This window comes from Corythoichthys intestinalis, chromosome 8, assembly GCF_030265065.1.
Source record: "Corythoichthys intestinalis isolate RoL2023-P3 chromosome 8, ASM3026506v1, whole genome shotgun sequence".
Taxonomy (NCBI): domain Eukaryota; kingdom Metazoa; phylum Chordata; class Actinopteri; order Syngnathiformes; family Syngnathidae; genus Corythoichthys; species Corythoichthys intestinalis.
Window position 1 is genome coordinate 39,654,189 of NC_080402.1, and position 109,543 is coordinate 39,763,731.

The 109,543-nt window shown below is 39.6% G+C and overlaps 3 protein-coding genes across 4 annotated transcripts; 1 reads left to right on the forward strand and 2 right to left on the reverse strand.

The window, feature by feature from the left end:
- Positions 1–753: 753 nt before the first annotated feature.
- Positions 754–2,836, forward strand: npb (neuropeptide B). Its single transcript, XM_057843160.1, has 2 exons — positions 754–1,324; positions 2,459–2,836. Exons 1-2 carry the CDS (start codon positions 1,061–1,063, stop codon positions 2,585–2,587), a joined length of 393 nt encoding a protein of 130 aa, XP_057699143.1. The 5' UTR covers positions 754–1,060; the 3' UTR covers positions 2,588–2,836.
- A 63-nt stretch (positions 2,837–2,899) lies between these two features.
- Positions 2,900–88,531, reverse strand: gnav1 (guanine nucleotide binding protein (G protein) alpha v1). 2 transcript variants are annotated; one of them, XM_057843158.1, is made up of 10 exons: positions 88,321–88,531; positions 88,052–88,237; positions 82,877–82,968; positions 61,125–61,217; positions 60,587–60,747; positions 47,228–47,356; positions 19,357–19,486; positions 19,165–19,236; positions 4,021–4,108; positions 2,900–3,704 (listed from the first exon to the last, which is right to left on the reverse strand). In XM_057843158.1, the coding sequence occupies exons 2-10, from the start codon at positions 88,179–88,181 to the stop codon at positions 3,514–3,516; spliced, it is 1,086 nt and encodes a 361-aa protein (XP_057699141.1). In that variant the 5' UTR covers positions 88,182–88,237; positions 88,321–88,531; the 3' UTR covers positions 2,900–3,513. The 2 variants fall into 2 exon arrangements, with proteins under 2 accessions (XP_057699141.1, XP_057699142.1); XM_057843159.1 differs by having other exon boundaries at positions 88,468–88,525.
- A 3,410-nt stretch (positions 88,532–91,941) lies between these two features.
- pcyt2 (phosphate cytidylyltransferase 2, ethanolamine) lies at positions 91,942–105,795 on the reverse strand. Its single transcript, XM_057843156.1, has 12 exons — positions 105,536–105,795; positions 101,498–101,586; positions 99,601–99,762; positions 99,382–99,533; positions 97,971–98,012; positions 97,734–97,872; positions 97,144–97,226; positions 96,954–97,031; positions 96,640–96,705; positions 96,345–96,410; positions 93,554–93,642; positions 91,942–92,935 (listed from the first exon to the last, which is right to left on the reverse strand). The coding sequence occupies exons 1-12, from the start codon at positions 105,661–105,663 to the stop codon at positions 92,836–92,838; spliced, it is 1,194 nt and encodes a 397-aa protein (XP_057699139.1). The 5' UTR covers positions 105,664–105,795; the 3' UTR covers positions 91,942–92,835.
- Positions 105,796–109,543: the final 3,748 nt, after the last annotated feature.

Below are 109,543 nucleotides of genomic sequence, written 5' to 3' on the forward strand. Positions count from 1 at the left end.
CTCGCTCTCCTCTCCGGGTCTCTCGGAATACGGTAGAACTTCAAGTCTCTCCGTGTATCTTCTCTGTTACTGCAACCAACCGCCACACACGCCTTCACCATTTTGATTATTAATGTTAACGAGCAGAAAAACACGCCATAATAGGAGGAATTTACGTAGCGGTAATGCGTAAACACGACGAGTTGACGGACAATATGGCGCGGAGGCATGGTTGTGACGTCATGTGAGTGGGGTCTATTGTGATAAAACAACAAAATTGCAATAACTGCATTAACCATCAACTGAAGTCTAACTGTAAGTGTAGTCTTGAACCAAATCTGAATAAGGAAAAACATTGCAATAAAATAATGCAAACTGGTTAAACTTGAGAGTAGCTGAGATCTGTCATGACAGGACATCGCTTCAATGATGTCTGGCGCCATCTAGCGTCGTGAATATGTCTAGACCGCCAATAGAAGACGACCACTACTTTTTCAGTCTTATTTCAATGCAAAAAACACCGTTTTATAATCAGGCCAATATGGGTAATATTATTTTAGAAGTAACGCTGCTCATACTTGTGTAAAATTTTTGGCTACTCTACCCACCTTTGCCTTTTTTTTTTTTTAATCACAAAAAATACTCTGGTCACTTGCGAATAACAAGTGTTAATATTTAAGATTATTAGTTTGGGGACTTGTCCTTGTCATTCTGTAACCGCATGGGAACAAGAGTAACTGCCGAGTTCTGTGAGTTGGCCCAATTACGTCACTGTCTTGGTGTAAACCCCACAAGCGTCACGCATTTGACGTTTCCCTCTCTCTCTCTCAAGCCATCAGAAAAAGATCAATTGGAAACGCCCACCTCCAACCCCATCCTTTTGTCACGCATCAAGACGGATCATCTGCCCTCCTCCAATTTGATTTGACGAACGTCCTGAGTCGCGATACGTCTTGCAACCCGCTTATAAAAGCAGCAGGAAATTCGTCCAAGAGTCATCCAAACCTGTGGCAGAAATCCCCACCCCACCCCAAGAAAAAAGAAAAAAAACTTCGCATAACTTTGCATTTGCTCTACAGAGATGGGGAGTTACATTAGGTTGGCTTTGGTGTGCGTCGCAGTATCCCTGCTCATCTCTTGTCACTCCGTCCAAGCCTGGTACAAGCAGTCCACCGGTCCCACTTATTACTCGGTGGGTCGCGCCTCCGGGCTGCTCTCCGGGATCAGAAGGTCCCCATATGTGCGCAGGTCCGAGTCCCAAGAAACGGTGATGGAGAGCGGGGAGACGACCGGTGCGAATGATGTTCTGGAGGGGGGCAAGCAGGTCTCCTTGCTCAAAAGTATGGTGAGTATCATTTAAAAGCTCATTATTTGGTTGTTTTTCGTTTTTTATTTATTTATTTATTTTAACGTATTTTGCGATCTCTGGATCGCTTGTCTAATGAAACTGCAACAAATGTATCAAAACATCCGATGGGCTTTATTCCCGTGCGTAAAAACGCATGCGTAAAAATGCGCTTTAACGCTGAGTAAAGTAAGTGACGGTTTTGGTAATTAAAAAAAAAAAAAAAAATTATAATTGTCTTTTTTGCGTTAATCTGCTTTGTGCTTTCTCATCATGTTTATATATAGATAACTATATTTGTAAATTAAGAAAATTTGATAAAAAAAAAAATAAGATAAAATGAAATACACTCTAATAATGTCCCCTATTAACACGAGTTGATTTTTTTTTCTTGTCGATGTCATTCGACAATGGACAATTCATTCAAACTGGGAGGATTGGATGTGAATGTTCATGCTTTAGTGGCATTGACAGTGCTAGATGTTCAATTCAGTCCAAATGGATTGGATTTTAGCGCTGTCAATGGAAGCCAATGGGTTAAATGAGTGTTCTATACAGAGTTAAGCATAAGGTTTATATAAGTATATTACACTCCAAGGCATGTGTGAAAAAGTTCCTTGAATTGCTTTTACATCCGAGCAAGCATATGAAACCTGATTTGGGTTTTTGAAGACTGTTTCCGTGGCATGTGCAGTCAAAATCCTTTCATGCAGGAATTACAGTATGATTTTTTTTTTTTTTTTTTTTAAAGCATTGTAAATGAGTTACAGGGCAGTCATTGGCTGCATTTGACATCCAATGCATTTTGACATTTGCCTTATTCATAATACATACATATACCTAGTACAGAATAATATACAAAAAAATACAATAATGATTAATTTTTAAAATGATCAATGTAAATACTAATATTTAAATTGACTAAAAACAGTCACTCGCTCTGTAAAAGGTTAAAAGTGTCAAATTTGGAATAGCTAACCAATGTCCCAAAAGACACTCATTGACTGCAATTGGCGATAAGACGTCCAATTGCCAGCATCTCCCAGTTGAAATGGGTTGGACGTTTATCACTGTAGATGTTAAAGTAAATTGAGCTTCCTCCTCTCATCACCTTCTTATATATTTGAACTATAGGCTATTTGCGTGAAGGACATCTCCCCAAACCTGAAGAGCTGCGAGTTGCTGCGGGATGGAACTGGCACCTTTCAGTGCAAGGCGGACGTCTTCCTCACCCTCGACTCGCTGGACTGCCTGTCCGCATGAATCCACAACTGCACCCGTTACAGACTCTTGAATGTTTTTGTTTTTTTTTTAAATGTTAAAAGCTGATGTTTTATTTTATTTATTTGTGTTGTTAAGTAAAGACGCAAATCTTCAATTAGAATAAATGCATTGTAAAGGCTGTTTGGTAGAAATCATTTCCATTATTTCACATGACGTGCACCTGCAATGCTGTGAGAAAGTTGGTTTCTGTAAATTGTTATTTTATCTATTAAAAATCTGTACATGGAACCCATTGTGTGGTCTATAGGTCCCTAAATATTTCATAGCAAGCATAAGTAGTAATAATGCAAGTCCAGCCACACATTTTTATTTTGTATCGCAGTTAGACGTTGAACATTTTAAACCCAATGGCATGACGACCAAAAATACAGTGAGAATGTGTACTTACATTTTTATAGTCTTAAGAACATTAAGAAAAAGTGTAAACTGACAACATAAGGCATCAAAATCACATTTAAAAGACACCATGAACCCATTCACTGCCATTGATGGCAATAATGTCAAATACATTTTTAACTTGGAAAACTGGTAGTGAGCGGCCTTGTAGTGTTAGAGACAGCTAATTAGACCATTACTGATTACTAAAATACATATTTTAAAAATGTCAATATCTTATGTTGGAAAACAATGAAGAATGACAACAAAATGAGTGTTTTGATCAAGCATTTGCAAGGCAGCTTTATAGTGATAGGTTGTTGTGATGTCATGATGATAAAGAAGTCGGAAAATATAACCCTTCACAGCCTATTTCATAGACAAACTGTATATTCTCAGTCTGTTGGTGGCACCTGGCAAAGGATAATCAAAGCGGTCCTTCAGGTTATTTTTTTTCTTTATATATTTTACAAACCATCTTAAAATCTCAAATAAGCCTCAATTTGTCAGGATTCTTGACTTTCAGGCAGCTACAGAAGAGACACAGCTTCTAGGTTCTCATTTATAATGGTGTCCATAACCACCTCAAAGACCACCTGGATGTTGGAGGTGTCGGTGGCTGTGGTGAAGTGGTGATAGATGAGCTTACTGGCAGCTGAGTCAAGCGAGACGAAGCTGGCGGTGATGAAGCGGGCGGCCGAATCCACGTCGCAGTCAGCTCCTGGGAGAACAAAAAGTGAAGTTCCAAATATTATGAGTCCAGATGTCAATCGCAACCTGGCAGGGATGACAGTCACCATCAAATGTTCAGCCAATCAGTTAAAACTACAGGTAAAATACAATTTTAAAGTAACATTTGAAATCTTTCAATCATATTACAAACAGAGGTTAATTATCAGTAATAAGAATAGCAGCCTGAGACAATTACTCAATTCCAGAAAAGAATTTGAAGATTTTTACGTAATGGTAAGTAATTTTTCTGTTGATTGATCAGCAATTCTTATTTTGATACTTGATGCAAGAAATCTTGGACAAACCTTTAAACTGAGGGAGGTAATGACGTAGGTGTCGCCCCGAGTGCAGAATCTTGTCTTGGAAAAGGTCAATTTTGTTCATGAATAAAATCTGCAACAAAGAGAACATACAGATACAAAAAAAAAAAAAAATCAAAATTTCCATCATGAGTCAGAGGTTTTCTCTCAAGTGGGTGAGAAAAATCCATTCGAAAGATCATCAAACATTAACCAGGTACCGATTACTTATTCCCACTTGTAGGACTGCAATAACGAAGCAAGCTATGAAACCATTAAATCAAGTTCCAAAAATATGGGTGTCATCTTATACTCTCGATAGGTACAGATTGTTCCAAAAGTTGCAACACAAAACCTTTTTTTATTTTTCTTTAGCTATCATTCAGACAGATGTAAGGTCATCAGCATTTGTCAACTATAGCTTTGCAGTTTTTGTCTATCTTTATTCAACAGATTTTTTATGGGCTTTCAAACACTGCTCGATGGTCACCTCAGTCACTGCCATCGACAGCAAGAGGATTGGATGAGTGGTATTGAATTATCATCTTTCAGTGGGTTCATTAATTATATCAAATTAATTCACATGATTCTGTCTGTTTGGTTGGCTGGCTTTATTCGGACATTGACTCGCACGGTCATCAAACTTGGTGGAAGCGTGAGTGCTGATAAAAATACAGTGCTATGAAAAAGTATCAAAACTTTTTGGAATTTCTCGCATTTCTGCATAAAATCACAATGTGTAAATGTGATCTAATCTTTGTCAAACTCACACAGATGAAAAACTGTCTGCTTGAACTAAAACCACACAAACATTTATAGGTTTTCATATTTTAATGAGCATTGTATGCAAACAATGACAGAAGGGGAAAAACCATCAAATTTTAATATTTTGTGGCTCCCCCGTTGGCAGCAATAACTTCAACTAGACGGTTCCTGTAGCTGCAGATCATTCTGGCACATCGATCAGGATTAATCTTGGTCCATTCTTCTCTACAACACTGCTGTACTTCAGTCAGATTCCTGGGATGTCTGGCATGAATCATTGTCTTTAGGTCATGCCACAACATCTCAATGGGTTTCAAGTCTGGAATTTGACTTGACCACACCAGAATGTGTATTATGTTCTTCTGAAACCATTCTGAAGTTGATTTACTTCTGTGTTTTAGATCATTGTCTTGTGCAGCATACATCCTCTTTTTAGCTTCAACTGTCTGACAGACGGCCTCAGGTTTTCCTGCAAAATATCCTGATCAACTTTTGAATTCATTCTTCCATTAATGATTGCAAGTTGTCCAGACCCTGAGGTAGCAAAACAGCCCCAAATCATGATGCTCCCTCCACCATGCATTACGGTGGGGATGAGGTGTTGAGGTGACTTTGTGTGTTACTCCCAAACAATTCAACTTTGGTTTCATCAGTCCACAAAATATTTTGCCAAAACGTCTGTGGAGTGTCGAAGTGCCTTTTTTGCGAACATGTTTTTTTTAGTCCTCCCATGAACACCATTTTTGGCCATAGTTTTACATACTGTATAGTTGATGTGTGCACAGACATTGGACTGTGCCAGTGATTTCTGTAAGTCTTTAGCACACACTAGTGTTCTTTTTTTTTTTTTTTTACCTCTCTGAGTATTCTGCGCTTTATTCTTGGCGTCATCTTTGGTGAACAGTGCCAAACACTCTCCGTTTGTAGACAACTTCTCTGACTGTCGATTGATGAACATCCAGACTACTGGTGCACGATAATTATTGGTCCGATAATTATCGGTCCAATAATAGGAATTATGACGTCATCCCAATAAATCCAATAACATTATTAATAGGACCGATAATATGTACTGTGCTGGCTGGCTGGGAAATCAGTTGACTATTTGCGGGGCATTGCTACCACCTGCCGGTCAGAATAATTCACTGCATCTATAATTTGGCCCACAAACTCATTCACTTTACACAGTGCTGTGTCTAGCGGTAGCATTGACAATCGTGACTGCTTTCTGTTACTTACATATATTTCCGAGGCGGAAACGCAAGTACAGTGGTACCTCTACATACGAATTTAATTCGTTCCAGGACCTTGTTTGTAAGTCGAAATGGTCGTATGTCGAGCAGGATTTTCCCATAGGAATACATTATAATTCCATTAATTCGTTCCAAAGCCTAAAAACATACACTAAATTCTTAATAAATACTGCTGGCACTGTTACAAATGGCAATTAAACATAGAAAAACAAATAAGTTATAAATAAATAATTCAGAATAATATAAGAAGAAGAAGAAGAATTAATAATTATTCCTGAAAATAATGTAACGAATCGGATTCTAATATGGCGGACACTTTTTACTGTCCCTGAACGCACCGCGAAGGTGACGTCTCCAGTGAGATAGGTCGGTGCGGTAGAGATAATACTTTCGTTTTCCTGAGAGCAGTCAACTGCTTAAGACAATGAGCGTTTTGTGTTGGATAAGTTCTTAAATAAATGATAAAAACGTGACAAAGCTGGCGATTTCCTTGGCAATGTTACCACAATAATAATTGTCACTTTAACTTATAAATAGTGGCGAACGGTGGTCATAAGAGGACCATGGAGCTGTATTGTTGAGCCAGTTCAGGGACGCGCACCCCAAGCTCATATTTTTCTATAACTTGCATCTTCATTTCAAAGGTAAGCATCACTTTTTTCCTTGTTTCTCCAACTGTATCAACTTTTTTTGAAAACTGTGTTGATTTCTCACATAAGAAAATCCACCGTGGGTTCGTTTGCAGTGCTGTCATGTCGTCGTATTTCGAGCAACTCGTCGGATGTAGAAACAAATGGCGGCTCAAATTTTACGTCGGATGTCGAAAAGATCGTGTGTCGAAGTGATCGTATGTAGAGGTACCACTGTATTTATGTTTACTATAACATATGGATGTGCAATATATGTTTACTTCGGTGGTGAAGGGTCATATGTACAGAACTTCATAAGTTGCTGTGTTATAGAAGCCAGCCAATGCTTATGGCTAGTAGCTCAAGCTGGTGTGCTATGCTATACATACATATAAGAGTTGTCCTGTCAGCATGCTTGGTAGGATTTTATACTATGCAGAGAAGAAACCTCATACTTTATTGAATATGGTTGCACTCACTGCCGTTTATATTGATTATTATAAGGCAAGCCATTAATCCTTTTTGTTGTACCATTTTTTTGTTATGAGAAATGAGTGCTAAACCTTACTATATAATGTTTGCATTTTACAGTGTTAGTAATAAGTTAGTAAGTTATTGAGAGGCCTTTTGGTTATTGATAGGCTTGCTGTCCTAACCTGTCTCCCAGGTTAAGAAAGTTGTTTCATGGACCAAGAACACGACAGTCTCCTGTAGCACCAAATATTTTTATCTGATGACAAAGTACAATACCTGTTAGGTTTATGTTTTAGTTCAGTGCTCATTGTTCAGGAAACACATCTTCAATTATTTTGACCAATTGATTGTGATTGGCTCAAATTATATTTATTTGAAAAAATAAATATTAGCACTTTATTTGAAGTCAAGACTGTTCTTGTCTTTGTTTTGTTCATTATAATAATGTTCATGTAGTTATGAAAATTCTGGTGAGGTCAAAGGCAAATCTATGTTGAATCCGCCATTATTATTTTTTTAAACCTCCAGGCGTTCAAAAACTCGTGTGAATATACATTTTTTAAAATTATATATTTATTATCGGTTATCGATATCGGCTTTGAGGAGCAGGAAGTTATCGATATCGGTTTTAAAAAATGGATATCGGTCACCCCTAATCCAGACTTTTAGAGATGGTTTTGTATCCTTTCCCAGTTTTATACAAATCAACAATCCTTGATTGCAGGTCTTCAGACAGCTCGTTTTTTCCCAGCCATGATGCACATTAGACAATGCTTCTTATCAAGACAATTCTTACAAGGTGTGTGTTTTATAGTGGGCAGGGAGGCTTTAAACTACTCATCAGTGATTGGGAACACACCTGACTTAAATTGTTTGGAGGAAATTGGTTTCAATTGCTCTTTAAGTCTCCTTAGGCCAGTACTTCTCAAATAGTGGGGCGCGCCCCCCCAGGGGGGCGCAGAGCGATGCCAGGGGTGGCGCATGTGACCTCGGGGAACATGCTTTTTTTTTTTTTTCTTTTTTTGCCATACTAGAATGAAGTGCACTTACGCATCCACTCAGTGGGTGGCAGTGGCGCTCTCATTTTTAAAGTGCGCGCAGTATTTTTGAAGTAAGCAAGAGCACACAGACGAGAGATATGAAGAGCTTTGCGCCATTTTCAAAAGCTGTTTTCCGGCCGGACTCACGCTGCACTCACTGTCTTCTCCGGTTCTCACGTGTCCGCCCGAGACGTGCCATTTTCGGTTTGGGATCGTCACGACGACCGCCGTCACCCACGGTTCTCCCTCGGCCACCGAGAATGCGCTTTTTTCGGGCCGTTTGCCTTTTGGCTTTGACATTTAATACAGTGGTAGGTGAGGAAAGACCACTGTTTACTGTGTCTGAAAATGATTATAGCGGACAGCCGGAAGCCAAATCAATTAAGACGCCACTTAAAGACATTAGACCCCAATCTCATTGATACGCCGCTTGGTTGTTTTTCAGCGAAAACATGCCGAATATTGCCAATAATCGTCCCGCTTTGTCAGTGTTATATAAGTATACCAGTGAGCACTGTTAGCATGCTCAGTGGAAAATAACCTCACGCTATTGCAAACTGGAGGTGATACTGTGAGCGGCGAGCAGCGAAAATAAAAACTGTCTTTTTGTCCGAAGACACTCTTTTTCCCTTCTATTCGGTTTTGTTTTTTCGGTCAAATTTTTTGGCATATTGTCCTCATGAGTTAATGTTTCGAATCAATTTGAATTTGTTATTATTTACTTATTTTATTTTTCAATATCAAATGTTAAAAATGTACCTTGAGTATTTTTACAGTTTGGATGTGACTTTTTTTTTTTTTTTAAATTCAGGCAAATTGATGTGCGTTAAGTCTTTTCTTTTACAAACAAAAACAATGTTGATAAAGTTATACTTTATAAGTTGATCTGTTATTTTCTGTAATAGAAAAAAATGACAATGTGAGGCAGAGGCGTACTTATAATAGTAATATTATAGACAAATGATACTATTTACAGTGGCGGTAGAGTTTGGGGGGGCGCGAAACATTTAAGTCTTCCTTGGGGGGGCGTAACAGAAAATAATTGAGAAGCACTGCCTTAGGCAAAGGTTTCACTCACTTTATTTTCTCCCTTCTGTCATTGTTTGCATATGATCCTCATTAAAATATGAAAACCTACAAATGTTTGGGTGGTTTTAGTTAAAGCAGACAGTTTTTACATCTGTGTGATTTTGACAAAGATCAGATCACATTTGATGGTGATTTTCTGCAGAAATGTGAGAAATTCCAAAAGGTTCAGATACTTTTTCATACCACTGTACAACATTAAGATGAGAATTCAAAGGATTCAGAATCAGTAAAAAGGATACAATGTATTTAAAAGGTTTGTATTGTCACTACGCAAGGCAAAATGACAATGTTCTCCAGCTAAGTGGATACTGCTGACTTGTTTGTTTTTTAAAAAAATATTTGCAAGCATCGTTATCTCACACTTACACTCACACACTCACACCACCCAAAGAATAAGCGTACTTGCTCAGTGCTCGTGCTTTGTTGGTTCGTTTTGCGTGCTTCTCAAACACCAGTTGGCTTTCCATGTGCAAAGGATCCAAATTTGGGTCACGTCATGCATCACCAGAACACGTCAGTACATCAATACATTAACCATGCCGGCGTCGTTGAGTCCGCCTGAAATGCAACGAAGAAGGAAGCCCCGAAAAACGATGGAGAAGCTCGTCGCGTGTGTCCAGCTGATTAGCCAGTGTTTATATTTTTACATCAAAATGAATAAATTTACGCATTTTTACCTGCACAATAACCCCGTCTCATGCCCCTTCGCCGTCGATGAACCTGCACCCAGCCCCCTTGTCGTAGTTAGCCCTTTGCTGGCTCTTGTCTGGCCTAGCAATGAGTTGGTGCCTGCTGAGCACCCGTTTTCAGGGGATAGTGCTCGTGTGATCGAAACAGAAAGAACCGGTGATCACCAGCGTTGTTTTCGACAACAATGACGATAACGAAAATATTTCATCAACACTTTTTCATGACGATGACCAGACGATAACGAGCTAAAAAACGTGTTTCAGGAGAGACTACATTACAAGCCTAATGTCAGTTTTTGTCTAACGAGAAGAGAACAAAACGAAAATACGCAATAGTTTCTGTCACATGTTCACAATATGTGACATTTTATGTGTAGTTAGCCTGCATCTTAGCAGTGACTGGTTGTGTCACTCATGTGACGTGCTGCCCCCCCCCCCCCCCACACACACACACACACACTCAGTAGTGCAGTGTCCTCTCCACTCTCAAGGCTTGCACACATGCCACATGGTAAGATTTGTTTTCTTATCTTGGCCAGAGAGAATATGCAATGTTGCTTTACCGTTTAAAGAAAGGTCTATGCTGAGTGATCTGAGTGTTCATCACATCTTAAATGTAACTCATAGCGTTAGCAAAGCATTTGCGTTAGCATTAGGTAATCTTAACGGCGAGCCTTTAAAGGTCTGTGCTGAGTGATCATCACACCTTAAAGGTGTGAACTCATAGCGTTAGCATCGCATTTGCGCTAGCATTAGGCTACTGCTAACGGTGAGCGTCCTCTTAAACTCTCGGACAACTTATTTTACATACAGTTCGTGGGATCCAGCTGGGTATAATTAATTGAAAATAATGTACTGTTATCCTGTTGAGTGTGTATTATCACCAAGTTGGCGTTGTACTTGTAGACGCTACATTTTGTGCTTGTCTGTTATTTTGTTATTCATTCATTCATTCATTCATTTTCCATGCCGCTTTTCCTCACGAGGGTCGCGGAGGTGCTGGAGCCTATCCCAGCTAAGTCGAGGCAGTAGGCAGGGGACACCCTGAACTGGTTGCCAGCCAATTGCAGGGCACAAGGAGACATACAACCATTCACGCGCACACTCATACCTACGGACAATTTAGAGTGTTCAATCAGCCTACCATGCATGTTTTTGGGATGTGGGAGGAAACCGGAGTTCCCGGAGGAAACCCACGCAGGCACGGGGAGAACATGCAAACTCCACACAGGAAGGCCGAAGCCCGGGATTGAACCCTTGATCTTAGAACTGTGAGGCAGACGTGCTAACCACTCAGCCACCGTGCCGTCTATTTTGTGATTTTTGGAGTCAATTTTTTGAATTTTACAGACGAAATCCTTTTTAGTAAACGTTAGCTAAAACAGGACGAAATTAGTCGTATGGTTTCGACAACAAAAACTAGACAAAGACAAGCACATTTTGAGATGACTAAACTATACAGTGGGGCAAATTAGTATTTAGTCAACCACCAATTGTTCTCCTACTTGATAAGATGAGAGAGGCCTATAATTGTCAACATGGGTAAACCTCAACCATGAGAGACAGAATGTGAAAAAAAAAAACAGAAAATCACATTGTTTGATTTTTAAAGAATTTATTTCCAAATTACAGTGGAAAATAAGTATTTGGTCACCTACAAACAAGCAAGATTTCTGGCTGTCAAAAAGGTCGAACTTCTTCTAACGAGGTCTAATGAGGCTCCACTCGTTACCTGTATTAATGGCACTTGTTTTAACTCATTATCAGTATAAAAGACACCTGTCCACAACCTCAGTTAGTCACAGTCCAAACTCCACTATGGCCAAGACCAAAGAGCTGTCGAAGGACACCAGAGACAAAATTGTAGACCTGCACCAGGCTGGGAAGACTGAATCTGCAATAGGTAAAACGCTTGGTGTAAAGAAATAAACTGTGGGAGCAATAATTAGAAAACGGAAGACATACAAGACCACTGATAATCTCCCTCAATCTGGGGCTCCATGCAAGATCTCACCCCGTGGCGTCAAAATAATAAGAACGGTCAGCAAAAATCCCAGAACCACACGGGGGGACTTAGTGAATGACCTACAGAGAGCTGGGACCACAGTAACAAAGGCTACTATCAGTAACACAATGCGCCGCCAGGGACTCAAATCCTGCACTGCCAGACGTGTCCCCCTGCTGAAGAAAGTACACGTACAGATTTGGATGATCCAGAAGAGGACTGGGAGAATGTGTAATGGTCAGATGAAACCAAAATAGAACTTTTTAGTAGAAACACAGGTTCTTGTGTTTTGAGGGGAGAGAATACTGAATCACATCCGAAGGACACCATACCCACTGTGAAGCATGGGGGTGGAAACAAAATGTTTTGGGCTGTTTTTCTGCAAAGGGACCAGGACGACTGATCTGTGTAAAGGAAAGAATGAATGGGGCCATGTATCGAGAGATTTTGAGTGAAAATCTCCTTCCATCAGCAAGGGCATTGAAGATGAGACGTGGCTGGGTCTTTCAGCATGACAATGATCCCAAACACACAGCCAGGGCAACAAAGGAGTGGCTTTGTAAGAAGCATTTCAAGGTCCTGGAGTGGCCTAGCCAGTCTCCAGATCTCAACCCCATAGAAAATCTGTGGAGGAAGTCAAAGGTCCGTGTTGCCCAACGACAGCCCCAAGACATCACTGCTCTAGAGGAGATCTGCATGGAGGAATGGGCCAAAATACCAGCAACAGTGTGTGAATAGCACAACAAAGTATTGAGATGAACTTTTGTATTTGACCAAATACTTATTTTCCACCATGATTTGCAAAAAAATTCTTTAAAAATCAAACAATGTGATTTTCTGTTTTTTTCCCCCCACATTCTGTCTCTCATGGTTGAGGTTTATCCATGTTGACAATTACAGGCCTATCTAATCTTTTCAAGTGGGAGAACTACCACAATTAGTGGTTGACTAAATACTTATTTGCCCCACTGTATCTAAAAGTATTATCATTCAAAAGACTAAAGGCCCAAGTACACCGCATGCGTGATCGTTGCGTTTGCGTTCCGGTTCAGTGTTGCCTGCGTGCCACGCAGTCCGTCAAAAACAGGCAAATCATACCGGCTGCTGCACGGCTGCGGTCCGCCAACCTCGTCCCCCCCCTCCCCCGTGAGCTCTCGCGTGATCGCGCGCGATAGTGTGCCATTTAAAACAACGAAAAACACACGGAGTCTATATTCATCAGAGAAGCAGAGAGAGAGCACATATTTTCTTTGCATTATATTTTAGTTAATCTGGAATTAAGAGACAGACATGACTGCATCATGATGAGATCGGGACAGAAAAACACACATAATAGGACACCTTGCAGCTTCCTTTTTTATATTGTCCTTATAGAAAGGATCTGCTGCATCATAAATTATTTTGTGGGTTTCCACCTCCATGATGAAGCGCTCATCATCCATCTTCGCTCGTGTTTAAACCGTGATTAGGCACCTGGGTTGTTACGTCCAGGCCCAGCTCCGCCCATTTTGCCGGATGCGTGTCCGGCAAAAATAGAAAATAGCCTATACCATCCGGCGGGCATGCGGCACGCCGGAGGTGGTACGCAGTCAAGCCGGAGCACTGACGCGGCCGGTATACGTTGAACAATAGGATATAATGGGAACGGATTGGCTCCGGCGCTATTTTTTGCCGGAGTCGGAACGCAAACGCAACGATCACGCATGCGGTGTACTTGGGCCTTAAGACTACAGACCCAACAATACCAAAGCACTTTCTGCATCTTGCTAGATCAATGTGGCTTCATATTGAAAGAGTTCGGGTACTAGACTAGCCTGCCCAGAGTCGAGACTTGTCTCCCATTGAAAATTTGTGGAGCATTATTAAATGTAAAATACGACAACGGAGACCGCTATCGCAGCCTGTTGAACAGCTGAAGCTGTATATTAGTGCAAGAATGGTCAAGCTTCAACAATTAGTCCTCAGTTCCAAAACGTTTTTGAATGTTGTTAAAAGAAAATGGGATGTAACACAGTGGTAGAAATGACCATGTCACATTTTTTTTTGGATCATGTGGCAACCATAAAATTCTAAGTTAATAATTATTTTCTGGGAAAAAAAAACTTAAGTTTAAAGTTTGAACATTTAATATCATGTCTTGGTAGTGTATTCAATTAAATATAGGTTGAACATGGTTTGCAAATCATTTTACTCAGTTTTCATTTATGTTTAACACAACGTCGGGTTGTAAACTGTGTGTTTTAGTATGGGTGGGACGTTAAACGTCCTGTAACTGCAAAGACGGATAATCACATTTTCTAGTAATAACAAGGCAGTTACAAAAGTAGGAAGGTTATTGATCTGTTTTCTGAGTCTTCCTTACGGCAAAACACTACCGTTTTTGTCCACCGGCATCGCTAAAATCGACCAAAACTGAAAAGTTACATAGCGTTGCTTTAAGTGGTTATATGCCAAAGTTACTGTGTGGTCAAGTAAAAACAGATCGTTTTTAGAGCAGATCTGGTTTGGCTATCACTGTCAATGGCTGCCAATAAGTTGATTTGCGAGCCAAGGAATTGCAGTACATGCCTATCAAAACTGCAAAGTCTAAGGCAACAATGTTCTTACATCTGTCTAAATGACAACTAGAACTAAATGGAAAGGGGGAGGGGTCTAACGATTCATATTGACTTTTTGGACATCTTCTATATAGCATACAACACAAAACATAAAAATCAATTACTCGGAGGTGGTGATTGTGGATCAATTAACATGCCCCAATCAGTGCAATCAATTGCGTACGCACACAATCACGTGTTACTGTTTCTCTAATCAACTCTCACTTTTAACGGTAGGTCTCACAGGTATACAGTATCGACTTTGTAGTTGACCAATTATAATTGTCTGCCACCAAAACCTCAAACAAAAGGCCCGGAAGAATACAAGGTGCTGCAGCGTCTAATTTCAACCGACAAGGCCCTAAGGAAGCCATAATTGAAATGACACATTTTTCTCCCACAACTGAAAAATATTTTGAAACGCTAATAGCGGTAAGGAGCAGGTCAGGCTCGTTAACATGCAGGCCTACGCAGAATGTCAGCACATTAAGTTCTCATTGTTCACTTAGTTGTCACAACACACGCATAAACAGTCTTTTTCAGGAAAGTATTCATTCAGGGAACATGAATCAAGCGCAGTTTAAAGCTGTTGTCACTTGACAAATGTACAGTATACAGGGTTCATACACCTTTTGACTTCTACCATGGCCAAACTCAAGCACATTTTGATGACTTTCAAAACCAATTTTCCAATTTTTACAGTATCTTTTAAATGTTATCCCATTTTTTGGTTTGTTTTTTGACGATGAGGCAGAAATAAAATATGATGCTGTCTCACAAGTACGCAAAGGTCCTCCAAAATGTTCTATGACCCCAGAGGCTCGTGAAGTCCCCCCCTCCCCACAATATTTCTATTGATTTTCAAACTAACAATTTACACCATCACCACACCAAGAACACACACACACACACAACAACAAAAAAAAAAGAAAAAAATAGTTGTTCCTCTACCATTATTAAGCTCCAGCTTCGTATCCAACCAACGTGTCCCCCTGCTGAAGCCAGTGCACGTCCAGGCTCGTCTGTGGTTCGCTAGAGATCATTTGGATGATCCAGAAGAGGACTGGGAGAATATGTTATGGTCAGATGAAACCAAAATAGAACTTTTTGGTAGAAACAAAGGTTCTCGTGTTTGGAGGAGAAAGAATACTGAATTGCATCCGAAGAACACCACATCCACTGTGAAGCATGGGGGTGGAAACATCATGCTTTGGGGCTGTTTTTCTGCAAAGGGACCAGGACGACTGATTTGTGTAAAGGAAAGAATGAATGGGGGCCATGTACCGAGAGATTTTGAGTGAAAATCTCCTTCCATCAGCAAGGGCATTGAAGATGAGACGTGGCTGGGTCTTTAGCATGACAATGATCCCAAACACGCAGCCAGGGCAACACAGTAGTGGCTTCGTAAGAAGCATTTCAAGGTCCTGGAGTGGCCTAGCCAGTCTCCAGATCTCAACCCCATTGAAAATCTGTGGAGGGAGTTGAAAGTCCGTGTTTCCCGACGACAGCAGCAAAACATCACCGCTCTAGAAGAGATCTGCATGGAGGAATGGACCAAAATACCAGCAACAGTGTGTGAAAATCTTGTGAAGAGTTACAGAAAACGTTTGGCCTCCGTTAACAAAGTACTGAGATGAACTTTTGGTACTGACCAAATACTTATTTTCCACCATGATTTGCAAATAAATTCTTTAAAAATCAAACTGATTTTCTTTTTTTTTTTCCCTTCCACATTCTGTTTCTCATGGTTGAGGTTTACCCATGTTGACAATTACAGGCCTCTCTAATATTTTAAAGTGGGAGAACTTTATCGATTCTCTTATCGATTCTAATTTGGGGAAAAAGAATAACAAACGTTTTGATTGGCATCGAGTTTGTTTAATCAGAAGTCACAACCTTACAAACTCACAACGAGGTCAAAAGAGGCCCAAGGTCTCAATGTTAACTGTGGAAATAAGTGGCAAATACACAAAAATGTGTAACATTTTACTGAAACATTTTTCTAATAGAAATTTAAAAAATGGTATATATTGGCTTATAGGTCGTTGTTCTGCATTTGGCAATATGTGTTAAAGTGTATTATTTACCATTATATTGAAATGGATGCCCTTTAGTTTTTAGTATGTTTTCACGCTCAAGTGGGGGCGCTCTTGCGCTTCCTCACGCGAAGACGAACGCGCTCACGTGAAGAAGAGCGCTTACACGCGAAGAAGAAGTGCAGCTACAAAGCATCCAAGCGAGCGAGCGAGTTAGTGAGAGAGGGAAACACTGCAACGAGCTTACGTTCTTTGTTAATGTTTGTAAAATATCTACAGAGGAAACGCCTGTATGTATCATCTTTTGTGTTATTGTTGTGTGTTTCCACTCGCGATCGGACACTTAAATCCAGTTGTGTAGTTGTTTAAACGATGTGCTAATGCTAGCGAACGCACGCTAACCATTTGTGTTATTACTGTATTAGCAGCTAATCATCGCTGATTTATGTTGATGCGAACCTGTTTGTTATTGCAATGACTGCAAGTCGCTTTGTTGTAATTTTTCCTCGTGAAGTGAAAACACACTTTCAAGCGTTTGAACCTACTGTGTTGTCCTTGTTATGTTTACGGCTGCAATGCTTGTGCTAATAAAGTATTGTAGCCTTTCATTTTTACCCTCTTTCCTGGTGAAGTGTAGCCAAACTTTGGAGCGAGTGGTTCTTGGCGCAATGCTAGTTTCATGTGTCTGGACAACAAGACACGTCATGTCACGTGATGACGCAATACGAGTCTCTAGGAATCGTTAAAGGGATCGTTAAGGCTTTTTCATTGTGATGTCGAGGCCTCGATACACTAGGCACCGGTTCAGAATTGGAATCGGATTTCGATTCCCATCCCTAGTGGTTACTACATTTGCCTCAGAGTTCTGAACTCAAAGGTTGGATTCTGGGCTCCAGCCTTGCTGTATAAAGTTTGCATGTTCTAGTGTGCCTATGTGGGTCTTCTCTGGCTACATCAGTCTCCTCCCACATCTCAAAAACATGCATGGTAGACTGATTGGAAACTCCCAATCACACAGGTGAGTGTGAAAAGTTGTCTGTATGTGCCCAGCTGCGATTGGCTGGCAACCAGTTCAAGGTGTAGCCTGCCTCCTGCCCATATTTAGCTGGGATAAGCTCCAGCACCTCTGTGACTAAGACTGCAACAACTAATCGATTAAATTGATTAATAAATTAGTTGCCAAGGAGTTTGATAATCAATTTTTGCCTGCAGCCATGAGTAGTACCGTTTGGCTCCTTGTTTGTGTGTAATGTGAGGCTGCGCACGAGCGCCAGTGATTACAGCAAGAGCGAGAGAGCGTTCACTGCTACACTCATGTTGGGCTGCTGAATCAATAATATTATGAAATGTTGAGAGTTAGATTTTTTTTGTGTTGTTAGATCCAGTGTGCCTCTGTCAGAGGTGAGTAAATGAAGCCAATTGTATTGTTTGTATTCTTTGTTGATGAGACGTTACTACTTAGCATAGAGCGCTAAGCTAGTAGGCGATTATGCTAATCAGTGTCTTAGGTGTCCGTTTGTATTGTTTGGGGAAGCATATTAGCACTTAAGTCATATCTAGATAGTAAGTGCCTCATTTAAAAAAAAAATTTTTTTCTTAAAGAAACCACACACATACACCCAATCATATCGCAGCTTAGTCTCCTTTCAAAACAAACTCCCATTCAAACTGTAAATTGCCATACAAGAGAGTGTGCCCTGAATTGGATTTGGATTGTATTCGACCAACTGTTTGATAAAAAATACTGATTCATTACACTCTACCTCCTCCTTATCCGATTTTGTTTAAAGAATATAAATAAGGCATAGACAATTTATATCAGTGGTTTGCAACTTCAGATTAAACTGTGAAGGTAATTGAAAAAAATGCGATTTATCCAATTAATTGATTAATCGTGTAAATAATCGTCCCATTATTCGATTATAAATAAAATAATAGTTAGTTGCAGCCCTACCTGATACCCACGGAAGGATAAGTGAAATGAAAAATGAATTAACCAATGAATGAATGAAATGTCAATTTTACTGAAATCATTCCAAGTACACGTCTATAAACATTTTTTCCAAAGAGGTAAATGTTTTCCAAATATAAAAACACTATTCTCCAAAGGGATTGTGTTCGACCCCACGTGTTCAGTTATATATCTAGCAGACATAAACAATGCATCAAGTCATTTAACGATTCTCAGTACTGTTGATATATCCAGTGTCTACAAGCGAAGTCTACAAGCATTGTATATCCTCAAAATGTTCAGGATCCTGTTCCATGTCAGTTCTCGTTTGCCTGGCTGATTGTTGCTAGGCAGCATTTGTAGGTTTCAATCACACTTGCCCCTAAGGCCAATGAAACATCGGGCATAATATGTCAACAGCGCCCACCAGGCTGTTTAAATAACTTAAAGGCTTATGAAAACACATTAATTTGCAATTAACATTGCTCTGTATTATTATTATTATTTTTTTAATCAAGTCTACACTTCTCAAAATCCTGCTGAAATAACATGACGTGGAACTGACATCCATGGGTACGGCATAAAATGATTCTCAATGTAATGTGAGAGAGGTCTTTCTCACCATGGATGTACTGCGGAAGAAGACATTGTTGCAAATGGAGGAGAAGAGGTTCATGCTCTCCTGCAGACGATTCTACACAGAAGAAAAATACTTTTATCAGACAGCTGCAGAGGTGCAAAGAACATTCATTCTTAAAGACATTCATCACAACCTCATGGAGAGTAGGGAATGAATCCAACAAGAAAGTGTTACCGTGGAGGGGTCTTCCACCAAGGTCATGTCATAACCGCTTAGCGATACTACAAAGAGCACTGCCCGGACGTCTTCAAAGCAGCTGATCCACTTCCTCCGCTCCGTTCGCTGACCTCCGACATCGTACATCCTATACACATATGGTAAAATTTAAACAGAGACACGGGGAAAAATAAACAAACAAACAAACAAACAAAACATTTGCAGGCCCCATTTGTGTTAAAATGATATACTTTCGGGCAAGTGAACCAAGCCAGGCAAAAAATTCCAATAGTCACACAGCTTTGAGCTCAAATCCTACCCTATACCAGCTTTTTAAATGCATAATCCATCAGTGCATGCTTGTTTTTCATTTTCTCATTGTGTAGGCGTAAGAACAGAACAGATGGACCTTTGAAGACATGTATTCAATTGTCTCGAAGCAATTCGGTGTTGAGTGTTGGGCCCAGGTGCCTGTGATTTAGCAAGCTGACTCTTCAATGAGCCTCCCCCACAAGGAGAAACTTCAAAAATTTACCATCCAAGACAATTTTTTTTTTTTTTTTGCTTTTGTGTTTTACCAGTTACCTTAGAGCAACTGGGCAGCAAATTATACATGCTTTCAGGAAGCATATTGCTTAGATTAGTGCTGCAACGATAAACCGATTAACTCGAGTAATTCGATTAGAAAAAAAGATTCGATTTGAATTTTGCTGCTTCGAGTATTCGTTTAGGGGCAGTTTACATGGCAACTCTGCGACACAAAGACGCAATGACTGAGTTTGCGGACTTGCCTCGCGTGCATATGGTGCCGGCGAAGACGAAAAATTCTGAATCCTGCCTCCAAAGTGAAAGAATCCGATTGTGGGGGGTTGAAGGGGGCTTCCTTGGCATGCATATCAAAGGCTCCTGCCGCGCGAGACCGCGCTGTTAACGTCAGCACTCGTACACATCACATTGGGCGTGCGCAGCGCTACTACTAAACATGAAAAACAGCAAATATGGTGGAATGTCAGCTTTAATTTACTGTTTTAATAATATTTTTAAATATGTTGAATGTTTCAATTTTTGTGCCTTTTTGAACAAAAGAAAAATGACATCGCTTCGAATGGGCGGGCTTTTTCCGGGCTGAGGGAGCTTGGTGGGGTCAAAGTGCATCATTCTCTGTCGCCCAGTAAATCTGCACTGCCCCCTAGGGCTTGGCATGAATACTACATCGTTTTCATGTGGAATTGCGACATTGTTCAAATGGAGATGCAAATGCAAATGCAAATTTGAAATTGTTCGTGTTCTCAGAGAGTCACCATGTAAACGGCCCTTAAATTCAAGTGGCGTTGTTTTGAAAAGTGTTTGCATTTAGTTTTATTGATTTGGGTGGATACAATGCCCTCTAGTGGCAACAGTGAATATGACATAATTCATTTCACATGGCTGAATCCAGCTGCTCCCTCTTAAACCAACATAATCTCATAAATCATAAATTTCCATAATCAGAAGTTTTTGTTTGAGCTAATGTTTTTTTTTAACTGCAGTCATAATTTAGTTTATAGGCATATTTAGCCATTTTGTGGGAATATGTGCTTGAACCATTTGTTAAGAGCATTGTTAAAAAAAAAAAAAAAAAAAAAAAAAAAAAAAAAAAGCATTTTATAGCATTTAAGCGAGCGGACTTTTGCTATGTAAGTTAGCCAAATGTTTTTTTGTTGTACTTAGATCCTCATTTATTTATTTTCTTATACCAGTCGAGGCTCAGCTAAGGCAGTTTAATTTTTTTTTATGTTCCTTATCTGAGTACTCGATTATTCAAACTAATTAGTTCATCGATTAATCGACTGCTAAAATAATCGATTGCTCCAGCCCTAATTTAGTCATTCTTTTAAGTACAGTAAGACTGCCATTAGTGTTACGTGGTCTATGCAAAGGAATGAGTGCCCAAGTACAGCACAGTTGTATTTAACTTTTTGTACCATGTATTTGCATTTTTTTACTAGAATAATTTTATTTGAATGTTTTATAAATTTCAATTGAATCCTTATTTATTTATTACCCCCCCAAATTCCTAAGTTAAACTCAGTTACTGTCAAAGACAAAACAGAGAAAGTCCATAATTTTTACCCCATAAAATCTTTACTTTTTCTCCGTTCAAACTTGGGTTGCTAGTTGTATGTACATTTTTACACATACAGATAAAAGTTGGGATATCAAATTTATTGTATGACAGTTGCTGTGTTTTTTCTTGAAATGCTAAACATTTAGTAATGTCACAATCAAAGTTTCTGTGTGTGGGGGGTTTACTTGGTGTAAAAAGTTGGACAATCAATGGTTTAGAACGACTTTCTGCCACCAATTTGTTCTACCACTTTGGATATTTTTGAGGAAACATCCACAATAAAGTGCCAAATTCCCAAACAGCTAAAGCAGTGCTTCTTAATTATTTTCTGTAACGCCCACCCACAACCAAAGCGATTTTTGTTGGCAATATTCGGCACGTTCGCTGAAAAATAAAAATCAAGCAGCTTATCAATGTGATTTTTAATGTCTTTAAGTGACGTCTTAATTGATTTGGCTTCCTGTTGTCCTTTGCAAACATTTTAGACACAGTAAACAGGCTGGTCTTTCCTGGTCTCCCACTGTATTAAAAGTCAAAGCCAAACGCTACACACGCTTAGTCATAGTTCCTCATCTTAGCTCTTCATATCACCAGTGCTCTTTGCTGTGTGCTCTTGTTTGGTTAAAAAATACTGCGCACGCTCTGAAAATGCGAGCGCCACTGCTACCCAATGCAATCACACTTTATTATAGTACACCAAAAAAGTATGACGTTTGGCGCCCATACTGGAACAAAGATGCTGAGGTAAATCCCGTTAAAACAACAGGAAAATGGTACTCAAACTATAACCTGAAAATGATCTAAGATTAATGATAGCAGCAGCTGGAGGCTGGTAAAAAAAATTAATATACAGTACTCTCATCACGAAAAAAATATTCTGAATTACTGTACTACACAAGGAATTGGAATTGACCATGAGCATAAGTGTGCCTAACACGTCAACAAGGTTCCAGAACCAAGAGTACTTCCACAACAGAGGAGAACAGTTAAATTATATTTGGTCAATGCAAAAAAACTGACTGACACCCCAATGTTCAGCAGTATATTTCAAATTACCCAAAAAACACAGCAGCAGCTAGAACTCTATCTGATCCAATAGCAGAAAAATACAAAAATAACAAGAAAGGCAGAGAAGAACATATTTGGTCACCAATTGGTCAGGTGCACATCTTTCATTGGAGCACCCTTTGAGCAGATAGAGCAATTTATCCAGAGGGAAAAGGAACAAAAACAAAACGTTGGGTGTCATGCCACCCCCCCCCCCCCCCCCCCCCCCACACACACACACACAAATCTTTGGTGGAAATGTTCCATGGATACTTATTTAATCAGGGAAGTTGATAATGAGTGCTCACACAAATGTAGTTACTAGCACATAAACACATTTACAACACACACTAACCATCGTTTTCATTCTTCCTGTTACTCAACACGAAAACACAGTTGACGCTCATCTGCTTAGATAATGAACCGAGAATTTATGTTAGAAGATGTAGGAAAATATATATATATGTATATGGCGGAAAACACAGACAAGGCTGAAAAAGCAGTTTCTGCTCTTTCACCCCTCTTTAAAATAAACTGCTGTATTTTAAGCCAAAAGATGTAGTTTGATAGAATATGTCTATATGCTGCCATAGCAGATTCATGGTGCATTAAGGCCCCAAAGTATTTTTAATTTGTCCGTTTTACCCTGAAAACCCCCGTTTATAGACGTCGCACAACCGCTTTTGTTTCAACCTAGCCATAAAAAGTAACTGTATTTATTATTCAAAATGTCTGTCATTTTTAGCTTAGAATCATTAATTGATGTCTAATATTCAATTTAAAAAAAAAATTGACTTAAAAAAATTATTCACTCGCATATTTTAAAATTTGAAACAAATTACGTCACAATGAAAAAATGGTGTCTGTAAATAAGTCATGGATATGTACCTCATAACTATCGCTTAATTGGACTTTTTTTTGTCACGGTCGCATTTTCCCCAATATTTTAGATTATAAATAATCGATCCGAACAAAGAAAAATTGGGGGGGGGGGGGGGGAAACGTTTAAAAGGGTAAATATCTGAGAAAGAAAAGTTCGATCACTTTGATGTCTGCGATTGCTGCATGCGACCCTTCTTATATTACCGTGTTTCACCCATAAAATCCCCCCAAAATCCGTCTGTGGCCATTCACAGCTGTGTCTTGACACTCTGTGATACATGCTACATAGATTTTTTGGATCGAAAAGAGGTAAGAACGCGATAAAATCTCGTTAAAATCAAGGCGTCTTTAATTATGCTCTCACCTCTAGTTAGGGTTTTGCTGTTTGAATTTTTTTTAAATGCCCTCCTGTTCAAAATTTCTTCCCCCACAAAATTGAGATTTTAGGGTTTCCAATGATGTATCACACATGCATATAGGACAATTTTGAAATTTGGCCAAATTGGGGGTCTCAGAGCGGAACTTCAAGTCACCTTGAGTGTTTTCACCATAAATAAAAATGATAAATCTCTATTAATTTTTATTTAAATCTAACCCTAATCCTAAACCCTAACGCCATATAAATTGAAGGAATATTACAAGGGATATCCCCGATCCGATCACGTGATCGGAAATCGGACCGATAAGGCCACTTTTTCAGAGGATCGGAATATGGTTTCAAATGGTTTTTTTCTTTCTAAGGACTATAAAGTAACAAAATAATCCACAAATACAATGGCATTGCCAAAAGAAATAAACTCGTTACATATGCCACAACACTCCCGGAAAAAGCGGAAGTACTGTAAGCAGTACAGTACTTTAACATGTTTGGAATGTTTCTTCAAATTAAAAAAAAAAAAAAAAAAAAAACACTTTTTTTTTTCTTCTTTAGTATTGGATCGGGACTCAGTACAGTATTGGCATATTCTCAAAATCATGTAACTCTGACCGCGGTGCAAAAATACACGCTTGAGACATCCCTATATATTATTATTGTTTAAATATATTCATCCACTACTATAGAACAGAAACACAGGAATAACACCAAAAGCTTTTTATTTGTCTTATATGTGGTGTAATTCAATCGATCCATTTCATGGGTCATTGGTGACCTGGACCTGAAGCCTCTACCAGCTGACATTGGATTGGATGCGGGAATATTCTGTCTCGACTTGGTTGGCAGTAAAATACAAAAAACAACATTTTGTTTTAAACTACAGCATATAGAACAGTACGCTACTGTTGCATGTGGTCTAGCTGGACCAAACTTAATAAAGGGAATGTTAACATTAAAAATTAAAATATATGGCTCGTTATGATTTTTATTGGAGTAACCCATTAAAAGAGTATGCCTGAAAATAATGTCACAAACTAAAAATCATATAAACCTATAAGGAAGCAGAGTTTCATGAAAAAACATGATCTGTTCAGTATTTTCTTTTAATTACTACAGTGGTATGAAAAAGTATCTGAACCTTTTGGAATTTCTCACATTTCTGCATAAAATCACCATCAAATGTAATCTGATCTTTGTCAAAATCACACAGATGAAAAAACTGTGCTTCAACTTAAACCACCCAAACATTTATAGGTTTTCATATCTTACTGAGGATAGTATGCAAACAATGACAGAAGGAGGAAAAATAAGTAAGTGAACCAATACCTTCAACGAGACGTTTCTTGTAGCTGCAGATCAGTTTGGCACATTGATCAAGATTAATCTTGGCCCATTCTTCTTTAAAAAACTGCAGTAGTTCAGTCGGATTCCACTGATGTCTGGCATGAATCGCTGCCTTTCGGTCACGCCACAGCATCTCAATGGGGTTCAAGTCTGGACTTTGACTTGGCTACTCCAGAACATGTATTTAGTTCTTCTAAATCCATTCTGAAGTTGATTTACTTCCGTGGACGGCTACTTCTTGGGAGAGAAGCAACAGTGCCAAACTCTCAATTTGTAGACAACTTCTCTGACTGTCGATTGATGAACATCCAGACTTTTAGAGATGGTTGTGTATCCTTTCCCAGTTTTATACAAATCAACAATTCTTGATCGCAGGTCTTCAGACAGCTATTTTGACTGAGCCATGATGCACATCAGACAATGCTTCTCATCAAGACAATTCTAACCATTTGTGTGTTTTATAGTGGGGAGGGCAGCTTTAAACCACTCATCAGTGATTGGGCAGACATCTGACTAAAATTGTTTGGTAAAAATTGGTTTTAATTGCTCTTTAAATCTCCTTAGGCAAAAGGTTCACTTAGTTATTTTTTCCCCTTCTGTCATTGTTTGCATGCTATCCTCTTTAAATTTATAAAAACCTATAAATGCTTCGGTGGGTTTGGTTAAAGCAGACACTGTTTTTACATCTGTGTGATTTTGACAAAGATCAGTTCACATTTGATGGGGGTTTTATGCAGAAATGTGAGAAATTCCACAAGTTTTAGTTACTTTTTCATACCACTGTATTTGGGGTAAAATAAGTCTATTACACATACAGTATTAGAAAAGGTGTTGTTCTTAGTCTTTGTATCTAAACATGCACACAGCAATTTAAACACACTCTTAAGTCAAGTTAATATCTTAAAAGAGATCTTTGCAAACGTCCAAGTAACTACTGCATCATGTACTGTGCTCTTATGCCAACAACCAAGTAAGGCACATGGAATGTAAATGCAATGCAAAATAATAAACCCATTCATGTAAGATTTTTATCATCCGAGATCTGTCCCGCCACACCACCTGGGACTTCGCTTCATAAACGCACTATTTTATTATAATTTGCAGAATGCGCTCGAGGGTTACTTATATTATTAGTGGAAAAAATGAACGGTTTAGAAAGCAAAACTCAATAGAACACGATACTGGTTTATTTCAAATCAAAGTTTTTCTATGTTGATGAAACCTTGGCTTGATTTGATTTAACCAATGCATAGTGATTATCATGTCTAAAAATAAATAATAAAGTTCTTGGAAAAATAAAGGAACGAAAGTGATGGTGTTACACTATCATTAGGGTGAAATATGCACTCGATATCAACAAGTGGGTTCGGTACTCACAGCCCGGCACCATGCATTTGAGCTTTTATCATTATTCACATATCTAAGTAGGTACGCAGAATCAGGGGTCGACAATATAAATGGCCTGGACTTACTTTGAAAACCGTCAGGGCCACAAGAATGCTCCCATCACTGGCCCCATAAAAATAATGCGTCTATTAAAAAGATAGAAAAATCGTACTTCACATTAATTCCCTGTGGTTCCGTGTTATGATGACCTTACGCTATCCCGGTCAAAGACAACTTTTACTATCTATGCAGCAGCCTTTGCCTTCCGTGGTGCGTAAACACACCTCGTTCGCGTGCTTGCTCCCACGTGAATGCGTGCAACCTGATTATTGCTGCTGATTTATTGTCAGTATCTCAGTACCCACATACAGTGCCCTCCATAATTATTGGCACCTATGAAAAAGATGTGTTTTTTAGCTTCTAATTTTTTAAAAAATTCAAATAATATGTGACCTTAATGGAAAAAAAGAGAAAAATCCAACCTTCAATACAAGTGCATATTATCAGTGGGGAAAAAATCCCACATAAAGAAAAAAATTATTTGACATCAAATAATGTGTGTCACAATTATTAGCACCCCTGGTGTTAATACTTTGTACAACCCCCTTTTGCCAACAAACCAAGGTCTGGGAACTGCGATGACCATGGGAGGAGCTTGATTTTGTGTCTGGTGAACCATTTCTGTGTATATTTGGCCATATTTTTAGGGTCATTGTCTTGCTAAAAGACCCAGTGACTACCCATCTTCAGCTTTCGGGCAGAGGGCAACAGATTTTGATTTAAAATGTCCTTGTATTTCAAAGAATTCATGATGCCATGCACCCTAACAAGGTTCCCAGGGTCTTTGGAAGCGAAACAGCCCCACAGCATCACTGACCCACCCCCATACTTCACAGTGGGTATGAGGTGCTTTTCAGCATGCGCATCTTTCGTGGCACGCCAGACCCACACAAAAATACACACGGTCCCAGGCTTCAACTGGGACCGTGTGCTTTGGTCAGATGAGACCAAGATTGAGCTTTTTGGCAACAAACACTCTAAGTGGGTCTGGCGTGCCACGAAAGATGCGCATGCTGAAAAGCACCTCATACCCACTGTGAAGTATGGGGGTGGGTCAGTGATGCTGTGGGGCTGTTTCGCTTCCAAAGGCCCTGGGAACCTTGTTAGGGTGCATGGCATCACGAATGATTTGAAATACCAGGACATTTTAAATCAAAATCTGTTGTCCTCTGCTCGAAAACTGAAGATGGGTAGTCACTGGGTCTTTCAGCAAGACAATGACCCTAAACATATGGCTAAATCTACACAGAAATGGTTCACCAGACACAAAATCAAGCTCCTCCCATGGCCATCTCAGTCCCCAGACCTTGTTTTGTTGGCAAAAGGGGGTTGTACAAAGTATTAACGCCATGCAGGGGTGCTAAGAATTGTGACACACATTGTTTGATGTCAAATAATTATTTCTTTATGTGGGATTTTTTCCCCACTGATAGAATGCACTTGTATTGAAGGTTGGATTTTTCTTTTTTCCATTAAGGTCCCATATTATTTAAATTAAACAAATATATATTAGAAGCTAAAAAACACATCTTTTTCAGGGGTGCCAATAATTATAGAGGGCACTGTAATGTTATACTACAAGACAAAATGTTTCTGAAACCCCCAGCACCTGGCCTAACACCGGGAAAAAAAGACCACTCAAAAAAGAAAAAAATCACTGGAGGAGTTGAGGGAAAGTGAAATATGAAAGGAAAAGGGAGAGAAAGTTTTAGCCCCAGTGGCGAGCCGCTGGAATAGGCTCGGCTACGATGAGACTAAAAACGAGGTTTACAGTGAGGTGTGCAGATCAATGCCCACATATGCAGACAAGTAAGTTCGAGAAAAGTTGACCAGTATGAAACCTTTGGTATGAACATAACGTAACAATTCATTCACGTGACTACGGTGAAAATAATATCGCCATTACGACAATTTAGCTTGAAAATCGTTAGCCATAATTGCCTTAGTCATCTCTTTGACTTCTAAATTTTTGCCATGACAACCGAGTCGAGGGAGACTTCCAGAGGGCGGTAAGGGGAAGACACGCAAGCTTCGCCCAGGCATGGGGCAGTCCCGTGGCCGCGCCTCCACCTGAAGCTCCCAAGAAAAAAATTGTTGTTGGTGTGGGTTTGTTTCCCGAAAACATTAAAATATATGTAAGTGATCATTGGAGTCGATTTGGGTTTATTCATGTTTCTGGTTGGGTTATTAAGGCCAAATTATATCAGATGCGTCTTCGGTACGAATCTGCAAATCTCCTCCGTGCTGACTGCATGCTCTGCAGTACGTCAAAAACAGGACAAAACATACCGGCTGCGCAGAACTGCGGTCCGGCAGGTCTATGCCGTCGTGAGTTCTCGGGTGATCGCGTGCGATACTGTGGCATTAAAAACAACGACAAACACAAGGACTTTGTACTCAACGGAGAAGCAAAAAGATTTGATTGAACATTTTTTCCCGAATTGTTTTTGCTTTTACCATGGGTTTCTGACACTATTTAAAGGCCAAATGTGAAGTAAGGTTGGCCAACCATGTTTTTGAATAATATCAATGGCTAAACAATTATGAGCATATTTTCGTTATTTTTTTAACGCAACCCTTCCAGATTCTTTAACCCATAGCAACGCCCTTGACAACGAAAATGCTTTTCTTCGACAATCTTCGGAAATCTTCGGAATTGACGTCACACCAAGAACTGCGAGGGAAGTCCGCCGTACACAGTATTGTTGCATTGCTTCTCGGTAAGATGCAACGGCGGTGTGTGGCGATGTATTGTTCTCAATCTAAAGAAAAGTTGTATGAGTGGCTGAAGGATAGCAGGACACGTAAATGGACATCTTTTGTTCGCACTAAGCGAATGAATTTCACGCCATCATCGAGTAGTGTTCTCTGCTGCAAACACTTCGAAGATGCCTGCTTCCTTAACCGGTCTGCTTATGATCAAGGATTTGCCAAAAACTAAGTGTGATTTTTGGATAGATGACTGATGACTTTGTCAAAGCAGAGCTGCCAACTGTTGTGGAATGAACAGTAGAAGCTAGCGACGTTAGCCGAAAGCTAACTCGTGGCAATACCCGATCATAGTTGTTGTTGCGTTCGCAAGGTTAAGCGTGTTTAAACTGTGCGTCATCTACGATCTTGTCCGAAAGGGTTAATCCACTGTCAATCGGGAAAGGGGTGTGGATGTGCATATAAGCGGGTCGGCGTCGCGGTAATTCACGCTCATGTTGCCGTAAGAAACACACACTGCCGGTGAGTTTGTGCACATTTATTTGTATTTGTATTATGTATTTCCGCCTTCATGCTTCAAGCATTGCTTTGCTTTTGGACGGTTCGGCGTTTCTTTCACGCTGATCGCATGATAGCCTTCTAGGTTGTGTTTTACGAGAGCCGCTGACAGGTGACATCTGACAACTAGCGTGTTGGTTTAGCGTAGCCATTGAGTCAATCTCGCAGCGAATCAGCGAGCGGCGCAGGTCACGCAGTGAATCATGGGAAATGTAGTCTCGGGACAACACTGAAGTGATGCTTTGTAATCTGTTCGCCTGTGTGAAAAAACTACATTTCCTCACGCCATTAGACGCCACTTCTTCAGGCTCTATCTATCGCTCCGCACAGCCTGCCGAGAGCCCCAAGCTGTGTTCGTACTGTTAGCTCCATGTGTTAAGAAAGAAACGAAGTTGTCAGCACGTCGTGTGTTCGATACCTTTGTCAACAAAAAGCTCATAACAAGACACTATGCACCATCCGTTTAAGAGACGCTGGGACTGGAGAGCTATGAGTAGTAGGAGGCGAGGGGGAGGTGATGAGAAGCAAAACTTTGTGGTTGAATGTGGCGGCAGTCCGCCATTATTTTGCTTTATTATTGTTGCCACAATAAAGTGGAGAAAGCCATCAACGACTCATCTCCTTCTTTCCCCCCAACGTTTTTATATTATTATTTTATATGCACTAGAGCTGCCAGATCTGCCAAAATGAACATGAAGTCTGATTATTGTTTTTTTTAAAACAATTTAATCAGATGGACAAAAACATAAAATTATGTGCAAATGCCTGCATCTTCAAATCATGAAGCTAATAACAGCCTATACTTTACCAATCTTGTAATCTCGATGGGTCTTGTCTCCATTCCATGTCAGGTAGTCTAGGCGCACTGTTTGCATCCTGATTAGCGTCTGGCTCATAAATGTTAGGTCCAACATAAAATTCCAACCTCCTCTTCTTCCTCAAACTCTTCAAAAACTTGGATCTCCTCCCTTGCGCTTGATCTATCGCTTATATCACTGTTTGAATCATTGCTTGAAGGGCTTTGAATGGCGGCCGTATGGAGCGCTGCCATCGCTGTTCTCGGTGTGACGTATCACTTCCGGGTTCGTTCCCTTTCAGGCTCGAACTTCGGAAACGCGATTATTTTGTCAAATATACAACATATAAATTATTTTTTCATGCTTTATTTATTGGACAATGTTTAATTACTTTAGTTGTGACTAACGATGCACCGATACCGATACTAGTATCAGCAGGGGGCGCCGATCCGGCCCGGAATGGTGGTATCGGTATCGGCGAGTACCAACAAAGACGGCGCCGATACCTTTTACCGGTCCATTATTATAACATTTGACCACAGCCTTTTTCTCCTCCTGGCACTCACTACACTCTGTCTCTGTGTTGTGTGATGACACGTGAACACCAAGCAGCTATCGCTATTGGCCTGCTCCAGACCAATGAGAGCGGGCCAATAGCCACTCCTGACCAATCAAAAGGGGGCTTTTTCATACGGACGAAAAACAAACCAGGAAATATGGCGGCGCCGCGGCGGTCGGGAAATATTTCCAAATAGAAATCCCGTCGATTAAAATCAATGGCTGCATGCAAGATTTGCGGCCTGAAAGTTTGGAGATGTGGAGTTAAATCAGCCAGTTTCAATACCTCGAACTTGATAAAACATTTGAAGACGAAACGTGAACGAACACAACGAGTTTGAGCCTGCAAGAGCAGGACTGCTATCCAGAGGAAGAAGGCCGCTGGACCAGAGCAACAATCTCTGGTCAGTTCACTTCGTCTACTTTACTTTTATTGTCTTTTACTGAAAGAAATGCTGCATTAATTTGGGAAGTGTTTCCAAAGTATTGTTGCCACCTTTCAGAAATAGAAATAAGGGACTCCCACCTCCCGAAAAACAGGAGAGACGGGATGCTGTGGTCAATTATTCTTACTTATAATTGTTAGCGTCCGCAAATGCGGAAACAAGGTTGAACCTCGAAGCAGACAACAAGCGGGGGATACATAAAAGGGTTTAATGATTGCAAACAAAAAATAACACGCGATCGCGGGACAGTAGAAATAACAAAAGGAGTCCGTGACAGCAGGTCGACGGACAAACTAAGACGTTAGGCAGCGGTTACAAACGAGAGCAGCACACTAACAGAAAAACCCAATGCAGGGGCATAACAAGCAAATGTAGCGAGATTATTGTGCCAGATGTCAAATAGCGATCAGCAAGGCAAATATCTCGGCAGCCTTCTCTGAGATCACCAGTGCTTAAATGCTGCGTTGATGAGCCTGCATTGGATTCAAGTGCCACGCCCCCACGCCCAGCAACAAAACACAATCTAACCAGCAGCAGAATGTGACAATAATTTCATGAAAGTTGCACTGTTTGGACTTTGAGAGGTTTAAAAAAGTTTATTCAGTTTATTCAGAGTTTATTATTATGAATTTATTAGGGCTGTCAAAATTATCGCGTTAACGGGCGTTAATTATTTTTTTAAATTAATCACGTTAAAATATTTGACGCAATTAACGCAGATGTCCCGCTCAGACAGATTTAAATGACAGTACACTGAAACGCTTACTTGTTGTTATGGAGTTTTGCCGCCCTCTGCTGGCGCTTGGGTGAATGACCATCTCGCATATTGCCTCAAACAGATTACATCAGACATGTCCAAAGTCCGGCCCGGGGGCCAAATGCGGCCCGTGGTCAAATTTCATCCGGCCCCCAGCCTCTGTCATAAAATCAATAACGTCTGGCCCGCACACAGACTTAATAAATTGGTCAGCAGTACTGCTACCAGCATATGAAGTAGCTTACACACTAAATGCTGCTCCTCATTTACCCACTAAAAACCATCAGCACTCTAAGCAACATTACCCCGTGTGACCCTTTACTTCCAATTTTCTAAAATGGCGACAGTCAACAAAAAAAGTAAAGTTGACTGCGACGGCCGACGATTCAAGGATAGGTGGAAATTGGACTATTGCTTCACTGAAATACGCAACAACTGTGTCTGCCTCATTTGCAGAGACAGTCGCTGTATTTAAAGAGTTCAATGTGAGGCGATATTACCAAACAAGACACGCTGACATGTACGACAAGATTACAGGGAAGATACGCAGCGAGAAATTGAAGCAACTTGAAGCTAGTTTAATTTCACAGTAGCAGTATTTCGCAAGAGCCAGAGAGTCGAAAGAGAACGCCACAAAGTCTAGTTGAGAGATAGTTGAAATTATTAATTTTAAAAAAATGACACACAGAATGGCTTGCTAAAATTTGCTTAAATATATTCTTCTACGTAAAGGACGTCAGCCAAGGTCGGCCCCACACATTTTTACCACACCAAATCTGGCCCCCTTTGCAAAAAGTTTGGACACCCCTGGATTACATCATACGAGGCCGTTTATGGACATTAAGAGTGAAGAGAATGCCACCGGCCGCTTGGGGGTAGCGCCGTTCCATACTCATGTTATTTCTTCTAAATTGTGAGACGTTTATGCTGTATTCACAATGCAATGCAAATTGCTATTTGTACTCCACACATATTTCGGGAAGTTTTCTTTCTTTTAGTGGCAATTATGTGTCTCTTGTTGTATTTTGGGTAAGATATGTACAAATATATGTTATACAGTAGAGGCGAGTGGACACAGGCATTCTTTGGACCGCACCGTTTATTGGCAACTCCTTCACAACAAACATACAGTGGGGAGAACAAGTATTTGATACACTGCCAATGGGTTTTCCCATTGGCAGTGTATCAAATACTTGTTCTCTCCACTGTAAGTATTGTTTAGTGAAAGCACAACAAAAATAATATTCCTATCTCTCCCCTAAAAAATAATGTTCACAAAAAGAAAAGCACTTCAGTCTATAGTAATGAGGCCCTATTCTGACACACAGTTAAACAACAATGAAAAATGAACTGGCATTCCATATCAAAATAGCTATGCAAAATACACGTAAAACTTAAGACTTTGGTCACTCTATTTTTATTAATGTTATTTGTATTCCTCTTATTATTATATTACTCTACTTTTGGTTGAAAATTCTACAAATTTTATTAAAACGAAAACATGAAGAGGGGTTTTAATATAAAATTACGATAACTTGTAACTATAACATTTATCGTTTAAGAACTACAAGTCTTTCTATCCTTGGATCACTTTAACAGAAAGAATGTTAATGCCATTTGTGGATTTATTGTTACAATAAACAAATACAGTACTTATGTACAGTATGTTGTATATATATATCCGTCGTGTGTCTTATCTTTCCATTCCAACAATAATTTACAAAAAATATGGCATATTTTATAGATGTTTTCAATTGCGATTAATTGCGATTCATTATGATTAATTAATTTTTAGGCTGTAATTAACTCGATTAAAATTTTTAATCGTTTGACAGCCCTAGAATTTATTTTTACTTTCTTACTGTTGGGCTAGTATTATACATGTTTTATTAATTTCACAAATTTAGCACTATTTTGGCCTTTGAGAGCGGAAGGTTTATTCAACTATTGTCTACTAGGGTTTAGTGTTCTTTTTCCTATTTTGCAAAGGTAAGCAACAGCCTGACAAAGCCTTGATAGCAATGATTTCACATCCAATTATGTAGCTCTTTGGAAAGAAAAAAAAAATTAAGGAAAAAAAATATATATATATATAATCGGGGTGGTATCGGTATGGTATTGGTATCGGCCGATACTGCACAGCCAGGTATCGGTATCGGGGCCAAAAAATTGTATCGGTGCAACACTAGTTGTGACCCTATTTGGCATGTTATGAAATTACTTCACATTTAGTCTTTAACTGCTGTTTTAAATTACGTAACTTGCATAAAAACTCACCGTCCATCCTCAAAGCTTCTGGTATGGCGTTCCATGCAGTTTCTTTTTTAATTTTGTCCTTATAAAAAGGATCCGCTGCATCATAAATTACTTTGTTACATTCAACCTCTATCATGCAGCATTCTTCGTCCATGCTCACTGGTGCTTAAATGTTCGCTGGTGTTTAAACCGTGAATAAACACTCCTGGCTCCGACCATTTTGACGAATGCGTCTCCGGCAAAAATAGAAAATAGCCCAAACCATCCGGCAGGCCTGGCTCGTGATGGTCTGCAGTCAGTCTGTAGCGCTGACGTGGCCGGTATACTTTGAACAATAGGATAGAATGGAAACGAATTGGCTCCGGCGCTATATCTTGACCATGGTCCTCAGTTGGAAAAGGGTGGTGTGCCCTCTCCGGGTCGGGGATGAGATCCTGCCTCAAGTGGAGGAGTTCAGTATCCTAGGGTCTTGTTCACAAGTAAGGGTAGGAAGGAGCGGGTGATCGACAGGCGGATCAATGCAGCGTCTGCAGTAATGCGGACTACACCGGTCCGCAGTGATGTAAAAGAAGCTGACCTGAAAGGCGAAGTTTTCGATTTACCAGTCGATCTATGTTCCTACCCTCACCTACTGTATGGTCACGAGCTGTGGGTCATGACTGAAAAACACAATCCCGAATACAAGCGGCCGAAATGAGTTTCCGCTGCAGGGTGTCCGGGCTCTCCCTTAGAGATAGGGTGAGAAGCTCGGTCATCCGGGAGGGACACAGTGTCGAACCGCTACTCCTCCACATTGAGAGGAGCCAGTTGAGGTGACTCGGGCATCTGGTTCGGATGCCTCCTGGACGCCTCCCTGGAGAGGTGTTCCGGGCATGTTCCGCTGGTGGGAGGCCCCAGGACATGCTGAAGAGACTATTTCTCGGCTGGCCTGGGATTGCCTTGGGATCCCGCCAGAGGGGCTGGTTGAAGTGGGGAGAGGGAAGTATGGGCTTCCCTGCTAAAGCTGCTGCCTCCACGACCTGACCCCATACTAAGTAGTGGGTGGCTAAGTAGTGGGTGGGTGGATGGACGGACGGACGGCTATATCTTGCCAGACCCGGACCACAAACGCGTCCGGAATAATTTGACCTTTAGTGTTCCGGGTTGGTGCACACCATAAAGTTAAAAACGGGTAAATGCTGACCCCACACACCAGTTTTCTACACGCCAACCTTAAACACATATAATAAAATTAAAAACATCATTTTAGCGCAACAAGTCCCTGATCATGTGACCAATGGACTCAAAATCTGTGTGGGATGACAGCACTCTACTGGCTGTATGGGTTAGGCTACGCCTCATTTGTACATTATTCATTATATATGACCATAGAATTGGAATAGGATTATTTGCACTAGATTCATGTTTATGCACCGTTTTGCTGCACATTTCATTAAATCTACAGCATAAAAATAAATATTATTCACGCTATTCAAGCAATTTTTCTTTTTCGTGATTATTGGGATCAATAACTGATGCGTTGACCTGGGCCAGTGGTTTCGATAGTTGGGCCAGTGAACTTCAAAAGCCACTAGCCCTCATTGTCTACACCTGAGCATTATAAGTACATGATATAGTGTGGAAAAACAGAATCTTTAAGGTCAGCACAGGAAGAAGAAATTTTAATATGGTCATACATAGGGATGGGAATTGAAATCCAATTCCAATTCGGAACCGGTTCCGAGTGTTTCGAGGCCTCGACATCACAATGAAAAAGCCTTAACGATCCCTTTAACGATTCCTAAAGACGCGTATTGCGTCGTGACGTGTCTTGTTGTCCAGACGCATCAAACTAGCATGGCGCCAAGAACCACTCGCTCCAAAGTTTGACTACACTTCACCAGGAAAGAGTGTGAAAATGAAAGGTTACAACGGGTAAGCACGAGCATTGCAGCCATAAACATAACAATGACAGCACGTAGGTTCAAACGCTCGAAAGTGTGTCTTCACTTCACGAGGAAAAATTACAACAAAGCGACTTGCAGTCATTGCAAGGTGGAGATAACTGCATCGGGAGGGAATACGACTGCGCTGTCCTCACAGACAGGCTAAGGCTCAGTCCTGGCTATACAGCTAGTTAAACTCCCAAATGACGATGCAGAAGACGTTGGTGTAATTTGCTGACTTTATTCAACCATCACTTGAAGAGTGAAACTAAGAATAGAAATGAAACAAATCAATTTCGACCCAAATAACAAACAGGTTTGCATCAACGTAAATCACCGATGATTAGCTGCTAATAACAGTAATAACAAATGGTTAGCATTCGTTCGCTAGCATTAGCACATCGTTCAAACCACTACACAACTGGATTTAAGTGTCCGATCGCGAGTGGAAACACAACAACAACACAAAAGATGATACATACAGGCGTTGCCTCTGTAGATATTAACATTAACAAAGAACGTAGGCTCGTAGAAGTGTTTCCCTCTCTCACTAACTCGCTCACTCGCTTGGATGCGGCATTTCTTCTTCGGGTGTAAGCGCGCTCTTCTTCACGTGAGCGCGTTCTTCTTCGCGTGAGGAAGCGCAAGGGCGCCCTCACTTGAGCATGTAAGCGCCACAAAAACTAAAAGGCATGCATTTCAATGTAATGGTAAATAATACACGTTAACCCAGCAGTCCCAAAACTGCGGCCCGCGGCCCAAATACGGCCCACCTCCACATTTGGTCCGGCCATTTTGATTTTTTTTTTTTTTTCTCAATCGTGTTATTTATTTCCTGGCCTTTTCCTTGAATTTAGAGAGGGTTATTTGGTTATTATCTATTTAATTAATAGTGTCTTTATTATTAATTATTATTATGATTATATTATATTATTATTTTTATTTTATTTACTTTCAGTCCGTGAAGAATCCAGAAAGGGTTATTTGATTGTGGCTTTCTGAAAAACAATAATTTTTTTACATTTATGCACTTCTGCAATCGTCACACTTTTTCTGTTACAAACTGACCCCGGCCCCTCATCAGAGAAGGGAAAAGTTATGTGGCCCTCACAGGAAAAAGTTTGGGGACCCCTGCTTTAATACATATTTCCAAAGGCAGAACAACAACCTATCTGCCAATATGTACCAATATTTTTTATTTCTATTAGATAAATGTTTCAGTAAAATGTTACACATTCTTGTGTATTTGCCACTTATTGCCACAGTTAACATTGAGGCTTTGGGCTTCTTTTGATCTCGTTGTGAGTTTGTAAGGTTGTGACTTCTGATTAAACAAACTCGATGCCAATCAAAACGTTTGTTCTTCTTTTTCCCCAAATTAGAATCGATAAGAGAATCGATAAAGAATCGAATCGTTAAGCAATATCGATAATGGAATCGGAATCGTAAAAATCCTATCAATTCCCATCCCTAGTCATACATTTATATTTGATATGTAGTTTTCTTGTGTAATGCTGAACTAATTTCTTGGAAAGCACATATTTTCTTTTCGCTCAGAAATACTATTATGACTACATATTTAAAACAAGTACTGGTACTTCCTTGTATGTTGTTTTTTTTTTTTGTTTTAATTTAAAAAAAACAACAACAAAAAACAATCAAAATGTACTGTATGTCTCTTTACAGGAACAATGGCACACAACATGTGTACAGTCATCTGCATAAAAGCTACGCCAAGAAATCGAGTGTAGATTTTTCAAGGGCTGTCTATTGTTCCTCACTGTTCAACACGATTCACATTAGTGAGGCTTAACACAGAAAGAACCCAATGTCAACAGCACCCAGAGACGAACAAATATTATTTCGATGTTGACTTCAGTCATCGTTTGACAAACTGATTTATGCAACATTGCTTATGTCCTCATGAAAAGCAGCTCTAATGTGTTTCATTTAGGATTACTCAATATGAGTAGTGGGGATAAGGGACAAGATAATATTGTGGAAGCATTACAGCCAAGGTAATCCTCAGGTAGACATTACTAACAACAGAGAGCACATAATTGAGTTTGGTTGTTCATTTATACATATTCCACCTAACATTGTGTATGTTTACTAGTCAACAGAGTCACAATAACACTACCAATCAGTTAGGCTTATAAACATAACCTTCTCTAATCACGCATATAAAACACATATTCATAAATGTTATATTTGTGCATGCACTTAAAAAACCTGCTACAAACAGAAACAGTGGGTATTGCTAAATTCTTTGTAGGTGCAGATACACATGGGTCCAAATATTGTGCCTCTCGCGTCGAATGTGTCAGCACTACAATAACAATCAGTTTGGCAAAAAACACACTCCAAATGGTGTAGCGACGCACCTATGTAATATCTAAATCTGACACGAGGTACCCCAGGAGTATATCAGCATAAATGTGGTTCTTTCCCTTACCAAAGTAAAAAAAAAACAACTAGAAAAAAACAACTAGAGTCCAATGGATTAGGAAGTTTGGACAACGGCATCACTCCCAGCTAATTGTCTCCAAAATAAACAAGCACACAGACGTATTCTCTTAACGGGATCCACGGATAGAAAGAGTTGTAGTTCTTAAAAGATAAACGTTATTAGGAGTTAAAATAATTTGATATAGAAACCCCTCCTGATGTTTTTGTTTTTATACAATTAATAAAATTAGTTAAACTAGTAGGTTGCCGCTGATGTCACAGGGCGGTGACATCACATGGTTACTCTGCCAGGCTTCCAGAGTATGACTCTAGCGCAGTGGTTCTTAACCTTGCTAAAGGTACGAAACCCCATGAGTCTTTCAAGTGTGCTATCCGAACCCTTTGGAATTATTTTTTTTTTTTTTTTTCAAATTCAAAATCAATATATCTAAGGTAGGTTTATTTGCATTCGAATTTCTTCATTTACACAGCATGTTTTAAACAGGCCAAAATGTATGTTTTTTATCTTCATGCTTGCAGCATTACCAGACCACTAAACCAGGACTGGCCCAATATGCATAATTTTTTCCATTCAAATTTGGAATAATATATCTTATATTGTTCAGCATTAGCAGCATCAGTTGCATTAACCTTGACCGTGCAGTTTGTCATGTTTACATCTCAAATGTTATCAAATTTAATGAAACACCCTGTACAAAACATCGCCAAATTTGTACACAGTGTCATTATTTTGAAAAGAAAATCTTCTCAAAAATCAAATAAACAGCAAGAATTCACAACAAATAAATTTCCTTTTATTTTGCTTTTCACGTTGGAAAATGAAATTAAACTCAATTCATTTCACACTGTTTCTATTAATTTTTTTCATCTGGACATTTTCATTCAATCACAACTTTGCCACACAGACTATTTTCATTGTGTAAAATGTGACACAAATTTTGTTGTTTTTTTCTTTATGTCAATGCAGTGCGCGGCACCCCAAAGTCTGTTGTACTTCCACATACCAGGTGAGCGTCAACCTTCCACTGAGCAAACCAGTAGAGGAACAAAAGAATTGGAATAAAGCCTGTAAATTGGCGACTAACCAGTCCAAAACCTGGTCTAAAACGCCACTTTGCTTAGATTTAGTCAGCGTCCAAAAATAGGGCACTGAGTGTCATAACCTTCACCGAACCCCTTAGACTGACTCACCGAACCCAGATTAAGAACCACTGCTCTAGCGACATAAACATGTCATCTGTTCAACTCTTTCAATTTGAACCCGAGAGGAAAATTAATGAGCATGCCAACACTGTCGATATTTCACAAAATGAGCAGCAAGAGCAAAATGAAAAGGAAAGACGAGATGAGATGAGACGAGGGTAGGAAAAAAAACTGTGTTCTGCCAAATTTGCTACAACGGCGAAATGCCCTACAGGAGGCGTATTTGACACCCAAAGTACTACCGTGTGCTTGCAGCTTGTTTAGTTTAGATGCATATAGACAAAACATGATATAGGTGTCTTAAGAAAATACTTAAAGTGCGTATGACACCAAAAAGCATGTTTATTTCATATTTCACGCGGTGTTTTATGCTCCAGAATGGAATGGATCATTTGGATATGTTTGGAAGTGATCGTTATATTCAATTTTTGAATCCCGCGCCATGAAAATGAGTGACTTCCGGCTTCAGTCTCGGGTTTAGGACGAATGCGAATGTCACGTCACCCAAGTCAGCATCTCACAATACAGCATTGCTTTATAGCATGCAGATGGACTGCGGATTCATCTGATTTTGCGGATTAATTTGTTAATTTTTCGCATCACGCCAGCCAAACGGCTGCAGAAAATTGTTCACCATAAAGAGGCGTGTGAGCCTTTTTGGGTTTCAAAAAGTTCCCATTCACCGCGGATAATGGCCAAAACAAGCCCTACTACTGTGGGACCATTAGACTTACGAGGAAATGAGTAAACATCGCATTTTGTATTATGTCAAATACTGGGATCATGGCACACATTTTAATCCGGAGGTGGCTTGCATTTTGTGGCTGATTGTCCACCAAAAATGCCACGCAGCCGACGACCGGCGGCTTGTCGCGCACACACACACACACACACACACACACACCCCCGCCGAGAGCGCTATACTCGGCTTATTGCCCTCTTCGAGTGCCCAGTGTTCTTTTAATTTTTCAACCCCATCAGAAATTGCAACTTTGTGTTAAAAATGGCCACGAATACAGCTATTACAAAGTAAACACTACAAACTTTCTTTAAATTAAGGACTATTTACTTACGTTTGATCATGGACGAACATGTAGAAAAGTTCTCCTCGGACACATCCTGCCATGTTAGCTGCACAACAACTGCACACCGGTCTCTGTTTACGTCTTGGCCGTGTAGTAAAGCATTATTTTACGTCATATTCCTGTTGATCATGTGGCAGCTACGCGCTCCTCTGACGTCAGCCGGTTTGTCCGGCAGTATTCTCCAGCTGCTTCCCCTGCGAGCTCTCCTGTCCGTAGCAGGAGAACGAGCTCTAACTTGCTTGCCACCGGGCGGGTTGCCAATCAGCGAAGACAATCGACAACCACGCCGCTGCGTAACATAATCCGGGCTAGTTTTGTGTGAGTTTTCGCTTCAAAAAGCGAAAATAACACTTTGAGACGTCACTTGGTTCGGGTTAGCATGTCGGCTAGCTGTCACGCCTCTTGGTTTGTTTACATTCTTCGAAGCCGGGGCAGGGACATGACAAAAGCCTGACTACTACTACGGTGGCATAAAATATCATTCGGGAGGTGCGACAGTAAAGGTGACGTCGATAGTTTTGGCCATTATGGAGTAATTTTGCCATGTCGTATTGAACAAATGCATTTTTATAATTTCATATTCCATTTAGCACAAGACTGTCATTTATCATGAACATACCATTTATTTAGCAATTGGGGGAAAATACTTCGATAAAAAGAATATCCTGTAAAAATATTGGCGTAGAGAGACTGAAACAATGACATAATGCGGCTCTCTTCGTCGCATTTTCCTCGTTCTAAATAATTCCCCCTCAATGAGTTGAATTCTAAATCAGATGAAGCCATGACCCTGCTGACGTCATCCTCCTGTTGGGGACGCTAGAGCCCTATAATGGTAGGCGTGGCTAAACGGCGGATTAAAAGACTAATTTCTCCTCATCTGCGCTTTGCCATATAGTATATAGAATAGTATATAATCAGGGGTGCACATAAGTGGTCCGCATGCGTACCGGACGTAGACAAACGCGCTGGCTCTCAACGACTTCCATACGCTTTTGCGTACCGATGGCTGACCACCGTATTTGCGGCGGACACGAGAAAATAACTTCTCAAAATGTCAAAGAGGCAGGCCACACTGAGTAATTACTTCCGTGTTCCCCCACCCCCGTCAAAAGACAGACAGACGACAGAGACTTCACCGGAGCTACCGAAAAAAGGACTTTTGCTGAAAAGTAGGAGGTACCATGGCTAGAAGCAAATGATGCTCGCACGGAAATGCGGTACAAATTATGCTGTGAGAATCCCAATGTCGCCGATAAGAGCAGCGCATTTTATGTAGGGTCAAAGAATTTCAGCCATCCAAACTTTGAAAAGCACGAAAAAAACAGAGCATGTGGCAATTAAGCAAACTATCGATGTCAAACAGGACCCCGCTCGCCCTATGGACAAGTGGCGGAATAAAGGTAATGAACAGCGACATGCACTGACAAACGTGTTTTTGCTCGCATTTTACAAAGCTAAACATGCACGTTCAATAAGGTCTTATGAGGAGGACATCCCACTTTTAAAAAGGGTTGGAGTTAATGTGGGAGCCGCATAATGCCCTTTATTTTGAATTGGTGCTTTTTATTTCTTTACATTTCACTTCAAAGTAATGGCAATTTTGTTGTGCCAGTTGATGTTAATCAAGCATTAATTGTTAATATAATGAATTAAAGTTAATTGGCTCTAAGTAAAGCTTGTCATAAATTTATCGCATCAGGCGAGTCGGCTCTCAAGCTCAATGAGGACCAAGTCACATCTCCAGGTCCTCCTCTGAGAACCTGGGCAAAAAAATTATGTGCACCCCTGTATATAATAGTAGTATATCGTATATAGTCTCATCTCAAAATATGATTCTAATTCACATAATAATGCTATTTGAGACTTTTTTTTAATCCTGTCGTACCAACTTATACTCAAACAGAGTAACATCAAATAAGTTTAAATATGCTACGTGACTAATGTGATCAACAGATCAACAATCTGCTTTAAAACTACCACAGGAAAACACAATGCTTAAAAGTATGGGAGGGAAACATGCAAAAAGTATTTTGAGGCAATGAGTAGTAAAAGGTAATAAAAGACTCAATAAAAACACAAATAGTAAGTACTCACCGCTTTTAACCAATGAGTGCATATGTTGGACGTCTTGCCGCGTAGAACGAATTGCAGTAACCCAGTAGTATTCGTTGAGTGACAGTGACAATCTACGTCATCACCCTGAGCCTCCATTGCGCGCATAAAACATGGTGCCCCCAGTAGATCAAGCCATGTACTAAATATTATAGAATTTTAAATCAATGGCAATACTTTATGTCTTTCTAATAACATATTTTAGTAAAAGAGAACAATTGTGGCTTATTCAACCCTAAAAGTCTTTAAGTCCGAGGTTCCCTTCAAGGTAAGATGAAGCTAATGCCATAGCTGTCTTGCCAAAATACTTTAATTGATAAAAAAAAAAAAAAAAAAATTGCATATCAAAGAGTGACGAAGCTTGTCTGACTAGCAACGGTAACTAAGGAGGGGGAGCTTATGCGAAAGGTCATTTCAAACAAACAATGGAAATTTACTCACAATCTACTGCACATTTTTTGCTAAACATATAGAACTTTCATAAATGTTCTATTCCTATTTTCACAAAAAAAAAAAAAAAAAAACTGCTAAAATGAAAGACAACTGCTGTTCCACAACTCAATACTTCTGTATTTGATCTGATAAGAAAAAAATGACAATATAATATTTTGACGAGAGTATCGCAACATTAACTGATATAATTTTCTAGTCTCTAGTGAATGCAAGCGTTGAGGATATGGATCGTCTTGCGCTCTCCTTTGTGAAATGCACCACACACAAAAATGGAGATGTTAATATTTCAAATTCTCTGGTTTCAGGGTGGCGCTGTCATCAATATGCAAGGATCATGGTAGGATTTAATCTAAGCCTCTATAATTGGTTTGCTTTTGCTAAAATGGCGAGCACAAACAGCAGCTGCAAGACAACATAAAAGTCAAATAAACGTAAATTATTTTAGCTTTGTTGCCTTTATATTTAAATGCAATGTACAATGGAACCTTCAAGTTCGACGAGAATAGGTTTGAATCATATCTCAAGAGAATCTCACCACTTTTTATAATAGCATTCAAGGTTTTATGGTCTATGTCTGCACAGTTGTATTAATATTTATTATTTATGACAAAGATACTGAGACTCCAATTTGCGACTTTCAGTTAGGCGATGATGGCAATACAGAATGTAAATGTCAGCCACGTGGAACGCCCGCCCAATCCAAAAAAATCTATTTGTTCACTGGGTTGATTGGTCAAGACCTGTACTTGTCAAAATGCCAACAATATGCAGATAGCCTAATATTGCATAACCGAGTTCACTGCTACAAGTGCCATTTTTCACCTTCATTGACACTTTACCAGCAGTAAGCGCCTATAATGAACAAAATTACCTGTTTCAAGTTCATTGCTAAGAAGAAAAACGGCCAGTGGAAGTCGGCAATTCAAAGAATGACCTAATTTTTTGTATTCGTTCCATTTAATACAAATGTACTTAACATGCCAGGATGCTACCGCTGTGATGAAGATTTTCAATTTGAAACGGCATAATGAGACGGCGCCTTGGAAGTGGGAGGACACATTTCCTTAAAACCCACCGGTAAAAACATCATATGCCGCAAGCAGGATTCCTGTCACATAGTAGTAACAAAAAGTAACTTATTGCTCCTCAGCGGTGAGGATTTTTGTTATGTAGAAGCCATTCTCAGATGCAAAAGGATGGTACAAAGAATTTGAATAACTGGACACAAGGAATGAGGAGACCGGCAGCCCTGCTCGTCGTCTGCATTGTAATATTTTGCTCATAAAGTGCCCTCCATAATTATTGGCACCCCTGGTTAAGATGTGTTTTTTAGCTTCTAATTTTTTTTTTTATTCAAATAATATGGGACCTTAATGGAAAAAAAGATAAAAATCCAACCTTCAATACAAGTGCATTTATTCAGTGGGGGGAAAATCCCACATAAAGAAATAATTATTTGACATCAAATAATGTGTGCCACAATTATTAGCACCCCTGGTGTTAATACTTTGTACAACCCCCTTTTGCCAACAAAACAAGGTCTGGGGACTGAGATGGCCATGGGAGGAGCTTGATTTTGTGTCTGGTGAACTATTTCTGTGTAGATTTGCCCATATGTTTAGGGTCATTGTCTTGCTGAAAGACCCAGTGATGACCCATCTTCAGCTTTCGGGCAGAGGGCAACAGATTTTGATTTAAAATGTACTGGTATTTCAAAGCATTCATGATGCCATGCACTCTAACAAGGTTCCCAGGGCCTTTGGAAGCGAAACAGACCAAAGCAGTCCCAAACCACACGGTTGGGACCGTGTGCTTTGGTCAGATGAGACCAAGATTGAGCTTTTTGGAACCAAACACTCTAAGTGGGTCTGGCGTGCCACGAAAGATGTGCATGCTGAAAAGCACCTCATACCCACTGTGAAGTATGGGGGTGGGTCAGTGATGCTGTGGGGCTGTTTCGCTTCCAAAGGCCCTGGGAACCTTGTTAGGGTGCATGGCATCATGAATGCTTTGAAATACCAGGACATTTTTAATCAAAATCTGTTGCCCTCTGCCCGAAAGCTGAAGATGGGTCGTCACATGGTCTTTCAGCAAGACAATGACCCTAAACATATGGGCAAATCTACACAGAAATGGTTCACCAGACATAAAATCAGGCTCCTCCCATGGCCATCTCAGTCCCCAGACCTTGTTTTGTTGGCAAAAGGGGGTTGTACAAAGTATTAACACCAGGGGTGCTAATAATTGTGACACACATTATTTGATGTCAAGTAATTATTTCTTTATGCGGGATTCTTTTCCCCACTGAATTGAACATGTATTGAAGGTTGGATTTTTCTCTTTTTTTCCATTAAGGTCCGATATTATTTGAATAAAAAAAAATATTAGAAGCTAAAAAACACATCTTAACCAGGGGTGCCAATAATTATGGAGGGAACTGCACATCCAGACGCAAAAAGAAAAAAACAGAAAAAAAGGGACACATCATTGTTGGGAAGTAGTGCCTTTAGGTCCCACTTTTAAGGCGGATGTCACACGCCAATGTGGCATTTAAGTTTTAATAGCCACTTGAGTAATAAAGTGCTCTGTGTGTTGCCAACCATGTCTTTGGGAAGCCCTTTGTTTTGATCAGTGGCTTGCCGCCATAGTTGTTCGTTTATTTTGTCAATCGACTCACCCTGTAATGCGAGCTAATGTATTCTTCTTTTATCAGTTCAGTTATTAATAAACGCACTAAATATTATAGATTTTTAAATCAATGATAACACTTTGTGTAACATATAATAACATATTTAGTAAAAGAGAACAATTGGGGCTTATTAGAGCCTACAAGTCTTTAAGTCCCAGGTTCCCTTTAAATATTTATCATGGTTTTACATTAACGCAAATAATAACTTAACACTGCAATTATGACAAAGTCTTCAACTAAAGCCACAAAGAAAACCAGATAATTCTCTGTCACCCTGTCAAGACCATCAGCACCTTGAAAAAATTAGTTTCGTCAATGGGAGATGAAGAATAAGATACGGCTGATCGGGAATAAATATGATGATCTGACATCCACCCACTGCTCCTATACTGATAAGGACACTACGCTGCTTTTGACTGAAAGTGTGTAAGAGTGTGTGCTATATTGAGTTATTGATGAATGAATGCGCACATCTACAATTTACATCTGTGGGCTACCACAGGGCTGTAGACAGAGATAAGAGCGGCTCAGCTCAAAAAGTGAAGGAACTTCAAATGAAAGGTCTTTTGGAGATGTGTCAAGAGCGTTAGTAGTCTGAGGTATCTACTACTACTACTGCACTATGTCTCATAGAGGATTGCTGAAGAGGAAACTGTAAACTGTCTACCTGAAAGTGAGATGCTTGACCTTGAACTGGGTCTCTATCACACCTGTAGTCCTCAGTCGTACACGCAGAACATCCATCTCTGTGGGGATATAGTCTGGAGAAGAGATGCGGCTCATATTTTCAAAGAAGCTAAAAAAAGAAAAACAGAGAGAGGGAGTAAAATGACGCAAAAGGTCAAAAACAGAGGAGACGTTTGAGGGGTGGGGGAGGAAAACAAATCACCTGCAGACAAGCTTGAGATCAAAGTGAAAACTAGGAATCAATTGCAAGTGTGTGTGTATGCGTGCATGTACATGTCATATCATAAGGCCATTACTAGACGCAGCAGGTTGAGTGCAGTGATAAGATTGAAGTTCCTGGGGGAGTCGTGGCTCATCGTGATGAATATTAGCACTGTGGTTTACCATCATAACATACTGAGGCAAAACTTTCATACACAGATTCGCTATGAACACAATTAGAACAAGCAACTGTGTTGCGCGCCCATGAAAGTGTGATCCCTATGCAAACACACACTCAGGAATGCACAAGACATCTAAAAGTAGCTGTTCTGACTGTGACATTCTCGACTCGTCATCCCGAATCAGTTTCTTGGGACACCAAGATGCATCCCGCTGTTTAGTAAACACAATACAAACACAGCACTGCTTGGAAGAGATGAAACTAGAGGTGGGAATCTTTGGGCACCTAATGATTCGATTACGATTACGAGGCTACGATTCGATTATAAATCGATTATTGATGCACCCACCCCAGCTATTAGCTGCTTTTAATGTTTCCTACATTAGTTACAAAAATTGTACAAAAATCCTCTGAGGCTTAAATAAATGACTATTTCAGTATCAAGTTAACAGTTCAAAACAGTAAAAAAAAATACTCAAGTCCCCATTCTGTGTCAGCAGCTTTAAATTACATTCAATTAATTTAATGTTGTGAATCAACCGTTAAAGTTGTTAAAATTGCTCCCGTTATTCCATAATTTCCCTTTTGTCTACTTTTGAAATATGAAAGTTTTAAAACTGTTTCATCATTTAAAGATGGATTCAAGTAAAGATTTTGCCGATTTAGGAGTATTTTAGATAAAAAGTTAGTTAGGTTCGATTGGAAGAGCCAACAGCAACAGCCTTCCAGGGAAATCTATTGTTTTAAGATGGCGCTGTTTAGTAACGCCGGCAAGTCTGTCATTTCACATCTAGTTTTCTATACATACATGTGCTGCTAACGCCGCCGAGTCTCTCATTTCACATCTAGTTCTACGTATGTATATATATAAACACACACTGCATATTCTATGTTCTTTTGCCAGCTTGTCAGAGTACGTTTTGTAAGCACTGTTTATTTCGTGAACGCATTTGAATGCATTACACGGGAGGCAGAGGGTGGTCACGCTCTGCTTCTACGAGCAGTCGCCGAGTTGCGATTGAAATAAATCCTGAGAAAATGACAAAGAAAGTCTAACATCGTTACAATTGTTGTGCATTTGTGCACTTACCACAAGGAAAAAAACAAATAGAAACATGGTGTGGCGCCGCGTATATTTCCCGCAATAGGAAACCACAATCGGGAACGACCAGAGGGACGTGTGCGTAACAGTGGCCAAGACAGGCGGGGCCTTTCGGGGTGATCATTTCGTGAATCTTGCTCTCCTGGAAGTGGCACAATTTTCCCCTATGTATTTTTTACATACTCAAGTTCGCTCGGCATCAAGTCAGGAGGGGCCGACCCCACCGCTGGCTGATTGGTGACTTAATGCACGAGGCGATCTCGCTCATCTCCGCGCGACCCGACTTGAAGCATATTGTTGCGACGTACATTTGAAGTGTTCAAGATTAATGTGCGAATGCGCCATCAGCTCATCATAGCTAGTTCATGTCAAGCGAGCCAGTGTTCTGTCAAATTTTTCACCCCATCAGAAAGTACAACTTTGTGTTAAGAATGGCCTCGAAAATGGCGGTTACAAAGTAAACACTAGAAACTTTTTTTCAATAAAGGAATATTTACTTACGTTTGATCATGGCCGGACATGTAGAAAAGACAGAGACATCCTGCCATGTTAGCTGCACACAACAACTACGCGCCGCTCTCTTACAGTTTACGTCTTCACCGTGTCGTTAAGCATTAATTTACCCCATATTTGTGTTGAACATGTATGTTTACGATGTTACTTGTTTATTAAGCACCTGTGGATAAAATTGAGAGTCCAAATGAATGTTTGAGAGGGCTTCTTCACCACCACAAAAGCTATGGGAGAAAAATATTATAACGGTGCAAAATTTGGCAGAACACCAACAGGTTCCACATTTAGGATGACGGGTTGGCAGAGAGCCATATGCGCCAATCAAAAGAGCCATATATGGCTCAGGAGACATAGGTTCCCAACCCCTGCTCTAAACCATGATGTTAAACATCTTTGTTTTCAGGTAATTTGATAGTTGTTTTGAGGCTCCCATGATGCTAATCTTCAGTTGAACGGAAAAAAAAACTAAAAACTCCTTTCTCAAGATTGGCTTCACCTTTGTATGCATGTCAAGTGCCAATGAGCTTGCTTAACAACATTTATGGTCCAATAAGTAGTACTTAAGGTATTTAAATCAATAAACAACAAGGGCTCCCAAATTTATGCACATAGCTTCTTTTGTTTAAATAATTATTGCAATATTTCCGTAGCCCCTATAAACTTCTTCAAACTGTGTTTGTCTGCTATATTTAACTGAAATCACTGATCTGTACAACCAATGATTCACAAAGAAAAATCTTGAAAATGATCAGTGGTGCTCCAACTTTTTCAAATCAATATACACAAAGCCACACGCGCACACAGTTTCCCTCTCAACAATTTCCAAAGTTGAGACCCCTGAACATTTTTAAGTCAGAAACAAATTTGTAAATATGTTCAGTGATGACGCACTTCCCCTTCAAGAGCCTGGAGCTTACTTAGCTGTGTGTATTCAAAAATATTTGGGAACAAAGATGTATTTGATGATTACCTCTAACTTGGCTGATGACAGAAGTTGAACACACTATTAAGTGTTCGTATTTACACACTGTAGCCTAAGCCGATTCTCCTTGCCACTGGGAGGCAGGCAGACAAAGACTTTGTAATGAAGTATCTTTATACCCCATTTGAATTTTTAACGGCATCTATCCATTAATTCATTTTCTAACACACATCCTGTTTATCATCACGCTCCAGCTGGAGATCACTATGTGACAATGTATAGCCACTTTGATAGAGCAGAGAAGGATTCTTTGAGTATTTCACTATAAACCAGGGGTCTGCAAGTCCGGTCCTCTAGAGTTGCTATCCAGCTTGTTTTCCATGTCTACTTCCTTTAACACACCTGAATCAAATGATCAGACATTTGAATCAAATGGCATTTGTGTTGTTGTGTGTGTTAAAGGAGGTAGACGTGGAAACCAAGCTGGATAGCGACTCTCGAGGACCGGACTTGGAGACCCCCGCTATAAACAGTGCGAAACCATAGACTTCATAATGATATTGACGGGACATGGGGCGCAGGGACGATTAATGGGGGCCTATCACCGTCAAAGCTGACCGAGTTGAAACACAGACAAAGAGCTTTTTACGTTGAAAATTCTTGTGAATAAATGCTTGAATCCCTGAATTCTTTTCGATACGGACGTAAAACAGTCTCAATTCATGGGTAGAAAAAAAACAGGCAGTTAGCACCTATTTTACATAAAAATGTCAAATGTGCTGCTAGTCTTTAAGTTATTGTGGCCCTGCCTTGTCACCACTAGGGATAGGAACCGAGACCCGGATCTTAATGAGAACCGGTTGCGTGTGTTCCGATTCCATGGCATTGGAACGATTTACGTTTCGAAATGTACGCATGTTACACACGTTTGTTTCGGCAAGCACGGCTAAATGAGTAGTCATGGAGAGACTTCTCATCAAGTGTTATCTGGAGAGAGGCGTTGCCGAGTGCATATACATTGATTTTCACAGGCCACGTCATTATTCATGAGACTACTTAAAGAAATGGAGATTTTTTCCAAAAAAAGTCTATTAATGGGTCTATCGCAGAGGTCACGGAACCGCGGACATCGGTCCGGTTCCGGACCCCCAAGCTGTTTGGATTGGATCTCACGCTGTCGCGACTAATACACGTTGCAACAACAAAAATCATTTTTGTCTGCAGGTTTGCAAAACGGAGGTGGGCAACATACAAAAACCTTAGCGGTGACACGCGTGAGCCAGCCAATTGGAGTGAAGCATTTGAAAGTTATTTTTAGAACAGCATTTCTCAGGGGCAGTTTACATGGCGACTCTGCGACACAAAGACCCAATGACTGAGTAGCGGACTTGACTCGCGTGCATATGGTGTCGGCGAAAACGAAAAATTCTGAATCCTGCCTCCAAAGTGGAAGAATCCGATTGCCAGGAATTGAGGGGGGCTTCCTCGGCATGCATATTAAAGGCTCCCGCGGCGCGAGACCACGACGTTAACGTCAGCACTCCCACACGTCACATTGGGCGTGCGCAGCGGTGCTACTAAACATTAAAAACAGCAAATATGGCGGAATGTCGGCTTTAATTTACTGTTTTAATAATATTTTTAAATTAAATATGTTGAATGTTTCAATTTTTGTGCCTTTTTGAACAAAACAAAAATGCCATTGCTTCGAGTGGGCGGGCATATTTTTTTCCGGGCTGAGGGAGCTTAGTAGGGTCAAAGTGCATCATTCTCTGTCGCCCTGTAAATATGCACTGCGCCCTAGGGCCTGGCATGAATACTACATCGTTTTCATGCGGAATTGCGAAATTGTTCAAATGGAGGCACAAATGCAAATTTGAAATTTTTCGTATTCTCGGAGAGTCGCCATGTAAACGGCCCTTCACACTCGCTTTCCAGACTCCGCGGAGTGACAGCAAAATACTGAGCCACATGAAGTTGGAGGAAGAGGCGAAAAAGGTACGGCAAATGGTGTGCTCAAAACAACGCAAGATTGATGCAGAAAACCATGTTTAAGGAGGAGTGGACCAACACATTTTTGTTCATTTTACCTGGTGGCAGCACAAGACCGCTATGGCTCATCTGTTCAGAGACGGTAGCGCTTGTAAAGAGCAGCAATTTGAAAAGGCACTATGAGACGAAGCACGCAGTTTTTTCGCAAAGTTTTCCTATGAACTCTGCCATCTGTTCTCCAAAAACAGCGGAATTAAGGGCTCAATATGATCGCACCTCAATGCTCATGGTTCATTCATTTACCGCACAGCAACGCGCAAATGAATGCTCCCTCAGAATAGCGTGGATATTGGGTCAAAACAAAAAGTCTTTTAGTGACGCACCGATTGTCGAAGATTGCATGAGTGCAGTTGCTGAAACTTTGCTTCATGGAAAGCAAAAAGAATAGGTCTGTCAAAAAATAAAGCAAGTCCCCCTGTCAGCATCCAAAACTAAAAAAAAAAAAAAAAAAAGAGTCTTGAACACGCTCTTATGTTGCTATTTAATGATTCAATTAAAGCACTTTTTAGTTTTATGCACCTTTTATATATTATTTACAATTTTGAATGTTGTAATTATCAGCATGGCCACGTTAAGATACGTTTGTATTTTTTGGAAAAAAAGAAGCATTAAAAATATTTCCGGACCCGAGATTGTTGTAATTTTTTAATTTCGGACCCAGAGGATTTTTAATTCATGACCCCTGGTCTATCGTATTCCTCGTCGAATACTTTATAAGAAAAACATAACATATATGCATCTAAAATAATCCTAAACAATTTTATTAACAATTTTAATACTCCTGTTAGAAAGATTCCATAGGTATGCGTTCGTTCCCATAGCAACCAGTCAGCTACTTCCTGTTATTGTCCTACGTCACTCGCGCTGCGTATTCTGGGACCGAGAATAGGCGCAAGGTGCGCATTTCGAGCACAGGACGGCCACCTATTAGAGGAAGTATTAATCTGTGTGCGTCCATGAACGAATCTAAGTATTTCCTCTTCATGCCATAAAGTTCTTATGGTAAGTTAGAGCGGTTATCAGCGCGACTGTTTCGTGTTTTTACTGTTACGTCGGCTGGTTGCTCCCGCTTGTTCTCGCTGCGTCGAGGAGAGTGTTGTTTACATTATATTCGTGTTGCACATTTGTGTTAAGTGGGAATGTGTTAGTTTATTATCTTAAGACGATGATGTACATCCATATGAGTTTAAAGTGCTTAGTTTTCACCACTTTAATGGCCAAGATGACCGCACGTGCACGCAGCCTGCATCCGGGTTGTGCGCGCACGCTCGCTCACGCACCCCCACCTTTGTGTCATTGTAATGTGCGAGTCATGTATGTGTGTTATTGACTGCTTTACAGTCAATTTGCATTGTTTATTGTATCAGCACTAATATGATGTAATTTTCTTTCCTTTCAGAACCACACATATACCCACACATTCCAGTCTTTTTCCACACACATACAAATACATCAACAACTTTCCACACATGCTCTCATCTGCTCATTGAGGGATTGTAATATCAAGTGCCATTGCTTGTATATAGTTGTGCATGTTGCCAAGTTGGATTAAAAGTGCAAAAGACCAACTCCACTCTCCGCTCCTTGTGTTCTAACAGACACCCCGAGGCGAATGAACCATAAAACCTATTGAACCCAGAACCTCACACAGTCCATTAGTCCAAATTAGAATTGATAAGGGAATCGGTAAAGAATCAAATCATTAAGCAATATCAATAATGGAATCGGAGTCATAAAAATCTTATCAATCCCCATCCCTAGTCACCACAAAGAGGTTTTTCCTTTGAAATTCTTGTGAATAAATGCTTAAATCCCTGAATTCTTTATAGATATGGGTGCAAAACAGTTTCGATTCTTGGTTAAAAGCAGAAAAAAAAAAAAAAAAGAAGCAGTTAGCATTTATTTTACGTAAATATGTCGAATTTGCTGCTTGTCTTTAAGTCATTGTGGCGCCGCCTTGTCACCACAAAGAGCTTTTTACGTTCAAATTCTTGTGAATAAATGCTTAAATCCCTGAATACTTTATAGATATGGACGTAAAACATTCTCGAATCTTGGTTAAAAGCAAAAAAACGGGCAGTTAGCAGTTATTTTACGTAAATTTTGCAACATATAACGCCAATGCTTTAGTGGCTAATTTCTCTTATTGATTCATTCACAACGTTTCAAAATGCATGCATGGTGCGAAAAAATGAATCCTCGAACAAATCACTCCTGAGACAATCCTTCCTGTTTGTATGCGGTGCAGCTTTCGTACTTTTTCAACCTAAATCCGGCGTTAGATCGCTGCGTGTGTTTGAGAATAACTCCTCTTGATGTGGGCAGGCCCCCTACTTGATGGCGTGGCGCAGTGTATGGCGGATGTGACCCGTCAATATAATTATGAAATCTATGGCTAAACAATGTGTTCCTAGCAAATTGTTTTTAAAAAATTGGCAACGTAAATCATGATTGTGGTCTTAATTGGCTTATCTGTATAAATCAATTTTCTTTGTGAAATATGGAGTCTTTAACAGGAAACCAGCGATCACAATTACAGCATTTTGGAAGGGATAAAGAACCTGACCACAAACTCTGTCAGAGTCAGTTTTTCCCGCTCAATTTGTGCCTTGTGACGTATAGTCCAGTCAGTGCATCTTATATATGTCTTTTGATGTGATTATCCCTGCAGCTTAAAGTCACATATGGCTTATAGCAGGGGTTTTCAACCCAGTCCTCAAGGCACACTGTGGGTCCTGGTTTTTGTTCCAGCCGATCCAGCAGAGACAGTTGAACCAATGAGGCTTCTGCTAAAACAAGCCACACCTGACTGCAATCAACTGATTGCACTTGTAAAACACCAGATTGGGGAAAAAGTGTTGTCATCTTGTTTGGTAAGAATGAAATCCTGCACCCACAGTGTGCCTTAGTGGAATAGGTTGGGGACCCCTGGCTTATAGAACATGTGAAGGAAATTTATTCATGCTTATAAAACACATAAATGCTGTGATACTTTAGTCATTTGTTAGACTATTCATCCAGGTTCTTGTGTTGTATTTCTTTGACCATAATACAAAGACGTTCTGTTGACTGTCTGATGAGATTTTTACTCCCTTTTTTGCCAGCCACAGCCAGGTTCTCAAGGTTGTAAGTCACGATGTTTTTCTGTGGAAAACCACCAGAGTTGATACTTAAGTCTCACTATCGTTTTCATAAGTATCGTTTCACAGTAAGCATCCTTGGGTAACGCCCTTTCAACAGTATAAATGTCCAGCCTCTATTGTACTTCTTTGTACTCTTGCGTGTTCAAGGCTCCTTGCCGGATCACGCCATTGTATCCTTGATATATCAAGTTTTTATATAAAGTCTTCGAAGCAGGCAATCTTTGGTTGAGTCTGATTCATTTCTCTAATCGAGCTATCGAGGTAACATTTGTCTTGGGAGTTCAAACTTGAGCTTTCCCGACAGAACAGATAATCTTATTTAATACAAGTATCTGTACTTGTACAGAGTGAGAGTACTTAGGCCACCTCTGGTGGCTCTCAGTGGGGGACCAGTGACCTGTCAGTGTAAATAACTACAGATCAACAGCCTCTCAATGGGTGGAGAATGAGACCGGACGGCCTCCCCCAGCTCTGACGTTCACATATCGTCTTCTCTACGGTCACCTTTCATTTTGAGTTCTCATCATGCTATAATTTTCCTACAGGACTAGTGAGACGTCTTAAATGTAAAGCAAATATTTACAAAGTATATATATATATATAACATGCAGTGGTCTCCACCATGATTGGCACCCCTTGTGAAGATGTGTTGTGTCTCATAAAACAACCCCGCCCCAAATAATACTGTATAGGACCACAATGGCAGGGGGAAAAAAACGTAAAAATCATCAAATTGTGACGGAAATGCAGATTAGAAGAATGAAATTGGAGTGACACTGCCCCAACATTAACCACGGTTGCACCGATGAGATGAGACGAAATCATACGTCAGGGGTCCCCAAACTATTCCATATCGGGCAGCGGTGGGTGCTGGATTTCTTTCCAACAAAACAGGACAATAACTTTGCACCAATTTGGTGTTTTACAAGTGTAATCAGTTGATCGTAGTCAGGTGCTGCTTGTTTTAGCAGAAACCTCATTGGTTAAACAGCCTGTGCTCGATCAGTAGGAACAAAAACCATGACCCACAGCGGCCCTTGAGGACCAGCTTGGATATCCCTGCCATACATCCTCATTTTGTTCACATCGCTTCCTCAAAATGTGACATTTAAAAAACAAACAAACACGTATTTGTGTGTAAAACAAGCTTTTTATCTCCTCAATAATATCTCAAACTTTAAATTTAAACACTGTACTTTGTTTAAATCCAACCATTCAGGTTTAGCATTTCACATTCAGTTTGTGCTGGCACATATTTTAGCCATGTGCCAGTGATATCTAACTTACAGTGGTATGAAAAAGTATCTGAACCTTTTGAAATTTCTCACATTTCTGCTTAAAATCACCGTCAAATGTGATCGGATCTTTGTCAAAATCACACAGATGACAAAAACAGTGTCTGCTTTAACTAAAATCACCCTAACATTTATAGGTTTTCATATTTTAATGAGTATAGCATGCAAACAATGACAGAAGGGGGGAAATACGTGAACCCTCTGCCTAAAGAGACCTAAAGAGTAATTAAAACCAATTTCTACCAATCAATTTGAGTCAGGTGTGTGCCCAAACACTGATCAGTGGTTTAAAGCTGCCCTCCCCACTATAAAACACACACTTGGTAAGAATGGTCATGTTGAGAAGCATTGTCTGATGTGCATCATGGCTTGGTCAAAAGAGCTGTCTGAAGACCTGTGATCAAGGATTGTTGATTTGTATATAGCCGGGAAAGGATGGGGGTGTTCATCAATCAGCAGTCAGAGAAGGTGTCTACAAATGGAGAGAGTTTGGCACTGTTGCTTCTCTCCTATTTAGTGGCCGTCCACCAAAGATAATGCCAAGAGTTCAATGCAGAATACTCACAGAGGTAAAAAAGAACCCTAGAGTGTCTGCTAAAGACAGAAATCACTGGCACAGTCCAATATTTGTGTGCACACATCAACTACATGTAAAACTATGGCCATGAAGGGTGTTCATGGGAGGACTCCACAGAGGAAGCCAGTGCTGTCTAAAAAAACATTGTGACTCGTTTAATGTTCGCAAAAAGGCACTTGGACACGCCACAGATGTTTTGGCAAAACATTTTGTGGACTGATGAAACCAAAGTTGAATTGTTTGGGAGTAACACACAACGTGCTGTGTGGAGGAAAAATGGTTGCCTGGTACACCAGACTCACTACAGACTCACCGCAGTTCCAGCTATAGAGTCTGGTGACCATTCGGCGGATCAAATTCCCAGAGTGGAGCAAGCCACGGCAAACAGACAGCGGAATGGACCAATCAGCGACGGGCGGACGTGCCGTTGATAAAGCGACAAGAAACTAGCTCTAGGGAATAAACATACGAGGAGAGCGGAGATCGGAGAGGTTTATTCAAAATGGCTAGCGCGAGACATACTGTTGGTTTTAGCGACTCGATGTGTTTTTGGTCATTTAAAACTGAATTTACCACGGATTGGAACATATTCTTGGCTTTCCTGTTCGCATCTGCGTTGTTTTGGCGACGACTTCCAACGCACAAGTGTGACGCAAATAGGCATGTGCCGGTATGAGATTTTGACGGTACGATAACCTTGAGGAAAAATACCGCGGTTTCAGGTATCACGGTATTGCAATTATTAGCTCCAAAATGTGTGATTTTGAGATGTACGGGTTAAAAAAATAACTTTTTTCTGGGATTAAAAAAAAAAAAATTCAGAACATATTTGCAAATTGGAACATGAATGTAATGTTAAATTAAATAAACAAAAAAATTACAAATATTCTAAATAAAATTAAAATCAATAGAACTTATAGACTACCCACAGCCACAGCCCAGGTTGCTCAAGATTAGAGCAAGAACAAAAATAATTGCTATAAAAAAAGCAAAACACTTCTAAATAAAATTAAAATATATCTACTGTACGACTTTTTATTTTTTTGTGAGTGGGCAAAATGCTCAAGTGAAGTTTCACCATTTTCAGCCACAGTGTCAACTGTAGTCATGCCTTTGTGTTAAAAAGACATAAAGAAGTCACAAGTTATTAAGTTAAAAACGTATAAGTTAGTTAAATATTGTTGTGTAAAGGTTTCATCTAAAAAAAACATTGGGAGTGAGACCTCTTCTTGTCCAGCGAACGTGCATTTGTGCTTAGAGCAAGATCATCTGTCGCGATTAGCGATCTTTGATATTATTTCTTTTCCTTTATTCAAGCTTGTTTCTCAGTGGCCGTGAGATTTATAACATCGACGAAGTTGCTATCGCAGCTAAGACTAGGCTAACATTCGTCTTTGTATGTTTTTAGTTAGTTTGTATTTTGAATTTGAAAGGAAAATGTGTGTTTTGTTTTTGGCCAACTTTTTAATGGTGTTCACAGATATGACTTCCTCACATTCTGCTGTGTTTGTTCTAATGAAGCTACTCAGACGTGTAAGAATACTATTGTACAACATTTTAAAAGTATTTGTTTTGTTTATTTCAGTTATCATGATTTGAGACGTCCATAAATTCAAGAAAAGTACGCCTTGTGTTTGGAGTGTTTCTTTTTGGTTCGCTGGCAGAATAGCGCCACTGATACATACAGCAACAACCGGAGAGGGAGGGGTGAGTGCTGCCGCTCCAAGACACTTCTGGCTGCATTTTTGGGAAATATATAATAGCGAATATCGTACTACGGTATGACGGAAAATTTTAGTGGTTTTGAAACCATGACGTTTTCATACCACGGTAAACCTTGAAACCGGTAACCGGCACATGCCTAGACGCATATAAACAAATCTGATTGTACGGATGATTTTGGTCAGGCTCGAGAGGCCAATAAGGAGATGGTCCCAGGCTCTTCTCACAGTGTTTGAAAAATACAGGGAGAATAGTCTGGCGGTGCCAGGCAAGAAAAATGGAACAGCTCACAAACATCAACATTTTATGCCCACCGTAAAGCATGGTGGACAGAGCATCATGATTTGGGGCTGTTTTGCTACCTCAGGGCCTGGACAACTTGCAATCATTAATGGGAGAATGAATTCAAAAGTTTATCAGGATGTTTTGCAGGAAAACCTAAGGCCGTCTGTCAGACAGTTGAAGCTAAAAAGAGGATGGATGCTGCACAAGACAATGATCCAAACACAGAAATAAATCAACTTCAGAGTTGTTTCAGAAGAACAAAATACACGTTTTGGAGTGGCCAAGTCAAAGTCCAGACTTGAACCCCACTGAGATGCTGTGGCATGACCTAAAGACAGCGATTCATGCCAGACATCCCAGTAATCTGACTGAACTACAACAGTTTTGTAGAGAAGAATGGGCCAAGGTTAGTCCTGACCGATGTGCCAGACTGATCTGCAGCAACAGGAAGCGTCTGGTTGAAGTTATTTTTGCCAAATTAACTTCAACTTTTTTTTTTTGGGGGGGGGGGGGGGGGGGGGGGGGATATTAAATGTGATTGTTCACTTACTTATTTTTCCCCTTCTGTCATTGTTTGAATACTATCCTCCTTAAAATATGAAAACCTATACATGTTTGGGTGGTTTTAGTTAAAGCAGACACCGTTTTTTTCATCTGTGAGATTTTGACAACGATTAGATCACATTTGATGGTGATTTAATGCAGAAATGTGAGAAATTCCAAAATGTTCAGATACTTTTTCATACCACTTTAAATACACTACGTTTTTTGTTACATTTGATATCTCTCTTGTATGTCGTTAATCAATATTAGACTAAAACTTTAAAGGTAAAAAACTCCCGTCATATGCAGTGTTATTCTCTGTATGGTTCTTAGTGATTTTTTTTTCTGTGGGAACGCATCCAAATGCGTCCTTCCGTAAAAAAGGTTGACGACACCTGGAGTAGACTGACCCGTTTCGCTATTACAATTTGCCGGAATTGCAGTGAAGTGGGGCAGTGACCTGTTAAATTCAACAATTTGATGAGACGCGGTTAAAAAAGATCACTGTGTGTGACACTCATTTTGTAATTACTGTCACTCACAGGACTGGAATGGAACAAAATTGATGGGTTCATTGTCACATTTCAGTCAAAAAGAGACATTTTTAGGATTATTCATCCTTAGCATATGATTGTGGCCTGCTGGGTGCGATACTAGTATTTGTTTATCATTGCACTGTAAGTTTAATAACCAGTGGCAGTAAGCACATGGATGAGTAGCAGCCGTAAAGTCCAACTAATTAGACCCCTGCATCTTTTCAGCACAGTGTGTGTGTATCTGTTTGCATACTAGGAGGCACTTACTACAGCGCTGAGTCATTGAGCTCATACTCGTATCCCCGGGCCACCGCAGCTCTCACCCCCTGGTCAGCCCACAAACAAGAGAGGGCGTGGCTCAGGAAGGGAAAAAAGACCTGATCTTCATCAAAAGAGCGACCACACGACAGCACTGAATGAGCGTGCACCTGTAAAAAGAAAAACTCAAATTGATGTGGCTGCTCTCTGAACATACCATCAACATAAATGTGACTGATGAACACATTGGTGGCAATTATCAGAGGAAACACTTTGATCATCATCTTCTCCCAAGAGGTAATCATCAGAGGGTGGAAAGTGTGTGAGCTCTATTACTTTGAAATATGAGTTTAAAATCAAATTAAACCTCACAATTAAAACCCTGAGGAGCGTGATGAGGTCAGTCGTGTACAGAGTGGAAAGACAAAGAGTCACGGTGGTGAGATGCTGCATCTTAGTGTTTATCTGCTCCAATTACAAGATTTAAGTGATGCTGAAGATAAAAAATACAGGATAAGGCAATGTCAGTACAACGGAAATGGTGTACCTTGTTCCTGCTGCTAGCCAGATTGATGCGAAGGATGCCCATGCCATGAAGAACAAACTTCATGGAGGTCAGCAGGTTATCCAAAACTGCAGGCTGAGACATCAATAAACACTGATATAAAAAATGTTCCAAACAAGATTACAAAATCATTTGAAAGAGAGCCTACCAGTAATTTTAAACATTTCATTTGTTACATTTTTTTTTACTTTTTCAAGGTGAAAAATTACATTAGCCAGCAAAGAAAAGTGATTATGTGCATTAAATCATTGCATATTCACAGTATGACAATCACAATTTCTCTTATTTCAGGTTTTCTAATATATTCTGCATTATTTGTTGAAAACCATCCTCTCAATCAATCAATACACCGTTGATATAACAGTATGGCACTGGCGCCGCCATGTGGAATTTTGGTGCCATTTAACCCCTGTTCCAAGTACAGCAACTAAAACTAATACTCATGAGCAGATCAATAATTGGTTAGCACTCATGAACCTCACCAAAGCTGTAGTAAGGGATCTGGAATGTTTGTAGAATAATTTTGGCTTAGTTGTGATTCTCACAACAGATCAAGTCATTGTTTTCTAAACAAAATGAATGTAAACGCATGCTGAAATAAGATGTAAAAAATAATAATAACAATAAAAAATAAAAATACAAAGCAGGGTTTTTCCATTATCTTTGTAAAGGCCTCACTTTACTGTATTGGATGCCGTGGCAGATTCATCAAATTTGGTGTAAGTGACTGTGGATACTCATGTATGTACAGCAAGGGCGTAGGTTTGGTCTCAATATTGGTAGGCGCAATATAACAGCATAACCATAATGTACACTTTTTGCTGGGGCTAACCCTAACCCTAATTAATTGATAGGCTAAATGATTAATAATAAATAAATCTGTATTGACCTATACTTTTAAACTGCAAATGTATAACATCTTACTCTGACATTTTTTCTTATATCTAGTCGAATAATTTTCTCCATCTTGTTTTGAGTGTTAAGGGATAACAGATTAATGCATCAGATTCTTCCACTATTTGTTCCTATTAAGCCCATACATCTAAAAGTTGGTCATTTTTCACCTAAATCAAGAAAAAAATGCTTTCAAATCATGTTTTGAACCATATCTTTTCTTGAATTAAGAACATTTTCTGACAAACAACTTTTTTAAGATTTAATATACAAACTTTTAGCTTAAATAAGTCTGTTAAGCTTATTTTCAGCTAGCCATTTTTCTTATTTGAAGAAATCTGAGTAAAATTTACTTGAAGCACTGGCAGATAATTTAACTTATTTCTAGGAGTGGGAACCTCTTGGTACCTCACGATATGATACGATTTGCGATACAAAGCTCACGATAACGATATAGCGATACAACGATTTTCTAGGATATTCTACAAAAAACTAATAGACAGAAAAACAAGCTTCTGCTGTGAATTTGAATGAGTTTATCACTAGTAGACGTCCAATCCATTTGAACTGGGAGGGTGGCAGCGAATGAACATTCGTTCATTCACTGCCATCCCTCCCATTTCAAACAGATTGAACGTCCATGGCCGTCAGTGGCAGACAATGCCAGGCAATGAGTAATTTTGGGCCATTTAAGGTCATTCACCTGTTAATTTTCAGTTACTTCCTGTTGATTTTGAGGTATTTTATGGGTCACTTGCTGTTTATTTTGTGTACAGAACAGGAAGTGACCTGGGAATCACCCAAATGAACCTGTAAATGCCCTAAAATAAAAAGCAAGTGACCTGTAAGTGCCCCGAAAATCGGACCGAAAGACTGTGAATGCTCTGGTTTTGAATGAACAAACGTTCCCAGTCTAAATGGATTGTGCGTCGAGCACCATCAATGGCAGCCTTTTTTTTTTTTTTTTTTTTTTTTTTTTAAATTGACACCTTTTTAAAACGATATCTCGATTCTTGATAGGAGCATATCAATAACCTTTTGGGATACAAAGTATCACGTTATATCACCATTTCGGTATTGTGTCACGCCCCTACTTATTTCTAGTACAGTAGATTTACACTGAAAACAAGGGAATTTAACCCCCCACCCCCACACCACAGTTTTAAGGAGGTGGGTTTTTGCAGTGCAATATGTATTGGTTCAGGTGATACATCGTTTGATTCAAACCTTTGTTTACAAAATCTACTAAAGAAACATTTTGAAAATTTCCAGAATGTCTGGATTTTATTAGCAAATTTAAATTGCATTATTTGAACACAAATTAACAGGAAATAAAAACTTGTTAATCATCTCTTAAGTATCCAGAAATGCAAAACAATAAAAAGATTGCCTAAATACCACACAAAATTGTCTAAATAAATATAACACACACACACAAAAAAATTCGTCAGGGAATAACAGAAATAAATAAAAAATGGAGCCTTCCTTCAGGATTTGTTCACAAGCTCAGCCAAACAACAAAAAATGAACGCCCCTTTGGGCTGCTTTAAGACCACAAATAAAATAAAAATGAAAACTGGGAAGAAGGAGGTAAACCTTGGTTCACTACATTTCTAACAGTTTGATTAACGTTAACAGTAGAAAACATCCAGGAGGATATTTCTCTCAAAGCAGCTTCCTCCTCGAGTTTGAGAAATTCGCACAGATTAATGTTATGCTAACTCTGATGCAGGTCTGACTTTCAGTAGAAAAATTAGTGGTATGTTACACAACATTGATGTTTTTAAATTACTTACAGTGGCTGCTGCTGGTGGGGAAAAAAAACGTCTAATAGACAATCTAAATTACCAATATAACTGAAGTCATTATATAATGCAAATAAGTTGCTTAAAAGTTGGTGGGGACAATTTGAGCATCCTGAAAAGTTAGTAGTGTTATGTCGCTTCAGTCCCTATGCAAACCTACGACCTTGATGTAAAGGTGTCATCTGAGAGTAGACTTGCACAATAGTAATGACTTTAAAAAACAGCTCAAAACTCTGCGAAATTTAGAAAAAAAGTATTTAATTGACTTCAGAGAAAAGAGGCTCCTAAAAACAATGAAAAAAGCATGCAACCCCACCTGACACGTCAGTCTACTGCCAGCTAAAAATAAGCTTTGCATTCCATTACGATTCTATCACAGTCTGATGGCTGCTCACTTTAGTGTCCACGTGGGGAATTGTTACCGTCTCAATAAAACTTTTGAACATTTTATAAGATTTTGTTGACAACACGTTGGTGAGTTGAGCCGCTAATATGGAGGAAACCCCAATCTCAAACAGTCAAAACTACCACTATGTGTACCATTAAACAAGATTGGCTCAAAATGATACAGAATTGAGTTCTTACTCTAAAAGTGGGTTGTATTTCAACAGCTTTCAGGACGTGACTTAGCAACTAAATCCATGATATATGTACATGTAGTAATACTTGGACAATCCGGTATTATGATGGAAATTTTGCATCACAGTACTAATGTCTAATTCTTCATTATCACAACATTTAAGGCAAGGCACATTTATTTATATAGCGCAATTCAACACAAGGCAATTCAAAGTGCTTTACATCACAAAGATCATAAAAATCACATTTAAATCAATACAACGTAAAAACCAAGACAAAAGATCGCACTTAATCACAAATAGAATATAAATAAATAAATAAAAATAAAACAGGAATAAAAATAAAACAAAAACTACTACTACTAATAATAATTGAAATCAGCAATGGAGATAAGCACAAGAGGAATAGAAAGCAGGTAGATTGAATATATAGCCAGTTATGGATATGCAGTGCTAAACAAAAGCGTTTTTAGCCCTGATTTAAAAGAGCTAACAGTTTGAGCATACTTCAGACGTTCAGGTAACTTGTTCCAGAGGTGAGGAGCATAATAACTAAATGCTGCCTCACCCTGCTTGGTTCTTGTTCTTGGAACATGCAGAAGACCGGTTCCAGACGACCTTAGGGGTCTAGATGTCTCATAGGAATCCAACAAGTCAAGCATGTATTTTGGTCCAAGGCCATTAAGTGTTTTGTAGACGAGCAGTAGTATTTTATATTCTATCCTTTGACTCACTGGAAGCCAGTGTAGCGATTTCAAAACCGGTGTAATGTGGTCCAGCTTCCTTGTATTTGTGAGGACTCTGGCTGCAGCATTCTGTACTAGCTGCAGCTTCCTGACTGATATTTTATCAAGACCTGTAAATATACCGTTGCAATAGTCCAATCTGCTGAAAATGAATGCATGCATAAGTTTTTCCATGTCTTGTTGAGTCAGAAGCCCCTTAATTCTGGTTATATTTTTTAGGTGGTAATAAGCGGATTTAGTGACGGACATTAGATGGCTATCAAATTTTAGGTCTGAATCAATAATTACGCCAAGGTTTCTGACTTAATTTGTAGCTGTAAGTGACATTGTGCTAAGTTGCCTGCTTATCTTTGACCTTTCCTTTTTTGGCCCAAAAATGATCACCTTTGTCTTCTCCACATTTAACTGGAGAAAATTCTGGCACATCCATTCATTGATTTGATGAATGAATTTACTCAGGGAGACTAAGGGACTATAATCATGTGGGGACACAGAAATGTACAGTTGTGTGTCATCTGCATAGGCGTGATAGGAGATGTCATACTGTTCCATTATCTGAGCTAACGGAAGCATATAGATGTTAAATAAGAGTGGTCCAAGAATTGACCCTTGAGGGACTCCACACGTGAATTTGGTTCGTTCTGACTGATAGTTTCCGACTGACACAAAGAAATCCCTATCTTGTAAATAGGATGTGAACCACTGAAGAATAGTGTCAGTAAGCCCTACCCACTGTTCCAATCTGCTGAGTAGTATGTTGTGATCAACCATGTCGAATGCGGCGCTGAGATCCAATAGTAACAGAACAGATGATTTGCCTGCATTGGTATTCCGACGAAGATCATTTAGGACTTTGATAAGCACGGTCTCGGTGCTGTGTTGTGGCCGAAACCCAGACTGAAATGAGTTAAAAAGATTGTTTTACATCATAAAAGTCTGGATGTGTTCGAACACAACCCTTTCGATAATTTTCCCCAGGAATGTCAGATTTGTTATTGGCCTGTAATTGCTAATGGTTGAGGCATCCAGATTAGGTTTTTTTAGGAGAGGTTTTATTACTGCAGTTTTTAAAGTCTGTGGAAACTCTCCTGTTTGGAGAGAAGAATTTATAATCTGAAGTATGTCTGGGGCTATGCAATGAAAAACAGTTTTGAAAAAGTTTGAAGGAAGGATGTCAAGGCAGCATGTTGTGGGCTTCAATTTTGACACAATTTCTGTTAAAGTGGCATAGTCCAAGAGGCTAAACTGTCCAAGATTGACGTGGGGGACATTTTGGGAGGCATTTAGTGTACCAATTGTTAATCTGGAGTTGCACACAGTCTGTCTAATCTTTAGTACTTTGTGTGTAAAGATCTTAAACATGTTTAAATGTAATGTGAGACATGACCTTAAAGACAGAGCACACAGACAAATTCCTTAGAGTGCAGTTGGCATGTGCACTGTATGCTCTCATACAAGAGAGAAAAAGCATTCTTGTGAACATCAACACCAGCATGGGGAAAAATGTTTTATTTTTTAAACCTTTAATAAATTTGGAGATTTGTGTTCCAAAACCATTTTGCAGATAAAAATCAGCCCGAATTTTTTTGGCAGAGGCGCTGGATTCCTTGGATGCGATCTTGTGTTTTTGTTCTGCCGGCCTCTGACCACGTTTGTCTCATTTAATCTAAAAATCTCAAACTCTGCTGCTTTAGCTGTGACTCTTTGCTGACCTTTTAAGTTCACAAAGGCACAAAAACAAAAGAGTATAATTTTTGTATTGTTACTCTGCATGACAAATGATTTTTAAATGGGTTATCTTTTGACATTCACATATAAATTGTAACCCTTTCAACCAACCACTACCATACAGTGCCCCTTTATTTCAGTTTTTTGTGTGTGTGTACATTTAACACAAATACTTCAGTCCATCAAACCAATTTTAATATCTCACAGACAACCCAAGAAAATACAAAATGCAGTTTATAAATAAAAATAATAATAATATATTTAGCGACAAAAACACACAAAAAAAACATCCAAGCCTAGCTTGCTCTAAGTGAAAATTGCCCCCTGGAAACTAATAACTGGTTTTGCCATCCTTGGCAGCAATAACCAGGATTGGGCGTTTGCAATTATTTGGTGATGAGTCTTTCACATTTCTGTTTTTTTAGCCCACTCTTTGTTATTATTATTATAATACAGGGTTCCTAGCATTAACTGCTTGTTTAAAGTGCCTACGACAGCAAAAAGCATGGTTACTTCATATTTCACGCAGAATTTTATGCTCCTGAATTAAATGGACCGCTTGGATGTGTGTGGAAGCAATCGTTACATTTATTAAATTGTTTTAATCCTGCGCCATGAAAATGAGTGACTTCCGGCTCCAGTCTCGGGTTGTGGACAAATGCGAATGTGACGTCACCCGGGTCAGCATCGCTTCATAGCATGCAGATGGACTGCGGATTTAGTTGATTTTGAGGATTAATTTGTTTATTTTTCGCATCACGCGAGCCAAATGTGCTGCAGTTTTTTTTTTTTGCTGCACCAGGGAGAGGCGTGTGAGCCTTTTTAGGTTTAAAAAAGTTCCAATTCACCCCGAGATTGGCCAAAACAAGTCTGACAACCGTGGGAACATTGGACTTACGAGTCCAAATCGTGTTTTGTAATATGTCAAATACTGGGATCATGACACACGTTTGAATATGGAGGTGCCTTGGATTTTGTGGCCACAATGCTCCTTGTCCACCAAGAATGCCACTCAGCCGACGACCGGCGGCTTGTCGTACAAACTCCTCGGTCCTCTTCGCGTGCCCGCTGGGAGAGCGCTATACTCTGTTTATGCTCGTGCAGTTCTCCATATAGTCCAGACTTCCAGCCCCCTCTGCCCTCTTCGTGTGCCCGCAAGTAGGAGAACGACGAGCTGTACTTGCTCGCTGCCGGAGGGGTTGCCGATCGGTGAAGACAATCGACAACCCCGCCGCCTTGTGACATGATCCTGGGTAGTTTTGTGTGATTTTTCGATTCGAAAGGCGAGAATAAGACTTGGAAATACGCTCGATTCAGGTTAGCATGTCGGCTAGCTGTCACGCCTCCTGGTTTGTTTACACTCCGGGGCAGGGAATGACAAAAGCCAGACTAACTCCGGTGCCATAAAATATCATTCGGGAGGTGCAAGAAGTCGACAGTTTTGACCATTATGGAGTAATTTTGCCATGTCGTACTGAATAAATCCATTTTTAATATTTCATATTCCATTTAGCACAAGACTGTTATTTGTCATGACCACACCATATATTTAGCAATTGGGGAAAAAAACTTAGATAAAAAGAATATGCTGTAAAAATATTGAGACTGAAACAATGACATTGTGCTGCTCTTTTTTGTCTCATTTTTCTCATTCTGAATGATTCCCCCTCATTGGGCTGAATTCTAAATTAGATGAAATAGTGACCCTGCCGATGTCATCCTCCAGCTGGGGATGCTAGAGGGCTACAATGATATGCAGGCGCTAAACGGCAGATTAAAAGACTAATTTCTCATCATCTGCACTTTGTCAAATTGCTGTATATGGTCAAATAGTCTCAAAATATGATACTAATTCACATAATAATGGTATTTTAGATTTTTTTTATGCTGTCACAGGCACTTTAAGGTCACACCATAGCATCTCAATTCAATTTAATCGGATTGTTGTCCTAACGTATGATCCATGAGCACTTGACTTTGAGGGCACAAACTGATGAATGGAATATCTCCTTCAGAATTTTCTGGTTAACAGTGGATTTTGGGCGAAACATCGTCTCGCGATAATATCGGCAAACAAGACATCACGATACGTATCAAGTTTGAAACAAGTGGATTACAATATAGAGCATAGAGATGCATTGCCAAGTGATTTGAGCAAATTAGCCTATGAATAGTTTAGTGTAACTGCTTTACTAAACCAGCAACTTTACCATGATTAGCCACTAGCCATTTTGCAGCCCTCATGTGGAAGGGAGCAACAATTCCCAGATATAATGTGTCAACAGAAGAACTGACTCCCAGCCACTTCACAAACAATGAGAAGTGATTACAGGTGACACATGATTAGATCAAAGGTCATTCAAACCCACTGTTTCAAAATAAACTAAAATTATCACATAACAACACACTAAATAGCATAAATAGTGATTAATGGAAAAAAAACGAACAGTAAATGAAGAAATAATTAGCACAGAACATGACGTTTGAATGCCATTAACATCTGAAACACTGAAATGACCAATGGCCAAATGAAGCTTGTTGAAGCAATGAAGCTTTGAAGCTGATTGGTTCAAAGCTTCATGGTGGTTTATTTGCTCAATGGCACTGTCAAGTGGTCTTTAACGTTTAAGCCCAAGAGGCCAACAGTGTTGAGAATTCTACGGCTGTTTAAGAAAATGATATGCATGTGCTTCTCTTACTATTTGAACAAAATGCAACAAGTGTTATAAGGAGAATTTGGTATCCAGTGTTTGGCTTTCAATGTTTTTTTTTTTTTAAAGTATTTATAACTCTAGTCAACATTCTTTCACAGCCCGAAATCCACAAAATGTTAGCCTGGTACACCAGACTCACCGCTCTTCCAGCTATAGAGTCTGGCGACCAATGAGCGGATCAAATTTCCAGGGCGGAGCAAGCCACAGCAAACAGACAGCGGAGTGGACCAATCAGCGATGGGCAGACGTGACGTTGGTAAAGCGACAACTCGCACGGCACAAGCAAAGAGCGGAGAAGTTTATTTAACATGGCTAGCGCAGGACACACTGTTGTCGATGGCTTGTGTCGATGTGTTTTTGGTCATTTAAAACTGATTTTACCGTGGATTAGAACATATTCTCGGCTCTCCTGTTCGCCATCTGAGTTGTTGTGGACACAACTTCCGACACGGAAGAGTGACGTTGTTTGTTAAGAACACGTCACGCAAATAAACAAATCTGATTGGACGGATGATTTCGTACTAGCTCGAAAGGCCGTTAAGGAGGTGGGTCCCAGACTATTCTCACACTGTTTGAAAAATACAGGGAGAAGAGTCTGGCCGTGCCAGGCAAACAAAATGTGACATGACAGGCAATCGCCATTGCATTTCGTGGCCATGCTATGCCGTAGTCTGCATTCCATTTGCATGTGCAAATGAAACTAAATTAATAATGATAACAATTTTTTTAAAAACATTTTTTTATATCATATTATGTTGTGTAGGATCGCATCATATCATGAATTTAAATGTATCGTCCCATCACTAGTAGACAGCAGAATTCATTGTTCAATCAATCACTGTAAGTTGTCCTTGTCCTGAGGCAGAGAAACAGCCTCAGACCATTAAAGTGCCTGTGACACGAAAAAGCATGTTTATTTCATAATACACGCGGTATTTTATGCCCCTGAATGATATGGACCGCTTGGATGTGTGTGGAAGCGATCGCTATTTTTATTTAGTTTTTTAAATCCCGCGCCATGAAAATGAGTGACTTCCGGCTTCGGTCTTGCAATGAGGAGGAGGGCGCTGTGACGTGTACGGTAGAAGACGTCCTCTTCACGCTACAGTGTACTGTTATGTATGAGGACGAAGGATTCAGCTGATTTTGCGGATTCATACGTTTATTTTTCGCATCACGCCAGCCAAACGGCTGAAGAAAAATCATTCTGTATGAGGGAGAAGCGTATGCACCTTTTTGGAGTTTCAAAAGGTTCCCATTCACCGTGGATATTTACTGTGGGACCATTGGACTTACGAGGAAGTGAGTAAACATCTTGTTTTGTATTATGTCAAATACGAATACAGCGATTACAAAGTAAACACTACACACTTCCTTTAAATAAAGGACAATTTACGTTTGATCATTGATAGGCATGTAAAAAGCTCTCCTAATGCTCATTAGCAGCAGCACGTTAGCTGCACAACAACTCCAGCCACCCTCCTCCGGGAACGAACTGTAAATTGCTCTCCGCCGGGCGGTTTGCCAATCCGCAAAGACAATCGACAACCGGGTCGTCATGTCAAATAATCCAGGCTAGTTATGTGTGATGTTCCGCTTCGAAGACTTTGAAACATCACTTGGTCCGGGTTAGCATGTCGGCTAGCTGTCACGCCTTCTGGTTTGTTTACATTCTCCGAAGCCGGGGAAGGGAAATGACATATGTCCAATTCAGGTGTCATAAAATATCGTTCGGGAGGTGCAACAGTAAAGGTGAAGTCGACAGTTTTGACAATTATGGAGTAATTTTGCCATGTCGTCCTGAATAAATGCATTTTTATTATTTCATATTCCATTCAGCACAAGACTGTTATTTGTCATGACCATGCCATTTATTTAGCAATTGGGGAAAATACTTGGATAAAAAAAATCTCCTGTAAAAATATTGAAGTAAAGAGACAGAAACACTGACATTTTGCCGCTCTCTTCGTCGCGTTTTCCTCGTTGTGAATAGTTCCCCCTTGACGGGCTGACTGGTCCTTCTCAAGCCATTTATATAGCTATTGGGGAAAAATACTTGGATAAAAAGAATATCCTGTAAAAATATTGGAGTAGAGAGACTGAAACAATGACATTTTGCGGCTCTCTTCGTCGCGTTTTCCTCATTCTGAATAATTCCCCCTCAATGGGCTGAATAGTAAAACCGATGAGCCCAGTCTACCGCTGACGTCATCCACCTGTTGGGGACGCTAAAGCCCTATAATGGTAGGCGTGGCTAACCGGCAGAATAAAAGACTAATTTCTCGTCATCTGTGCTTCGCTAAATTGTTGTATATACTGTAGTTGAATCATCTCAAAATATAATTCTAATTCACATAATAATGCCATTTAATATATATATACGTGTCATATGCTCTTTAAATTGCCCATTCTTCAGTTGTTTCCGCCCTTTGGTTAAAAAAAAAAAAAAATTTAGAAACTGCATTTTATACTTCCATGGGTTGTCTCTGTGTGATATTAAAACTGGTTTGAGGAACATAAACCTTTGTGGTTGATAATAAAGAAGCGAAGACTTTATCACGGCACTGTATACACACATTTCTCATATACAAAACAGGACACAAAATATGAGGCCTCAAGTGCATCACTCAGTAGTCACCTGAAACCCTACTTTTGCTACCAAACCTCTATAGGAAACTAGAGTAAGTAAAAAAACACCTGGACCTGTCTGTGTGTGACTGCATGTTTGCAGACGGAACTGCATCAATGTCAGCAGTCATTGAACAACTCTCAGTCAATCTCAGAATCTATCTAGGCACACTGAGGCATTTTCTTGCCTAGTTTGGAAATTGGTTTGGTGTCATTAAGGCCTTGTTCAGTAGGCAGGCAAAATCTGACTTTTACTCATCCAGATTGAAACTGAATGGCTCTTCTGTAATCTGAACAGTGCCAAAGCACGGAATCTGATTTTTGCGAGATGGATTGAAATCACATACCTTAGGTAGTTTTATATTAGATTTGGACAAGATGCTTCTCAGTCTGAACAGCTCAAATGGGATTTGACTGTTCGTGACGTCACTTTATGCTGGATGACGCCATTGTTGCTACAGCCACCTGTCAGGAGTGTCAAAAATGTGGCCCAGTCTGAACAGGCCCAGATCTGATTTGGAAACTTGCTAAAAATAGTGTAACAACTCAGATTTGAGGAGGAATCTGACTGAAATCAGATTTGCCTACTGTCTGAATGCAGCCTTCTAAACAACAATAACAAAGTTTGTATGTCTTTTAAGTAATTTGCATAACAGAAAGCTTCACACATTTACCAATGAAAACTAGCTATAAAATGAGTAGCTGCAATGCAAATGAGTTAAATGCAAGGGTAGGAAAAATATTTGTACTCAAATCATCTTCTTTACACAATGTTGATTCTTTGTCCATTGGCTTGTCGACAGTAAAAACAAAACACTGCTGCCTCTGGCTATGGATGAAGAAAGGATTAGATGAGAAGTCCCCTTCCTCCTATTTCTGACTGGTAGACATTTAATTGCCCTAATATAACACAAAAGTTGAGAGAATTGAGATTCAGAAACATAGGCGAAAGCTAGTGTATAGGTGTCCACTTTGAAGCACTTCAAGTTGATCAACGCTTCACTTGTGTTAAGAAAGGCAGTGCAGCAAGCAAACATTCAAAGAAAGGGGAGGCGATATGAGTGTGTGCACAAGGCAGGGTGTGTAGGGGGTTGGTAAAAGTTACGGAAGTGCACATTTGGATTGAGGTGTCTATTTTCCAACAGAAAATAGAAACTTCCAAATGACAGCAACATCCAGCTGACAACAAAAGGTTATTGCAACATTTGTACAAGCTTGTACTTGTAGACTGTTTTGGTATACAAATTAAACACACCCACTTCAATTGAAAGTGTACACCTGCACGGCTGCACCATCTAATAAAATCATTACAAGAGTACAAAAGCACCCTTAGCATGATATGACTCACTCTTGGAACTGTCCATCCAGCCATCCTACCAATTTTTATAGAGCTTATTATTATTGTGGATGTGCTGGAGCCTCGCCTAACCAACTTTGGGGAGAAAGGTGTAAATGTTATAACTACTCATCCACTGTGATGCCTATTCACTACACGGGATGGTGTTGAAAAAAATATGACAGGACAAACCAAAAGTCAAAACAACAATAAAAATTATAGCGAGTTACCAAAATAAATGGAAAAACTTCCCACTGCGATCCATTGTAATTCTTCACTACTGCAACCACAATAATCGAAATATTATCTTGAAATGTATCCTTTTAGATGACCAACATGTATTCCAATTTGCATCTTGTTTATATTCTGTACTATGAAATTCTCAGTTGTTGTTTTCATGTTCATGACACGTCTTGGTTTTCAAGAGTGACAATGACACAATAGCAAGATAGGGGCAGCGGAAAACAGGAGCTCATTGATATAAAGAAAAAAAATGTTCTTTAGCACAACCAATTGAGCCTTTGTGCAGAATTTCAAATAAAAGTATTCAAAGAAATACAACAAACTGGCTGTTTAGCTTTGTTACAAAGATGTTACATCATCTAACCTTTCTGACAAGTGACAACTTTCCCTAAATCTTACTCATGTATACATTTTTAGTAGACTAGATTATTGTGATGGTGAATTTACAGGTCTTAAGAAAAAAAATAAATCGGGATGTTGCAGCTAAATCACAATACTGCTGCCGAAGTCCTTACTAATTAGTAGTGGTATCAACAATAATCGATGCGGCGATGCATCGCGATGTGGGGCATGGACGATTCGATTCGATGCGGCAACAAGTCGAATCGATTCAGCGCATTTTAAAATATATAAGTACGTTCAAAAATCTTCCCTGCGCAATTCCGGTGATGCAACGGTTATGGTTTCCCCATTTGTGTTATAATTCTCATGTTTCATTTTTTACACACTACATAACTCTGGTCAAGTTTCCCACCAACCTCGTAGAAGCCAAAATGTCTCCAGATGTCTGCTTTCAATGTATTAGGTGCATCAATAATCTTTTTCGCTCCCTCTTTCTCCGCTTCAGCCATTGTTATGTTATGTCCTATGTCTTAGAGGTTAGATCTTGTGCCCGAACCCGAACGGGTTGGGTCGGGCCCAAAATGCTAAGCATTCACGTTCGGGATATAACCGAGAGCATGCTCTCTGTATTGCGCATTTGCTTGTGCATGCACATGAACGCAGTGGCGCCACCCGCTTTTTCTTCTCCCGCTGTGGCGCTTGCGATTCGTTACGAAAGACACTTTTATTTATGCACACAAAGGCAACACAAATGTGATCCTTTTGAGTCCTCTCGTCTGTGTCTGTGCAAAACCGCACGTTTTTTAAAAAAATTTTTTATATTAAACTTTCCCGGCGTTATTTCGTTGTGTAAATGCTTTTATAATGATCATAAAAATATGTAGACTATTTAAACATTAAGAAAACTTTTTTTCTGCCAACTCGAAGAAATGAAAATAAATTGCTGCTGCTGCGTTTTTTTCCCCCGCGTCACTCCAAACAAACAAACAAAAAAATTTGGGTTTTTTCGGGCTGGGCCTGCAAATCTAGTTAATCGATCGGGCTCGGGCCGCGTCGGGTCGGGCTGGATTTTTTTTAAGCCCGATCTAACCTCTACTATTTCTCTGCTCTCTCTATTGCAAAACACTGATATTACCTCAGGGCAATAGTCCCATCGCAGGACATGCAATTGTTTTTTTAATGTTAAATTTTGTTTTTCCTCATAAAAGCAGAAATTGTGCAGAGACATGGCTTCCTGAATCCCTTTTATATACACCAGTCTTCATCATCACCATTCATGTATTAAACTGAATTTTATGAATACTAGGGATGTCCCGAATGCATATTTTTGCACCCGAGTCCTAGTCACCTGATTTTGAGAATCTGTTGAGACAGAGACCCGATCCAACACCAAAAAAAGTTTGTTTTTTAACTTCGACGTTCAAGTTGCCAAGAACAGTCACACAACAAATGAGTTGCCACAAGCTTAAGAATGACTAACAAATTAGTGCCTTACCGAGGCGTCTCTGGCTAGATCAAAGCTACAAACCTGTCAATCATCGTTAACTTTAAGTACAAAACACCAGCTGCACCGGTGACCAAGAAAAAAAAAGTATGGTCACTCTGCTTTTCAGGAGGGTAAGAGGCTGGACGAGCATGAAGCAAAAAAAAAAAAACAAAGATACTTTTTAATTAAAAACCCTATCCTTTTAACCCACTTCCGATCCTCTAAAAAATGTCAGGATCGGCCGATTTCCGATCATGTGATCAGATCGAGACATCTCGAATGAATACAATGTGGTCACAGTGAGTCAACCAAAATCTTCCCAAACAGAGCTATTCAAGTTAGGTGGAAATTATTGTAGTTTTAATATCACAGTTTTTTCCAATATAGTTCCACCCTATTACAAATACAAGGAAACTGGACATGACACTGGTCATGAAATCACTACACTACACTATAATAAACTTACTTCTGGTCTACAAAACACTTTATGATCTTGGACCAAAATACATGATCAAATTGATACGAAGCATCCAGACTGCCTTATGGCATCTGAAACTGATTTGTTGTGTATTCCAAGAACAAGAACCAAGCAGGGTGAAGCGGCATTAGGTTATTTTGCTCCTCACCTGTGGAACAAATTACCTTACGATATAAGGTGAGCCAAAACAGTTAACTCCTTTAAATCAGTGCTAAAAACACTATTGTTTACAACAGAAGATTCCTAACTGCCCTTAGTTAGATTCAGATTGCTCACATACCCAATGCATGAGCCATGGGTACAAAAATGCTACAACAATACAGTACAAGTTGAGTGACTGTTTTTCTAGACACCGTGTAATAGAAAATCATTTTTTCGATTACTCCGACAACACATGAATGCAGCATCAATATCACGGTTTGTGTGCCAATCGTCCCACCTGCTTTACAGGTTAGTCCCAGATAAACTGCCAATCTTTGTTGTTCGTTTTTATCTCTGTGTTAAATTTGTTGTTTTGGTTTCCTATTCCCATGAATTGTAAATTTAAATGGTTCAACTTTACTCCTTACGTATCAAGCAGTTAACTGTGGTAAACTACTCTGGTCGCCATTTCAAGTAGCAGATTAGGTGCAGTCTTTTAGTTAACTGGCTATGAATACAATGACAATTAAATGCGATTTGAGTGGGAGGCTCTCACCCAAGAGTTTTTGTCTAATATTGTGTTAATATGATATGTGGTATTTGAATTTTATCAATACTGATGCTATTTATTGCTATTTGTTTATATGACCAAGATGAATAGAATCAATCTGCATGAATTAATTGCCTATCTTTGGGATATAACCTCTAACAATTTTGTATGTCTGCTTATCATAATTTCCAGCTGCTTTACACGCATGTTTTTGTTACTGAAGTCCCAGTAATCTGGAACAAAATGTATTATTTTTTATTTCTATTTGACTCAAACAGCATTACTTTCACAATGGATATTACCAAAATATCAGCAAGGAGGAATGAAAACCTTTAGGCAACATAAATTATTTTTAAGTCACAAACTACCAGTTGAGTAGCGTTGGGCATTGAGCATCGATGGGATCTGGGAATAACACGCCGATGCTCCCGGAGCCGTTCGAATTTATTATTTCGATTCCAAGTTTCCAAGCCCTGACTGCCGACCGGAAAAAATAGCTGCCGAAAACCTACGAAGAAGAGGCCACATGAATTGTGTGTTTGTGCATTGCAACTTGATCACAATCGTAGACACTGTGCGGCGGCGCTCAAAAGTTTGGCTCAACTTCACAAAGAAAAATGACCAGTCAGCTCGGTGCAACATTTGCAACTCAGCTATATCATGCAAAGGTGGCTCCAAGACCAAAATGATTAAACACCTGCGGTTTCATGGAACACAAGTGTCGAGTAGTGCATAGCTGCGTGCCGCGTATTTGACACGCAGCGCCAATCCTCTAACCAGTCAGAACCAGGTAAGTAAAACAACAAATTACGTCTGTCTTCTGCTGCCCCCGTGACCCGACCCCGGATTAAGCAGCAGATGATGGATGGATCATGGATGGATGGAATAGTACGAAAATAAATCGTATTATTACATCGGGCTAATGTAGTTATAAAAGCAGCTACGTACTTTACCCTCGCCTTGCCGCCTCCGTTAAAATTAACAGTATTAAAGGCAACTTTTGTTTTCGGATCGGTTTTACAAATCATGAAATCCTTATTATTTTGCCATATCTACATCAAATTATGATCAATAGATGAATTTATACTAATGCTTTTTCGTAGCTCCCAGCTAAGATAGAGTTATGAAAAAGTATTATTATATTACATTAAAATATGAAAACCTATAAATGTTTGGGTGGTTTTAGTTAAAACACTGTTTTTTCATCTGTGTGATTTTGACAAAGATCAGGTCACATTTGATGGTGATTTTGTGCAGAAATGTGAGAAATTTCAAAAGGTTCAGATACTTTTTCATACCACTGTACATGTATGTAAAGTGCGTAGCGGCTCACAGCTAACTTACGCCTACGTAATTTTTGTGACTTTTTCTCATAGCAATAGTACGAGTAATCTCGTAGTCCTTTTTGTTAAATTTATTAATTCGGCCCTAATACTCCGTCGTATCAACGTGCATCATGACGTTTTTTTTTCAGTACTTCACTACAGTGATACGTGACATTTGTTTATCTACTCTGCTGTGAGCACCAGCCACCGGCTGTTTTGTCTGAGGAGGACACTGCTGGACACTACCTGTTCAGATCTCTCACGCTTACTGCCTGAGAATCAGATATGATCATTTTCCTCAACAAAAACGGTTTCTGATTTTATACTATACCCGCTCTTAATCTGGACTGGGTTTTACAAGTTGTTTTTTTTGTTCGTTTGATATTCTGCACCAGGTTAGCCTATTAGTGGGAGCTCAATAACATGTCAAAATGAATGCAGCATAAGACACTCTAAAACATGGGGAAAGAATATGTGTAAATGTTTTCTCCCTGAGCTTTTGAAAAACAAACATCTTTGTGAAAGTGCACTCCTGTGGAAAGAAACGTCAACATATTCAAGTTTAAAGACTGATATTTATTTACAAGTTAAAAATAGCCACGTGAGAAATTCATAGCAAAGTTCATTGAAAAATATCAGTTTGAAAAATAATCGAGAAGAAATTAATATAAATTACTGTATGCAATTTTTTTGACCCTGCCTATTAAAAGAATCGGAATCGAGAATCGTTTGGAACCAGAATCAAAATGTGGAATCGGAACCGTTCAAATTCAATGATGCCCAACCCTACAGTTGAGAAACACTGATAAATTATATAAGATATATTCCCATTTCTGTCCAGACAAAGTATAGCAGCAGAGTGCAGGAAGAGGTAAAGGAGAGATGTTGATGAGCATGAGCAGAGGTGAATTGACTATCAATAAGGGATGTCCCAATTTTGATTTTGAATACTGATGAAAAAAAAACAAAACTTTTTTTTTACAGAAACACACATTGTGGTTTGATTATATACAGTTTAAAGCACTATTTCTGACTTTTTATGATATATCAGTGCTAAAACAAACATTTGCCCGCTTGCCAATGCCCCAGTATTGTATTAGGTCTAGTGACCACCCTGGCATGAGCTGTGGGTTTTGTGTCATTCTCATTATTTATATTTCCTCTTTTAATTGTTTCTGTTTTTAACTGTCGCTAATGGTCAGAGGGCTACCGTTGAGGGCAATCAACATACAATCAATTTTCTGCCAGTCCATCGTAGTTAAAATGGATTGGACGCCCATGACCGTCAATCGCACTGAAACATTTTTATTCACTGCCAGCCCTCACAGTCAAATGGACTGGACATTTATCACCTTGAATGACAGTAGATGAGTTAATGAATCAATCAATGGAAGTTAATGTTTTAAATGTGGTCAATTTATCTCCATGATCTGCCTCTATTGAACCAATTTGGACTCTTCCAGAGTGGAAAAATACACAGTGAAACACAGATAGGAAGTGACTGGTGGGACAGGGGACGGATAAAATACTGCAGAGGGTCAGAGGAAAGACATGTGGCTAAAGATAAGAGTAGATGGGAAACAGAATGAAGCTAGTAAGTGTTTCCATTCTTCCCTACCAATCACAGTGCAAGTCATAGAATACGGGAGAAATAATGACAGTTTTCAGGGAGACATATGATACAGCTAAGAAAGCTATAACCCCTGCGGTCAAAAGTTTTGAGATGCTTCACCACTGCGAAGGATGAGAAAATTAAAAATTATTTGTCTATATAAGGTTTTTTTCAACCTAGCCCCAGTCAGAAAAACTAATCACTTTGGGTCACACCATGTTAATGCAGCAAATGGAAAATACTATCTTTAGAGCTCCTGTCATAATAATAATAATAATAATAATGATAATAATAATAAAAATTATCCTCCGTGGAATTCCCAAATTTGCTCAATCACATTCTCTATTTCCATGGTTGTTTATGATAATAGATAGTAATTTTATTCACCTTAAAGAGCACACGATAGGAGAATAAAAGTCTTAAATAGTATTATTATGTGAATTAGAATCATATTTTGAGACGATTCGACTATATACAAGAATTTAGCAAAGCGCAGATGACGAGAAATTAGTCTTTTAATCTGCCGGTTAGCCACGCCTACCATTATAGGGCTCTAGCGTCCCCAACAGGTGGATGACGTCAGCGGGAGACTGGGCTCATCGGTTTTACTATTTAACCCATTGAGGGGGAATTATTCAGAACGAGGAAAACTCGACAAAGAGAGCCGCAAAATGTCATTGTTTCAGTTTCTCTACTCCAATATTTTTACAGGATATTCTTTTTATCCAAGTATTTTTCCCCAATAGCTAAATAAATGGCTTGAGAAGGACCAGTCAGCCTGTGGAGGGGGAACTATTCACAACGAGGAAAACGCGACGAAGAGAGCTGCAAAATGTCATTGTTTCTGTCTCTTTACTTCAATATTTTTACAGGATATTCTTTTTATCCAAGTATTTTCCCCAATTGCTAAATAAATGGCATGGTCATGACAAATAACAGTCTTGTACTAAATGGAATATGAAATACTAAAAATGTAATTTCCCTTCCCCGGCTTCGGAGAATGTCAACAAACCAAGAGGCGTGACAGCTAGCCGACATGCTAACCCGAACTGAGTGATGTTTCAAAGTCTTCAAAGCGGAAAATCACACATAACTAGCCCGGATGTTTTGACATGACGACTGGGTTGTCGACTGTCTTCGTCGGAGAGCAATTTACAGCTCGTTCCCCGGAGGAGGGCGGCTGCAATTGTTGTGCCGCTAACGTGCAGCTAATGTGCTCGAGGAGTACATGCTTATCAATGATCAAACGTAACTAGTCCTTTATTTAAAGAAAGTTTGTAGTGATGTAATCACTGTATTCGTATTTGCCATAGTACAAAACAAGATGTTTACTCACTTCCTCGTAAGTCCAATGGTCCCACAGTAGTAGGGCTTGTTTTGGCCAATATTCACGGTGAATGGGAACATTTTGAAACTCCAAAAAGGCGCCTCTCCCTCATACAGCAAGATTTTTCTGCAGCTGTTTGGCTGGCATGATGCGAAAAATAAACGTATTAATCCGCAAAATCAGATGAATACTTAGTCCTTCTCATACAAAAGTACGGCTGTATAGTGGATAGGACTCCTTCTTGCGTACACGTCACAGAGCCCTCCTCCTCAATGCAAGACCGAAGCTGGAAGTCACTAATTTTCATGGCGCGGGATTCAAAAAACTAGATAAATATAGCGATCGCTTCCACACACATCCAAGCGGTCCATATCATTCAGGAGCATAAAATACAGCGTGTATTATGAAATAAACAGGCTTTTTCGTGTCACATGCACTTTAAGGAATCGTTTAATTTTGCTCTAAGCATCACGTTTTGCCCGGACTACTTTTTAATGTGGGACAACGCGCTGATGTCACGTGCGTTGAGGAAGAAGCAAAAAAAAAAAAAAAAAAAAAACCCTACTGCAGCCAACAGCCGCTATAAACTACGCCGACGTTGCTAAAAACTAGCCCGCATGATGCTACGCAGAGCATGCTACGGTGGAAGCAGGTAGCGTCTGAATCGTCTCATAGATATCACGTGTATATTGAACTTGATGCGAAATGACGGGGTCAGCGGCGTTAGTAAACAGCCGCCATCTTAAAGCATTAGACCTCTCAGCGCTAATAAATATGATTAACGTTACTGTCACTCACTCACGTAACGTTAGCCCTGCGGAGGGCTAGGTTTCTTTTAACTTTGACCACTGTCGATGCGTGGCTAACGTGTCTTACATACAGGCTTTATTTAATCTGTGAAAACAGCGCGCGGTAGAGTGATGAGGGTGTAAAATAAAAACTTAATAATGCTAACTGTCAATTTTAGCTCAGTAGTTATTGCTAGATAAAACACCAAGTAGCACTGGTCCCTAATGTGCTCCAATACCGCAGGTATCATACTGTAACGTTGACAAAGGGCGTTTTTGGGAACTTGTGGAACAACCAACACACGACTGCTGTCTGCACAGCCGAGGCAAGCGCACCTGCCAGAAGGACAACAACAACAGGAAGGCACGTTTCTTGCTCTCCCGCACCTCCCTCACCTCTGCACGTCACGCGGTGCATTCAGGAACGCATGCAAATATCCCCGCCATATTATAACCTCAAATGTTACAATACATTTATTTTGAGCACTGCAAAAACTCAAAATCCTATCAGGACCTACAGTTTAGATTAATTTAAAACTTAACTAGAACTTAGAAAATAGCTTGACAAAAATGGCAATTCAATTGAAACACTTGGGAAAAACACCTAACTTTTAAGTGATGTGTGTTATCAAGTGTAATGGCATTTTTAGGTAAGAAATATATATATATATGTTTCGATAAGATCTAAAAGTTTTTTGAGTAAAAGCAGTGAATTAGTCTTTTTTTTTTTTTTTTTTTTTTAATTCTAGTCATATCTGAGATGTAATTGTTGGCTGTTTTTAACAATGTACGTCAAAAATAAAGACATTGATTGACTGAAAGTGGTTCAATATTAGATGAAATGTCTTGTTTTCTCATGTATATTTATAATTGCTCTTTACCTAAAAAAAATGTTTTATCCGATTACTCGATTAATCGATAGAATTTTCAGTCGATTACTCGATTACTAAAATATTCGATAGCTGCAGCCCTAGTCTGATGTGTGTTCTTGTGTGTTTCAGCGTATTTCTGACCTTGAAGCTGCTAAGCTCTTGCTTGGTAAATCCATTGCTGTGGATGATCTTCATTTGTTTGACCAAAGTGCTTTTCCCACTTTCTGCTGCACCTAGAAAGGAATCAGACGATTGAAATATGTTTAGCAATGTACAGATGATGGATTATTATTCTGTACCATTATTTCGTCATTCCATCATTGACTGATAAATTTCTGTAAGTAAGAAATACAAAAATACTTTAGAGTGTATCTTGGGTCAATAACCAGTGTGCATTTGTTTTTATTCATTTTCATTAAATTAATTTGTTTTTTTATATGCATTGCATTAATTTATAAACTTATCTATAATTAAAAATATATATGTACAGGGTGACCCCACCAAAAAAAATCTTTTACCAATCCAATCAAACCAAGATAGAAGAAAAATATTTTATTCATAATAATTGAAGCCTTGAAACATGCCATTTAAGAAACAATTATGGAATTTTCATTTAAAAATTACATCCTTTAAATGGCATCCTCCTGCATGGAAGCATCCTTGAAATTTGCTGTTGACCAATTTTGAAAAAAAAAAAGTGGAATTTTTGCATATTAGCAGACATGAGCAAATGGCATCACTGCGAGACAGTGACCTTGAGCAAGTAAACAATTTGATATTTCAGTAACCATGGTGAATTCAGGATGAAATTCAAAGTATCCTAGCTCAGATGAGAAATCTCAGCAGCAGATTTCAAGCTTGCATTCGGACAGGAGGACCCCGTTTAAAAAAAAAAAAAAAAAAAAAAAAAAAGTAAAGTTCCATTATTGTTTCTTAAAGGGAACCTCGGACTTAAAGACTTGTAGGCTCTAATAAGCCACAATTGTTCTCTTTTACTAAAATATGTTAGTAGAAACACATATATTTTTGCCATTGATTTAATAATATATCGTATTTAGTGCATGTTTTGACATACATATGTTTCGCCATGTTTTATGCACGCAATGCACGCTGGGGGTGATGACGCCATTGGGCTGGACTGAGAGAATAGCTGTGCTAGCTAGCAAGCGAACCTAGTATGAAGACTAGCATTATTTTGTCGCATTCTGCTGCTGGTCAGATTGTTTTGTTACAGAGCTGTGGGATGAGTTTCCAACGTTGTACCTGCATCCAATTCCAGCTATTCAGCAGTGTCTTTAAACCGATCCTAGGCGGCTTGACGAGATATTGACTTGCTACCATTTCAGTTTGTATTCTTGACCCCTTTGTTGCAAGTTGCATCTTTGCCTTGCTTTATCCATTTGTCTGCCTCTCACTGTGGTTTTCCCTCATCACTTTTCCGCATGAGTTCAAATTGGAAGGGCAGAACTGACGACATGCTCATGTAGCTAAGGACTAAGCACTAAGCCAAGCACTGTGGAAGCCCAACAGCGCCAACCAGTGACATCACCGCCCAGACTTCATTGCGTCGTCAACAGCAATGGCGACCTACTAGTTAAACTAATTTTTACAAATTTAATTTGAATGAACACATTTAGAGGGGTTTTAATATGAAATTATTGTTCATACTGACATGTTTTCATTTTCCAATTTTTAAAAGTTCCCGTTTTTTTGGGCCACCCTGTATAATAGTAGTTGCTTGTATTTAAGTTTTTTTAAATGACCAAAATTAGCCACTTGCCCTATAAAGGATCAAAGGTCGTATGTGTCAACTTTTAAATTGCTGTCCATTGTAGTGACCACTGTCCCTGAAGGGGTTAACTGCCATTGACGGTGATAGACGTCCAGTCTATTTGAGTGCCTAGCAGTGAATGATCACGGTCAGTCCACCAAACTGAACTGAATAAAATTCAATGGCAGCCAATTTTGCACATGTTATGTACAGTGAAAGTTCAGAAAGTATCTGAACCTTTTGGAATTTCTCACATTTCTGCATAAAATCACCATCAAATGTGAGCTGATCTTTGTCAAAATCACACAGATGTAAAAACAGTGTCTGCTTAAACTAATACCACCCAAACATTTATAGGTTTTCATATTTTAATGAGGATAGCATGCAAACAATGACAGAAGGGGGAAAACAAGTAAGTAAACCCTCTGCTTAAGGAGACTTAAAGAGCAATTGAAACCAATTTTTACCAAACAACTTAGGTCAGGTGTGTCCCCAATCACTGATGAGCGGTTGAAAGCTGCCCTGCTCAGTATAAAACACACACCTGGTAAGAATTGTCTTGATGTGAAGCATTGTCTGATGTGCATCATGGGTCAGTCAAAAAAGAGCTGTCTGAAGACCCGCGGTCAAGGATTGTTGATTTGTATAAAGCTCTAAAAGTCTGGATGTTCATCAATTGACAGTCAGAGAAGTTGTATACAAATGGAGTTTTGACACTGTTGCTTCTCTCCCAAGGAGTGGCCGTCCACCAAAGATGACAACAAGAGTTCAATGCAGAATACTCAGAGAGGTAAAAAAAAGAACCCTAGAGTGTCTGCTATAGACTTACAGAAATCACTGGCACAGTTCAATATCTCTGTACTAGTGATGCACGATAATACATTTTTCAACCGATAACGATAACCGATAATTTCCTCCTCATTCCAACCGATAACCGATAATGTCAAGCCGATAATTCTATTAAAAAATTTATGTAAAATTTTAAAGTATACACAAAAGAAAATGTTACTGTGCAAAAATATAATTTATTGCTCTTTTTTTTTTCCGACATAAAATATGAACAAGTATTCAATTCCAACATCTAAATAACGACAGATTGTCTGACATTGTGTAATGGTAAACTTTTGGCAACAATTACTTACAGAGTAAATACCTAAGTTGCACAAAAATGCCTTTAAAAGCAAGCCATTCCTAACATATATAACATTAATACACTGCAAAACACACCTCCTTAAATTTAGTCAGTTTTAAGTGTAAATCTATTGGAAATAAGTGTGAAGCGGGATGCTTGTTAAAGAGTCTTTATTGGTCAAACTGCTGTGTTGCACTCCGTGAACTCTCGTGCACTCTCTCTTTAACCGGAACGCGCGCGGCTCTTTATAATGTCTAGTCACGTGACTGTGACGCAGCCGGTAACGCGCTCGGCCAATCAGACACACAATTAAGGTGGGTGAATTATGTCAACAAAGGGTCACCATAAAGCCTGGAAGAAGAAAAGATTTTGAATAATATTTGTGGCTACAGAATATTATTGTTATTTCATTACAACAGGAATGTGCATATTTAAATTGATAAGTGTTAATAAGTGCCAATAAGTTTTGATTATCCACTGTGACTGTAATTGAGCAGACAAATAAGTTTAATTAATTTGAAAAGTGATTGCTAATGTTATATCATGCTTTGTTGCACACTGTGAAAATGATTAACTCAAAAGAGCGAGGTGTTATGTACCCATTCTGCAGCACCTTGTTTACATTTGCGGCACTCACGACATTTGCTTTACAGCAGCTAAACTGATACACGGCAGTACTATTTGGATGGAGTTGGAGCTCGCATCTCCGTGCGTGTTGTTTTGTGCCTGAGTTTTGTTAAGCCGAAAATAAAGGCAGCGTTACAAAGTCATCTGACCGCTCGTCATTTTACATACTGAATGCATTATTGACTGGCTGACTTCGTTTTCTCCATGTTTAAATTATCATCTAACCACTGTGCCGTCGTGACGAGCTTGCTTACTGGACATCACTTTTCCAAATGTCCGTGGTGAAAATGTGATTGGCATGTTTTTCATGAAGAATGGTGGTCGTATAAACTGCATTATTTTTTTTATCCAGGGCTTTGGCTCTCGGGTCATTTCGGTAGAAAAAAAAATCGTGTCTCGTCTCGGCGGCTACATTCGTACCGGATAATCCGCCCGCACTGGCCGGTTCGCCGCGGCGTATTCGGGGCCTGGCTCCGCTCGCACGCCGTGGGGGAACGCTCGAGAAACCGGGGTGTTCGCCGGAGGTCCTGAAGCCGGGGAACCGGGCTCGCCTGTCGGACCGGCCAGAGCGGCGGGCTCCGTCGGAAGACGGCTACTTGCAGACTATCAGTCTCCAGTCGTGCCGGTGTTTAGCCTTAGATGCGAGTTTACCACCCGCCTTGGGCTGCTTTCCCAAACAACCTGACTCTGTATTGTCACAAGCCCCGCAGTTTACCTTGTGTTTACAATAGCCATAGCATTCCCGCTAGCAGCAGCCTCGTATTTGTTCCAAAAATCTTTGTGATGCAGTTTTAAATGGATGCTGGGTTAGTGGTTTTGAATCATGACGCTTTCTTTCGGCCTCGCGGAACTTCTGCGGTACATGTTTCGCAGATGGCGAGAGCGTCGGTTTTTTAGTAACAGCCGCCATAATATTCAACTATTTCTTGTCGTGTAACTCCGCCTCCTCAACCCCTCCTCCCTCAGGGGCTTCAGAGAGGGGAGGGGTTGAGGAGGCGGCGTGCTGAATTCTTCGGTTGTGCACATTTGGAGGCTAAATCAAGTATATAATTATCGGATTGCATTATCTGTTGATTTTTTTTATTATCTGGATTATCTGTGTGACGTCATAATTGCCATTATCGGCCGATAATTATCGGCGACCGATATTATCGTGTATCTTTACTCTGTACACACATCAACTATATGTAAAACTATGGCCAAGAATGGTGTTCATGGGAGGACTCCACACAGGAAGCCACTGTTTTCTTAAAAAAAAAAAAAAAACATTGTTGCTCGTTTAATGTTCGCAAAAAGGCACTTGGACACTCAAAGGATACAAAACTATTTCTAAAAGTATCTCACAAAATATTAAATGTGATGGTTCACTTGGTTATTTTCCCCTTTCTGTCATTGTTTGCATACTACCATTAAAATATGAAAACTTGTTTGGGTGGGTGGTTTTAGTTAAAGTAGGCACTGTTTTTTCATCTGTGTGATTTTGACAACGATCAGATCACATTTGATGGTGATTTTATGCAGAAATGTGAGAAATTCCAAAAGGTTCAGATAATTTTTCATACCACTGTAGGTTATGGCTACCGAATATTTCCACACTGCTGGTCTGCCGTACTTCTGGTCACTTTACATTGCTTGGCGACCCTCTGTGTATTGTACCAGCACAGATTAGTTGATATAAATTGCTTTTTCTAATAAAAGACTTTTAAGTTTTTATTTTAAGTGAGAGAGAATACAGATCTTATAAAAGTTTACCAGTATAACGTTGTGTAAAGTTCGTCTATCTTACCTAGTAGGAGTATTTTAACCACATTCATCTCCCGCTTGGCGCCTTCGTACAGGTCTCTGTCTATCTTGGCACTGCGTGTCCTCGCCTTCTTCTCCTCCTCTGTAACGTCGGTACCGAGACACAGTCCCATTCCGAGCACACATGTCCTCCTACCGGAGCTGGACTCGGAAGAAGTCCTGTTCTTGCCTAGGTTCAAATCAAGAGAGCTTCTTTACACTGCATGCTCACAAACAACTCCTCTGGCTCGGCGTGAAGAAAAGCTGCGCTACCATCTGCAAAACATCCCTCTGAAAAGTTTTCGTTATGGGCCAAACTGGACCAAACTCATTTGATGCATCGCTCCAGGCTTTGTTATACCGTTTTAAGGGGTTGTTGCGTTTGTTTCGACTACGGGAATGACCGAGTAGTAAACTCACAGTGCCTCCTCTCCTCGCATTCTGGATGGAAATGCTTTGGGGTTCGTGGGAAGTGACGTCATCATTCAACCAATCAGAGTTGTGACTTTCATATTTATATTGTGACGGGATAAAAGAATCCTTTTTGTTGCTGTTGTAAATTTCGGGGGGAAAAAAAGGTACACAGATGCTGTGATCGAGGCCATGTTTAAATTTTCATCCATTAACTGCCAGCGATAGACCAGATTTGCTGTCATAATAAACTGTTTATACATTGCTACATATTACCACAAACAACACTGAATATAATCATAAGGATCAGCAACCTTCCTACTTTTGTACGTGCTAGAATGTTGTTTCATAACAACTTAACTGACTGGCTGCCACTGATGACAGACGCACAGTCAATTTGAACAAGGAGGGGTAGTTGACATTACAGTGATCCCTCGTTTTTCCCGGTTAATGGGGACCAGAACCCTCCGCTATAGTGAAAAAGTAGCGCCGCCCACCCCTCTCTGTTTTTTTTTTTTTTTTTTTTGGGGGGGGGGGGGGGGGTTCAATTTAGTTATTCAGATTTAGCATTAGAAAGAGATACATATAAGACGTTTTTTCACGTTCTTCCCCAAAGTATAATTAGAAAAAAACCCAAATGTAAATATTTTAATAAATGGTTTCTAAGCACTTCAAATGTGATAATTATGATAAGTTTTAAACATGTTACTGTCCCACTGAATTATTATTTTTTTAAATAAAGTATAAAAATGCTTGTCTTTATTAACTCATTCACTCCCAACCATTTTCACCGGAGCAAGGCCCTTCGCTCCCAGCCAGTTTTTAATGGATTTTGAATGATTTTGCAAGGCCCACAGAAATTCTGTTCTATTGCTATATAAACATTGAACCCACCAAAAGATTAGACTCTCTTCTTTCAGAAAAGAAAGTTAGTTCATCTTTTCCATTCTTTAGAAATCAGCATTAGAAAATAACTTAGTTTGAGCAATTGTCCAATTTCTGATGAAAAAACGGGAGAAAGAGCTTCTGTGAAAGCATACATTTCAAACATAACTTTGATTATACACAGCTATTTTTTGCTCTAGTAACATCCCAAACATCCAAATAATGTTTTCCTTTTACAAAATAAGATAAACAATGAGGCAAATAGAGCTTTTGATAGCAAAGTAATAATTTATTTACACATAACTAACTGAAAGACAACGCTGTTCTGGCCGCGACGGCTGTTTAAACTTTTCCATCATCGCCGTTTGTCTCATAAAGATGATTTTTTTTTTTTTTTAGTCTCTGCCGGCTCTGCTCGCGACCAGCACGGACTCAAAGGCATCGTCCGCTGCACTAGTGGTCCCGGTCATTCTGCTCAGTCGTCCAGCGCCTGGCATCCCGGCGTCTACCGGTTGTTCTGCTCGGTCGTCCGCCGCCTGGCAACCATTCGGTCGTCTTCCACCAGCGCCTGGCCGTGCAGCTTGGCCGTTCGTTGCTGTTGAATCGGGTTGCGGGTCTTACCAAAAGCGCTACTGCCCTCCAGTGGCCAGTTTTATTGCTTTAAAATGGATTTTCAGCTTTGCACTTTGGAGCTAAATTGAATCACGACCCAGAGATGTCTTTTTGGAAAAAAAAAAAACCGTAAAAGACGTGTAAATACGTCTTTGGGACACTGAATCAATTAAAAATAGAACGTATTTATACGTTTTAGGGAGCAAATGAGTTAAATGCTTTATTGAGTGAGTCCACTCAAATCTGCTCAAGCTGCTCACTTACACACGAGTTGCCGCAGCAACTGTTTAACAGGTTTAACGATGATTGACGCGTGCGGTGCTTTGAAGCTTCGGGTTCCAGGCATCTGTGGCAAGATCAAACATTAAATGTCTGTCAATACTCATTAACTTTAATAAGCAACTCCAGTGCTTAAACCAGCACATCTCAAGGTCCGTCTTAAGTTTGCCTATGACCATTTGGATGATGCAGAGGAGTAACTGGAGCAAGTTCTGTGGTCAGATGAGAGTAAAATAGAACTTTTTGGTCACAATTCCACTAATTGTGTTTGGAGGAAGAAGAATGATGAATACCATCTCAAGAACACCATCCCTACTGTGAAGCATGGGGGTGGTAGCATCATGCTTTGTGGGTGTTTTTGTGCACATGGGACAGGTCGAGTGCACTGTATTAAAGAGAGGATGACTGGGACCCTGTTTTGTGAGATTTTGGAGAACAACATCCTTCCTTCAGTCAGAGCATTGAAGATTGGCCGTGCCTGGGTCTTCCAACATGAAAATCAACCAACGCACACAGCCGGGAAAACCAAGTAGTGGCTCCGTAAGAAGCATAACAAGGTTCTAGCATGGCCTAGCCGGTCTCCAGACCTAATCCTAATAGAAAACATTTGAAGGGAGCTCAAACTCAGTATTTCTCAGCCCAGAAACCTGATTAATGGGTGGGCCAAGATCCCTCCTACAGTGTGTGCAAACCTGGTGGAAAAACTACAGGAAACGTTTCACCTTTGTAATTGCAAACAAAGGTTACTGTACCAAATATTAACATTCGTTTTCTTGGGTGTTCAAATACTTATTTGCAGCTGTATCACACACATAGTTTTAAAAAATGATACATCGTCATTTCTGGATTTTCCTTTTTAGATTATCTCTCTCACAGTGGACATGCACCTACGATGAAAATTTCAGACCCCTCCATGATTTCTAAGTGTGAGAACTTTCAAAATAGCAGGGTTTTCAAATGCTTAGTTTTGTTCACTGCATATAAAAAAAGCTTTTACTTATCAGTCATTCACATGCCCAGAGAATCATCATAACTTTACCCCCCTATTGGCACTCTTGGATACATAACCACCAGTCAAGTCTTCGGAAGACAACATAGCCAAGGTTTCAACTTGACCCTCATAAAACTAACGGGTTGGTGAGATGGACATCAATCAAGCCTGTCTCTGGTTAGTCGCACACAGTTGAGAAAATGTTTTACTAAAAAAAGAAATAGTAAATATATTTAAAGCATAAAAATAATGTGAATCTCATTTTTAAAACTATTTTCTCACGAAGTGGTCATGGCTAACTACAAAGACTTTACAATGTTAGGCTGTTTTCCGGGCAATCCCATTCTTGTGACAGAAGCTCTTCCACGGCTTTTCATGCTTATAATGAGGCTGACGGTTTGCACTTTTCTGCAGTGGCCTGTACTGGACCGCACCCATCAGAGTTGGCAGGTTTGGGGCGACTGTGGCCTCATTTCACGGACTCAGTGAGCCGTGATGCACGCTGAGACAACAAAGGGCTCTGTCATGAGTGGGGTTGTTATAAGGGAACGGAAACTGATTGCCATTCTATGGGGTCTGTGACTGACAAGAGCTCCAGATTGTTTTTTGTTTTTTTTTGTAATTACACAGTGCGTCAAATCCCTGGCAGCACATTGTCACCAAGATGCACACTGGACTTTATATTCATTCAAAATAATAATCCAAAAAGGGAATTAAAAAAACATACAATTCTTTGCAAGATGGCAGATTTATTAATTTATACATTAGAATTATCAGTATGTTGAAGACTTAAATAATCTCATAAGCTATTTCTCTGAACCCTACAGGCGCCCTTTAGAAATATATTGTCTGAAAAAATAAACAATGTTCACTAACATTGTTCTGTCATTGGAACATGCAAAGCCTTGAACATACATTTTTTTCCAAAGCACTTTGCTCAGGGGACTAAGAAAACTGTTGAGACATGTAGTCGACATCCGAATTAGTTTACATATAACCCTGTCATTTTATAGCTTTAGGAATGTGGCTGTGAGGTTTTTAACAAGCCAAACCACCATTCCTTTAATGATGCAGGACACACGCACACAAAAATTCAGGTAAGTGAATAGGAGCTAAAAAGTAGCTAAAAATCCAGTTCATAAGATAATAACTAAGACCATTTAAAATGGAATTGTGTTTTTTTATGATGAATAAGACTAACAAAAACTTAGTCCCTTATCATTCTTATTGTGCTAAAATGAACCATTAGCGCCACAGGTCTAGAACAGACTATTTGTAAAAACTCATTTAAAATGTCAATATAAGTGACAATTTATAATTTTCCAATAAATTACAGATTTTACATACTAGTTGTATATTGCAATAAATTTTGTGTTAAAATATAGCGGTAAAAACAGCTAAATGTGGTTCAAAAGCAGAGTATGGAGAGAAACCAGAGCACAGAGACACAAACCAGGATCCTGTGCCCAGACAAGCTTCTTTGTCCAGCTGGATGAAATGCAGCTGCAGCTTGTTGAGACAGTGTTGATCTTCAACCCTAGTTCAGCTCACCCACGTACCAGAGTCGGCCAATCCAAAATACAAGAGTAGAGTCCTAGAGTTCCATTTCTCTATTGAGCTGTTTCACCCTGCTCTTCTTTCCTTTTCATGGCCTCAATCACCGCCATCTCCTTGGCCTCTTTCTTCTGGTTCCGAGCTTCAAACTGCAGCCTGTGCAAGTGGGACGGTGACCATTAGTACAAAAGGACATCGGCAGAGTCAAAAACATGGAGACTGAGACCATGTCTACACCTAGCAGGGTTTTTTAAAACCAAGGATCCTGCCGTAATATGTCCGGAAAAAATAACTACGTCCTCACCAGCACGTTTATAGAAAAACAAAAAAAATTTCCACAGTCAACCGCATTCATTAATTTTTAAGTACATTCACAACAATAGGTGAAATATAATTGTCCAAAATACACCTATCCTTTGCAAGTGTTCTTCAGTATTAGGCACTGCAAGAGTTTGTAAATAAATGGAAGCAAAAAAGCACCTGATTTACTCCAAATGTAAACATTGGTCTCGTGTGACGTAGGGACAAAGTTTGTCGCAGTTAGTGACGTTTCCCGTTAAATCTTCGGTTATCAGTGTCCACATGATGGCGCCACAAATGCAGAATTCGCAAATCTTCACTTCTGAAGGAGTTTTTAAGAACCATCGTTTAAATGTGTGTGTGCGTGTGGATGACAAGCCACACCATAGAAAAAGGTCTTCTTTTTGCCAAATACCCTGCTATGTGTGGACATGGCCTGAAATGATAAGACAAGCAAGTAAATTAAACGAGGACCTGTTTTCAATGATCCTCTTGACGATGTCATCAGTAGTGAGATTGTTTGCGCTATCAATGGTCTTAAATATCCCTCTCCTCTTAGGCTCCTGAGGGGAAAAGACACGTGGTTACAGTGGTCTGCTATCTTCAAGGACTAAATGAACAAGCAGCGCCATTTAGACAAATGGATATTGCCCATAGAACTATAAATACAAGGAAACTATATTTTCAGTTATTGAAAAAAAGCTGCATGGTGGCAGAGTGGTTTGCATGTCTGCCTCACAGTTCTGAGATCAAGGGTTCAATACCGGTTAGGGCCTTCCTGGCGTGTGTTGTTTCCGAGTACTCCGGTTTCCCCCCACATCCCAAAAACATGCATGGAAGGCTGATCGAACACTCTACATTGTCCCTAGGTATGAGCGTGCGCGCGAATGGTTGTTCGTCTCCCTGTGCACTGGCAACCGTTTCAGGGTGTACCCCGCCTACTGCCCATGATTGGCTCCAGCACCCCTGTGACCCTCGTGAGGATAAGCGGCTTGGAAAATGAAATGATAAAAAAAGCATAATGTTACAACTGCAGGGTTTTCCGTATATAAAAAAGATAGTGGTGCCTCGCAAATGATTTTTTAAAGAAGAATTTAAAATTCTAATTTGTATAATTTAACAATGCGTCTGTGCTGGCTATATGCGCTCAGTGTGGGAAACCAGTTGACCTTTTGCAGTGCGTTGTTGCCACCTCTTGGTCAAAATAATTCACTGCATCTGTTTTGTGACGTTTGGCTCACAAGTGCACAATGCTGTGCCTATCGGTCGCATTGACACTCGTGAGTACTTTCTGCTACGTTTCCGCCTTAGAAATATATGTAAGTATTTTACGTTTACAGTAGCCTTTTGATGCGCAGTATGTGCATACTTCTGTGGAGAAAAGTCATATGTACAAAACTTCTTAAGTCTTGTTGTTGTACTATAGAAGCCAGCCTATGCTTAATGCTAGTAGTAGCTCAAGCAAGTGGTGATATCTATATAATAGTTGTGTATGTAAGTCTATTGTACAGTTTGTAGCACAATATAAAAACAAGTGACTTCACATATAGGCAAGAAAAGACTTTGAAAGAAGAAAAGCCTTGTGGTTTATTGAAGTACATTCAGTGTTAGCTGGCTGTCGGGCAGTGTACAAGGAAACGCCCTGTTTTGCACAGTACAACGTTGAAATAAATATATATAACTCACTATTTACGCACTATTTGCCAGAAGTTGTCCGAAATAGCACGTCAAATAAAAATTGTTCCTTTACGCACTTTATTTATTGAAAAATCACATTGGTTCAGCTGTTGCATGCTTGTGCCTGAACACATTGGTGCGCAGAGTTGGAAATTGTGAGAAAAATCCACATAAAAGTATTTAAAGTTAAAGAATGTAATTCTGTTGAAAATGACCCTAATATTGACATTGACACAATGTTTAAGTTCTTTAATGCGTGCATTGACCCGAATCTTCGCATACTAGCATAGCATTTGGGACGGTCCTTATGAAGGACCTAGCGACGCCAGTCCCCCAGGCCATCCACAACCGGAATGGCGATGCAGCCTACTACGAAGCTGCGCAACCTTGAGATGAATGTTCGTCGGGAGTCAGAATGAAAACTGCGACGAGGATTAAGTCGACAAAAGGAGGGTGGCGGACACGGCCTACCATCGGTCCTCAGCTATTCCCTATCTTCTGGATCGAATCAACTGAATAAACTAACTACTGAATTATGAACTAATCTACTGGATCTAATCAACATAACGAGCACATTGCCACGATCGACAATGGATTATTGGGAAAATGAACAATCAGAGGGGATGGTTACGAAAAAAAAAAAAAAAAAAAAAAACTTGTAGTCACTATGAAATCTGAATGTCAAAAATTGATATTCGATATTTTCTGCGTCCTATATGGTATACTGGGGACGGGTTTCAATAAGCTTCGGCTTCTCCCGTCAGCCCTTTTCTTTTCGGGTTGAATTGTAAACACATATAAATGCTGTATGTTTGTTTGGATTTGTCATGCCTGAAGGGAAAATAAATAAAAATGTTCGTTGCTGATATCACTGATTGTAATTTCAGATTATTATTTTGAAGTATTAAGAAAAGATTTAAGTTGTCAACGGACAAAGGTCCTTTTAACAGACGAACTATTATTTTTGTGGTAATGTAGTACGTTTTAGGGCCAAAAAAAAAAAACAAGAAAAAAAGGACTATGACATATAAGTAGCTGTAATAAGCTACACATTTTACGTACATTTACCGTTGCTGAGAGCTATGACATTAGCCTGGCTAATGAAGTACTTCAAAAAGATATTTGTTATGGTTCTTCTTGGAAAAAAATTAATGTGAAAAAAATTATTCTCATTTGTCATGATATAAAGCAATTTCGCCGCGGCACGACATGTTGGGACTGTCCGACTCCAATGTAGCCCACCACCACCACAGCTTCAAAATATCCGAGGGGAAACCCTGAACCGTGAATACATGTTTAAAATGAGGGAGAAAAAAATGCACTACAAAACAGTACTGAAGCCAAAAATGCATTTGTGTTTTTTCCATTACCCTCTTTTCTGTTGACTCCTACTGAAATCAGCCATTTTTCCAAAATAATGCAGTATGAATTTGTGTGTACATTTGAATGAGCAAGGCCTCGTTTCTAAACTTGACTCAGTTCCCACAGACCAATGCCACGCATGAAAAGCTGGTAAAAATAACGCTTACCTTTATAACAAATCATATTTGACACACTTGGATCAGCTACAAAATAAATCTATACTCACAGCATAGGGATCTGTTCCATCCTTGTCAGGGAATACTTTTGTCATGCCATGACAAACGATGTCCACCTGCAAAACACAAGCAATTCACTTAAGGTTAAATCACTGGCAACTGGAACCTCCAACATCCCAAAGAAATAAACAAATATTGACTGATACAACTCGCGTGTATGTTTGTTAATTCGGAAATAAAGGCCTTTATTTCCGAATTAAGTTGGGTAAAAAAAACTATAATTTTCTACCAAAAATATTTTGTGGTGAAAATGCTAAACAATTAACGCTAAGTTAAGCCACCTACCTTGAAATGATCCAATAGGTCTTTGGTCACAGCGTAGGGTGCACCAATCACCACTTCTGACACGTACTGCGCGCACAAGAACAGACAACTGTTTCACCATCAATAATTGGAAGTGCACATCAGTTTAGTGGGTTTAAATGGAGTGAATAAATACACAAGAGATGTTGGGAGTTGTACTCATGAAAAGCTGACTAAGTTCAGTTGACAACACAAAGCCTAGAAGCTAGACACAATACTTGACCTGTACTCAAACTGGACCCCCTGACTAAAAAAACTGGTAGCATTTGTGTGTTTGTGCTCATGTGTGCAGTTACCCGGCAGGCCAGGACGCTCAGGGTCCTTTCATGAACGTTCATGATTGGATAGTTCTTTCCCTTATACCGATTCACTTCCTGAGTAGAATAAAGAACTCTTATCAGTGGTTTAAAGGCACTATCAGAAAAATGAGTTTTCATTGTTATGTGGTAGGTTTGCTGGGATTTGGGAGCTCCTGATTTAACATACCTGGTCAAAATGCAGACCAACAATGATATAGGGCTTTTTTGCCAGCTTGTACACCATCGCCAGGAAGTCAACATGACCAATGTCTGCCAGAGGTCACAAGTAAAGGTACTCAGACACATTTTGTATTAGAGCAATTGGGGCAGTTACACAATATATCCAGTAGATGGGAATAGAATGATGGCATTAAGCAAAACCAGCTGTGGTATTTCTTTGAATTCCTACAAAATAGGCTGTTATAAATATGATCCCCCTTTACAGAAAGCTCACAACATAGTAATTAGTAAACTGTGGACAGCACACAAACTTCTTCTAATCCAAAAGTACATTTTTAATATTCTTCCTTTTTGAGTTATGAGTGTTATGTCTCCCTGCTGCTTTCAATAAATATTTCACTCTGCTGGAAAAGCATTACCAAGTTGTGGGTGTTCTCCCATTCATGACCGATTGCGACATACTTTAAATCTTTACAAAGGGACGATTAAAAAATAGGGTTTGCTCTGGGACCCATTTAAAAAGTTTGCATTTTTACTCGTTGCTATTGTGAAAACAATCATACAAAAGTTTTAGATAATTTGCCATTGTGAGGATACGGAAGAGGTCAAATGCCCCAGCCACGTAGATGATGGTGTCTCCGGGTTGAGGCTCCTTTCCTGAGGCAAATTGTATGATCTTCTGGGACGTTTGTAAGAACTGAGACACTCCAGTCCACGGACTGTGGCCTTTAGGTCCCTTTAACACAATAAAATGATATCATAACGCGACATTGTGACAAGACGCACTGAAATATTTTATTCTTTTAACACACAAAAAGTTTGGCATTTACTTACCTTCCCAAAATTGTCTGTATGCTGCTGATAATCTGGGTTATCCTGCATACATTTTTGAAAAGGAAAATGTGATCTCTTCATGTACATGATCAGAATGCAATAAGCACTACAAAAATCGACTGTCATTTCTTCATTTACACCTGACAATTAAAACTTGGAAAAGTGAGTGATTTTTCCATAATTTGATGTTATTAATTTGTAATATTTACTTGATCTGAAAGTTGAGTGATGGGCCTTAAGTAGAGCAGTCCAGATCAAAACCTTTCATCAAATGACCAATCAGCCATTTTATATGAAGACTAACAACATTACTGTAATCTGCTTCATGCAATATAGATAAGATTTTTCTGCTTTTTTTCATATGTTCCCAAAAATACTGACTTTCTGCGTCTACGGCAGGGGTGTCCAAACTTTTTGCAAAAGGGGCCAGATTTGGTGTGTTAAAAATGTGGGGGCCCAACCTTGGATGACTACCTTTATGTAGAATAATATATTTAAGCAAATTTTAGCAAGCCATTCTGTGTGTCACATTTGCTTCAGTATTTTTTTAAATGAATAATTTCAACAATCTCGCAACTAGCCTTGTGGCGTTCTCTTTCGACTCTCGGGCTCTTGCGAAATACTGCTGCTGTGAAATTAAACTATCTTCAAGTTGCTTCAATTACTCGCTGCGTATCTTCCCCGTAATCTTGTCGTACATATCAGCGTGTCTTGTTTGATAATATCGCCTCACATTGAACTCTTTAAAAACAGCGACTGTCTCTTTGCAAATGAGGCAGACACAGTTGTTGGGTATTCTAGTGAAGAAATAGTCCAATTTCCACCTATCCTTGAAGAGTCAGCCTTTCGCAGTCAACTTTTTTTGTTGATTGTCGCCATTTTAGAAAATTGGGAGTAAAGAGTCACACGGGGTAATGTTGCTTAGAGTGCAGCTGCCTTTTAGTGGGTATATGAGGAGCAGCATTTATTGTGTAAGCTACTTCATACGCTGGTGGCAGTACTGATGACCTATTTATTAAGTCTGTGTGCGGGCCAGATGTTATTGATTTTATGACAGAGGCTGGGGGCCGGATGAAATTTGACCACGGGCCGCATTTGGCCCCCAGGCCGGACTTTGGACATGTCTGGTCTACGGTCTTTAGCGGAGACATACAGTATATGGTTCCTTGAGTATACTGCAAAATGGTTATAGATGATTGAAAAGAACAATGTTGCTCTAGTCTATGTGGCATTCCATGTGGACATAAATGAGATAGAATTGGACAAAAAACTGAAAGATATAGCACACAATATCCCTATCATAGACACGCCCCCGCCCCAAAAAAAAAAAAAACTATGGAAGGAAAAAAGCCAAAATTTGAAATGTATCATCACAGGTACATGCTACAGGTTTAGAGCACAATAAACCCACCAAGTTGCTATGATGTGATTTGGTCATGAGGAGCATACGTCCCACAAGGTCTGTGGTGGAGACCCCCTGAGTGCGTTTACATTCCCGATAACGTCCTTCCCTCTTCACTTCGTCATACGTGTCCTTGCCATCCACAGTCAGCGTGATATCGTCTGTTTAAAAAAATTAGGCCAAAATCATTGCTTACATCAGCAGGGGATTTTATCCAAAGGTCTATACCTCCATGCACACAGAAGTCACAGTTGAATTTGTTTAAAGTCTCCAGGGTTGTAACGTAGGGTGCTCCTTCAACAACCTCATCCACCCACTTGATAGCTCGCACCATCTTATAGCGCTCTTCCTGAGTGAAGACTGGTGGGCCCTTGTGCTTGGAGATTTCAGCTTTTAGACAAAAGACAATAGATACAAATTAATGATATATTACCCCCAAACTAATAGGAACCAATAAACTAGTGTACAAACAGTTTGTTTGTAAAGGCGCTCACAAGGAGTACATCAACAACTTCATTGTCTTTACTGCCTTCTAAAATGCCGGCCTTAAAGTGCCTATGACAGCAAAGTGCATGTTTATTTCATATTTCACGTGGTATTTTATGCTCCTGAATTAAATGGACCGCTTAGATGTGTGTGGAAGCGATCGATTTATATATTCAATTATTTGAAACCCGCGCCATGAAAATGAATAACTTCCTGTTTTGAGGAGCAATGCGAATGTGACGTCACTCGGGTCAGCATCTCACAATACAGCATTGCTTTATAGCATGCAGATGGACTGCGGATTCAGCTCATTTTGCGGATTAATTCGTTTATTTTCGCATGACGCCAGCAAAATGTGCTGCAGGGTCTCGTTGCTGCGCCAGGCGTGTGAGGCTTTTTGGGTTTCAAAAACCCCAACCCCGAGATTGGCCAAAACAAGTCAGACAACTGAGGGACCATTGGACTTATGAGGAAGTGAGTAAACATTGTGTTTTGTATTATGTCAAATACTGGCATCATGTCACACGTTTTAATACAGAGGTGGCTTGCATTTTGTGGCTGACAATGCTCCTTGTCCACGCCGAGAGTGCGCTATACTAGGCTTATGCTCGTGTGGTTCTCCATATCGTCCAGACTTCCAGCCTCCTCTGCCCTCTTCGTGTGCCCGGCAAGAGACCACTATCCTCGGGTTGGGCTCGGGTAGCTATGCGCTCCTCCGACGTCGGCCGGTTTGTCAAGCGGTCATTCTCCAGCTGCTTCCCCGGCAAACGAGCTCTCCTGCCCACAAAAGGGGAATGAAGAGCTATAACTTTCTCGCCGCCGGGGGAGTTGCCGATCAGTGAAGACAATCGACAACCCCACCGCCGTGTGATATGATCCGGGGTAGTGATTTTTCACTTCGAAAGGTGAGAATAAGGCTTTGAAACGCCACTCTGCTCAGGTGAGCATGTCGGCTAGCTGTCACGCCTCCTGGTTTGTTTACGCTTTCCGAAGCCAGGGCAGGGAAGGTAGCAAGGGAGGTGCAAGAAGTCGATAGGTTTGACCATTATGGGGTAATTTTGCCATGTTTTACTGAATAAATGCTTTTTGAATATTTCATATTCCATTCAGCACAAGACTGCTATTTGTCATGACCATACCATTTAGCAAATGGGGAAAAATATTTAGATAAAAAGAATATCCTGTAAAAATATTGGAGTAGAGAGATTGAAATAATTACATTTTGCTGCTCTCTTTGTCGCATTTTCCTCGTTCTGAGTAATTCCCCCTCAATGGGCTGAATTCTAAATCAGATGAAATCGTGACCCTGCCGACGTCCTTCTCCAGTTGTGGATGCTAGAGCGCTATAATGACAGGCAGGGTTAAATGGCAGATTAAAACACTAACTTCTCGTCATCAGCGGTTTGCCAAAAAGTTGTATATAGTCGAATCGTCTCAAAATATGATTGTAATTCACATAATAATGCTATTTAAGATTTGTTTAATGCTGTCCAAGGCACTTTAATAGATATAGAAATCACCTAATTTTGAATTAAAAATCCACACTTATTAATTGTGAGTGAATAAACAAACATGAAGAGAAAATTCATAAAACAACACCTCAGAGCCAATGCAAACAATCTGTTAATAGCATCCTTACCATCTGTATGCACTCCAACAATGAGGTAATCCCCCATTCCTTTAGCTTGCCGCAGTTGATTTGAGTGACCATAGTGGACCATATCATAACTTAAAAGAACATAAAACAGAAACATAATTACACAATAAATTTGTACATAAACAAGTAAACAAGATAGAAAATACAGTCATGTGAAAAAATAGGACACCCCATTAAATATTCAGTTCTTTATTAAGAAATGTTCATATACCAATGCCTGATCTTGTTTTTCTATATCTCTGGAAAAGAAAGTGATTTAATTGCAGGTAAACAACAAAATTTAACATTGTTTTACTCATTAAACCAAATTTATGAACAAAAATGCATATTCTAACTGAGGAAAAAGATAGGACACCCTACCACCTAATAGCTAGTGTTACCCTCTTTGGCTGAAATCACTTCAGTGAGATGCTTTTGTAGCCATCTAACAGTCTTTGACATTGGTCTGAAGAAAGTTTGCCCCAGTCCTCAACGCAGAATACTTTCAGATGTGAGATGTTTGAGGGGTTTCTTCCATGTACAGCCGGTTCCAAGTCACCCCAAAACATATCAATGGAATTAAGATCTAGGCTTTGACTCGGCCATTCCAGGATTCTCAATTTCTTCCTTTTCAGCCAGTCCTTGGTGGATTTACTGGTATGTTTTGGGTCATTGTCATATTGCAGGGTCCAATTTCGCTTCAGCTTTATTTTCTTCTCACAGATGATCTCACATGTTTCTCAAGCACCCTCTGATACACGATAAAATTCCTGGTGGATTCTATGATGGTGAACTGGCAAAGTCCTGGTGCAGCAAAGCATCCCCAAACCATGACACTTCCACCTCCATGCTTCACAGTTTGTATGAGGTTCTTTTCCTGGAATGTTGTATTGGGTTTACGCCAAACATGTCCTGTTCTGGTGTCCAAAAAAAAATCAATTTTAGATTCATCTGTCCTAAGAACATTATTCCAGAAGTCCTGGTCTTTGTCTACAAGGGTTCAGTTTGGCAAACTTCAGTCCGGCCTTCATGTTCTTTTTGGAGAGCAAAGGTTTCCTCCTTGCACACCTCCCATAAAGGTTAAACTTGTGAAGTCTCTTTCTGATTGTAGGGACATGCACTATCACATCAACAGTAGCAAGAGCCTGCTGTAGGTCCCGTGATGACATTTTAGGGTTTTTGGAGACTTCTTTTGGCATCTTGCTGTCTGCTCTTGGGGTGAACTTGCTTGGACGGCCAGACCTGGGCATGTTGGCAGTTGTTTTGAATGTCCTCCACTTGTAGACTATTTTCCAGACAGGGGACTGGCTGAGTTTATATTATTTTGAGATCTTTTGAAATCCCTTACCAAGACTCATAAGCATCAACAATCTTCTTTCTGAAGGCCTCAGACAGCTCCTTTGATTTCACCATGGTGTTTTTTTCTCACTTCAACAGTCAGGGGCACACTAAACTTAGTGAGGTTTAAATGAGGCAAGCCTCCTTCAAAACGCTGAGTAATGATGTTCTAATCATTTGCACCTGACGTGATACCCCTGTGTGTGATTTTAGCCATTTTAAGTGGGATTGAATGTGGGGGTGTCCTAATTTATTTCTCAACAGAAATTGCATTTATTGAAAATTACATTTTACAGAAAGTTATTTAAAAAACTTTTTTTTAGTTTCAATTGTTTAGTACTGTTACTTGAATTTCTCAAGATTGTTAAAATTGATATTAAATATCCATGTGACCAAATATGTTAGAAAACACACAGGCTTCCATAGGGTGTCCTGATTTTTTCACATTGACTGTACATGTTTGCTGGCCTTTACAATTTGGGAATTTACTCACAAGCAAAGGACAGAATTACTGAAGTGATATTCAAGTAAATCAAGTAATTAACAGGACATTTGCTTTTTTATCAAATGATTCTCCTTATTTTTACATAAATGCAGATGAAGAATAGCAACAGGTCTCGACAGAAAATCTTGTTTTCGACCAGCGGGCCAGTCTAAGATGAACACTTCAAGACCAAGACCCGTCTTGAATGCATTTGTTTTTGGACTCACGTTAAACACAAAATTACACAGCAGAGGGGTCTACAGATTTGTTTTGCTAAAACATTATGTAAAGTCCATAACATGAGATCACATGAATATCAAAGGTTTATGGGAGAAAGATTACAACAACAGACAAGATGTTTATTTGCTCTCTCACTTAGCGCTATGTGTTTAACTTTTAACTGACCAAAGACGGAACAAATGTTAAGTCTGACTATTAATGGAACTCCTACCAGCCACTTCATTTAGTAGGCCTTCAAAATGGTTCCCATCCAATACACAGAGGTTTGGAAATGGCCTGCCTTTTAGTGTGTCTTGTGATACAAGATACCAGATACGTAATTGATGCATTGGATTTCATTACTGTGATTTGGGTACTTGGTAGGGGAGGAATCCATTAAGTATCTTCATTCCCAAAGGTGAACCAAGTTGAGTTATTATGCCAAGTCCATTTCAGACAACTGCCGCTGATATTTGTATGCTCACGTGAAGGCTTTGACTTAGCTAGTTGCCAAACAGAATGCTTCCGGCTGAAAGAACATAATATGGAAATAGAATTATTTCTCCTTTAAATTTGTCCAAAACCAAAATGAATATTGACTAATTGGCTGGGAGCTTCTCCCCGTCAAAATGGATTTGACTAAAAGTTGAGGATACGCGTGACATCTCCATCGTAAAAAGAAAGGGGGTCAACATAGAAGCGCGCTCGCGTACAACCCGTGCAAGTACTGCTTGTTTTCCGTCGGTAATATTTCAAAATCAAAAGAACATGCCGAGTAAACACTGCTGCTATGGAACTTGTAGAAACCACTCTAGACATTACGACATATGAAGGATGTTGCCTTCATATGTTTCCCGAAGCCAAAAACTCAGAGGGTAAAAAATGTGAACAATGGATCAACTTGTGCAGACGTCCAAAAGACCAGTTTAACGCCAGCAAGGTGAAGCCATTCACCTTCATATGCAGTAAACATTTTGTTGGGGCTGAGCCATTGACTGCCACAGCCTGCTCCGAAGAGGTAAGCCATTTTGATATTTTTATTTATTTTTAAGCATGGCGTTCAGCCGTGCTGCTTCTGTCTGACAATGAATGGCCTGAAAAAAATAAAATGGTATCTGTCTGCCACTGTCGTTACCTTTTCTATTGTGAAGAAATAACTTTTGTAAGGGGGAAGTGTAAATAAATTAATAGAATTAAGATGTTATCAATGAAAAAACTGAGTAGCATTTGCGATCGCTACACAAAAATAACAATATAAATTATCCCCAAGAACAGTCAGAGACGTAAGACAACCAGAGGATATAATATATAAGAAAGACAGGGCATATGGAGGTAAAGGATAGCTTTTTGAAACAGGAGAATGTCATTGTCAGTGGCATAAGGCAATGCACACAAGAAAAAGGTGTCAATAAAAAAGCTACCTCTGGATCAGGTCGGCTCTTTTTCCCCATCTTTTTCAGCCCGCAACATTCAAGCCATCTCTTTAACTAAACATTTGTATGTTCTTCTTCCCTTCGTACAGTGATTCATGTGGGCTGGGCTGAGTCAAAGTCCAGGGCTGCTTTTTAGTCCCAGTCCGCCCCTTCCCCCACCCAGTCTTTTTCCTCACCTGTCATGTGCACCCGCGTAGATAGGGGCCAAAAACTGGTGGTACGCCCCTGACTCAAAACATCGGTGCGACCATAGAATTGACGGCGTTACGTAGCATGACATTTTCTGATAGGGTCAAAAACTACTATGGCGGGTGCAATTATTAAGATTTCAATTAAAAAAACAAAAACTACAATGATGATCTCGTCTAGTTGCACAGTGACAACAAGCTACCGTTCTGTACTGTACTGAAATAGCCAGGCAAGCGGCTAGTGTTAGCATGCTAACCAAGCACTGAATCGCTCCTATATGCAATTCATCAAATAATAACTACATATGCGTCGTGACAACACAGAAATCACGTCAAATATGAGACATGAAAACTGTGGTGAGGGTTAATGCAGCCTTACCAGCCGTCACACCACAGCCGAACAACTCGCTTCCTTTTCTCCGGGCTGCACCCCGAAGCAGCCGGTGTATTATTACGGTCGCCTCCCCCAACTTGCTCCTCCGTGTCGTGGTGGCCGTTTTTAATCATTTTCACAGCTTTTTAGGCTCACGCAGAGCAACAGTAGTGAGTTTTACGGAGATTAAGGAAAGTACACTCGGTCCACCGTCAGACCCTGGCAGTCAAGTCGGACGTCTCCACCAGGAGGATCATGTCATGGAAGCAGCCTATAGAAATGCAGCTCAGTTCATGTCGTATCTCTTGATAAGAATGTCAGGAAGTAGCAATGTTTTCAATATTTTTATTACTTAAATTTTGTTTTTTGATTTTTATTTTTTGGATTAAAATTGAATGATAACAATTTTCTTTTTCTTACAGTTTAATACGTCGTTACTTAGGAATGAGTGTTTGACATTTCCGCATTTCATGACGTCATTTCATGACGTCAGATTTACAGGTTTTGAACTTTTTCCTTTCAAATATTTCTGAATCACTTTAAAATGTAACACCATTTAACTCAGCTAAACATTACCTTTCAACCAGAGCAGTCTTAAAGAAGTTCAAACTGTGGCTAATAAAAATAAAACCTTTTTCCCCCAGAACATTTTTAACTCTTTCCGGTAGAGTGGTCACTAGAGTGGACAGCTATTCAAACGTTGACACTTTTAAGACCATACATACACGGAGATGCAGGGACCCCCCGGTGGCCGAAAATGTCATTGCATGTAATTGACTTTCCAATACAGTATTTATATGAATTTAAAATTGACTTAAAAATGTTCTCTATAAAAGTTGTAGAGCAATAAAACAACAAAAATGAGTGAAATGAACAAAAAGTAATTGTTAATAATGGGTCAAAATTAATTTTCAAACAGATCATGTGACTAGCACCTTAGAGATATTTGCTTTGCTTTGCCAAAACCACCTCAGGATAGAAGGAACAAGATGGATATATGTAATTTTTTTCAAACCTAAGCTTTCAAAAGCGACAACAACTACTGAGCAAGAGCCAAGGATTGAAGATGTGGACCATGAAACGCCAGAGAGCACCGCCAAATTGGTGAGTTTCAATTTGTCCCACTTAAGACACTAATTGTACAACAGAGCCACAACCGGTGTTCTGCCAAAATCTCCTACATCGGCGAAACGTCTACGTTGGTCGAATTTGACACCCAAAGTACTACCGTGCACTCTAAACTTGTTTTGTTTGGATGCATACAGGAATAACGCATTAAAAAAAGCCTGCAGAAAATACTTAAATGTAGTTATATCAAATAAGGACGGTTCAAATATGCTATGTGACTAATGTGGTCAACTGCTTCAAAGCTTAACACAAAAAAACTAGAGCTGTCAAAATTATCGCGTTAACGCGCGGTAATGAATTTTTTAAATTAATCATGTTAAAATATTTGACGCAATTATGTCCCGCTCAGACAGTATTCTGCCTTTTGGTAAGTTTTACAGCAAGGCTTTTTGTGCTGTCTAACAGCGAACTCTTGTGGTCGCTTTGCGACATGGTTTATTTTTTTCTTGCCAGTTCAATATGGCTGCACGACGTCTCGGGCTGACGCCTACGTTGTAATGTTGTGCTTATATGATCCTTGGACAAGATTTGTCCGTAAGTATGGTTGTTGTAAAGAATGTACATATTATGTTAGTAAGCGAAATGTTCTATTTTTTGTATGAGACGCTTTTTGTTTATGTTTAGTGAACCTGTATAGTTGTTGCTAATGCAATGCTTGTGTACTTTTTTTTTTTTTTGTAGTTTTACGACGGTCTAAAGAGGACAATGGTTTGAGGCTATTTTATTAATAAATCAGATGAAAAAGGAAGAAGTCTGATTATTAAGGCGTCGTTCACTAGCTGTCTAGCTTTGGAAAAAGTAGACGCTTCGGAGTGAGGACAGCATAGACAGATTTAAATGACAGTAGAGTGAAATGCCCACTACAGTCCTTATGTACCGTATGTTGAATGTATGTATATATCCATCTTGTGTCTTATCTTTCCATTCCAACAATTTATTTTACAGAATATATATATAATTTACAGAAAATATGGCATATTTTATAGATGGTTTGAATTGCGATTAATTGCGATTAATTACGATTCATTAATTTTTAAGCTGTAATTAATTCGATTAAAAATTTTAATCGTTTGACAGCCCTAAATAAAACACAATGGTTAAAAGTATGAGTGGGTAATACATGCAAAAAGTATCTTTGAGGCAGTGAAAAGGTTCTAAATAACTAAATAAAAACAAAACTAGTGAGTACTCGCCGCTTCTAACCAATGTGCGCATGCGTGTGGATGCTTGCGCAAGCGCGCTGAGCATTGTGTAGGACGTTTCGCCGCATAGTAAGGAATGGCCGAACATCTGTTGTACCATATTCAATGGACAACGTCCTTGGCCAAAAGCATAGTTGTCCGAAGCAGCCCGATTTAGAATTCCCCTCAAAAATGATGGGAAACAAAAAAACGCTCATTTTCAATGGATGATTACAAATATTCCTGGCTGGAATATTCAGTCAAAAAGGATGCAGTCTCCTGTTTTGCCTGCCGCCATTTTCCAACTCACCACTGTGAGGATTCGTTTTGCAAGGGTGTGAGTGACTGGAAAAACTTGGCATTAAATTGGATATCTCCACAGAACGCAAAAATCAGCGTCTACTTCTCCACAGCAAGTCAAGCGCGCTCACAGTTCTCACCCCCCCCCCCCCCCCACACACACACACACACACACACATATATAGCTGGATGCCTGTATTTATGAGCATGGGCTAAGCTACTAACCGAGCATATGTCTTGTAAGTTAATTTTATTGCTGACACGTTTCAGGGTCATCAACATGCCCCCCCCCCCCCCCCCCCCCCCACCACCACCAAAGTCAAACTCTGCTTATGCTTAAGATCTTTAAGCAGGGCAAGAGACTTTTTTGTCATAAAAAAAAAAAAACTTTAAAAAAAATATAATTGCTCATATTTAATTATCAATCCTCATTGTAATTTCATGTAAGTATAAATTCAATACAATAATAAAATATAATGAAAACACACTATGGTTAAGGCCACAGGTAACACTTGAAAGTAGTGCTGCAACGATTAATCGATTAACTCAAGTATTCGATTAGAAAAAAAGATTCGAATTTAATTTTGTTGCTTCAAGTATTCGTTTAATTAAAGTGGTGTTGTAAAAGTTTATTTTGAAAGTGTTTACATTTAGTTTTATTTATTAGGGTGGATACACTGCCATCTGGTCGGCCTTTTTTCACATGGATGAATCCAACTGCTCCCTGTTAAGACCAACGTAAGCTAAGATTTTGTTTGAGCTAATGTTTTTAGTGCGTTCATATTTTAGTTTATAATGGTAAATGGTGTTATACTTATAAGGTACATTTTGCCGTTTTTTTGTGGGAAGGTGTCGGAACCATTTATTAAGAGCATTGTAAAAAAGACTAGCATTTTATAGCATTCAAGCTAGCGGACTTTTTCTATGTAAGTTAGCCAATTGTTCTTTTGTTATACATAGATCCTCATTTAAAAAAAATATATATACACCCTTTGAGGCTCAGCTCATGTTTTTTAATTTTTCATGTTCCTTATCCGATTACTCGATTATTCGAACTATCTAGTCCATTGATTAATCGACTACTAAAATATTCGATAGCTGCAGCCCTACTTGAAAGCAGATATTTTTGTGAACGCTCACCTTTCAGTGCCACTGGCAGTGCTAGACGTCCACCCCTCCCTGTCAAAATGGATTGGACGTCTAGTGCCGTCAACGGCAGCTAATGAGTTTTTAAAAAAAAAAATTTTACAGGGCACCCATTTAAGTCATTATTCGTGCATGAAAGGGGTCATGTTGGCCCTGAAGGTGGTACTCAGACAACCAAGTAGAGTGATACCTCGACACACGATCTTTTTGACATCCAACGTAAAATTTGACTCGCCATGTTTCTACATCCGACGACATG

What these genes read in the sequence shown, in the direction of transcription:
- npb (XM_057843160.1), top strand. Translation starts at nt 1,061, where the DNA reads ATGGGGAGTTACATTAGGTTGGCTTTGGTGTGCGTCGCAGTATCCCTG. An exon ending in TCTCCTTGCTCAAAAGTATG is followed by an intron (nt 1,325 to 2,458) that starts GTGAGTATCATT and finishes TTTGAACTATAG; the next exon opens with GCTATTTGCGTGAAGGACAT.
- pcyt2 (XM_057843156.1), bottom strand. Translation starts at nt 105,663, where the DNA reads ATGATTAAAAACGGCCACCACGACACGGAGGAGCAAGTTGGGGGAGGC. An exon ending in TGAGCGTCCTGGCCTGCCGG is followed by an intron (nt 96,706 to 96,953) that starts GTAACTGCACAC and finishes TTGTGCGCGCAG; the next exon opens with TACGTGTCAGAAGTGGTGAT. An exon ending in AAGAGGATCATTGAAAACAG is followed by an intron (nt 92,936 to 93,553) that starts GTCCTCGTTTAA and finishes CCACTTGCACAG; the next exon opens with GCTGCAGTTTGAAGCTCGGA.
- gnav1 (XM_057843158.1), bottom strand. Translation starts at nt 88,181, where the DNA reads ATGGGACTGTGTCTCGGTACCGACGTTACAGAGGAGGAGAAGAAGGCG. An exon ending in TGGTGGAAGACCCCTCCACG is followed by an intron (nt 19,237 to 19,356) that starts GTAACACTTTCT and finishes TCTTCTGTGTAG; the next exon opens with AATCGTCTGCAGGAGAGCAT. An exon ending in TCTTCCGCAGTACATCCATG is followed by an intron (nt 4,109 to 19,164) that starts GTGAGAAAGACC and finishes TCTTTGTTGCAG; the next exon opens with ATTTTATTCATGAACAAAAT.